Source organism: Arachis hypogaea, chromosome 6 (genome assembly GCF_003086295.3).
Source record: "Arachis hypogaea cultivar Tifrunner chromosome 6, arahy.Tifrunner.gnm2.J5K5, whole genome shotgun sequence".
NCBI classification, from domain to species: Eukaryota; Viridiplantae; Streptophyta; class Magnoliopsida; order Fabales; family Fabaceae; genus Arachis; species Arachis hypogaea.
Genome location: NC_092041.1, coordinates 4,463,603 through 4,585,707, shown reverse-complemented (window position 1 = coordinate 4,585,707; position 122,105 = coordinate 4,463,603). Strand labels below are relative to the sequence as shown.

The 122,105-nt window shown below is 31.3% G+C and overlaps 11 protein-coding genes, 1 long non-coding RNA gene and 1 pseudogene across 13 annotated transcripts; 8 read left to right on the top strand and 5 right to left on the bottom strand.

Moving 5' to 3' along the window:
• Positions 1 to 1,600: 1,600 nt before the first annotated feature.
• LOC112805191 (uncharacterized) lies at positions 1,601 to 11,132 on the bottom strand. Its single transcript, XM_025847597.3, has 36 exons — positions 10,811 to 11,132; positions 10,671 to 10,733; positions 10,031 to 10,120; positions 9,861 to 9,920; positions 9,597 to 9,662; positions 9,430 to 9,495; positions 9,230 to 9,305; positions 9,088 to 9,152; positions 8,849 to 8,941; positions 8,683 to 8,763; positions 8,511 to 8,595; positions 8,358 to 8,401; positions 7,588 to 7,650; positions 7,448 to 7,507; positions 7,305 to 7,358; positions 7,077 to 7,136; positions 6,892 to 7,006; positions 6,689 to 6,816; positions 5,566 to 5,823; positions 5,395 to 5,457; positions 5,165 to 5,254; positions 5,013 to 5,072; positions 4,745 to 4,810; positions 4,562 to 4,627; positions 4,385 to 4,460; positions 4,225 to 4,289; positions 4,019 to 4,111; positions 3,814 to 3,894; positions 3,644 to 3,728; positions 3,510 to 3,553; positions 3,349 to 3,411; positions 3,102 to 3,161; positions 2,958 to 3,011; positions 2,651 to 2,710; positions 2,253 to 2,367; positions 1,601 to 1,975 (listed from the first exon to the last, which is right to left on the bottom strand). Exons 1-36 carry the CDS (start codon positions 10,976 to 10,978, stop codon positions 1,845 to 1,847), a joined length of 2,967 nt encoding a protein of 988 aa, XP_025703382.1. The 5' UTR covers positions 10,979 to 11,132; the 3' UTR covers positions 1,601 to 1,844.
• A 10,780-nt stretch (positions 11,133 to 21,912) lies between these two features.
• Positions 21,913 to 34,581, top strand: LOC112805190 (uncharacterized). Its single transcript, XM_072198047.1, has 10 exons — positions 21,913 to 21,917; positions 22,065 to 22,198; positions 23,866 to 24,258; positions 24,352 to 24,639; positions 25,399 to 25,556; positions 25,649 to 25,728; positions 25,814 to 25,949; positions 26,045 to 26,194; positions 34,106 to 34,159; positions 34,270 to 34,581. Exons 1-10 carry the CDS (start codon positions 21,913 to 21,915, stop codon positions 34,579 to 34,581), a joined length of 1,710 nt encoding a protein of 569 aa, XP_072054148.1.
• A 7,971-nt stretch (positions 34,582 to 42,552) lies between these two features.
• Positions 42,553 to 47,812, top strand: LOC112695489 (autophagy-related protein 18h). The gene is made up of 9 exons (XM_025747838.3): positions 42,553 to 43,114; positions 43,474 to 43,929; positions 44,231 to 44,671; positions 44,963 to 45,208; positions 45,295 to 46,083; positions 46,175 to 46,335; positions 46,651 to 46,781; positions 46,863 to 47,285; positions 47,382 to 47,812. The coding sequence occupies exons 1-9, from the start codon at positions 42,998 to 43,000 to the stop codon at positions 47,384 to 47,386; spliced, it is 2,769 nt and encodes a 922-aa protein (XP_025603623.1). The 5' UTR covers positions 42,553 to 42,997; the 3' UTR covers positions 47,387 to 47,812.
• Positions 47,813 to 48,134: 322 nt separating this feature from the next.
• LOC112695490 (pentatricopeptide repeat-containing protein At5g08510-like) lies at positions 48,135 to 49,952 on the bottom strand. The gene has a single exon (XM_025747840.3). The coding sequence runs from the start codon at positions 49,784 to 49,786 to the stop codon at positions 48,251 to 48,253; it is 1,536 nt and encodes a 511-aa protein (XP_025603625.1). The 5' UTR covers positions 49,787 to 49,952; the 3' UTR covers positions 48,135 to 48,250.
• Positions 49,953 to 54,175: 4,223 nt separating this feature from the next.
• Positions 54,176 to 54,794, top strand: LOC112695488 (uncharacterized). Its single transcript, XR_003150405.3, has 2 exons — positions 54,176 to 54,422; positions 54,584 to 54,794. It is a non-coding gene; the product is annotated as an uncharacterized lncRNA (long non-coding RNA).
• Positions 54,795 to 70,132: 15,338 nt separating this feature from the next.
• LOC112698053 (histidine-containing phosphotransfer protein 1) lies at positions 70,133 to 71,560 on the top strand. The gene is made up of 6 exons (XM_025751472.3): positions 70,133 to 70,484; positions 70,576 to 70,712; positions 70,796 to 70,864; positions 70,950 to 71,021; positions 71,096 to 71,168; positions 71,252 to 71,560. The coding sequence occupies exons 1-6, from the start codon at positions 70,380 to 70,382 to the stop codon at positions 71,294 to 71,296; spliced, it is 501 nt and encodes a 166-aa protein (XP_025607257.1). The 5' UTR covers positions 70,133 to 70,379; the 3' UTR covers positions 71,297 to 71,560.
• A 4,179-nt stretch (positions 71,561 to 75,739) lies between these two features.
• Positions 75,740 to 77,747, top strand: LOC112805189 (uncharacterized). The gene has a single exon (XM_025847595.3). The coding sequence runs from the start codon at positions 75,968 to 75,970 to the stop codon at positions 77,681 to 77,683; it is 1,716 nt and encodes a 571-aa protein (XP_025703380.1). The 5' UTR covers positions 75,740 to 75,967; the 3' UTR covers positions 77,684 to 77,747.
• An 885-nt stretch (positions 77,748 to 78,632) lies between these two features.
• LOC112695487 (gibberellin receptor GID1C-like) lies at positions 78,633 to 80,948 on the bottom strand (annotated as a pseudogene).
• A 16,876-nt stretch (positions 80,949 to 97,824) lies between these two features.
• On the top strand, positions 97,825 to 98,858 carry LOC112695486 (histone H2AX). Its single transcript, XM_025747836.3, has 2 exons — positions 97,825 to 98,248; positions 98,452 to 98,858. The coding sequence occupies exons 1-2, from the start codon at positions 98,048 to 98,050 to the stop codon at positions 98,671 to 98,673; spliced, it is 423 nt and encodes a 140-aa protein (XP_025603621.1). The 5' UTR covers positions 97,825 to 98,047; the 3' UTR covers positions 98,674 to 98,858.
• A 1,049-nt stretch (positions 98,859 to 99,907) lies between these two features.
• On the top strand, positions 99,908 to 102,118 carry LOC112695485 (uncharacterized). Of its 2 annotated transcripts, none has more exons than XM_025747835.3 (7): positions 99,908 to 100,389; positions 100,467 to 100,685; positions 100,817 to 100,903; positions 100,993 to 101,139; positions 101,335 to 101,361; positions 101,479 to 101,574; positions 101,674 to 102,118. In XM_025747835.3, the coding sequence occupies exons 1-7, from the start codon at positions 100,186 to 100,188 to the stop codon at positions 101,872 to 101,874; spliced, it is 981 nt and encodes a 326-aa protein (XP_025603620.1). In that variant the 5' UTR covers positions 99,908 to 100,185; the 3' UTR covers positions 101,875 to 102,118. The 2 variants fall into 2 exon arrangements, with proteins under 2 accessions (XP_025603620.1, XP_025603619.1); XM_025747834.3 differs by having other exon boundaries at positions 100,036 to 100,389; positions 100,467 to 100,715.
• A 406-nt stretch (positions 102,119 to 102,524) lies between these two features.
• On the top strand, positions 102,525 to 105,491 carry LOC112695484 (probable protein S-acyltransferase 17). The gene is made up of 10 exons (XM_025747833.3): positions 102,525 to 102,838; positions 102,922 to 103,015; positions 103,094 to 103,188; positions 103,284 to 103,451; positions 103,545 to 103,617; positions 103,749 to 103,801; positions 104,054 to 104,145; positions 104,248 to 104,300; positions 104,406 to 104,531; positions 104,871 to 105,491. The coding sequence occupies exons 1-10, from the start codon at positions 102,690 to 102,692 to the stop codon at positions 105,144 to 105,146; spliced, it is 1,179 nt and encodes a 392-aa protein (XP_025603618.1). The 5' UTR covers positions 102,525 to 102,689; the 3' UTR covers positions 105,147 to 105,491.
• Positions 105,492 to 106,176: 685 nt separating this feature from the next.
• LOC112695483 (protein BONZAI 3) lies at positions 106,177 to 114,097 on the bottom strand. The gene is made up of 16 exons (XM_025747832.3): positions 113,788 to 114,097; positions 110,329 to 110,376; positions 110,071 to 110,216; positions 109,902 to 109,950; positions 109,481 to 109,537; positions 109,137 to 109,316; positions 108,911 to 109,045; positions 108,753 to 108,814; positions 108,471 to 108,570; positions 108,268 to 108,382; positions 108,103 to 108,179; positions 107,724 to 107,858; positions 107,326 to 107,493; positions 107,107 to 107,220; positions 106,873 to 106,969; positions 106,177 to 106,684 (listed from the first exon to the last, which is right to left on the bottom strand). Exons 1-16 carry the CDS (start codon positions 113,959 to 113,961, stop codon positions 106,572 to 106,574), a joined length of 1,770 nt encoding a protein of 589 aa, XP_025603617.1. The 5' UTR covers positions 113,962 to 114,097; the 3' UTR covers positions 106,177 to 106,571.
• A 3,761-nt stretch (positions 114,098 to 117,858) lies between these two features.
• LOC112695482 (bifunctional 3-dehydroquinate dehydratase/shikimate dehydrogenase, chloroplastic) lies at positions 117,859 to 121,858 on the bottom strand. The gene is made up of 11 exons (XM_025747829.2): positions 121,674 to 121,858; positions 121,353 to 121,576; positions 121,132 to 121,237; positions 120,441 to 120,659; positions 119,999 to 120,348; positions 119,850 to 119,913; positions 119,652 to 119,757; positions 119,415 to 119,558; positions 119,109 to 119,257; positions 118,281 to 118,443; positions 117,859 to 118,184 (listed from the first exon to the last, which is right to left on the bottom strand). Exons 1-11 carry the CDS (start codon positions 121,686 to 121,688, stop codon positions 118,141 to 118,143), a joined length of 1,584 nt encoding a protein of 527 aa, XP_025603614.1. The 5' UTR covers positions 121,689 to 121,858; the 3' UTR covers positions 117,859 to 118,140.
• Positions 121,859 to 122,105: the final 247 nt, after the last annotated feature.

Sequence of the window (122,105 nt, the reverse complement as noted above, 5' to 3'; positions counted from 1 at the left end):
GGGACGGGTAGGGGCAGGACAGGTACCCGTAGGGACGAATTAGGGTTCAACGTTTACTACCCACAGGTAAAAGTGGGATGGATTTTATGCGGATTGTTGTACGGCGGGACGGGGTCAGATAGAACAAAAATCCGTTCCTACCCGTCCCGTCGCCACCCCTATCTCTAATAAATTATTTATTTTTTAAATTAGTACTTAAATAATTGTTTTAGTTACGTAAATTAAATTGGCCTTTTCGGCAATTAGATAATGACATATCACGTTATATATCACCTGACATGATGATGTGATAGGTTAATACTACGTGTTACAAAATGATTGGTTGACATATCAAGTTAGTAACACTTAACACGCCTCGTATCACTTAACATGTAAAAGAATTATTTATAATTAAAATAGTCCTTAAAAGTCTATACGTAAATTATTTACTTTCCTAAAATTTTAAAAATTAATCAAATTAGTCTTTATATAATTTTTTTATTTTTTTCATAATATTAAATTTAAAATATTTTTTATACGATTAATTTCAATTTTATTTTTAAATCTTAATAAACAAAATTCTCTTTACATAAAATAATTAAATTATTATAAAGTTATTTTGATATTTGTATTTTAAATTTTTGTATTTTCAAATTGTAATTTTTTTATAATGAATTTTTTTTAAATGAGTTTATCAAATTATTATTGATTATATATTAAAAATTTAATATTTTGAATCTCACTAAATAATATAGTAATTATTTTAAAATTTAAATCTTTTAGAATTTTTAAAATTATAATTTATATTATTGTATAATTTATATGATAAAACTCAATAATTGAAAAATTGAATTATGAGATCACTTGTTCGAATTTTAATATTTTAATATAGTTTTTTAAAAATAGCTACTATAATTATTTAGTAAAACCTAAAAGACTAAAACATTCAAAATAACTTCTATATTTATTTAGTGAAATCTAAAATATTAAAACTTTTAGTATATAATTAATAATAGTTTGATAAAATTATTTATTTAAAACAATTTCACTAAAAAAGCTAAAATTTGAAAATGAAAAAAATATATATGAGAAAATAACTTTGTAACAATTTAATTATTTTTATTATTATTTTTTTTATTAAGGTGTAAAAAATAAGATTAAAATGAGTAGGATTAAGAAATATTAAAAATTTAATATTATAAAAAAATTATATAAAGACTAATTTAATCAATTTATAAAATTTTAAGGATAAAAATGACTTATATTTATACTTTCAGGAACTAATTTGATTATAAATAAATTTAAGACATGTCAAATGACACGTGGCATGTTGAGTGTCATTGACTTAATACGTCAACTAATCATCTTGTGACATGTGGTATTAACCTACCACGTCATCGTCTAACTAACAGAAGGATCAATTTGATTTATATTTTATTTTTTAGAGACTAATATGACTAAACAAATTATTTGATGATCAATTTAAGAAATAAATAATTTTTTAGAGATAAATTTGACTATTAACTCAATTTTTCAGTATCTTCTAAAATCTAAATAGAAGATAACATACGTTTTGCATGGAATTAAATCCTTTAATTTATCAAATAAACAAAAGGAAAAATTAAAATTGAAACTCATGAATATGCAATTTTGTCTTAAGTGATAATTCATGAAACGTAAACTAATTTGGCACACCACCTTGACAACAAGCCCTAGCATTTGATGCCGGATATAGTTCTAAGAAATTATAATAATTTTTAACCTAACGATAAATATTTGATCCAACAATCATATTAAGCTTTAAGCATTATTATGGAAACTTGGAAATAGTATTGGACCACAAGATCAAGCAAACACATTACAATTCATGTCTTTGTTGAAAATGGATTGAGAGATGCTTGAATTTCTTCTAGTGTACGGCCCTTGGTCTCTGGTACCAATTTTGCCACAAATACAACAGTGAAACCACAAATGCCACAGAATATGAAGAAAGTTCCTGCCCAAACATAATACATTAAGTAATTAACTTCACATATAAGAACTTCTTAACTTTTTTATTTTTCCCTTCAACTAATACTCTAAATTTGTCTCTAAAAGATTTTAGTAAAACAATTTAATTTACAACAAATTTTAATCACCAATAAACCCTATTTCGTTAGACAAATCGATCACTTCCTGTGTCAAATTTATCGTCTATACAGAGAGACTAATTTGGGAACTTTAAAAAATGTTTAATGGGATTGATCTATATAACTTTTTACCAAATTTTTTACCTGTTGAAGTCCAACTCATAAGGAAGTTAAAGGCATATGACACAATCCAAGAGCATAACCAACTAACCAAAGTCACTAGGCTTCCAGCAGACCCCTTTACATTTATAGGAAATATCTGAAACAAAAAATTCTCCAATTAATCAACCTTAAATCTTACTATTTTAATGATAAGAAATTATACTCCATGATTAGAGCATATATAAAATAATAATGGCGAAATATAAATACTAGATATGATTTTTCGAGTTAAATTAAGACGAATGTCTAGGGTTAAGATTTAGTTGAATCCAACTACATCAAAATTAAGTTTCGTTAAAACCTAACCCTAAACATCACAATCTAACAATTTTCTCATAGTTTTTTTCTTTTGGCAGTAGTAGATTCTGATAAGAAACTACCTCAGACATTATAACCCATGGAATTCCTCCCATGCCAAGAGAGAAAGATCCTGTATATACCTGTTCATCATAAAATTAGAATGTAAATCATTGAACTACCTTTATGTATGGCCTCACATGTATATTGGTTTGAGTGAAACAAACTTTCTAACATTAGAGGCACTGTGAAAAGTTCTAGCAAGATTATGTGATTGACAGTTTCATACTTGAAAGAAGATGTAATACTATATACTTATTTAAGTAAAAATTAAATCAAATCAAATAAGAGTGTTTTACAACATAAGTATTTTCACTACTAAATCATTACCAGTACACCAGCAAGAGCAAGAATAGGACTGAGATCTTTCCATTTATGTAGGTCCTGCATATGACAACCGTAATTAACTGATTAATCTCAGCAAAACTGAAGTGAAAACAGAACTTAATGAAGCATAATTGCAAATCCAAGAACCAGCAAAAGGAATGATAGGGCCACAAGTAAGCATCCGAAGCATGTTCCCGAAGCAGAGGCCTGTATGCAAGAACTTAATAAGCTTTTGGATTCAAAATTTTTACAAAAATATTCTGTTTCTGTCTTTATTTTCAGTGTTTTCTGTTTTCAAGATATTGCTTTAAAAAAAAGTAAAAACAATAAAAATTCAGGCTTCAGACAACATTGAAATGAAAATAGAAACTAAATAGGACCTAAACCTTCTTACCAGCAAAAGTGGTCGTCTTCCGGATTTATCCATCAAAAGTACTCCCAAAATTGTCATTGGAATCTGCAAACACAAAAATATCCAAATAGTGTGCACTGTGAAGAGACTAAGACATGAAGAGAAGACTAATGAAAAAGAATTGTATGAAGATGATTAAGGACCTGAACAGCAACCATTGCTATTGTTCCAATACTTGCTGAAAACCCTGTCATAGATAAGAGTTTTTGCTTTCTTGAGAATTGTATTACTATAACTCTTAATATTTTCATATTCATCTTCTCCTACAGCGACGTACCAGCAGAAATGAATATAGAACCTGCATAAAAAACAATGCCATTAACCCCTCCAAACTGTTGCAGTATCATTAGGCCAACACCTACCTACATCAAGCAACAAGATACAGTAAGAGTGTGCAAAAGTTAAGATAGAACCAAGTAAATCTAACTTCGAAAAATGAAAGCTCACAGTAAGTGACTTCAAATACTGCAATTGAAATAATCCAATAATGCTAGCTTCTGAATGCTGCTGAAGTGCTTCTGTATAATCCTACCAAAACAGTGCATGTTAGTGTGTTAGACTTTGTGGTATCTTTTTCCTTTTTTCTTTTGCTTTCTAGATAGATTGTAACACACGAGTTTAGCACTCGAAGGAACAAGCGCTTGTTATATACTCTAATTTCAGTGGCCTCTTGAGAAACATTGGCATTCTCTCCCCTAAGGCGCTGTAAAGAATTTTCGCTCCCCGCCAAGTGACCAACCTTTGCCTGCAGAAGATTGTAAGTATCGGTGACATTTCGCAACTCCAATCGTTTTAATAAAAAGTGAAGAATGATTAGTTGCTTGTTTGAATGATAGTAAGCAACTAGGAACAACTAACCAGCCACCTAGGAGACTCAGGAATAAAGGGTAGACTCAGAACCTGTGCACTACAAGGAATGATTCCTGAGACAAAGATGAAAAAGATGTGAGTAGCTTCATCAACCCAGTTGTTTGATTTCATGTTTTATTAAAACAACACCAGAAAGAAGGTCATTTACCTATCAGAGCCAAAATCCTCCAATTCAAGAATGCTCCAATAAGATAAGTTAATGATACCCCACAACAAATCATAAGCTGTCAACATAATAATAAGGATTTGGAATAAGGCAATGCATGAAATATGTAAAACATGATGCAAGTAAAATGACATTTGAGAGAATATTTTATCACTTTACCTGATGAACCGTGGTGAATCCTCCTCGGAGATTCTTCGGTGTTACTTCTGCTACATAAACTGGAACCTGGTATGTTATATAAAAGGGAAAAAAAATTATTTGTGTTTCTTTTGACTTGATCAGCTGAATGCAATTTGAAGTTTGAACTGAAATTATAAGAAAGTTTATGAATCTTAACATTACCACATAAGATAGAAGGCCCATCCCACACCCTACCAACAATCTTCCAATGTAAAGCCACCAAGCAACCTTCAATCAAGCAGCAAGTGTTAAATACCAAGAATCTTAACGCCGGCACAGATTCTTCCATTCTTTTGCATTTAAGGACATTGTGCTTGGAATATTGCAAAAAAGATAACTAAGATTATGCAACCTTCCTCAACTCAAATTTCTAGTAAAAGGCATAGCTAGACTAATCCGAGAAATGAAGTCGAAGAAATGACAAACCTACATTTGAGAATGCTATTGCAAGCCATCCCAAGATGCAGAATACCTCTGCAAATCCCATTGCCTGATTTGCAAAATGCAAATAACCAAAGAACATCAAAATAAGAAAGTTGAGTAACCAACTAAGCACATAAAATTGGAGAAAAAGAAACTTACAACTCGACGTCCTACACAATCTGCTATTCTACCACTGACAAAAGCACCAATTATTGCTCCAATTGTCAATATTGAACCAAAAAATGAATACTGCATACAAGGAATTAGTCATGTAGATAAGCTTAAGTGTTTTCTGTCACAATTCAAGCATCTCATTATAGTTAACAATTGAACTTCATTTCAATGTAATGATGAAAAGAAGGTTGTGATTCAAATTTAAAGGTTCAAACATCAGCAACTTCGAGAGTGAGTTCATCCATGATTCCAGATTGAGCAGGTGATGAATATCCAACCTGCAAAACCAGTCAGTGACAGTGATTAATAATTAGTACTATGATACTGAATTCTGATGATGATTCCAAACTCAAACCAAAGTGTGTAAATGGGAATTTATTAAATACAGCAGATCCGAAAACGTAAGAACCAAAGACAGCAACAAGGGTGGTGAGTATGAGAGTAGCTGGCATGGAACAACTTTCACTCTGCATCATCTGTTTATCACAGGTAATAACACCATGAACTTGTGATTCAGTGTTGGAAAGCAAAGGAATCCATGATTGGCTTGGTTCCAAGCTCTTACTGTCCTCCATGATTGGCCAACCTCTCCTGCACAAAGAAGCTACACAGAATTTTAAGGTTATGACAGAAAAGATAATGAATCAATCAGTGATGGAGTGATAGTGACTTGTGAATGAGTCTTGACTTGAGTTGAGTTAAGATATTTATACAATATATCTATCTAGTAATAATAAGAATCATGGGGTGTATTGACTAGTTCTTCATACCCAGATTTATACATAATTCCTTTATTATTTATTTATTTACTCTTGTTGGATATATTTAACTTCTTTTCAGAAAAACTCTGAAAGTGAAACACAAACGCCTCTTCCTGTACTTTCTTTGTTGCTGCATGGTCTGAGGAATTGACAATGGAGTTACCATTAATGACGGTCCAATATGTAGAAGAATGTTTCAACTTAATCATTATAGTTTGTTCGAATATTCTGTAACAGATTTCAGGATTTTGTTAAACACACGACCTCATACTAAAAAATTTGGAAGACTTAACTACTGAACTGTGAGTTTATTTCGAATGTAGTAATATCTAGTTAAAGAATTGTACATAAATAACTATATACGTATGTATTGATAACTACCTAGTGTCATTTAAAAACCAAAAAAAAAAAAATGTATTCCTCGAAGCAATATTTCCATGACAGTGTGACATTGAATTTCTAAAATCAAATATTTATAGACCAGAAATATTACATGCACTACTTTTGTGCACATCTCTCTAATATTCTTTTCATATTTTGTATTAAAAGTGATTGATAAAAAGTGAAAAAAAAAATTTAAAAATTGATTTTTTATACCATAAAAAGAAGGTATACAAAAGTATACACAAAAGGTGATACACACATCATTTCTCTTTATATATATAAGGTATGAGTCTTGTTGGTTGCTTCCTTCATGCAAACTTGTGTATATGCCTTTCAAACAGGGAGAACAAGAAAACCAAATTCATTTCTTTGTAGAATATGAATTCAAAGAAGCTTGAATTTGTTCAAGTGTGCGGCCCTTTGTCTCTGGTACTAATCTTGCAACGAATACAACTGTCAACCCGCATACGCCGGAGAATATGAAGAATGTTCCTGCCCCAACCATAACAAATTAACAACCAACTTCACTCATATATTTTAATACCTCACCAAGAAAAGGATTCATACCTGCTGAACTCCAACTCATGAGGAAGTTAAAAGCATATGAGACAATCCAAGAACACAACCAGTTAACAAAGGTCACAAAGCTTCCAGCAGAGCCTTTCACATTAATGGGAAATATCTGCACAAATAATTTATTGTTATATATGCTTAAGATTCTCAATTCTCATCTCATAGTAAGAGGAAGTTACCTCAGACATTATAACCCATGGAATCGCCCCCATCCCTATGGAGTATGATCCTACATATATCTGCTCATTATCAAGATTCAAATGTAAATTACCTTTAAAAGATAACAGTTTTATATTCTTCTTCCAAATTAAGTCTTATTCATGACTTTGAATCCATTTGAATAAGATACTGAAAGATTGCATTTAAATTTATGAGATTTTCACTCTATAGTCGAAGATTCATATTACCAGTACACCAACAAGTGCCAAAACTGGACTGAGTTCTTTCCATTTATGTAAGTCCTGCATATAGGTAGTAGAACTAGTCAAAGAAAAGAAAATGAATTCATGCGAAAGAAACTTACTAGAGCAGATTCTGTAATTAAAAGAACCTGCAGGAAGAATGATAGAGCAGCAAGAAAACATCCTAAGCAGGTTCCCACTGCAGAGACCTGCATAATAATCCAACTTTTGGATTTAGAATCTACTGAATGCGGCACAATTAAGTACAAATAATGTTCAATCTTTGTACCAGTAGTAAAGGTCTTCTACCAGATTTATCCATCAAAAATACTCCCAAAGTTGTCATTGGGATCTAAAGCACCAAAATGATAGGAATCGTGTCAAGAGACGTGGGAATGAAGGGTACATTCAACAATGGTGGCATATATCTCATCTTATCATATATGGCACTAAGTAGACAGAAATAATAAATTGGATAAAGTACTATTTTGGTCCTCAACATTTGAGTCAAATCCTAATTTAGTCCCTAACGTTTCAAACGTCCTATTTTTTTCCCAAAAAGTTTCAAAATGGGTTCAATGTTGTCCCACCATTAAATTTGACACGAGTAGTTAACAGAGTGAGTGGCGTGGATGTTAACAAACATTATTCTTAAGTCATATCTTCTTCTATGCGTTAGAAAAATATAACTAAAACCTTCTTGTAACACTTCTTCTAGATCTCCTTGTAAAAAAAATCCAAAACCTAGCAATCAATCATCAACCCTCATAATTAAAGGAAAAACTTTTACATTAGTGATCGTTGGTGGGTTGACTTTACTTACGTACTAAAATTAAATGTTATTGCCTCTTCAATATGCTAATTATTCATGTTAAATTTAACGGTGGGACAACATTGAATCCACTTGAAATTTTTTTGAACCGAAATAGGATGTTTGAAACTTTTTAGAACTAAAATAAGACGTTTAAAACGTTAGGGACTAAACTAGGATTTTGCCCAAATGTTGAGGACCAAAGTAATACTTTACGCTACTTAAATTGTGAAACAGGAAGTATAAACCTTAACAACGACCATTGCTACTGTACCAATACTTTCCGAAAAACCTGTCATACATGAGAATATTTCTTGGCATAAATAATTTTTTAAGTATATCATTTGATACTCAATTTTAAATGTCATTAGATAAAAGCATAAAGAAAGAGTAGCACATACCAGCAGAGATAAATATAGAATTTGCATAAAAAATAATGCCATTAATCCCTCCAAACTGCTGCAGTATCATCAATCCAACTCCTACCTAGGCAAGTAACTAAATATTATGAAGTTTGCAAACAGTTAAAATAAGCTGTAGATGACACAAATTGGTTTAGTTAAGAGAGCTCACAGTAAGTGACTTCAAATACTGCAACTGAAATAAGCCAACTAGGCTAGCTTCTGTTTGCTGCTGAAGTGTTTCTATATACTCCTGCGAGAAGTTAATTTACAAAGTGATGTCCCGGTTATTGTAACCAAACATACTCAAATTTTATGGACAAAAACTTATTATATACTCTAATTTCAGTGGCCTCTTGATAAACATCGGCATTCTTCCCTCTAAGGTGCTGCAAAGCAGAATCACTCTCCTTCACGCGATCAACCTTTGACTACACAAGATTGTGAAGCAACAGTTATGATACTTTTTAGTCCAACTATGAGAAAATATTGATGAGAAACTTCAGTTGCATTGGCATGTTATGTTCCAACCAAGACAGCTCGATCAAGAAACTGACAGCATCTAGCACCCACTTACCAACCACCTAGGAGAATCAGGGATAAAGGGACGGCTCAGAAGCTGTACAAGACACGGAATAGTTCCTGAGATAGAAACAACATCGATGTGAGTACTATGCATAAAGTTTGTTTATTGACATTAACACCAGCACCAACATTACCTATTAGAGAAACAACCCGCCAATTCAAGTTTGCTCCCATTAGGTAAGTTAATGACATTCCAATACATATCATCAACTGTCAAAATGATACCAAATAGGGATTAAAATAAGCTTACACACAAAACATGCAAAACATAAGCGGCACACTCGATAAGAATAGAACAGCATTTAATAGAATATCAAGTGCAGCTCTGATCTACCTGATGAACTGTAGTGAATCCCCCTCGAAGATTTTTGGGTGTTATCTCTGCTACGTAAACCGGTACCTATTATGGAAAGGGAACTATCCATTTGTATGTGTTGGATGACACTGAATACAGTTTGAACTGCAATGATGGCAAAATTATTTACATGTCACAATAACTACCACATAAGATAGAAGACCAATCCCAAATCCCACAAACAATCTTCCAACGTAAAGCCACCAAGCATCCTTCAAAGAAGCACCATATATTAGATATCAACAACTGAACTAATGGAAATGCTGTGAATGAAGACATTCAACTCAAAGAATCTTCATTGCAACCCTTTCATTAATTATATCTCTAACTTCATTGGTTTTAAAGAAAAGCGGCAATTCAACAAACACTTAGAGCTCAATATATGGGAATGAAATCAATCAATTTTATACCTTCGCGAATGATATGGCAACCCATCCAAATATGCAGAAAACCTCGGCAAATCCCATGGCCTTCATAGAAAAAATAACATAGCATTCAAAGTGAAGTTCATTAGTGAAAAATTACAAGTGAAAGCTACACCTTTGATATATAAAGAAAACATAAAATTGGAGGAACTTACAAGTCGACGACCCACATAATCTGCTACTGTACCACTGAGAATGGCACCAATCATGGCTCCAATTGTCAATATTGAACCAAAAATGGAATACTGCATGAAAGAATCCAATGATTAAATACAAAAAGATAAATATGAATGTTATCTAGATCATTTTCTATTAACAGTAGATGTAGGCTCAGTTGTAATTAGTTAGTCATTTTAGCATATGACAATTAGAATAAAAATTAATTTAGCTTGTTAATTATTTAATGTGTAGCTGTAATTAATTGTAGTATGGGTACATAAAGTGTAACCATCTAACAAAACAATTTTTTAGTTTTTTTTTTTCATTCTGTAAAATTTCAAGAAATGAGAAGAGTTCATTTTCTCCCCCTCTCTCTCTCTACCTTCACTCTTCCTCTCTCTTCTAGTTCATCAAATCATCAACATCACGGCTTGAATAGCTTAGTGCATGAAATTTTCTTCAATGAATATGAATATAAATATAAGTTTAATTTTGATGCATGTAAAACATCTTATATATCGCCCAATCAATGTAATATTACGTAATTGGATGGAAGTGTAAAACTACTCTATACTCATAGTGCATCAAAATTATATTCATTCAAGACATGTAAATTAAGAGAGTTGAAAGAAAAACCTGGGCGAGAGCAAGATTGAGGTCATGCATGATTCCAGATTGTGAAGGGGATGAATAACCCACCTGCAAGAACAGAACTCATCAGTGTGAATCTGTGACGATGGATTCGACAACAAAGAAAAGAAAAGAAAGGAAGTTACAGCAGAGCCAAACACATAAGAACCAAGAACAGCAACAAGAGTGGTAAGCATGAGAACGGTGGGTATCGAAGATGAAGATGAAGATGATGGTCCCTTATTATTAGCCTTATGAACAAGAAGAGGGATCGATGATTGCCATGTTTCAGAAGTAGTGTTGTTACGCTCCATGGTTCTGTGTCTCTGTAATAAGATCTAAACACGCAGAGAGAGAGAGAAAGAGAGAATTTTACAGTTAATGAATCTAGAAAACTTTGAAGTAGACAAAAATGGTTGTCATCTTCACCAAAACTGGTGCTGCTAATTTTTTTTTTTTTTTAGTTTTTCCGTCATAAACATTTAAACAATAAATTATGTTATTATTTACACCTCATATACTATTTTATTTTATTTTATTTTTCATCATTAATTAATATATTAGACGTATTAATTATTAGGACAATTCACCTAAATAAATTATTTCACTTTCAAAATTATGTAAATGCATTGTTTTCAAAACGAAGACGCAAATACATTATTTTATATATCTATGGAAACCGCTACTGGCAATAGCGTTTTACGGTTTACACAAACACAGAATCCGCTGCTGCCAGTCGCGGATTACGTTGAGCTGTGGTAGCATGGAAACCGCTATTATCTGCTGCGGTTTTTGTATGATTATGATTGGTCATAAACCGCTACTATCAGTAGCGATTTATGTGCATTGGTTTACATATGTAAACAGCTAGAGGCAGCAGGTTTACGTTGAGTATGAAAACAAATAGTAAAACTAATCTTTATCTAAACAATAATTACAAAACAAATAATTAATGGTATATACTATTTAAATAATATCATAAATAAAAAAATTTAATTTGTCATTCTCTTTTATTTATATCAACCATACAAAGGAGATTCGAAGAGTTTGGAACATGAATTGTATTTTTTGCTGCTGATTTGCATTTGAGGTTCTAGCTTAACGAATTTTTTTTACTTGTGCAACTTTATTGTTTTATGCCAAAAAATAAAAACTATTTGTATTTTATAGTTGATTGCTTGGATAAATAATAGTGATAACATCATAATTTTGATGAATAAAATAAAAAATATAAATATGCATGTAATAATTTTTTATTTGTATTTCTTATTAAAATAAGACTAAATAGCAAATCAAAGAGTGAGTATTGACAGAGTACTAAACTCATGAATGATAAAATAATTTATTTTTAGTAAAAAATAGTGAATTTTTTTCACTAAAAATAGCAAATCAAATAAAAAAATTCACTATTTTTTATTAAAAAAATTGTTTTATCATTCATGAAGTTTAGAAGGGATGAAGATAAAAAAAAATTAGTCTTAGTTTATATATTTTAGTTCTCTGTGAATACTCCATCTTTGATTTGCTATTTAGTCTCATTTTAATAATAAATACAAATAAAAAAATATTACATGCATATTTATATTTTTTATTTTATTCATCAAAATTATGATGTTATCACTATTATTTATCCAATCAATCAACTATAAAATATAAATAGTTTTTATTTTTGGCATAAAACAACAAAGTTGCACAAATAAAAAAAATTCATTTAGCTAAAATCTCAAATATAAATCAGCAGCAAAAAACACAACCCATGTTTCAAACTCTCCTAGACTCTCTTGTATGGTTGATATAAATAAAAGAGAATAAAGTGATTTTTAAAGAGAAAAATATATGATTTAGTGAACTTTTGGCTAAAAATAAATTATTTTATTATTTATAAATTTTAAAAGATATGAGAATAAAAAAAATAGTCTTGATTTATATAATTTAATACTTTGAGTATTGTATTTTTTTAATACTATCTTCCCCATCCATTTGTGAATAAAACTCTACCTCTCTACATTTGGCCCCTCCATGGTTTATATAGGAAGCTCATTGACACATACTAAACGTAAACCGCTATAGGCACCAGCGGTTTACGCACGCACACCAACCTACATAAACCGCTGCTGGCAGCAGCGGTTTATGACCAACCCATAATACATGTAAACCGTGATTGGTACTAGTGGTTTCTGTTTTCTTATAAACCGGTACTGCCAGTAGCAGTTTATATAGATATGTGAATCAATGTATTTACATATCCGTTTTTGAAACAATGTATCTGCGTAATATTCAGAGTGGAACAATTTAAATAAGTAAATTGCCCTAATTATTAACTATAATAGGTATATATCAAAATCAATCATCTAAATACTTATTAAAATATAAAATATATATTAAATATGAATTAAATTATATATATTTATACAAAAATATATAATAACTTATTTTAATAATTAATTTTAATATATAAATAATATTTTTATTAATTAAAGACACATCACGTCTTATTACAACTAATTTTTTTAAATAAATAATTTTAAATATTATTTATCAAAAAAATTTAATTTTAATGCAAATAATTTTATATGTGTATTTAGATACAAAGTTTTTTTTTTATAATTATGTTGAGTATAACATATATATTAAAATTTAGTCATTATATAAATAGAGATATACTATAGAAGGCCATTATAATTTATTATTTTAGGTTATTATCTAATTATTAATTTATTTTTTTAATCTAATAATCTAATAATATATATTTTTATCTCATACTTTTAAATGTTGATAGCTAATTAATGGATAATGGTCAAAAATAATAAAAATTTAATGATCCTTTAGTATTTCTCATATAAATATATTATAAAGGATAAAATGGTATTTTGATTTTTAACGCTTTGACTAAATTCTAATTTGATTTGTAACGTTTTAAATATCTTATTTATGTCCCAAAAAATTTTTAAAATGTTTTTACCATGTTAAATTTGACACTTATTAATTAATAGAATGAGTGATATGAACCTTAATAATGTTATTAGTTAAGTCATATCTTCTTCCATATGTTAGAAAAACATAACTAAAATCTTTTTGTAACATTTTTCTCCTCAATTTCTTTTTTTTTATATAAAACTCCAAATCTTAACATCAATAATCAACACTTCAAAATAAAAAAAATAATCGTTCGTGAATCGATTTTATTTATAAAATCGAATGTTATTAACTCTTTAATATATAATTGTTTGTGTCAAATTTAATAATCTGAACTCGCTTAAAAAATTTTGAAATTGAAATAAGATATTTAAAAATTTTTAAGATTGAAATAAAACATTTGAAATGTTAAGAACTAAATTAGGATTTAGGCCAAACATCAGATACTAAAATATATGATACTTTACCCGTATTATAAATTTTAAAACAACACTTGTATTACAAAGATATAACATTGATGTTGCATGACTAAATTATTTTGATAACTAAGTTGAATCAAATTAGTTTAATAACTTATTGGTATAATAAAAATTACACACAAAAAAGACACATAAGAAAAACAAAAAAAAAGCTTAGTTAAGCTTAGATATAAAACTAATTACTTGTTTATTTAGTATTTTTTAAGATATAATGACTAACTTTTTATACACCCACAACATTTTTGCTTCTCTTATAGTTAATGATCAAAACTAAAATTTGTGTATCTTATAAAAAAGAATAATACTTCGAATGAGTTTTTAAAAAAACTTAGTTGATATTATAATTTTAAATAAATTTTAATCACTAAATTAGTCTTCTAAATAATTATTTTATTAGACAAATTTCATCATATTAAATTATTCGTTTATATAAAGAGACTAAGATAAAAAGTTAAATATTTTTAAGAATTATATATCTTTTATTAAATAATTTCAGAGATTAAATTATCTAATTTTTTACTAATATTTTATTTGAGAATTGATATGTCTAATAAAATAAAATGTTTAAGACGAATTTGGTAATGTTAATTTGACGAAGATTAAATTGTTCGACTAAAAATTGTTTGGAGACTGATTTTCGGATACGATTTAGCTATTACTATAAGAAAAACGATGAGTACCGTCGAATTTATCATTGTATTTGTCAAATAAATCCGACGTTAATCAATCTACTGTCAGATTTTCCATCGGAAACAATCGGACGGTATAACCCTCGCCAATAAATGTTTATTGTCGTATATTTTACGATTACCGTCGAATTTGATGGATAACCAGTTCGGAAAACTAATTGGTTATTGACAAATTTTTTCAACAGTAATGTTGGCGCCAAAAAATATTGTTCTGCACCATAGTATCGTCAGATGATTCCAACGGTAATTTTGACGGTGATGTCAATTTTTTAAAAATTCAAAATTAATGGTCAATTTTAATTTTAAATTTACATTTTTTTCACGCAACTAATGGTTAATTCATAAAAAATAAAATCTTTTTATTTAAAATAAATAATACAATGATCAAACAAGTTAAAAGTCAAGTACATCAAATAAATACAATGAAATAATAAATAAATAAAAACTAATATCTACAGATTCAGAAAGTCGTCGTTTTCGTCAGTCCAGTGGCCCTGAGTCGACGGCGCAAAAGGTGGTGATGTTCATGGGCCACCTGTAGCAGGACCGTTGCCACTAGCAACGGTGCAGCCACCAGCAGGTTCGATGTCAGCGGTGCGCATTTGTGTCTGTTACACCTCCATCTAAGCCTCCATATGCTGCATCTGCTCCAACAACTCCCTAAACTCCAACCTGAGCTCATCGGTAGACATCACACGGGTGAGGATCTCCTGATACTTTTTCCAATAATCATTAAGCTCCAGAGCCTGCTGGTAAAGGTTGTGCTGGAGCTCCTATACCTACAGTCTCAAATCCACGTCTTCGTCGGGCTGGATGGCTCGACTGGTGGCAGAATCTGACGACGGCCTCAACGTCGAGGTGCAGAGACTGCTAGCGAAAAATGACCCCATCCCGTATACGCAGTTCTTGTACAGGACTGAGACGGTCTTGTGCCAAACCGCATTGAGATCGACGATTGAGACCGCAAAGCCATCGACGGCGTCCTTCACTTTGTTGAGACTGTTGAGTCGCGGTCTCTAGTCTTTGTGTGTAGGACTTTTGGGTAATTAACACAAGTTATTGTGATTAGTGAGACATATATACAGTTAATTTTTAATAATTTTATAGCAGAACATAATCAGATGCATGTTTACTCACATAATGGTCATGAGACAGCTAATTAGTAAATCTCGCTTTGTTCTCCTTCAGCGTATGGTTATACTTGGACGTCCCCACTAGCGTGGACTTGCGGTCCAACGACTTCAACTACACAAGTTGCATCAAAATATAAAATTATTAGAATGCATAGTAATGGTATGCAAGAAGAATATAACGAAGTTATTAACAAAATTAAAGGAACTGCATACCAGCCTGGATTTGGTCTTCATGAAGGTCACTGAGCCACCGGTATACTTGGACAGCCTGACCGATACCTTGTTAGCTCTGTTGGTGAGACGCCAAAGCCTGAACCCAGCATTGGTCTCTCAATGAACTAACATGGCCTTCTTTATCTCTAGTCGGAACTAGTCCGTCCGCTGGTTCTGCCCATGACGAATATCATCCAGCATCTGCTAGAGATGCCGACCCATTCAATGGTCGAATATCTTTCGAATAGCCAGATCGTGCTCAGCATCGCAAATGAAGTGCAGCTGCAACAAATAAATGTTAAAATTAGTTAAGTAAGATAAAGGATATAAACTAACTAAAAAGATTTGAAAAAGAAACAATGAAAGTAATTACCGCACATTTCTCAAACCAGCGCTGCCTGGTCTCAATGAAGATCTTCGTGTAGTTAGGCCAGGACTAGTCGTACATCAGCATGATGACATTGATCATCTCCTGAATCCATCCAAATCAACTTTAATCCACTAAACAGGAATCCATTTTCAGAAACTTTCAGTAATAGCAGAAATCATAATCAGTAAAACTATAAATCATTACTTAGCATTCCAAATCAACCTAAATCCACTAAACAGGAATCAATTTTCAAGAACTTTCAGCAATAACAGAAATCATAATCAGTAAAACTAGAAATCATTAATTAGCATTCCAAATCAACCTAAATCCATTGAACATGAATCAATTTTCAGGTACTTTCAGCAATAACAGGAATCATAAACAATAAAACTAGAACTCATTAACTAACATTCTAAATCAACCTAAATCTATTAAACAGGAGTCAATTTTCAGGAACTTTCAACAATAATAGGAACCATAATCATTAAAACTGGAAATCATTAACCAGCATTCCAAATCAACCTAAATCCACTAAATAGGAATCAATTTTTAAAAATTTTCGGCAATAACAGAAACCATAATCATTAAAACTAGCTAGAAATCATTAACCAGCATTCCAAATCAACTTAAATCCACTAAACAGGAATCAATTTTCAGGAACTTTTAGCAATAACAGGAACTATAATCATTAAAGCTAGAAAATAATAACCATCATTCTAACCTAAATCAACTAAATTAGAAACAATTCAAGCACTTTCAACGATAATCATAAACAGAAAATATGTGAGCATTGAATATGATACTTACCCTATGCTGTCATAAGGCCAAATACGCAATCGTACGATGGGAGGTGGTGGAGGGGCATTAGCTGTTGCCTTACTTTTATAGTTGGACTCTGGGGCCGCGGCGACATCTGTCGCTAGAGGTCGAGTCATCGTGGATGCGGGCTGCTGAACGGTAGGAGGCAGCGTCCTCGCCAAAAGCGGAGGCACGTAATTGGGGTTAGGGACCATAATGAACAGCTGGTCTGCTAAACCCGCAACCTGTGGCGTGATAGGGCTGATCAAAGTAGAAGGAAAGGATCCAGAAGTTCCGGGAGTACCGAACAAAACCCTTCTTCTACGCTGACCACGGCTACGACCACGACCAGCAGCCTGATCCACAACACCTCTTTCTGTCGTTATATCTGCATATATCAAATTATCAAATAATTTCAGCAACAATTTCTCAACAAAACAGTTATCAACGCAGCAATTAATACAATTAGACCATTTTAAACACTTCAAGCATTCAAAATCTAATGTGACGAATCAAACATAACTTAATCAACCTAAATACACTAAGCTTAAAAAACTAAACTGAACTAACTTTGAAGCTGATTCAAAAATAAAATTCTAATTGTACTCAAAACTAAACTAAACTAAATTAAAATTAAAAAATTATCTAATAATCTCAGCAATAATTTCTCAACAAAACAGTCATCAACACAGCAATTAACACAATTAAACAATTTCAAACTCTTCAACCATTCAAAATCTAATGTATTAAATCAAATATGACTTAATCAACCTAAATACACCAACATTAGAAACCTAAACTGAACTAACTTTGAAACAAATTTAAAAATTAAAATTCTAATTCTACTCAAACCTAAACTAAATTAAACTAAAATAAAAAAATTATCTAACAATTTCAACAAAACAGTCATCAACGCAACAATTAATACAATTAGACAATTCCAAACACTTCAACTATTCCAAACCTAATGTATTGAATGTAACTTAACTTAATCAACCTAAATCCGCTAAAAGTAGAAAACTAAACTAAACTAACTTTGAAACTGCTGATTCATAATTAATGTTAAAATTCTACTCAAACATAAACTATATTAAACCATAATTAAAGGAATTGAAAAAGAGTTGTTCAAGAACCTGTAATGAAGAACAAGGCAAAAAATAAGCGAACACGCTGAAGTTAATGTTGCAGTGGTGGTCGCTGAAGTTACTATGGTGGTGGATGGTGGTGATGGTAGATTGTGGTGGCGGTGAAGAAGAGAAAGAGAGAGAGAGAGGAAAGGGAAGAAGGAGAAGAAATAGGGGGTATCCATAAAGGGATGACGGCAACAGGGAGGGGGTGGTGACGATGGTTCTCTCGGCGGCAACAGGAGGGGGCAAAGAACTGAGGTGGTGGCGGTGATGATAGAGAGGGTGGAGATGAAGAGAGAGACTGTGAAATTTGAAATGGGGGAAACGACATTCGCGCTTTCATTCAGGGCATTATTACCGTCGGATTCATCCAACAGTAACATCTTCCGTATGCCCAAAACGCAGCGTTTCACTAAACATTGTTATCGTCAGATCGTCCCGCTAGTAAATCCGACAGTAGTAGTGCGCTAAAATTTCTTTTTTTTTCCACCAAATATTACTGTGGAGGTTATCGTCGGGAATGTTGTTCCGGCGGTAATATTTTAGGGTGATGAATTTATTGCCAAATTCAATGATCAATCCGACGAAAAACTTGCCACTAACTTTTGTTGCTAAATCCGATGACACTTGGCATTTTTTCTTGTAATATTTCTTGTGTCTTAATGACACATTTTAAGATGATAATAACAAAAAGGGTAAAGTATATTTTTTATCCTTGAAATTTGTTAAAAAATTTTAAAATATATTTAAATTTTATTTTATTTCAATTTTCTCCAAAAAAAATTCAATTTGTGTCAAATATATCCTTAATAGTTGATTTTTAAAAAAAAAATAGAACTAATTTAGTAACAATTTTACAAAAATAAACCTTCAACATAAGCAAACTAGATATAGTTGTCATGTATTATTACTAAATTCATCCTAAATTTTTTGAAAATTTAACTATTAAAAATATATTTGATACAAATAAAAATTTTTTAGGATAAAATTAGAACAAAATAAAAATTAAATATTTTTAAAATTTTTAACAAATTTAAAGAGAATTTATATTTTATTTTTATTAAAAAATTTTAAATTTTGAATACATTCAATGTATTAGAAATAAAAAAATTATTTTTTAATAATTTTTAATAAAATATTTTTTTGCATGGCATTTTTATTGTGTCTTTATAACACGTGCTAGCAACATTCTTTAGAATAATACTCTCTAAAAAGATACTAAACATTTATTTAAGTTAGAAAATTGTTAAGTTTCATTAAATATTATCTTTATTCCATCTATTAAGTAAAAAAATCGTATGCATTAAAGAGAGAGCAAACATAGAATGAATAAATTAAAGAGAGCACAATATACATATATAGATTCTCCAAATGAGATTTGAACATATATTCGTGCAACTTCAAAAACATCCTTTTAAAAAAGAAAAAATCAAATAAAATTAAAAGCGGATAGAGAAAAAAATTAATTTTCTAACTCTTCCTCCATTTGACTTAATATTTATGTTTATGACTAGAAAATAAAATCCTGAAACTTAACATATATTATAATTTAACCAAACTATACTATACAGTTGGAGAAAAGTATAATTTTTTTTCTTCATGTTTGACTGGCCTACATTTTATATTATAGTGAAATAGTTGTCCTCATAAAAAATTTCATATAAAATTTATAATCTAAAAATATTAAATAATAAATAATTAAATATATCAAATTATCTAATATTTTTATTATTAACTTCAAATAAAAACAATTCTACACAAGTTTTCAACTTATTTTTAACATTTTGTTTCCTTCCAAATTATCTACAAATTTGCTATATATCCCTCTCAATCTTTTAGAGGATATCAACATTCAAGCTTATAATCGTAATAATTTAGAGAGAAATGTTACATGCATTGTTTTGTATATATTTTTTTATTTTTATATTAAAAGTGATTATAAAAAATAAAGATTAAAAAAATTTGTCTTTTATACCATAAAATAAAAAAAATGATATTTGTATTATATTTTTTAAAATATTAGATATACATTAAAATCAGTCATCAATATATAAATTATATATTAAAATATAAAATACATATTAAAAATAAATTAAATTACACATATATTTATATACAAATACATAGAAATTAATTTTAATATGTAAATATTATTTTTTATTTTATATATATATATATATTAATATATTATTTAAAAATATAGAAATATATGCCATCGAGCTATATAGTTCAAATAACATAATCTCTCCATCCTCATCTAAAAGTCTCAGGTTCGAATCTTACTCTTAAAAGTGTATACAGAAACTAATACAAATAAATTAAATGTCATTTCTTATTTTCAAAAAGTTAAAGTTAATTATATTAACTTAAAACAAATAAAACTTTAAAAATAACAGTCTAGACTCTATAAAAGAGCATACACAGAAACGAGAGAGGCGTGTGTGAAGTGTCTGAGACCAGAACTACTTTACATTCTTCATCACCTTCAAATCTTTTGTTATCGATCATCTTCACCTCATCAATTCAATGGCCAGCAGATTTTGGTATACATGCATGCATTTTCTCGTATATTATATACTTCTATTCTTGTTATTATTTTTTAATTTTCTTTTTCATGGGTCTTCCATACTTCTACATTTAGTTTGTTTTTCGTTTTGGCAGTGTTGTTCATCATATCTCTCAATTTCTGATCCAACACATTTAATTTGGTGGTTTGAGTTTAATTAATTAATTAATTAACCATGCACATACACGTGCAAATATGTTCGGATGTTTTTCTGGTTTTCTGTTCAATTCAATATATAAAATATTATTAAAATTTAAAACCCATCAACCAACAAAATAAAAAGACAAAGACCCAGTAGTCAAATTCATGTAAAATTGATGATTATATGTTATTAAATAATTTAACTAATTTAATTAAATTTTTATCTAATGATACTCAGTTATAAATTTGATATAAAGTTGACTGCACTATCATATTTGAATTTCTATCAAATAGAAATTGGGTTATGTTACATGTTCAGTCATCGAAGTTAGTCACCCTTATAAAATACATGTTGGAATATAAACACATTAAAAATAAAATAAACTACACATGTATTTATATATAAATACATTAATCGTTGATTTTAGTGTATAAATAATATTTTTCATATAAATTACAAATAATTTTTTCAAAAAAGTGTATATATATTGTACATGATATTTTTATTATTTTTTTCTCTATTGTACAAAAAATAATTTTCATTCTTCATTAAAAAAAATACTTTTTATCGTTGCATGATCCAAATTAAAAATTGTTTGATATGAATGCCTTTTTACTAATATTACAAATAATATATTTATAACATATAAAACGTAACCGTCATTTTAAAATAAATAAATCCCTGTCCAAAAAAGTCTATATATTTCATTTATTATTATCATGCATAATAATATTTATTCTTAAAACAGTCTATTTTGAAACCAAAAAATAAAATAAAAAATGTAGCGGTGCTTCCTTATTTTAACTCTGTCCTTAATGCTGTTCATAATTCATTAATGCAGATAAATTAATTTAATATTATATTAATGCTTTCTCATTTTCTTTTTGTATTTGACTGCGCACAGAAACAGCAATTCCTAATTAAGTTTTTGAGAATAATTAATTTAATTTTGCGTGTTAATTGATAGGTTTGGAAAGAAGAAAAGTAGTAGCAGCCATGGTGGCGGTTCAGAAAGGAAGTTCTCATTGGACGATGCTTCTCTCGCCGCAAAACCCAGAAGGCGAACCAGCTTCTTGTTTTCTTCTCCTTCTCCACTTCAAGGTAATTATTAGGTTATTAATTATTAATTATGAATTTAATTTTAATGTAATGTAATAATAAAATAAATGTATCTGATCAATTTAAGGTTATATTAACAAAATTAATATTTTTACATTAACTACTTAAATAGTTATTTAAAATATTGTATTCTATTGTATCAAAATTAAACTTATTGATTTTAAAAGTAATTATTCAAATTAACATATTTTTACCTAAAATAATAGTTAATATATTAGGATATATACAATTATATTAAATTATTTAGATTTTTTAACTATTATTTCTATATAAAAATATTTTTATTACTAGAACAAAACTTAACATAAATTGACTACTATTAGTATAAAAGTGATTATTTGTAAAAGTATTTTTTTTACAATTAATGATTATGTCAAAAAAGTTCAAATGTATTTTAATGATCATTAATTATCATAAAATATTATAGTATTATTAAGTATTAACGGTCAATGGTTGCCAAAAAAAAAATATTCGAATATATATAACTTTAATGGTCATACTTGCTTAAAAAAAAAAACTTTATTGACAATATTTTTATTGATATTTGGCTATTATTTATTGTAAAAATAAGTGTCAACATAAGTATTGTCAATAAAAACATTTTAGTAAAGTTTAATTATTCAATTATTTTTTATAATTTTATCAAATTTTTAATTAAATTTGTAATGAATCTTTATATTAAATAAAAACTTAGTTAGGTCCTTTTCTAACTATTTTTTGTTTAAAAATATAATTTTTTAAATATTTATTTTAGTTTTTAGTGTAGGATGGATTATGAAATATTTTAAAGACCTAATTATTTTTGTTTTAAATAATTATAATTTTTTTTATCTAATATTGAATTCAATTAAAAGATTTTAAAATATTTAATTAAAAAATTAGTGAAATTATATAAAATAATAGAATAATAAATTTTTTAATAATTAAGCAACCTTCAAAAAGAGTTTAAATACTCTTTTAATAATATTAAATACTTGTTTGACAACTAGTGACTGTAAAAAATATTTTATTAAAAAAATATTTTTAGTGATAATCGTTTTTTTTTTTTTGAAAAATAATCACGTGAGAAGGAAGTCACAGAAATTATTAATTTAACCATGCTAATATGTTATGTAGGTATTAAAATTAGTTATTAACATAAAATATATATTAAAAATAAATTAAATAATATATATTTATATATAAATATGTAATGATTAATAATTTTAATAGTTAAGTTTAACATATCAATTTTGTTAATTAATTTTTAAATTTGAATTCTCTAAAATTGTTTAATCATTTTAGAAAAAAAAAGTTAATTTATATTATTAATCATTTTTAAATTAAAATAATAAGACTTATAAATAATAAAAATTATAATTTTAAAAATAATTAAAATATAACTTTACTATTATACTAACATTATTATTTTTTTCTTAATTTTTACATATGATGTGTATCTTTTAAGAAAAGTTTAGGGACCAATAACTTTATTAAATTCTGATAAATATGTAACTAATGAAGGAAAAATTAGTAATTCTATACTATTGGACAAAATCTCACACTATTAAAAATATCATTGATAGATATTTAATAACTACAAATCACAAAAATTGTTGGCGTCCTAACACTCCTCCACCTTTTATCATGATGAGTGTAATGTTTTTCAGGGTCGAGGCACATTGAGAGGGATAATAGACATTCCTTAACCCCAACAAGATCTGAATATTCCGTATCAAGAACACCACCACCCTTTCCCTTTCGACCCCATGATGATGATCATGATGAAGATTCATTGCCGCCACCAGCCACTTGTTTAAGCTTCAAATGGAAAAATATCTTTAAGCCATGGAAGAAGAATAATAATAATATAAGAGCATCATCACCATCAACTACTAGGCCCTCTCCTCCTTCTCCTTCTCCTCCTCCTCCTCCTCCACCTCCTCCTCCTCCGCCTCCTCCTCCGACGCCGCCAAGCCGAGGCCATGGCAACTTTAATTTTCCTCCTCTCATCGCTTTCAGATCCTTCCAAATTCGTCATGCAACCAACAATTTTAGCAGAGGTACGTAGGTCAGATAATAATTTTTAAACAACATGATTGTAATAAAATAATTTCTTACATGCTTGTTTTTTTTTTTTTATGAATTGTATGTAGAGAATTTAATTGGAAGAGGTGGGTATGCTGATGTTTTCAAGGGTCGTCTGAATGGGGAAATGGTAGCTATAAAAAAATTGAACAAAGGGATTCATGCTGCAAATAAGAACATGCCTTCCTCGTCCTCGTCGTCGCCGTCATCATCGTCAAGCTTTCTGAAAGAGCTAAACATCATTGCCTACATCGACCATCCTAATACTGCAAAGCTTATTGGATACAGTTCAGAAAAGGAATTCTGCCTCGTCTTCCAACTTTCTCCACTTGGAAGCTTAGCTTCTATTCTCCATGGTCACTACGTATTATATTATATATGCCTTAATTTCTATCATAGTTACTATTTTCTTAATAATAATTAATATGTTTTTTATTTTATTTTTAGGTAAAGTGAATTTAATTTCATTCAATTTTATAATTAACGTTTTCAATTTATTTTCAAAGAGAAAGTATAGGAAGCTAATGAAATATTTGTACAATGTGTACAATGAAGGTTTACAGAGTATTAAAAATATAACCATTAGTATTACCTTTTTTTCATCGGCGTGAGCTTTTGGAATGAGTGATATCATGACATGGTATTAGAGTGGTATCATGACATGATATTAGAGCTCTAGATCTGAAAGATCAAGAGTTCAATCTTTGGTGAACCCCAAAATAGCTTAAGTTTTTGGGATGAGTAGTTTTATAATATTAGATGTTTATTCTCCCTAGTACCGGATGGTTATTCTGGATATTATAGGTGATGTTATAGCTGATTGCGTAACAAGACTCATTTTAAAACTATTTTTAAATGATTTTAATTTTGTTATGAACATTTTAAATTAATTTAACATTTAGTGATAATTTTAATGCAAATTAAAATGTTAGGGACAAAATTAAATACAATTAAATATTAAAAATATTTTTTAAAAAAATTATAAATATTAAAAACAAAAAATATATTTTATTTTTTATTTTATTGTTTAAATATATAATTGACCGTATTTTTGTAATAAGCATATGCCGTATCAATATTCCGGACACTTTTTAATTACTAAAGTTTATTTTCAGGTCCAAATAGACACATATTAACTTGGAATAGAAGGTATAATATTGCGCTGGGAATAGCAAGAGGGCTGTTGTACTTGCATGATCATTGTCACAGGCGAATCATTCATAGAGATATTAAATCTGATAATATTCTGCTCACTAAAAATTTTGAGCCACAGGTAATAATTAACTATATTAATAAGATTTATTCTTATATGAACACTTTTCTTTTTTCTGATTTAATTACCATAATAATAATTAATTTATGCAGATTTGTGATTTTGGACTTGCAAAGTGGTTGCCACCAGATGCTGATCAGCAACATGTCACAAGATTTGAAGGCACATTAGGGTATATATATATATATATAGTACTAATTAGTATTATTCATAATTTTAATAACATTATTTAGGTTGTTATATATAAAATTTGGTAGGTATTCTGCTCCGGAATATTTGACACATGGCATAGTAGATGAGAAAACAGATGTTTATGCATTTGGGATTCTCTTGCTGGAGATTTTAACCGGGCGTAAGGCCTTGGATTATTTGCAACAAAGCATTTTGATATGGGTATGTATCCATGTATGTGTATAGATTATTTTAATTTATTGTGTGTGGGTGGTAATTAACTATAATAATTAATAATGTGTTATGTGTTATTACAGGCAAAGCCATTAATTAATGGTCATAATGTTAAGGAGCTTGTTGATCCATCACTTGGTGAAGATTATGACATAGAGCAGGTGGAACGTCTTCTTTTGACTGCTTCTCTCTGTGTTGAGCATTCTCCATTCTTGCGTCCTCGCATGGTTCAGGCAAGCATTTATTATTTTTCTTTTCTTTCAAAAGTTAAGAGTAAAACTCAAATCTACAACTTATAAATCTACAACTTATAAATGAATATGAAAAATTATGTTATTTAAGTTATAATTGATTGACTATATTTATTCTTACTAATGCACATGTATTTTAACAAAATAGTTGCCTAAGATAATAATTTAGATATTAATATATATGATAGAAATTTAAAAATTAATAATTTTAATTTATATTGGTCCATATTTTTAGTTTAGTAGTCCATCATTATTTTTAGTTTAGCAATCCAACACTATATTTTGTCAATATTTTTAAATATTGTTGGCTAATTATTGGTCAAAATAATAAATTGTGTTAACTAATAATACAATTATTTAATAATTTTTAGCTAATACTAATTACCTAAATAAAAATGCATATATCTCATTTTTTTAATTTTATGATACCTCTCTTTTTGTATTAGCAATATAATTATTTATTTATTTTTTATCAATTTAAACTTTAAATTGTGGGGCAAAAATATTCGTGAGATAGTATATAATTGTTACTTGAAACTCATCATACTTCGAGGGGAGAAACAAACTAAATTAAACGAAAACAAACATTCAAGTTTTTTTTTTTTTTTACCAAAAATAGGAGACTCGAACCCGCAACCTCTTTATTGAGTATGGGGAGACTATGCCTTTGAGTTATTACTCATCGGCAACAAACATTCAAGTTAGAAGTTGATAAATTGTGCAATAACATACAATGCATGCAATTTTATTCAGAGGGAATAAGAATGATTATTATTATTATTGTTATTATATATACTTATTTTGAGTGTTGGCTGCAGACTATGGAATTGCTGAAACCTGAAGAAGATATAATCTTCGAATTTGAAAACGATGGAACTCCAAGGCGCGTTACTTGAACTGCATAGAATCCTAATAATATAAACAAACAATAATGCAAATTGGGATGGATTCTTGAGAACTTATTGGGCACATCATCATATTCAGAAAGCTTAGCTTTCTATGTGTCCCCATTAATTATGTATGTTATCCCGTTTTTCTTATTTTTTCTTAGTAATTTCATATAGAGCAGAGCTTTATTCCGGTTATAAACTCTAGTTATTATATATGATATATGATATATAAAAATGAACTCTGTGGAAATTTAATTTTGATTACTTATAACATGCTTGATATTGGTCGGATGCAAGTCTATTTAGGTGATGGGAGTTTAACTTAATAATAATCAATAGATTTAAATATTTAATCGTGACTTAGGGTTTTTGATAAGTAGTAGATTTTCTATTAAAAACACGATACGTGTATACAAAAAATAATGATTAAATTAATTATTATATATTAATGTATAAATATATATTAATTGGTTTTTAATATAAATTTCTAGTTTTAGGTAAATCTGAATTGAAGAATAGAATCATGTTTGTATTTAGAAGAAAAAAAATAGTTAAATAAAAGAAAAATAAACAAAAAAAAGTAAAATTTTCAAAAAAAAAAAAAAACTAGATGTATGTTTAATGTTTTAAAGCTAAGCCAAACACATTCATCATTGTTAAAAGGCGGCCACTCACATACACACACCATAAACCTCTTTTTTTACAAATCATGAAGTGGATAGGCTAATTGACCGATATGTGTATATTGTCTATCAATTAATTAATACCGCAGCTAAATTATTTTAGAAGAATCGGTTAATAAAAAATATGTGATTTTAAGTAAAATAGAATTTTTTTAGTTTGACAAAAAAATAACCAAAATTTAATGAACCGATTATTTTTCGTGAGCTTCTTCCAAACAATAAATTTAAATTGAAAAAATAAATAAAAAAATAAAGAAGCCCACAAAAATTAATTAGTTTATTAAATTTTGATTATTTTTTGGTCAAACAAAAAAATTTTTTGATTCACTTAAAACCACATATTTTTTATTAACCGATTCTCCTAAAATAATTTAGTCATTGTATTAATTAATTAATGGACAATGAATATATGTGGGCCAACCTATGATGTACGAACACTTCACTGAGTTGTCGTGTCTGCGTGTTAGATATATTTCGGACACGACACTCACTAACACTCATTTGATACGTGTGTCTGCCGTGTTCAACCGTGTCTTATTAAAAAATAAAATATTCTTTTTCGGATGCACCTAGACACACCTAAATACCATCACGTATCAGCGTGTCCAGTCTTATTCTTAACATATATTCTTGAAATAAATTTAGGTATAGTATATATTATTATTTATTAAAACAAAAAATATTTTAAATACTTAATATAATTAAAATAAGATATTAAAAAAATTAAAAAAATTAATTTATATTTTAATATCAATAAAATATTAAAATATTACTACGATTTATCCAAAAAATACTTTATATTTTATATGTATGCGTATTCTCGTGTCTTATAATATTTTAAAATTTGCGTATCAGTATATCTTATGTCGTGTTGTGTTCTATATCTGTCGTATATCATACAAACTAACTAACCTATCTACTTCATTATCCGTAAAAAAAAAGACGTTTATGACCCATGTATGTGAGTGGCCGGCTTGTTAAAAACAAATTTTCCTTTTCCCAGGGCCCAGGTCAACTCATCCGATCTAAATATAGAATTTTTTATTTTTAATATGATGAAAGAAATGGTGTATATCTGAGTTATGGGGTGTATGGTGATTCACTGGCGTATGATGACTATCCAAGAGAAATCGGACCGTCCGATTTGAGGTACTGAAAATCCTGGGTCCGATTTGTGTACTGGCAGAAAATCTTGGGTCCGATTTCAGAAAACCCTGGGTCCGATTTATGTACTGACAAAAAACCCTGGATCCGATTTCAGAAAATCCTGGGTCTGATTTGTGTACTAGCAGAAAACTCTGGGTCCGATTTCAGAAAGTCCTGGGTCCGATTTGTGCCCCCTCTCTCTTTGCAATGAAATCAGACCTCTAATTTGTGTATTTTCCACAATTTTAAAAAACACCAAAAATTACAATATTAAAATATATCATCACTCCTACTACTATAACAAAATAAAATTAGCCCTAAATATACCATAGTACTACTCATTATAGAATTACTAAAATAATTTTAAGTCTAGATTTTGCACATGTTTCAATATTCGCTAACCCCTCCCTTTTCTGTTTCTATCTATTATAAGCCTATCAATTCTGGGAAGTCTATTATTTTTTTTGTAAAGGAGATCTATCTAATTTTTGCAACAAGCATTAAGTTGATTTAATTCCTAATAATATTCAGTCCTATAAAAAAAAGGAAATTTAAGATGATTGTATGCTATAAAACACAAACGCTTCGTTGAATTATCGTATTCGCATATTGGATGTATTTTAGATACAATATTTATTGATATTCGTCTGACACGCATGTTCGGTGTGTTCAACCGTGTCTCAATAAAAAATAAAAAATTCTTCTTCAGACACGTTTGAATACACCTAAATACCATAACGTGTCAGTATGTCCAATCTTATTCTTAACATATATTCTTGAAATAAATTTAGATATAATATATGCTATTATTTATTAAAATAAAAAATATTTTAACTACTTGATGTAATTAAAATAAGATATTAAAAATAGTTAAAAAATTAATTTATATTTTAATATCAATAAAATATCAAAATATCATTATGATTTATCTAAAAAATATTTTATATTTTATATGTGTGCGTGTCCCGTGTCTTATAAGATTTTAAAATTCGCGTGTCAGCCTGTTCCATATCGTATCGTATAAGTATTCGTGCATCACAAATTGTATAAATTTCATTAGATAATTTTATATGTTTTACAAAATTTGATAACTTGATATAATATATATTAGAAATGTTTAAAGCTAATTCGACACAAAATTCTACTCGGATCCAAAATATATTTTATTAGACTGGATTTGGATAGCCTAAAATAAGAGTTAAATTTTAAAATGGTTCCTGAGATTAGTGTTGTGCACTAAAATCGTTCCTAAAATTTTAATTGTACTAATTACGTCTGAGATTGACAAAAATGCACCACGTTAGTCTCTGGCTAATTTTTCGTTAACGACATGATGACATGGCATGATGACGTGGGCTGTTTGTGACACTTGTCACTGCATGATTTGGTCATGTGCAATGATATGTGTGTTGACCAGTGATAGGTGACATGCTGACGTAAATGGTTGTGCCACGTGTCACATTACTATTTGGCCACGTGTTTATTTGTGCCATGTGTCGCAACAGTATTCGTCCACGTGTCATCCATTATGTCATTATTGTAGATGCACCAAATTAGTCCCTCACTTTGTATTAAGTGACTTCTTTTAGTCCCTGAAATTGAATGTCGTGCATCAAACTAGTCCCTTCACTAGTTTTGTAATTTTTTTCTCATTTTTTTAAAAATTTAAAATTTTCAATATCTTGGATGCACTAATTTCAATTTTATTTTTTTACATATCGTTTAAATACAAGTGTTTTTATCAAAATTTTTAAGATTTTAGTTTTAATTATATAATTTTTTCTATAATAATTTAACATTGATAATTTTGTAATCCATAAGTATGTTATTATAAAAAAGAATTATATGATTGATTAGACATATTTTTTTATTAAAAAAATATGTTTTTAATAAGAAATCAAGAATTAAAATATATTTTTTTCGATTCTTATGATACACGTTTTCATTGTGTGTAATGGGCTAGACTGAAGGCACTTCAAGCACCCTCACTATCATCTTCGACCTCTTCAGTCTAGATGAAAGAGGTCGGAGATGGTAGTGAGGTGCTTGAAATATCTTCACGTCAACTCTAATACAGCGGTTAGGGGTACTCGCAATAAAAAAATATTTTATAGAAACACTTGTATTTAAATAACATGTGAAAAATAGAATTGAAATTAATAGATTTAAAGATATTAAGAATTTTGAATTTATTGAAAAAAAGGAGAAAAAACTGGTGAAGGGACTAATTTGGTGCACAACATTGAATTTCAAGGATTAAAATGAGTCACTTAACGCAAAGTGATGGACTAATTTGGTGCATCTACAATGATCACATAATGGATGACACGTGAACAAATACTGTTGCGACACGTGGCACAAACAGACACGTGACCAAATAGTACTGTGACACGTGGTACAACCATCAACGTCAGCATGTCACGTGTCACTGGTTAATACATCATCATACCATTACACGTGGCCAAATTATGGAGGGACACGGGTCATTAACTACCCACATCATCATGCCATGTCATCACGCCGTTAATGAAAAATTGGTCGGAGATTAGCATGGTGTATTTTTTTAATTTCAGAGACGTAATTGGTGCAATTGAAATTTCAGAGACGATTTTAGTGCACGACGTCAATCTCAAAGACCATTTTGGAGTTTAACTCCTAAAATAACCTAAAGTTATGTACTGTTTTAATTTTTTTTTTAAACTTGATACAATAAAGTAAAACTTATTATAAGTTAGACAAATAAAAAATAAAATCTCAACAAAAGACATACACAAAAAAACAAAAATATATTCACAGTTTACTCTATAATATAAATATTTTATACTAAAATTAGCAATAAATTTGTTTATATTAGGGGTGAGCACGGGTCGGTTTGGTTCGGGTTCAAGGTAAAATTAGAACCGAACCGATAAAAAAGTAATTGGTTTGGTTTGGTTTGGATTTGCGTTTTTTTGTGCTTCTACCCGAACCAAACCAAACCGATTAAGAGCGGATTGGTTCGGTTCGGGTAGCGGGTACCCGATGACTTTGAAATTCATTAAAAAAAAAACTAAATTGGCAAATTTTTATCTTAAAAATTCAAGAAATACAATAAACATGTAACATCAACAGAAATAATGCAAACATATTAAATACCAAATACATTAAAAATTAAACTCATCAAAATCCAAACATATTAATAGTAAATAATCTTGTCTAATGAAAATATAAAAGTGCAATAGAAATATTAGAAGTTAAATACAAAAGTCTAGTGAATAATCTTTGAAAGAAGTTAAAACCAAAACACATTAAAATCTAAACATTAGTGAGATAGGATTAGGGTTATGAGTTAGAAAACACATAAAAAGTCATATATATATATATATATATATATATATATATATATATTATTTAATTAATTATGATCGGGTATACGGGTTGGTTCGGGTTCTGCGCCCCCAAAACCGATACCCGAACCAATCATCAGCAAATATCATTAGTTTGGTTCGGGTTGGACCCGATTACCCGTCGGTTCCAGAACCAATTTGATTGGTTTGGTTCGGATTCGGGTGGGTAATCGGGTACCCGCTACCCGTGCTCACCCCTAGTTTATATCGGACTCCACTAGATATAAGTTTAATCCGCATTCTGCTAAAATGTAAAAAAGAATCTAAAATTGGGCCGCACAAACTTCACCTAATAGTAGCATATACAAACATGTAAAAAGAAATCTAAAATTGGTCCGTACGAACTCCTGCCCAATAGTATTAGATCCAATCCGTGACCTTATTCACATGGATTCTAAGTTAGATGCTTTTTTATTATTTAGATTACTACTCATCAACTGATAATCTACCTGAATATAAATGATAACTTTTCACTCTGAAAAAAAAAAAATATTTATGGTTTTAAAAAGTTATCTCCAAAAAATAGCTAGGTCTTCATTGTCATTCTATAAATTCTCCCAACACTTAAGTATTTTTCTAATGTAATATGATTTAAAATTTATTTAAATCTCTTATTGACTTAGACATCGAAATTTTTTGTAGATATTTCACACTGTTGTCTAAACGAGGACGTCGAAATTTCCCTCCTTCCCAACAAATAAGTCAAAATTTTCATCCAAAAATATTTGAATCTCACGTTTAAACCTAAATTCATCCAATTTTCAATAATACATTGAAACATAAATATTATACTTTTATATTTCAATTAATAATTTAGATAATATATTTTTTGTTAAATAATTTATTTTAATATAAATATAATATAATATTTATTAAATTGAATCTTTAAAGATAAAATTTTATTAATTTATTATATACAATTTATAAAGTTCTATAAACTAATTATATATTAAAATGTATCCAATTTAAAACGATTTAGTTTGACTTAATTTTCTACCGAATTTCAATTTTTAAAATTAAACCAATAAAATATTAAAATAAAGTCAAAATTGTTGTAAAATAAATAAATAAATAAATATAAATATAAAATAAAAAATATAAATAGAGAATTCTAGTATTAATGTTTACTAATATTATTATTTTATTATAATAAAAATGATTCATATATTAATATTAGAGTAAAGGATAAATCCGTCCCTGACCTTTATTACCGCGGACATTTTCGTCCTCGAGGGTTGGGAAATACGGTAACGTCCCTGACCTCCCAGAAAACTGGACATTTTTACCCCTCCGTTAGAGTGTCTCCGTTTAGCCCTGACGGAAAACGGTGACGTGGCTCTGTGGTGCTGAGGTGGCCGTAACGGGCTGCCACATCGGCTGGGCTTTCCAAAAGAGCACAAATATGTCCCCATAGCCCAAAACGCTGCCGTTTCTCCTCCATCCCCAATCTATGAAATTCTTGAACCCTAATCCTTCGAATGCAGTCTGAGAGTGAATCGGGTGAAGGAAGAAAGGGAGCATTGCGACCATGACATCCGAAGGAGTGTCGTCAAGCTCGAAAAGTGGTAAGTTTGCATTGTATATTTGGTTTGGATTATAGACTACTATACAAATGCTGGCTTAGAGATGAGGTTGTCAAGGACTTATCTGTCTGATTGCCATATAGTTTAGGGGTTAATGAGTATTAGTAAGGTATTCCTCAAGGATCAGGATGTCTCAGTGTAGACAAGTTAGAGGACAAATCTGTCTTATTATCATGCTGATACCCCATGTTCATTAACTGTCCAGGACTCTTTAAGCAGCCAACCAACCTACACACAACCCCAGCAACAAGCAACTACTGTAACTGTTTAATTTGTGCTCCTTGTGATGAATTTGATATACCTAGTTGTTTGAATCCTAGTTCATGTGCTTTAATTTTTTTCCATTGGTTGGTCTCCTCATGCGTGCAGGTTAAGAGTGCAGCAGGACCAACTCATGCAAATGCTGCACCAGTTACAACCAGGGTTACTAGATCCACGCTTGTAATAGCACCTCTGGTCCCAACAGTCACTCCATTTAGGCCACCAGCCCTAAGTACAACCCTCCATGTAATGCTCCAGGCAAGGTTCGAGAGATTGTTAGCAACACTTCTCGCCCGAAACCATCAAATTCAGACCAAAGCAGAAGATCTTCAGGCCACCGGCACCACTGGTTCAACAACAGTCTGGCACAATGCAGGAAGCAGCAGCTCAGGAAGTCTCCCAAAGAACAACTCCAAGTGACCTAGCATCTAGGGAATCAACATGAGTGAAGGCTGACAATATTATGATTTTGTTTTGTTTACATATGACCCATTGTAACTGATAACCACACATTCTAGATACAATTTCTTTTTTTGATTTAGGTCTTTATTTTGAGTTAAAATAGCACTTGTCAAGTAAGGAGATGTTAATGGTAGCATTTCTTTGGGTCTTTATTTTGAGTTAAAACAGCACTTGTCACATAAGCAGATGTTAATGGTAGCATTCCTTTTATTTTGATGTCAGTTTAGATGATGAATGTATACTTTTACACTCTAAATATCAGTTGTTGAAATTTTTATTTCCTTTGATTTTACCAACTTTTGTTACATACAAACATAATCACAAACATGACCCAAATTGATACCAGATGCACAACTGATTATTACATTTCATTTCCAACATTTTCACCAATCTTACATTATTCCTTATAACTAAATAAAGCAAAAATCAGGACAACAAACATCACACATATGCTCCACCCAATTGGATTTTTTTAACCTCTAACGCTTCTATCCTCTTCTCCGACAACAGTATCCTGTTTTCCATGTCTTTCATCCTGAGATGCTCTTCACCATGCAGAATTTGCTCCTGCCCCAGGTACCTTGTAACACCAACACCAAGACCGGCTACGTGCTCATCCAGCCACAAAAAAAAAACTTGCAGCATGGTTGTCTTACCTGTACAAAATCAATCCTCAAGGCTCAGAAATGGTTGGAATTCAGGATAAACCCTAATAGAAATGGAGTTACACAGATGTCCTTTGCTTACCTTATAAAAGGGACATCCCAGAAACAATCTGTTCGGATTGCTGCTCGTCCTCGACATGAATAGGATTGCATTTTCTCCACAGAAGCACCCTGGTGACACACCCTCTTTTCCATCATTGCCGTTCGGGACTGGGCCTCTTCTCGAGCTTGACGACACTCCTTCGGATGCCATGGTCGCAATGCTCCCTTTCTTCCTTCACCCGCTTCACTCTCAGACCGCATTCGAAGGATTAGGGTTCAAGGATTTCATAGATTGGGGATGAAGGAGAAACGGCAGCGTTTTGGGCTATGGGGACATATTTGTCCTCTTTTGAAAAGCCCAGCCAATGTGGCAGCCCGTTACGGCCACCTCAGCGCCACGGAGCCACGTCACCGTTTTTCGTCAGGGCTAAACGGAGACACTCTAACGGAGGGGTAAAAATGTCTAGTTTTCTGGAGGGTCAGGGACGTTACCGTATTTCCCAAACCTCGAGGACGAAAATGTCCGCAGTAAAAAAGGTCAAGGACGGATTTGTACTTTACTCTTCATATTATATATGTTGCGGCATATACATCTAAAGAGAGAAAGAGAAATGAATGTTTTATATTCATATTGTGTATATATTGTCTTAGATCATACGCCTATTTATACATGTATAGAGTCTTCATTGTCAATCTTAAATGTAATCTCTCTTGGTAACATGAGCATCCAACCATGAAAAAATTGAGCCATTCGTAGATATTCATATCATAACACTCCTCCTTACATGTCTATTGAAAATTATGCCTCATTAAAACTTTACTAAAGAAAAACATCATGGGAAAAAATTTTAGTAAAGAAAAAAGAGTACAATATTCTTTATGATAAGAACTGCCTTATTAAAAATATTGTCAAGAAAAATCTAATAAGGACAAAAATCTGACCAAAGAAAAAAGAGTACAGTTTTTCTCTCTTGTCAACATTATTTAATATCTCGAAATTGACGCATTCCAATTTAATTTGATGTACCAATCTTTTAAAAAAGAATGTTAGAAGTGACTTTATAAATAAATCAGTCAGATTATCGCTTGAGCGGATCTGTTAGACATCAATTATGCCTTGATTTTGAAGGTCATGAGCGAAGAAGAATTTGAGAGAAATATATTTTGTTCTATCACTTTTGATGTATCCACCCTTAAGTTGAGCAATGCATAATGTATTATCTTCAAACCAAATAGTTGGAGATATTTTCCTATTAATCAGTTCACATGACGATAGAATATATTGGATTAAACTCCTAAGCGAGAAACACTCGCGACTTGTTTTATGTATCGCTAGTATTTTAACATGATTAGAGGATGTTACTGCAATCGACTATTTTCTAGACCTTCATGATATAGTTGTATCACCATATGTGAATAGGTATCCTGTTTGAGATATTTCTTTATGTGGATCAGATAAGTATCCTGCATTTGCATAACAAACTAATTGTGACTTGGATTCATATGGATAAAATAAACCCATATCAATGATTTTATGAAGATATCGTAAAATTTGTTTGATTCCATTTGAATGTCTTTTGGTTGGAGAGGAATTATACATTGCCAGTAAATTTTCAGCAAATGATATGCCAAGTCGTGTATTATTAGCAAGGTACATTAGCGCTCCAATGGCACTAAAATATGGTATTTCAGGACCAAGGATATCTTCAATTTTCTTATTTAGGATGGAATTGATCCTTTTTCACATCCAAGACTTTACGATCATTAAGGAACTTAATGGATGTGACTTATCCATATAAAATCTCTTCAAGATCTTTTGTGTATGTTGTTTGATGAATAAAGATATCATTTTTTGTATACTCGATCTGCAAGCCGAGATAAAATTTAGTATTTTCAAGATCCTTCATCCCAAACTCTTCTTTTAAAATTTTTATAATTGTTGGATTCTCTTCAGGGATTCTAGTGATATTTAAATCATCAACGTACATAACAATTATAATGAATCTAGATGCGGATTTCTTTATGAAAACATATGGGAAGATATCGTCATTCTTAACTCCGTTTTTTACCAGATACTCAGTAAGACGATTATACCATATTCGTTCAGATTGCTTTAGATCATATAAAGATCTTCACAATTTTATTGAGTATAACCCCTGCGAATATTCATGTGGTTTAGATATCTTTAGTTTTTTAAGGACTTTCATATAGATATCACGATCTAATGATCAGTGTAAATAAGCTGTTACCACATCCATTAGATACATATGTAGTTTATGGTATGCAGATAAACTAACCAAATAACGCAATGTTATTGCATCTACTACAGGAAAATATGTTTCTTCATAATCTATACTGGACTTTTGTGAAAAATCTTGCGCCACAAGTCGAGCTTTGTAGCGTACAACTTTATTTTTCTCATTTCATTTTCTCACAAATATTCATCTGTATCCAACAGGTTTTACATCTTCTACTGCACAGATTACAGGTCGAAAGACTTTACATTTTTCAAGTGATTCTAACACAACATTTATAGCTTCTTCCCATTTTGGCCAATCATTCTTTTGTCAACATTCTTCAATTGTTCTTGGCTCAAAATCCTTATTTTCATGCATGATGTGTAACATCACATTATATACGAATATTTCATTGACAATTATTTTATTTTGGTTTCATTTTTTCTCCTATAAAGACATAATTTATCGAAATCTCATCATTTTCACAATTTTCAGGTATTTGAACGTCTTCTGAAGCCAAAAGTATATCATAATTTTAGACAACTGTAGTTATTTTTACTATGTCTTTATATTTTTCAACAAGAATAGTATTTACCATTTTTCTTTTTCGAGAATTTTTGTCCTTGGAATAGATAGGCCTACCACGCTTCTGACGTGAATTTGTTTTGGTGGCCATTTGTTCGACTGAGACATAATTTGAATTGGAGCATTTTCAGCTGGTATATAGAATTTAGTAATCCTTTTTGTATCAGAAAATGTATCAACCAATTCATTTGCTATTTTTTTTGTAAATGTATATTTTTTTGAACTTCCATTGCACATTGCCCTGATCGAGGATCTAAATACATCAAATATAATGCATTCCAATTAAGTTTTTTTTTTTCAAAAAGCTTATTCTCTCCTTCTAATGTTAGAAATTTTAATTTATCAAAATAACAATCTGCAAATCGAACTTTAAACATATATCCTGTTTGTATTTTGAGATACCTCACTATAAAGGGAGAATCATATCCCATATAAATTCTCAATTTTCTTTGGGGTCCATTTTGATGCGAGAAAGTGCAACAGTTGGAACATATTTCACACACTCAAATATCATCAAATAAAAAATATTTGCCTGTTGATCAAAAATATTTTGCAGCATGTAAAATTACATATCCCAAACAGAGGTTGAAAGATTTCTTCTCGCGTAAGTAGGGGTCTAGCAATTAATTGGAAGCATTTAATAGTGATTCTGTTAATCCATTTTGTGTGTGAACATGAGTTATTGGATGTTCAATGCGTATTCCGTTAGCCATACAATAAGCATCAAAGACTTGGAAAGTGAATTCACCAGCATTATCAAGACAAATTATTTTGATTGGATTTTCTAAAAAATTTACTTTTAATCAAATAATTTGAGCAAATAATCTCGCAAACGCTAGGTTGCGAGAAGACAATAAGCACACATGTGACCATCTCGAAAATTCGTCTAGTAGGACCATAAAATATTTAAAAGATCTATATGGTGGATGAATAAGTCTACATATATCGCATTGAATCCTTTTAAGAAATTCAGGAGACTAAAATTCAATCCTTACTAGTGATGGTCTTAAAATTAGTTTTTTCTAAGAACATGCAACACAACAAAATTGATTAGATTTAAGAATTTTCAAGTTCTTTAATAAATGTGTATGAGAGTTTTTGATAATTTTTCGCATCATTGTTGTTCCAAAATATCCTAATCGATCATGCCAAATTATAAATTCATTTAGGTTAGTAAACTTTTGGTTTACAATGGCATGTGATTCAATTGCACTAATTTTAGTATAATATAAGTCAGATGAAAGTGAGGGTAACTTTTCTAATATAACATTTTTATTTGAATAATGAGTTGTGATATATAAGTACTCATGATTTTCCTCATTCATTGTTTCAATATGATATCCATTTCGACGAATATTTTTAAAATTCAACAAGTTCTTTAGAGACTTAGTAGACAATAGTGCATTATTTATTATGAATTTTGTTCTTCTAGAAAACAAAATTATAGTTCTTCTAGAGCCTTCTATTATATTGTCTGAGTCAATAATAGTATTAACATATTGTTCTTTTGGTATAAGATGAATAAAATATATATTACTTTTGAGAATGGTATCTAAACATACACCATCCGCAACGCAAACATCTTCATTATATATCTTTGCTATTTTTTTCAAAGACAAATAATAATAATAATAAAATGAGTAGCAGTACATATGCAGTAAAATTGTATTCCTAATTGAAAATATTTTTTTAAGAAGCATTGTACATAAAAATAGTGTCATATATTAAAATTATATTAAAATTTTATTATTATTACTAGTATTATTATATTAAAACTTGACACATTTAATGATTTTAAAATTCATAAGCATAAACATAAATATTTTATTAACCATTATTCATGTACATCATACTTAAAATTTAAATACATAAGAAATAAAACTTAACAAAAAAAATTTATATTATTTATTTATATAAATACCTAATGAACCTAAATATTAAACTTTTTTCTCATTGATCAAATGAACAATATTTCTTTCAAGATTCTCAAAGAAATCAGATACTACATAATGAGTGGTGTAATTTTTATCAACGTCCTTTAAAACAAAATTTGTCTCGTTTCTTTTGTTATCATTTTTCAAAGATGCTTGATAAAACTTAACTAAGTACCTTAGGGTACAATAGGTACGTGACCAATGGTCATTTTCACCACAACGGAAATATTTATTTTCTGTTGATTTATTTTTTTCACTATTTCTTTATTTATTCCACTTCTGGTGGGATCATTTCTTGTGAATAGGGCTGGAAGTGAGTCAAGTCAACTCATGAACCAGTTCGAGCTCGATTCGTTAATAACTCGATAAGTTGAGCTCGTAAGCTGATAAGCCAAGCTTGAGCTCATAAATTAAATGAGTCGAGTTTGAACTTGGATAAGTTTAGCCCATTTGTTCGTGAGCTGGCTCGATTATATATATACTTTTAGTTTATACTTTTAATAATATATATACATATAAAATAATATATAACTATATATATATATATATATATTAATGTTCTATTTAAAATTTTATAATCGGTTTTTATATAATTTTGATATAGGACATAAATAAAAAATACATCATTAATAGATACACAATATATAAAATTAATATTTTTTAATATATATATATAAGTTATAATTTATTGATATAAAATTATGGATTATTTTTCTGTTATTTAAGAGCTTTTGGTGAGCCAAACTTGAGCTTAAGAAATAGACTTGATTGTTAATGAGGTGAGCCGTGTGCTAAGCTCAATTTTCATGAGTCGAGCTTGAGTTTGGTTTATCTCGACACAGCTCGTTCACTTCCAGCCCTACTTGTGAACATAATTTTTCATGTTACTAAAATTTTGCCATTTACCTCTTTTGGGGTTATGATTTGCGACATTTGTTTCAGAAATGGGGTGGCGCCAGCTGAGCGCGCTTCATAATTTCTTAAAAGCAATTCATTATTATGTTCAGCAATAAGAATGTAAGAAATTAGCTTAAAATATTTTTTAAATTCTTTTTCTTGATATTGCTGCTGCAGGAACACATTTGAGGGATGGAAGGTCGAGAAAATTTTCTCTAACATGTCATTATCAGTTATCTTTTTCCCACATAATTTTATTCGTGACTTAATTTTCAGAACATTGTTGAATTGTATTTTCTTATGGATTTAAAATCCTGTAGACGCAAGTGTGTCTACTCATATCGAGTTTGAGAAAGTATCACTATCTTTTGATTATTATACCTTTCTTCAAGGTTCTTCCACAAATCTGCAGGATCTTTTAATGTGAGATATTTATTTTTTAATCCTTCGTCAAGATGACGACGAAGGAAGATCATGACTTTGACTTTATCCTTTTGAGATGCATTATTTTTAACCTTAATAGTATCTCCAATATCCATTGAATCAAAATTAATTTAGGCATCTAATATCGATAATAAATAGTTATTTTTAGATATATCAAAATTATTAAATTTAAAATGAGAGGATTTTGACATAATAAAAATTTATTACTTAAATCTTCTTAAATTTTGATCAGAGTTTCGTGCTAATAATATGGCGTAAAATAAATAAATAAAGAAGAAAAAATAAATATAAAATAAAAAAATATAAATAGAAAACTCTAATATTAATGTTCACCAATATTATTATTTCATTGTAATAAAGATGATTTATATATTAATATTATATATATTGCAGAGAGATGAATGTTTTATATTTGTATTGTGTATATATTGCTTCAAATTATGCTTCTATTTATACATACACATAATCTTCATTTACCTTCATTAAATATAATCTTTCTTGGTAACATGAGCATCCTACCATAAAAAAGTTGAGTCGCTTATGGATAACCATATCACAATATAAATATAATTAAATTCGATCCATATACATTCACATCTCAACTATTATATTCATGTAAATTAATCTAAATTTATGATGTATAGACACTGACATGAATACGAGATATGACACGATATAAAACATATCGATACACAAATTTTAAAATTTTGTAAGATACGAAAACACACATATATATAAAATATAATGTGTTTTTTAAAAAATAATAATGATATTTTAATATTTTATTTATATTAAAACATAAATTAAATTTTTAATTATTTTTAATATTTTATTTAATTATATAAAATATTTAAAATATTATTTTTATTTTAATAAATAATAATATATACTATTTTTAAATTTATTTTAAAAATATATGTTAAAAATAATATTTGATATATTAATAGTATTTAAATGTGTTTAAATATATTTAAAAAAATTATTTTATTTTTTATTAAGACACTGTCTAAATAAAATAAACACTACATATCAAACAAATATCGTATCTAAAATATGTCCGATACCAGGCACATTAACAAAATATGCGTGCTTTATATATTTAAACTTAACAGAGAAATAGAAGTTAAGTTTGATGCGGCATCTGGTATGAGATTATTCTGATTCTGAATCACAAGGCATGTGGTTTCGTGATTGAAGAAAGTTGCTTGGGTATCCAAATCTTACTGATAAATCCATTCAACTCCCCTTACTTATCCAAATTACCACACTACTCCCACGTGTTCCCACGGATATATTCAACGCTTCGCTTAGCCCTCCTGAAATGTCAAAATTACCCCTCCTTCAAATTTATTTGGAGCCGGACTCCCCCGACATTTCCCAAATTGCCAAGGGAAGACGAAGAAGGATTTGAGGCAAAACCGTCTTGCGTTGTGTTGGGTTGGTCAAATCAAAATCAAAATCAAAATCAAAATCGGAATCTTTAATGGTATCATCATTTTTAACTTAGTGCCGTTTTCGGTGACTCGCCGGTGGCCGGTTCAAAATTCCCATTTCTTGAGCTTTCAGTATTATGAAGAGCAACAACAACACCACCAATGGATTCATCCCTTCTTCTTTCAAGTTCATAGCTTCTCGCATTAAGACCGCTTCTTCCGGTTCCCGTTCTTCCCATTCCAACAAGGATCAGGTCCGTGTTACTCAAATCAATTACCTGTTTTCTTTTTTAGTTCTTGATTTCTTTCAGTTTCTTGCTACTGTTTTTTGTTTGAATTTCTACTGGCGTGGGTTAATTGAGTTAGTAGTAAGATACGATGCATTGTGTTTTCCAAATTTGATCATTCATTCAATTTAATGACATGGATTTGTGTATTATGATTAGGATTAGGTGTAATTACGAGAATTAAAGAGAGTTTGTAAAAGTCTTATTGATTGGTATTTCGAGTTTTGTGATTGCTTTTCAGCTGGCAATGGCATGGTGCAGTTGTGATTTATGAACGGAAGGCTAAGATTTTAGATATCATGATTCAACTCTGTTTTGTTTTGTAGGTGCTTTGGGCTTGCTTTGACAAGCTAGAATTTGGTCCCTCTTCTTTTAGGAATGTTCTGTTACTTGGTTATTCAAATGGCTTTCAAGTTCTTGATGTGGAAGATGCTACTAATGTCAGGGAGATTGTCTCGAAGCACGATGATCCGGTTTCGTTTTTACAAATGCAGCCCGTCCCTAAGAAACCTGAGGGTTCTGAAGGATTTAGATCATCACATCCTTTGCTCTTAGTTGTTGCTTGTGATAAGTCAAAGATTCCGGGTCCAGTGCAAAATAGTAGAGATGGATTTGTCAGGGATCATGCTGAACCTCAAGCTGAGAATGTTTTTGGTTCAGCTACAGCTGTTAGATTTTACTCGCTTAAGTCTCATACCTATGTTCATGCTCTCAGATTTCGTTCCACTGTCTACATGGTTAGATGTAGTCCTAAAGTTGTGGCTGTGGGTCTTGCTATGCAAGTAAGGTTTTTGATTCAATTTTTTAATTTGATTTACTTTTAACACTATGCATGAATACCTGAATTTGTTAGGTAAATGGAACTTATGATAATTTTAGTTACATCCTGGATAGGTTTTGCTATTTCCTTTCACATGTGTAGAGAGGTTGCTGGTACTGATGATTTGTGTCTCATGTCACCTAATAGATGATTTAATGTTGTCTAGATGTGAATGTAGTGTAAATGTGTAATACACTGTTATTGATGTTTCTACTGTCACAATTAAAATAACATTTCCCCCCTTATTGTATTGCTGCTTGCAGATATACTGTTTTGACGCACTTACGCTTGAGAGTAAGTTCAGTGTCCTGACTCATCCTGTACCTGAGTTGGGTGGCCAAGGAGTGGTTGGGGTTAATATTGGGTACGGTCCCATGGCTTTAGGGCCCCGATGGTTGGCTTATGCTTCTAACAGTCCTTTGCTGTCAAATAAAAGTCGACTAAGTCCTCAAAGTGTGACTCCTCCTGCTGTCAGCCCATCAACATCTCCCAGCAATGGAAACCCGGTAGCCCGATATGCCCTGGAATCCAGCAAGCACTTGGCTGCCGGGCTCATCAACCTCAGTGACAAGGGGTACAGAACATTGTCTAAATACTATCAGGATCTTATGCCTGATGGATCCAATTCTCCGGTTTCATCAAATTCAATCTGGAAAGCTAGTCGGTTTACCCCACCTACCCCTGAAACAGATACCACCGGTGTGGTAAGTCATCTAATTTAGTGAAAGCATAACATGTAATCTGATTTTCTTATGCAGCATGATGCTGACTAGATATTTTCCTGTTAAAGTATATTGGCATCTGTATTACGATTTACATGAGATCATCTATTCGCGCAGCTTATCCATAGAAGAAAGATTGTTTAAGGTAGTTATAGTTCTTAGTATTATTGATGTATCATCCCTTTACTACCCCTTCTTTTTAATGTTGTGGCAGCTGAAGCAATCATTCTATTCTAGCTTCTCGTTGATATTATTATCACAAATCTATTGCAGGTTGTTGTGAAAGATTTTGTTTCTAGAGCTGTTGTGGCTCAATTTAAGGCCCATACTAGTCCAATATCAGCTTTGTGTTTTGACCCAAGTGGGACACTTTTGGTCACAGCATCAATTCATGGAAACAATATCAATATATTTCGGATTATGCCATCCTCTTCACGGAATGGATCAGGTCATCAAAGCACTGATGTGAGCTATTCTCATGTCCACCTATACAAGCTCCACCGTGGCTTGACATCAGCCGTATGCTCCTATTCTCACAATTTCTTTAAGGCCTTGGTTTTAGTATGTACTCATGAAGGTTTTACTTTATGGTGTATATTATGCAGGTCATACAAGATATTTGTTTTAGCCATATGAGTCAGTGGGTTGCCATTATTTCTTCCAAGGGCACTTGCCATATTTTTGCTCTTGCCCCTTTCGGTGGTGAGACAGTTCTTCAGATACATAGTCATGACACAGAGGGGCCTATTCTCTTTCCAGCGTTGTCACTGCCATGGTGGTTCACTCCACATTTCACTGTAAACCAGCAACAATCTTGCCCAGCACCTCCACCTCCTGTTGTCCTCTCTGTGGTTAGCAGAATAAAAAATAATGCTGGATGGCTCAATATAGTTAGTAATGCTACATCTTCTGCAGCAGGAAAAGTCTGCATTCCTTCTGGTGCTGTTTCTGCAGTCTTTCATAGTTCCATATCCTGTGATACGGGCAACACGACGTCTAATATTCATGCTCTGGAGTATTTATTGGTATATGCCCCGTCTGGTCATTTAATTCAATATAAACTACTTCCATCACTCGGGCCAGAGCCTAGTGGAACTGTTCCAAGAATGGATTCTGTTCCTTCGGCACATACAGAAGAAGAGAATTTAAGAGTTAAAGTTGAACCAGTTCAGTGGTGGGATGTCTGTAGAAGAAATGATTGGCCAGAAAAAGAGGTGCATATAGTAGGGAATAATCTTGGTCTTGAAGCTGCAGAAATTATCTTGGGAACTTCAGATCGTGAAGATAATAATGTTGGAAACAATAATTGCATTAAATTCAATGACCAATGTCACTTTTCAAATGCAGAGGTACAAATAAATTCTGGGAGGATACCAATATGGCAGAAGTCTGAGGTATTTAAGTGGTTTCTATTCTGATACTGTTGCTTGTTATGTCTCCCAACACATATTCTTTCAACTAAGCTCATGCTCCCTCAATGTTTAGGTATCTTTCTTTGTGATGAGCCCTTTGGTGACCAAGGAGCTGATTTTACGTGAATCTAGTACCAGTGGAGAGATTGAAATTGAGAATATTCCTATTGACGAGGTTGAAATAAGGCGGAAGAATTTGTTGCCTGTCTTTGACCATTTCCATCGGGTTGACAGGTAATTGTTACTTACCTTCGCTTTCTTTGATCAGTTAGAGAAGTCATTTGTGTAATTAGCCTCCCAGATCATTTCCATTCTAGATATGAGATGTACCTATTTCATCGCATTGCCATTTTAGTATTTACATGGTAGATTTGTAGAGAGGAGTCAATTTTTTCTTGCAATAATTGTTTTTAGTGTCTAGTTTGCTCCTTGCATACCTATTGAGTATGTAAATGAACTAAAGTGTGACTTTGTGAGGAGGGTATTTACTTCTTGTCTTTGGAGAGATCAATTTAGAGGGTTACTTGATTGCCTTTTTCCTTTTGGCAGAGGTATTGTCATGGGAAGAAGTTCTAGCTCGTCGTCTGATTCTCATGGAGCTGAAGAGAAGTTTTCTGGAGATGCTGTACTCTCCCATTCAAAGTTGAAGATACCTGGCTCAGCTTTGAAGGCAGATGCTGGTATGATAAGCAATTCAATATGGCATCTTCTATTAGAGTGCTCCCAAGTTATTTAACTTAGTTTTTATACTGTCCTCTCAGGCTTGTCAGGATATTTTTCTTCATCAATTGACTCATCTGGAAGTGATATTAATGTAAAGAATAGAGAGGAATACGTGTCGGAATCACCTCTTCCAAGCCTGAAGACTGTTAACATGGATGACATTGCAGCAGGTGGCTCACAAGTGAATTCATCAAAAGGTGGCAAAGCTAATGAGAGTTTAAATTCAAGTTTTAATGGTTGTAACTTGAATATGAACGTTACACATGATGGGCTAGTCCATGACTCGCCTGACTTTGGGCAAATTTTTCAAGAGGATTATTCAAAAGCATCAATTGGCTGTCCTGAATCAGCAGAGGTTGTTTCTGATGAGGAATGTAGCAGTCCCTGTGTGAGGGAGAAATCAGAGGAAGATGGTGATGATGATGGCATGCTTGGTGGTGTATTTGAGTTCTCTGAGGAAGGTATGAATATGAAACAGTTTAATTTAAAAAGGATTGAATTTGAACGGAATTTATATCAAAAATAAATTTTGTTGCACCATCTTTTCTGTTTTGCAGGTTAATGGCTGCTTTTTTTTGGTGCTTGCCTTTCTCTTGAAGTTATTGTGAATTGGTGGTGTAAAGGATTTCTTTTAAATTGACAAATGTGGGTGATTTCCTTGCAACAAGCTAATTGCTACTGACCATTGATTGAAGGGATTTTAAATTTTCTAATGTTCTCACACAATGTTCCTTCCAAGGTGAATGATTTTCTTGTGATTTCGATGTAAATGTTGTATATTATTTGTCAGGGTACTGGCCAGATTCTTCATATGTTTCTAAATGTATTCTTTCCACTCACGCACCATGAAAAAATAAGGAGAAGGGGGGGGGGGGGTTCAAACTAAGAAAATGCAGTAGTTTCCTACTGTGTACCAAGATGAGAGAAAAAAATATGAAAAAAAAAAGAAGAAAGAAAGAAAGAAATGGTTAGTTACTCTGTTCTCTTCTCCTCTGTTTCTATTCAAGCAAATTTATTCCTCATTTCTCGTTATGTGGATTAAAGGGAAAAAAAAAAAACCAAAAGATTGTATCAAGTTTGTCCCTTATGCCTGCGTGTTTGCGTACAATGTAACCAAAATAATGTCTTACCACTCTGATTAATAGTTTAATACAGTCTTATTCATTCCATGACAGTATATATGGAATATAAATAGTATATTGACGTTTAATATAAGAATAGTTTCTGACTTCAGTTAAGTTACCCACTAGATGAGATTTTAATAATCGATATGTTATCATATGGTGAGACATTGTATTAAGACAAATGAAAAAACACTAAGAAACGAATTCCATTAAAGATTAATGTCATGCCTCCCTAATAATTGCTTCAAAACTCGTTTACAGAAAGAGCAAGGATCCTTAGACTGGAGCTTCTGCTATTAAGATTAGTTAAAATCAAGATCTAAATCGCTTTCAAATGAACTTATATTCAGCTTTATCAGTTCATAAATTCCATCTAGCAAAGCAAAAATTTCATTGCTTAGTGGATGTGACCTATCTTCCACAATGAACTTATGCAATTGGTCTCCCTCTTCAATGAAACTATGTCCAGCAACTTTTGTTATTTTGCTGCCCTTCATCACCTTCCTAAGCTTTGAAACTCCATCCCAATGACCAGCCGAAGCATAAATATTGGAAAGAATGACATAGTTTCCAGGATTCCAAGGCTCAAGTGCAAACAGTGATTCGGCTGCAATCTCGGCCAGCTCAACATTACCATGGAAGCTGCAAGCTCCCAAGAGAGCTCCCCATATTACTGAATCTGGTTTCATGGGCATGCTTTGTATGACACTGTAAGCTTCTTGTAACTGGCCGGCCCGGCCTAGGAGATCGACAATGCAGCCATAGTGTTGTAGTTTGGGAACAATGTGGAAGTCCGTTGTCATTGACTTGAAGATATATCTCCCTTTAGCAACCATGCCATCATGAGTGCATGCCAAGAGGAGCCCCACAAATGTAACATCGTCCGGTGAAGTCCCATCTCTCAGCATTTGATCATAAAGCTCAAGTGCCTTGCTACATTGTCCATGAACAGCCAAACCCATGATCATTGAATTCCAAGAGCACAAGTTTCTCAAGCTTCCAATCTCATCAAACACCCTCCAAGCAACATCAATCTTGCCACATTTCGCATACATCTCCAACACAGCATTACTCACATATAAATTCTTGAAATACCCGTTTTCTCTTGCATAAGCTTCAATCCTCTGACCAATTTCCAATGCCCCAAGATTAGCACAAGCCGGCAAAATGCTTGCCAATGTTACTTCATTCGGCTTTGTGACTTTCTCCCTTTCCATCGTCAGAAACAAATCCAAAGCCTTCTCATACAGCTTGTTCTGCGAGTAACCGGATATCATGGTGGTCCACGACACCACACTCCTACAAGGCATCAACAGGAACAACTCCAATGCTTTCTCCATATCCCCAAACCTCGCATATCCCGCAATCATGGCATTCCAAGAAGGTACCCCTCTCACAGCCATTTCATCAAACACATGGCGTGCCATCTTCAAAGAACCCAGTTTAGCATACATATCAAGCAAAGCTGTGGCAGCAAATACATCAGGTTCAAAGCCTGATTTGATGAAATGGGTATGGAGCATTTGGGCAAGGAAAGGGGAAGAAAGTGAGGTGCATGCAGAGAAGAGGAAATTGAAAGTGTGCTCATTTGGTTGGAAGCCATGGAGAAGCATTTGGGAATAAAGGGAGAAGCAGCGGCGCGTGTTGCTTCCATTGATGGAGTAGGCTTGGATGAGCCTATTGTAGAGAAAGACGGTGGCTTTGGGATTGGGTGAGTGGCAGAGAAAGGAATGTGCATAGCTAAGGTTTGGGATTTGAAGAAGCTTCTCAATGATAACTTTGGTGTTGTCTATGCCATTTCTCAGGGTGTATCCATGGATTTGCTTCACTTGGTTCATCACTGATCACACTTTGGTTGGGCTCCGAACACACATTGCAATCTTCTTCAATTTGTTACGTACCATCTACTATGTTTCATAGTTAACTGACTTAACCGACAGTGACATGTCAAATAATGTCGAGTTAGAGTACAGGTTGGCATTTTATTTATTTCTCTCAATTGGTCCATCAGATGTGAAATTAGAGAATTATTTTTTTTTTGTAGTCAATTTGTTTTTAAAAATACAAATTAAAAAATAATTTTATAATAAAAAGTTAAGTAATATTAATTAATTATAATTTAATTTTTTCATACTTATTCGAAGTCAAATACTTATATTTTTGTATTAAATTAAGTATTATTTTATTTAAAAAAATGATATCCTTACAAAAACTTGTTAAAAGAAATATATTTCTTTCGATCAAGACATTAATTTTGTCATCTTTTATTATAGACTATTTTAAAATCGATATTTTTGCAACAATCAACACATGTTTTGTTTTGTTAATAAAAGATAATCTAAACATGTAATTATTTGAGTATCCATGAAAAAATAAAAGATAATAAACAATCTGTTATCGTTTATTATAATCATGAATATCTAAAATACTAATAAATCTACTTATAAAAAAATAAATTTGATGTTGTATTCATAAAAAATTGAATTCCAATAAAAAAAAGTTGCCCAAGTATTAAAAAACAATCCGAAATTATGACTATCCACCTCATCATTAGGGTAACTACCTCATCCCACCAAATTTTTAATCCTATTGTGAAATAAATAATTAAGGAATATATAATAAATATAAAATAAAAAAATATAAATAAAAAAGAAATGTATTAAGAATGATGCATTCTAATTAAGTTTTTTTTCAAGAAGTTTATTCTCTCTTCTTAATGTTGAAAATTTTAATTCATCAAAATGACAATCTACAAATCGAGATTTAAATGCATTTCTAGTTTGTATCTCAAGATACCTTATTATAGAGGAAGAATCATATCCAACATATAACTTCAATTTTCTTTGGGGTCCCATTTTGGTGCGAGAAGGTGGTGCAATGGGAACATATATCGCACACCCGAATATTTTCTTAAATGGGAAACATTTGTCTGCTGGCAAAAAGCTAATTGCATAGGAGAGAACTGATGGTAACTCGTTGGCTTCAAACTAATAAGTGCTGCGGCTTGTAAAATAGCATACCCCCAAACCGAGGTTGGGAGATTTGTTCTCATTAGTAAGGGACTAGCAATTAATTGGAGGCGTTTAATAAGTGATTCTGTTAACCCATTTTGTGTGTGAACATGAGCTACTAGATGTTCAACACTTATTCCATTAGCCACACAATAAGCATCAAAGGCTTGAGAAGTAAATTCACCAGCATTATCAAGACGAATTGCCTTGATTGGATTTTCTGGAACCTGTACTTTTAATCGAATAATTTGAGCTAGTAATCTCGCAAACGCCAGGTTGCGAGAAGACAATAAGCACACATGTGACCATCTCGAAGATGCGTCTATTAAGATCATAAAATATCTAAAAGATCCACATGGTGGATGAATAGGTCCACATATATCGCCTTGAATCTTTTTTAGGAATTCAGGAGACTCAAATCCAACCTTTACTGGTGATGACCTTAAAATTAACTTTCCCTGAGAACATGCAGCACAACAAAATTCACTAGATTTAAAAATCTTCTGGTTCTTTAGTGAATGTCCATGGGAGTTTTCAATAATTCTCCGCATCATGGTTGTTTCCGGATGACCCAATCAATCATGACAAGTTATGAATTCATTTGGGCTAGTAAACTTCTGGTTTACAGTGGCATGTGATTCAATTGCACTAATCTTAGTATAATATAACCCAGATGAGAGTGAGGGTAATTTTTCTAATATAACCTTTTTATTTAAAGTATGAGTTGTGATACATAAATACTCATGATTTTCCTCATTCATTGTCTCAATATGATATTCATTTTGGCGAATATCTTTAAAACTCAACAAGTTTCTTAAAGACTTGGTAGACAATAGTACGTTATTTATTATAAATTTTGTTCCTCCGGAAAATAAAATTATAGCTCTTACAGATCCTTCTATTACAATGCCCGAGCCAATAATAGTATTAACATATTTTTTTGGCACTAGATGGGTAAAATATATATCACTTTTGAGAATGGTGTGCGAACTTGCACTATCATCCTTGTCATTTTCTTCAAAGACAAATAATAATAATAAGGTGAGCAATTTTATTGCATTTTGGCCAGCATGTAACCAGCAGAGAAAGGTGAGCCATTGGATGAAATTTCATACCAATCTCACACTATCAAATCATCATTGATGGTTAGTTGATGGCTACCAATCACAAATGTTGCTAGCACCCTAGCATTGCTCTAATAATAAAATAAGTAGTAGTACATGCACAGTTAAATTGAATTCTTTGATTGGAATTATTTTTCTAAGAAATACTGTACATAATGTCATATACTAAAATTTTATTATTATCACTATTATTATTATATTTTTAAAACTTGACACATTTAATGATTTCTAAAATTCTTAAACATAAAATTAATATTTTATTATTTATATACATCATATTTGAAATTTAAATACATAGAAAATAAAACTTAACAATAAGTTTCTTACATTATTTATTTACATGAATATTTAACAATTCCACATATTAAACTATTCCATCATTGATCAAATAACCAATATTTCTTTCAGGATCCTCAAAGAAATCTGACACATCGTAATGAGTGGTGGAATTTTCAACATCATTTGAAATAATTTGTTTTCTTTCCTTTGTCATCATTTTTCAAAGATGCTTGATAAAAATCGATTAAGTGCCTTGGGGTACGACAGGTACGCGACTAATAGCCCTTTCCACCACAATGGTAACATTTATCCTTTGTTGATTTATTTTACCCATTGTTTCTTTCTTTATCCCACTTCTGGTGAGATCCTCTCTTGTGAACATAATTCCTTTTCCTTTCATAATTTTTCTTGTTACTAAAACCTTGCTATCTACCTCTTTTGGGGTAATGATTTGCTGCATTAACTTCAGAAAATGGAGTGGCGCCAGCTGGGCGCACTTTGTGATTTTTTAAAAGCAATTCATTATTGCGTTCACCAACAAGAAGGCAAGAAATTAACTCAGAATATTTTTTAAATCCTTTTTCTCGATACTGCTGCTGCAGGAGCACAGTCAAGGCATAGAAGGTTGATAAAGTTTTCTCTAACATATCATATCAGTTATCTTTTCCCCCACCTAATTTCATTCGTGAGGTGATTCGAAATATTGCTGAATTATATTCATTTATAGATTTAAAATCCTATAGACGCAAGTGCGTCTATTCATATCGGACTTGAGGAAGTATCACCATCTTTTGATGATTATACCTTTTTTCAAGATCTTTCCACAGATCTGCAGGATCTTTTAATATGAGATATTCATTTTTCAATCCTTTTTCAAGATGACGACGAAGAAAAATCATGGCTTTGGATTTATCCTTCTGGGATACATTATTTTCAACCTTAATGGTATCTCCAAGATTCATTGAATCAAGATAGATTTTGGCATCTAGTATCCATGATAAATAGTTGTTTCCAGATATATCAAGAGCATTAAATTCAAGATGAGAGAGTTTTAACATAATGAAAATTTATTACCTAAGTCTTCCTAAATTTTATCAGAGTCTCGATAACTTATTGTAAAAAAATAATTAAGGAAGATATAATAAATATAAAATAAGAAAGTGTAAATAGAAAACTCTAGTATTACTATCCACCATAATTACTATCTCAATATAATAGAAATGATTCTTTATATATATATATATATATATATATATATATATATATATATATATGTAATAAAGTATATAAGAGAGAGAAGAATGCGTGGCACTATAAAAGATAGGGAGAATATATATATATATATATAATAAAGTATATAAGAGAGAGAAGAATGCGTGGCAGTATAAAAGATAGGGAGAATTGTTATTGATTGTGTGTGTTCCTTTTAGGGGTGTTCAAAACTGATCCAATCCAAACAAAATCGACCAACCAAACCAAAAAAATCGATAACCGAATAAACTGAAAACCGAAAAAACCAAAAAAAATAATTTTTTGCAGTTTTTTTGCAGTTCGGTTCGATTTTCGGTTTTGTTAGAAAAAACCCTAACCGAACCGAACCGAACCGGTGTTATTAAAAAGACCCTAATATAAAAGTAGCCTTCCTCCCCAATTCATCCTAATCTAGCCGCAACCACCCCTCCCCTATCAGGAACCCTAACTCCTCGAGCTCTCTCTCAGTCTCTCTAGCGCAGTGTCTCAGCGCCGGACCTCCTCCTTCTTCTCCGCCATCGACGTCGCTGAACAACACCATCGCGGCGGTGCGGTCCTTTCCTCTCCCTCGTAGGCTCGTAGCGCTCCTCTCTGTCCCTCATCCTCGACGGCTCCACACACCACCTCTCCAGTAGTCGTCTCCTCCACGAACTAACAGCCGTCGTCGTCCTCAACGAACCGCAGCAGAACGCACCAGACGCAGTCGAAGCCGCTGCAGTTCGTCGTCCTCTCTCGTTTGTCGTTGAAGCCGTGTCGGTGTCCAGTCTGTTCTTCTCCGTCATTGAAGTAGTGTTGTCCTTCCATCTCAGGTTTTTTTTGTTCTGATTCTATTTATTTTTTAAATTCTGGTTTAGTCTTCTTATGGATTCAGATTTTATTTTTTAATTCTGAACTTTTTGTTCTATTTTGATTTGGGGTAATTCTGGTTTAGGGTTGGTTCTGAATTTTTGTTTATTCAATGTTAATGCAGGAAAGGGGAAGGTGAAAGACAAAGAATTTGTGGAATTAGTGCACCAAATAAAAATTGTTGAATTAATTTGGTTGTGTTTCTGATTCTGTTTGGTTGTATATCTTGATTCAGTTTGGAATTGGTGCACCATTTTTGAAAAACTTTTGGAATTAGTTTGGTTGTGTATCTTGATTTTCTTGATTCAGTTCAGGTTGATTTATTTTGTTAGGTATTGTTGCTGGTTAAATTATTGATTTATTTTGGTAATTTGATTCATTGTTGCTGATTTTGTTCTGTTTGTTGAAGTGTTTGATGACTTGGTTATTCATTGATGGATTGCTGGCTTGCTGCTGGTTGTTGTTAACTTGTTAATCAATAAATCAATAATTTCAGTTTTATTGTTCTATATATTTGTTGTTTGATTGTTGATTGTTGTTCATTGCTGATTGTTGTTCATTATTTTGTTGTTATTTTTTGAAATTGCTAGTAGTTACTTTGCTGTTCATTGTTCATGGTTGATTGTTATTCATTGTTCATTGTTGATTGCTGGTTGTTGTTTATTGTTCATTACTGATTTTTTAATTATTTGTTCATTACTAATTGTTTGAAATTGTTAGTAATTAGGTTGATGAAGGTAGCTATTTTGCTCAAATTGTAGCTAATTAGGTTAATCCTTTTTTTTGAAATAATTGTTCAAATTAATCATAAAATCAAGTGCACTTTAAATAAAGGTTGTAGTGGTCTATGTGTGTGGATCTTTTCTGATTGGAGTATTGGACATGTCAGTAGTAAAATTTTAACATTGTTTGATAAGGTAGTCCCTAGAATGGGTCCTAAGAGATGATGGTGAAGATTCACTTGTGACCTGATCAAGTGCTTTTTTTAATTATTATTGTTTTTATTATGTAATTGTCTTTTGATTTCAGGTAGGTTTGCTTGAAGAAGTTTCATTGTTTTGTTGGAGAGGACACCAAGACGTGGCTATTTGTTGCTGGAAATTTGTTTTTATTTTTTATTGTGTTTGACTATTGAACCTTTAAACTTCTTTACTTGTCGTATTTTAATTTCTTTTTTTGTTGAATTTCATTGAATCGAGACTTTTGTTAGTTATGGTGTACTTGTATTCTATAATTTCAATGTTATGACTTTGCATAATAGTATGTGGTTGTTTTTTGATTTGATTGAAAAAACCGAACAAATCGAACCAAACCAAACCGATTTTAGTTGGTTTGGTTTGGTTCGGATGACCTTGACAAAAAAATCGAATCAAACCGAACTGCAGTTTAATTAAACGACCGGATCGGGTGGCTTTTCCTTCAAAAACCGAACCAAACCGCACTGCGAACACCTCTAGTTCCTTTTGTATCAGTTCATGCCTATTTATAGGCGTAAAAGAGTAGTGACTATTAATTTCATTCTGTGTTGAGAAAGTGAATTCTCATATGTGGAAAGAGTGAACCACTTAGTAAATAGGTATCCACATCATCATACTTATCTTAACAAATTCCTAATTCTTGGTTGTTGTTTCCATAATCCTAACAATAATCTTAAGTTCTCTTCCACTTTCTCCATGCACACTTTTACTCACCCCCTCTTCTATTCTGTCTCACTCTTCTTCTTCTCTCATCTCCACCACTCCTCCTGCCATCTCTCTCTTTTGGTGTCGTTATTTTCCTATTGTCTTTGTCAATTTTCTTGCCTCTCCACTTTTTTTGGCACTTCCATCGTCATCAAACAAGAAGAAGAAAATAAATTATTATTTCCAAATATCAAAGCGTTCAAATTCAAAAGAAGTGCAAAGAGGACGGAATATACGAAAAAGATATCAAGTGTGGAGGAGGTGTAAGAAGAAGTGAAGGAGCTAATGAGCTGCCGAAAAAATGGTGTAGGGTAAGGCTGGCGCGTGGCTGTGCGAGGACCTTCTGTAGCACAAGTCAACAGCTGTGAAGATACTGAATGGATAGAGGAAATGGATGAGGAGGTGGTGACTGTTGGTGGAATGGGCTGGTGATAAAGAGTTGAAAATTGAAAATTTATGATTGAAATTTAAAATAGATTAAGTGGGATAATTTAAAAATTTTGGTTATTTTCATAGTGTTTGTATAGTTCTGTTTCAGAACCCAAATTTCATACGTAAAACGTCAATTTTATTTTTTTTATGGCTAAATTTATCAACATTATGAATATTTATGGATAAAAATGATAATTTACTCTAATTATTTATCATTGTCATTTATTAGTATAAAGTAACAAAACTAATCATACAAGATTATGATTTTGACAAAAACTGGTCGTAAAAAGTTTAAAACTAACTTGTAATCATGAAAAGAAAGTATAGAAAAATAACTTCTAACCAGCTAACTTTAGACAACCCCAACTAATAATTAATATTTTTTTATTAAAAAAAGAAATATGAATAATCAGCATTAATTAACAATTTGAATTATAAGGATTAAAAAAATAGACCAATTAATCCTATATCAATCCTATCCACCATCGTGGCCCCTCATGTTTTGCAATGCGTCCAACCACTGCAGCGCCTCCCTCGCAATTCACAACATTGTCCACCACCGCAGAGCCCTTCTCATCGCGATTTGAATTGCCGCTGACCAGTACATTGATGAGCTCATATCTTGTCAGAAATAATGATCAAATTGGTTTGAGAAAAATGTTTCACTGTGATAACAATTTATTTTTCATTGTTGTTTGTGTTACGCATTGTCATTGAAGCAAGTGTAAAGTTTTATTTTTCTCCATAAATTATGAGGAGTTTTAGTTTTTTGAGAACTAGATATAACGTATGAAAAACGGAATATATAAAGGATAGTTTTACAGTTGAAAGATTTTACATTTTCCCAAATTTCATGGTTAGCTTTCATATTCTATTTATGAAGAAAATAGAATGATTGAGTCAAAAAAAATAATAATGCAAAAATATAGTTGTTCAATTCATTTTTGCCTTCTTTTTTGGAAGATGGCCTGGTCTCGTTGTGACCTTACATGCGCAGCCTTTCACGACTTTCTCCTTGTTCATACTGGTGTCGACGCACCCCTATTTGGAAAAACCATTTAGTCAAAAGGGGAAATGGATCCTCTCAATTGTTAAAAAAAATTGAAAGTGTAAAGTATGATCTCTAACCCTTCATTGCTCTCTCTTATATTTATTCTTGGTCCCATTTATAAAATTAATAGTGAGAGATCACACTTTACTCCCTCAATCATTAAAAAAATTGAAAAATCCATTTCCGTCAAAAGGCACATCTATTAAGGACACATTTAATCAAATTTTAAATAGAATGCTCATCCTTACAGACACATCCAATCAAGTTTTAACAAAAGACACGTCTATTATAGACATATCCGAACAAGTTTTAATAGAAGACACATCCATTAAAGACACATCAAAAAAAGTTTGAAACAAAGGACACATTCATTAAAGACACATCCTAGCAATTTTTTATAAAAAACTCATCCATTATAGAAACATCCAAGCAAGTTTAACAGAAGACACATCTAAAGAAGTATTTAGTAAAAAAACACATCTATGAAAGATACCTCTAATTGACTTTAAATTAAAAAAAAAAAAACTCACCACGAAGAATAGGAAATCAATATCCAGAGCAACATCAAACAATTTTACATAATTCAAACCATTGAACCTATAAATCACTAAATTATAAATTAATATCTATTCAACAAAAAAATAATCTAAGTTTTAACTATCTTTTTTCAAAAACTCGCAAACCACTGAGGAAACATCAAACTAAATCCAAGGTACAACAAGAAGTCATAAAGTCTTTCAATAGCAACATCCATTAATCAAACAAAAATTATGGAACATTGATAATAAATATACCTAACTTGAACGAAATCAATTAAGTTCAGTTACTAAAAACTATACATATAATCTGAACCATGGAACAGAGCAGAAAAATCATCTTTAACCTAAAACCTTATAATTAGAAAATTTGATTTCAACTAACATCCATTTGAACCTATACTTATACTAAAATCAATTTGAACCCCCTAATTCAACTAAATCCAAGGTACAACAATAAGAAAACATAAAATCTTTCAATAGCAACATCCATTAATCAAACAAAAACTCATGGAACATTGATAATAAACATATCTAACTTGAATGAAATCAATTAAATTCAGTTACGGACAACTATACCTGTAATATGAATCATAGAACAGAACAGAAAAATCAATTATAACCTAAAACCCTAAAAACCTTCTAATTAGAAAATCTGATTTCATCAACTAATATTCACATAAACCTATACTTATACTAAAATTGAGCAACACATATAAATAAGTACTAACCAACGAGTTCAATCAGGAGCAGCTTTATGATGGTACAGGTAGAAGTTCGATGCGGTGTGCGTGGAGGCAAAGCACGGGGAGGTGCCATCTAGGTGGTCGTCTAGCGGAGAAGGCGATGCAAATTCAATGGAGTGGCGAGGTTGGCCTGCGTGGGCAGCAGTAGTGGCAGCGCTGAGCTGCTCTTCCGAAGACCTACGAAATGTTTGTAAAATTACTAGTACATAAACTTGCGAAAAAACTGATATATTTACAATAAAATAAATTGATTTAGTCATTCTACAAATATTTTATGATGAGTAAAAATCTTTAATAGTAAAATTATAAAAAAAATAAATTTATTTATAATGAAAGTAATGTGATTAAGTGTAATTTACTTAAATGTGATTAAAAAATAATTGAATGACTATGTACTGTAAAAAATTGATATTATTAAAAGATAAAATTAAAATTTATTTCTATGTATCGTTTTTGTCCCCAATGTTTTCGTCCTATTTAAGTCTCTAACGTTTCAAAATCGTCTCAATTTTGTCCCGCCGTCAACTCTGTTAACAGATCCCTAACGGCAGGATAACATTGAGTCAATTTTGAAACGTTAGGGACTTAAATAAAACGATTTAAATGTTAAGGATAATTTTAGGACTTACCCCAAACGTTGGGGACAAAAATGATATCTTACTCTATATATATTTTTTTAAAAGGTTAAAATTATGGCCTAATGGTTGCTCTTTCAATTTGTTGATGGAGAAGCTATATTTGAAAAATACATACAACAATAAAAGTTCTAGGTTTAGTCAACTTTTTTTATTTGACAAATGACAAAGAATAATCAACATTACACAACCAATGTCCAAGAATGCATATTATAAATAAAATGATTAAAAATTAAAATGAAGTTAAATAAAGGGTAAAGTACTAAATTGGTCCCCTAGGTTTGGGCGTAATTCTGTTTTGTTCCTTAAGGTTTAAAGTGTTCTATTTGAATCCAAAACGTTTTTATTTAGCATCAATTTAGTCCCACAGTGAGGTCAAAATTAAATAATTAACAAAATGTCCTACATAACAACAGTACAAGAACAAAATCGATAATCTGGAGAACAAGTACAAGCTCCAGAGGCATAAAATCAACCATTGATACATCAATACATTTATTTATTATTTTTTTATAATATAAATAAAATATTTTCTATAAAACTAAAGAAAATGATAAATAAATGTATTGATGCATCAATGGTTGATTTTGTGCCTCTGGAGCTTGTACTTGTTCTCTAGATTATCGATTTTGTTCTTGAACTGTTGTTATGTAGGACATTTTGTTAATTATTTAATTTTGACCTCACTGTGGGACTAAATTGATGCTAAATGAAAACGTTTTGGATTCAAATAGAACACTTTAAACCTTAAGGAACAAAACAGAATTACGCCCAAACCTAGGGGACCAATTTAGTACTTTACCCTTAAATAAATGATTTAGAAGTTTTGTTTGGATTAAGAAAGAACAACATGCTGGAAAAAATGGAAAAACACCTAGTAGTAAAGGAAGTCAAGTCATTGTATCACAATTAAATCAAAGAATTCTAATTCTTAACCAGCTTCTCCATCAGCACTTTCTATATCACTTTCTAAATCAAAGAATCTTAATCTAGTTAATGTCAATGCACCAAAGAATAACACTTTCTAACAATGTTATTTTGGTTGCATTGAAAATAATAATAAAATATATAAAATGTACTAACACAATAACATTTAAAGTTATGCAGTGAAAAAAATAATAGAGCTCACAATAAATGATCTTACTAATATAAAGTTTGATATTTTGTATGAAATATGTAAAGGAAGTAGACATGTGTGTAATAGTTGTTGGAATTAATTTATGTATTAGAAGTTTATAAATAGTTATTATTATAATTTTGATTTTTGATATTTTGTTAGAATGCTATCATGTGATTAAAATTTACTTTTTGATGACAATGTGATGAAAGTTCATATAGGATGGGTTGATTTAAAATTATATATTAATTATTCTATTGGTCCTTATAGTTTTGCAAAATTTTTAATTAGGTTCTTATATTTTTTTCTTTTTAATTGGGTTTCTGCACCAAATTTTTTTTTCAATTAGGCCCTTCTTGGCGGTAATTGGCTTAATTTTATAGGGATTCAACTAAAAAAATGGTGCAGGAACCTAAATAAAAGATTAGGGACCCAATTAAAAAAAAATTTGGTGCAAAGACTCAATTAAAAGAAAAAAAGCACAAGGACCTAATTAAAAATTTCGTAAAACTATAGAGATCAACAGAGTAATTAAACATAATTTTTTCTATCGTTGTTTAAATTAGATTTTTAAACTATGATTTAAAATTATATATTAATTTTATAAAATTTTATTAAGAAGATTCTTAAAAAAGTGTAGCCATAAATTTTTTGAGTTAACTTATAGCCACTCTTAAAAAATGTGGTCATATTGTACAACAGTCTTCAACGGCCACATCAACGCTTCAAAAACGTGATCATATCTTAGACTATTGGCACACTTTCCAATTGTTACCAAAACCAAACCAATTAACACGAGTAAAAAAGTTCCACCGGAAGACACGTTTAGTAAAGGTGACTATAGGGTTATACATACCATGTGGCCATAGCTCAATAAAAACGTGACAACAGATCAACGGCCACGGTCAAATACGTAATCCTTGCAAAAGCGTAGCCAGTATCTATAGCTACGCTTTTTCTCCTTTTGACTCGCTTTTTAAGCGCGACAAAAATTCAGTTTTTTTTGTAGTGTATGTTATTGGTAATGGTGGTTCATTTATTGTTAGTTCATCTCGGTTTACAATATAAAGAGAATCAAAATTTATAATTTATGTTGTTTTATATTGTATTGGGTTATTTTACGTCAATAGGCATTAAAATTGCCTATTGGCTCAGAACTTACTGGACCTATGATCCACAAATTAGGTCAATTGCATGGTTAGACTAAGATAAGTTTATAATATTTACATATGCTAATTTATGAGACGGGAATATTTGAGCAATGATGAAGTTGTCCAAGTTGTTTCTCAGCATCTAAAGAAAAAAGTATGTATTTTCTTTGTCAGGGAGCTACAATAAAATTAATAAGAACTGTTCTACTGCATTAAAATTAAGAGTGACATATACATATTAATTCTACTTTAATGAGTAGAAGACTAGAAAGTCAGCTAACAATTTTTGTAAAAACATTTCACAAGTCATCTAGTTTTTGTCGAGTAAACTATTTCATATGAGATCAAACACATCTTAAAACAGCAGTAGTATTATTTAGTGATATCTACTTTAATATTTTTTTTTCTTCTATACAATCTTGCCGCTAAATGTAATAAGTAATAACAATATATTATAAATTAGGAGATTTTATTATTGAGTTAACCATTTTTTCTAGAGAGAGCACACAGCGTTAGTAAACTCTCTAAACCCTGCATAGTTTGTGAAGACTCTTCTACATTCACATTAAGAAATTCTTTTTATTCATAATTTTGAGCTCTGTGTATGAACTATATGACTATAGTAGAAAAGTAATGAATTGAATATGAAGCACAAGAAAATAATCATGCACATAATGAAATAAATAACAATTTAAACTATATAACTACTTTCTTGGAATTATAATAATCACATAGTGCATGATTTTATAATTTTGAATGATTATTGTTTATCTATCATCTATTTATTTATCTATCTATCTATCATAAATAGAAAGCTAGTTGAAGTTAATACAAAAAAATTTTAAATTTTGGAACTCCAGTAAAAAAAATATAATAAAATAAACATTTTTTATTAATTAAATATATATTCTTTTTCCAGTTTTTAATACTCCTAAATTTAAGGGTACATTTAACATATTTATAGTTATAAACTTCATGTAAAAGTTGTGCGTGCTATCACCAACTACAAAATGCTATTTTGTGCTATTTTGGTATATTAAGCATGAACTCTAATATTAAAAAATTAAAATGACAAATATATAAGTTGTTTTTCAAAAATATTTTTAAATACTTAGTCAAAATTTTTATAACAAAATATATAATCAAATTTATTTAAACATGCACAAGATAAAATTTGAATTATCTAATATTTGTGTAAATATATTAGTAACTACATGTAATGAATAGATTTTTTTGGATCATTATACTACTCACACACCCATTTTTTGAGGTTTTTTTTATCAATGGATTGGACAGCTCCAATCCTAGACATTATCCACTCACGCACACTACACTTACACACACAATTCAGGTTCTATCATACCCAGCTACAACTAAGAATCCAACTTGGGATGTGGCTATGTGAGGCCAATAAAAAGGCCATTAGTACAAAACCTTGCCACACTTTTTAAGATTTTTAAAACCTCATCCAGAGTCTTATCTGAGATTTGAACTTAGTGCAACTTGGTTAAGAGACAATGTCATTGTTTTTTTTGTGGTTTTCTACGGTATCTTTCGGCCTGACAGGCTAATGACTAATTTGTCGCGGTACTGAGTTTCATTTAAGAGTTTATCGTTGGCTAATGGGTTGCTGCATGCACAATATAGAATTCGAATTTCTGACCTTACTTAAGCGGACTAGTGAGCTAACCACTATACCAACCTAACTTGATTAATGTCATTGTTATTTGGTCTAAGCAGCTGCTAATGAATAGGCTTTGAAACTTCCATGATGATTTCGACTGGTCTTTTCCGTGAGCCCATTAATGTTATTTTAGAATATTTTAGTCCATCGAAAAGAAAAAAAAATCTCGGTAAAAACCAACAAGAAGGCCCACTCTTTCAGATAATTGAATCAAATATTTTCAAATTAGTTAATCAAAGTTGAGTTGGTCTTATTAGTCCGTTTAAATAAATATTAAAAGTTTAAATTTTTTTTATATATATAGTAATTTATTGATTAGTGTCAAACTAAAAAAAATGTTTTTAAATTAGTTTTCAAATTAAAATCCTTGTTGAATTCCTATTGTAGATGTGCGAATTATTGTTATTTTTACACCTCTTCGAGATATGAAATAAATATTCTATTCCAAGAAAAAAGCCACATGCAAATTGACATCCTTCTTTAGGTCCAAGTTTGAAAATTCTCCATTAAAGCAAAGACTTGTGATTTGATGTTTGAAGTTGTAGCTATCTATTGCTTTGTTGTTTGCAGTTCTCGTCAGTGTCAATAAATTAATAATTGTAGCCTTTAGAGAGAGATGGAAGTGGGCATAATAATATCCAGATATCAAAGCCAGTTTTTGGTATCTGAAGTGACTTATGGCACTTTATCGCACTTTTTAATTTGAATATGGAAATAATAGTGGTATTGAATTCGTATATGGAGAATAAAGGTGTTTTACGGTCATATGGTGTTAATGGAATAATTCGGAGGGTCTGAGTTGCGTTGGATATTCCATTTCATGAAAAAATTGACAACAACAAATAATTTGAAAAGTTCGTTTTCTAGTTTCTGAAATTTATATTTACTCAACCACAAGTCGAACCATACGATTTCTTAAGTAAAATTTTAAAATCAAACAACTCGCATGGTCCGATTTATGTACTGAATTTTTTTCAATTTTTTAACACAAATCGGATCCCCCGAGTTGTGTACTCTGAATTTTTTTTCACTTTTTAAACACAAATCGGATCCTTCGATTTGTGTACTCCCACAATTTTAAAAAACATCAAAAATTACCATGTTAAAATATATTACTCATCTTACTTCTGTATTAAAATTTTTTAGCCGACTTATGGTGGCATGAATTGTGAACACAAATTGAAAATATAAGTTTTTTCAAAAATATTTTGATACACATTTAAAATATTTTATATAGTCGGTTAATTATATTAATTTTTTTTATAATTATTTATGTGATCAACTTAAAAAATAATTATTTTTATTGACACCTTATCTAAAATATATGTGTATATATAATTGTTTTATATACTTGCAATGCAATAAAATTAAATGTTTTTTTTAGTAATCTAATCTTAAAAAACTGAGTAAATCTTATAATCATCCATTATTTTTAAATTATTTAAAAAATATAAAATTAAAGTTAATACCTATTTTTTTCCTATTCAATAATATAAAAGTTTTAATTTCAATTTGTTCTTTTTTTTTCTCAAACAATATCCTCCAACTTGATAGGTCAAAGACTAATCGACCGTTGCTATATACACAAGACGGGATTCGAACCTCCCGACACTTATTTAAGCGGACTAGTGAACTAACCACCAAACCAACCCATTTCAAATTTCAATTTGTTCTTTACTGATGTGGTCTTGCTGTTACTATGAAAAATCGCATTAATGGAAATCTACTCCCAAATAATGGATCTAAAGTGGATGTCCCCACTATAATGGCTTGTTATCATTCATCAAGATTAAGAACTTCACATCAAAGTCCAACACAAACCGTGGTCCCATTGCCATTATTCAATTTTCTACACCAAGTATGATATTTATAAGAGTAAATGGTAAGAAACGTTTTCGAAGGGAGTAGATCCTCTCCAATAAAAAAAATAGATGGTGTCAATTGTGATCTATTTTTTATTTTTTTTATATTTAATTTTGGTCTCACTTATAAAATTAACGATGAGAGATCACATTGTATTTCTTCAAGTGTTGAAAAAATTGAAGATAATCCATTTCCGGTTTTTGAATTATTTTGTCGTTTCTTAACAATTTTTTAAAATATTTAAAAACTAATGCATTAAAAAAACTCAAACGTGAAGAAGGGTTGTTTCCAAAAAAAAATTTATTAGGTAAAATATATAAAAATCTAGCTAAAATAAAAATTTATATGTCTTATTTTTATAAAATTCAGAAACTTCAATATAATAAAATTTTGTTAGAAACGAAAACGTTTAACCGTCAAAATTTGGGTATATACTGTATTTTTTATGTAAAGGACTCAAATATTAAAATAACAATTATGGTTTATAACAAAGCTCATGGATAATTTTGGAGTATTTAGAAAAGCAGTTCTCTTTCTCCAATTATTGACGTTATTGTTGTGTAACACTACTAGAATTGTTGTATGCATTAGCATAGAATAGCACAAATAAAACTTGGGACCCAAACAAAGGATCTTCCATTATTTGTAGAGATCTCTAATGTTGTTGTTTCCTTGTTGATGGTGTTCAAGGAGACAGCTCGTGCTTGCCAATGCACGCCCCCATTACTCCAAACTCCATAGATTGTTAACTTCACTGTTCCTAGATTGTCCATACCCTTATCCTTCTGACACGTGTTCAATCTGCATTTATTTGAGGGAATAAAACGTAATTTCTCATTTTTAAATATTTTTTTGTCTCACTTATAAAATAAATAATAAAAAATTATACTTTATTTTTTAAAGTAAAATCTAAAATTTAAAAAATTCAAATTCTAATTTTTTGACGTATATTATTTGGTGTCAAATTTTTGTGGAACTTATTTAAAATTTATTAAATTTTATATTTTAAGTTAAATATTAATTATTTAATTTTTTTAATAAACAAAAAAATTTTAGATACCATGACAAAAACTATCCCATAATAATTTCACTCACAACAAAGTCGTGAAGAAACTAAAAGCTAGTATATTATTAATACAGGCCAGCTGTGTCTCTCTCTTAATGTGGTACCAGGTCTACTAATATAGTAACAATAATAACATGAAGAGTGTGTGTATGTTTATATATTATATATGTTTTGCAATAATTACAAATCTAACCTAATCATCATTTATGTATCATACCAAATTAATGGTACTAGACAAATTAGTTCATTTTTCAAACCACTACGTACATACTTTATACTACAAAATTTCAGGTAGTTTAATTTGGCAAAGATAAGAATTAAGATCAACCAAACGTACCTTTTGAAACCCAATTTAACATCGTTGCTATTATTGGTTACCAAGTATCAATCAATCCTCATACATTATTATTCCCAAGGCCATAATTCAATGATTGTTAGGCTATGCTAATTGCTAGCTGATTTGCTGCTAATGGATAGAAGAGCGTAAGAATTAAGGTGTATTTTATAGTGTTTATAATTTGGTGTTTAATTTTTATCTAATTTATTTTTTATGATAAAGTTTAAATATTTAATAATTATTTATTTTTATATTTTTAAAATTAAACATTAATTTTTAAATTTTTTGGTAAGTTAGACAAACATTTTTAGATATTATAATAAGGAAAAGTATGGAGAGTCAATGAAATATTTATACAATGCGTACAATAGAGATTTAGGGAGTATTAGAGATATAACCATTAGTGTTACCTTTTTTTATTAGTGTAAGTCTATGGGATGAGTGGTATCATGACATGATATTAGAATTTTAGATCCAAAAAATCAAAAGTTTTTATGAGTGATGTTCATTTTATAACTCATAGCCCATTATATTAGATCATTAAACGTTCAGCTTATTTGTTTATTTATTAGTCAATAATAAATCTTTCTATAAAAGTCAAATTCACAACTAACTAATTAATAGTTTATTGGACGAAAAATACTGTAAAAAATTCTAAAAGAAACAAAGATAGAAGAGTATATGCATGTTACTATTATTGTACATCATATATAAATAACATACTAATGGTTTTGTGTCACTTTAATATTATATAGTGAAGTTATTTTTTATGTTAATGGATATCAGAAACATTCTATTTTGAGGAGAGATACACTATATTAAGATTTATTTTGATATAAATAAAAAAATTCAAAAAAAATATTTTAACTTTAATTTTTAAAATTTTTTTTGCATTGCAGGCAAATTTGTCGTAGATAATTCTAAAAATTCTGTTATTATGTTCCTTTTCAATTTAGTATATTTTTGTATTATTTTATGCTTTTAACATTTTTAGTTAGTTAGATTAAATTTTGTTGTTAGTTTTTAATTTTAGTTAGTTTGATAATTATTTAGTTTGATAATTAGATGATATAATTAGTTTAAAATACTAAATTATTAGTTTAGATAATGTGAAACAATCATGTGATTATGGTAGAAGATTATAATAGATGTTAGTTAATGAAAAAATTTATTTTAATTATTGTTTCATTTGAACTAAACATGGTTTAGAGTAAAATTATAGTTTATAGTATAAGTATTTAGAGTTTTTAAATTCATTTTCAATGTTCATCAATAATAAGTTAGTTAATTTTAATTTTTTTTATTTACATTACTATTTCAGTGGAATTGGTTATAGTTTAGAATTAAATTATATTTTAATTTATAGTTTAGGTAGTTAGAATAAGTTTGAAATATTCAATAAAAAGCGAGTTAATTTAAAATTATTTTATTTTAATTTATTTTTATTATATTGTAGTTTTATAGGACAAAACATGTTAGGATACGAAAATATCTTTTATATATAGTAAATATTTTCACTCTTTTCATGTGTTGTTGACTAATGGTATGCAATATCAAATTTTTTAATGTTGTTAGACTTTCGACTTCAGATAGCATATATATAAATATGGTTCAGTAGAATTAAACATGATAAATCTCTTTTTATCATATACTATTTTACAATCATAATGAATGGATAATAATAAAATTCCAGACATTATATAAAGTGAACAAAAGATCAAGATGAAGGAAAAAAATGAATTATTAATACTGATTTTGGTTTCCAATAAATTTCGCTGAAATTTTATTTGGAGGAAGCTGCTTAAAGTTTGCCGAAAAAATCCTAATTAATTTATAACAAAAAAAAAATCCTACTATATTAATTTGAGGGTTGTAAATTCAAAACTTTGTACCTTTGCGTTCACTAATTAATTTATATCTATGTCAATATTAATTAACTTATTCACAATCTAATTATTTACAGTCACTCTTTATAAATGGACTTTACATAAATGAACTGAAGATAATAGAATTATTTAATTTATGTAAACTTTGTTATTGTAATATTTCCAGTGTTAAACTAACTCGTCAAAACTCCAAACACTTAACTAACAAGTTGGTGTGTGTTTGGATTACAGTTTGCAAACAGGAATTTGAATAAAATTGATTTTGCAAACTTGATTTTGATGAAAAGTAAGTTTGTGTTAAGTGATTTATGTTTGGCAATATTTATATCAAAATGGATTATAGTAAAATAAATGTTGTTTGGATTACATTATTCAAAATCACTTTTAGATACAAAATTACTAAAATAGACATCAACTTAAATAATTTTTGTATATTATTTTAATTTAGATATTTAAATAGATCTTATTAATTAATTCTATAATAAAATTAATATTTATACACTAAAATAAAAATAATATATAAAAATTGGCAAAATATACTTTTAATTAAAACTAACAAAATATAAATTTTAGAAAGTACTAAAAATAATAAAAAATTAAATATTTATTTTGGTAGTAATTAAAATAAATCAAAAAAATTTTTATGATATTTTTTATATAGTATATTTTTAGTACTCTTAGTACTCTTTTTTAGTATGTTATAATTTTTTATTATTATTATTTAGAATTCATTTTTTGTTTAATTTTTTTTAATAGGGTCAATATATTATATTAAAAAAATAAAAATAATACAAAAAAATTATAATTATAAAAGTGTATAATATCAAATAAATAATTAATAAAAAAATAGTAAATAATAAAAAGATAGTTCATATAAATAAAAATAATATAAATAATACAATAGCATGCATAAAGGATAAAATTGGTAAAAGATAAATAAAGATTGAGTATTGATGGCTAAAAGCCCGTTGGTGAAACGCAGAAGCTTAAAATTGTTGCTTCTTGAAAACGTGGTTTTGAATGCAAAATCACTTCTGCGTTCATGATCCAAAAATTTGCCAAACCAAAAATTACAGCTTTCAAGATATCTAAACGTACTTTTTCTCTTTGAACGTGGTTGCCAAACACACCCTTGCTAGTTGATCTAGTTGGTTGCATTGTTGTTGAGAAACTAGAATAAATTAAAGTGTTTAAAAGTTAAAAGGTGGAAGTAAATGATTGGCTGAGTGAGGAAGAAGAGTGAGTGGCATTAAATATACAAAGAGGTTTCTTTTTATCCTTTTTTTTTATTAATTATTTTAATATAAAAATAAAAACATAAAAACAATACAAATATCATTTTCTTGGACATATATTATAATATCAATTATGTTAGATGTACCATTAATTAATTACTAAAATTAAGCATCGATGTAAAATATATATTAAAAATAAATTAAATTTTATATATTTAAATATAAATACATAGTAACTAATTTTTAAAAATTAAAATAGATAAATAGAAAATAATTAATAAACAATGGCAAGTCCGAGAAGAAGCAGGGATGTGAGGAGTTCTTGATTCAGAGATGGACTAAGATTTGACATTTACTGAATCCTTATCCTTGCATCATCACTTGTCAGTTTCACAAAAGAAATAAAGAAAGAAAGAGAAAGAAATAATTAATAGCACATTATATAAATTGGCAGAAGGAATAGGAAATTCATGGATATGTGAAGAGACATATTGAGAGAATGAGAGAGAAAGAGAAAGAAAGAAAAGAAGAGATATCAAAAATGGATGTTGTGACTCAGATGCAGAGACAGCTGATCCAATACACTTCCTCCTTATTTCAAGAGGTAAGTAACTTACTTAACTAATCTAATTAATCAACTATGCTATAATAGATTGAGTGATTTTTGTGTTTATTTATTATGTTTGTGAATTAAGGGATTCTTAGATGATCAGTTTAACCAGCTTCAGCAACTTCAAGATGAGAGCAACCCTGAATTTGTTGTTGAAGTTGTCACTCTCTTCTTTGAGGATGCTGAGAGGCTTCTTAATGAACTCTCTAAATCACTGCAAGTGTAAGTTAACTTCCATTTTGATTATCCCTTGCACTTAAAATCATCATTCATTTCATTATGGTTATGCTGATGATCAATCCCAGAGAGCAAGAAAGCATTGATTTTAGAAAGGTGGATGCTCAGGTTCACCAACTCAAGGGTAGCAGTTCCAGGTAGTAATTAATATTAATATATATAATTAATTCACTCTTTGTTATAAATATAAAGCTAAGGATAATTGATTATTGGGAAATACAGCATTGGAGCACAGAGAGTCCAGAGAGTCTGCATTGCTTTTAGAAACTTTTGTGAGCAGCAGAATGTTGAAGGGTAAGGTTATTATGGTTTTAATTAATTAATATAATATGGTTAATGTTTTGATTATGGTATTCATAATTCATCAGGTGCCTTAAAAGCTTGCAAGAGATAAAACAGGAGTATTCACTGGTCAAAACAAAACTTGAAACTCTCTTCAAGGTACAAGAGATTATTGCTACCTCTTAAATAATAATCAATGTTAAATGTTTGTTGTATCACCTTAATTATATTTATTATTGCAGATGGAGAAGCAGCTATTTGCAGCAAGGGGTTCAATATCTAGGTAGAAGGAAGAAGAAAAAGCATTCATCAATTTATGTGTTGTTGTAATTTGATTTTGTCCATTATAGATTATAGCTTAATTAAGGCAGACCAGAGTTTGCATCTGCATCATCTTTGAATAACAGATCACAACTTGAGCTTTTCAATTCTGCAACATTAATCTTTTTATTATTTCCTTAAATAGTTGATTTAGTTTGTGCTTTTATTTTCAATCTTTTTTGTTTCTCGAATTTTGTGAAAAAATAAAATAAAATTTTCATGTTTTTACAGATTTTTCTTTTTCTTTTACATAATCATAAAAATAAAAAAATTATTAAAAATAAAAAAGAGAATATAAACCAGAAGCAGTCTAATTTTAGACGGGGAATCAGCTTTTTTAATTTAGTATAACATGTGCAAAACATGTTAACTTGTTAATATCCCTGCTAACTCATTGAAAATCCCTAAGACAGATCAATGATCTGTTCTTGATTAATTAATTAGCTAGAATAATGATAATATGGTCCAATTGTTCATATATATATTTAGTAAGTAGAAATCAGTATCTGAGTTGATTTCGAGGTCAACTTGTTACATATCTTGATGTGCAGTGCAGATAAGATCTCCTGTAACACATATAGTTTATTTCTTACTTAACTCGATCTTCTTCAAATTTCAAATACCACAGCCAAATGCAAGTTAAAATATGGTCACAAAAGTTGGCTTATTAACCTGGTAATCTCTGTATAAGCATTAGAAGTGGTAAAGGGATCAAAATTTGTTAGATCGGCCCCGTAACTCGTAAAAAAAAAAGTGGGTTTGACTGAAAATTTAAAATCATCAAATTTAAAAAGTTTATCTAATCCGCACTGCTTAATTCGTGCGTTTTGGTGGGACAGGACGGAGCGGATTTTTTCGGCGGGCCAAATGTTTTTTTGTCAGTCATTTTTTTTACAAATTTTTATGATTTTATTAATCTACAGAAAGATAAAGATGATAATTAAAAATATTTTAAATTATATTTTGGATTATATTTTATATTTAATTGATTATAAATTTAAAGATGTTTAATTATATGTTTTGGATAATATTTATTTTGCTTTAGACAATGTCAGTTTTATTATTTTGTTTCAAAAGACTCAGTGATTATGTTTATTATATATTATAATTATAAAGACTTTAATATTTATGAATTTAAAAATTATAATATTTTTATATCTTTAAAAATTATAATATTTTTATATTGAAATAATTATAAAATTATATATATTATTTAATAATTTAAAAAAAATTAACAAATTTGATCCGCAAATCTACCATTAAGCAAAACGAAAAAAAAAATTAAGACCATCTCACTAAAAAAATAAGACAGACCAATTCACTAAATAATAACCTTTTGACGAAATTCGGTTTGCCCTTCCTAATAAACATGTTTTTTTATTATGGTACCATATTTTAATTAGATACCCGAAGGATATAATTAGAATATTGCTCACAGAAACAATCATTATTATCAGTTCCACCATATTTTTATTATTTGTTTCAGATCACACACTAAGAGGAGATTGTGCTCCGTGCATGCATCTAGGGGTTATGAAATTCAAACCGGCCGATACAAATCAAATTGTTTATTCAGTTCAATTCAAACTTAAAACCTATTAGAATTATATTAATTTAGATTTAATTATATTTTATTTTTAACAAATTATATAAATTAATTAGAATTTAGAATTTTTTTTACTAAGTTTATTTGATTCAATCCAAACAGCTATTAATTATTATTAAATTAATATTTTATTTATAATATATTTAATTTATTATATATTTTTTATTTTATTTATATATTATAATAAGTCAATCGTGTTATCTATATAAAAAAATTATTTATTCATATAAAATATATATTTATATATAGATACATAATTATTAATTTAATGACTCATTTTTTGTAGTCACACAAAAAAATTACTTTTTTTTACATATTATTCTTTATTATTTAATAAACACTTTGTGAATATAATTTATTTTTATTTTTAAAATAAAACCTTTAAATAAATTGATCTAATTTAAATTGTAACAAATTGATTCACAATAAAGCTATGCGGTTAAATAATTTTGCGCACTTATTCTTCAACAACATCGTCATTGTCTTCTCTTATTTGATTTTCTTCTTTTTTTCTTTTCATCCTCCTTAATAATTATCATTATTGTTGCCGTTTTCTTAATCTTCTTCTCTTATATATCTTCATAAAAACAAAGTACATAAATTTTGATTCACATCACAAAAATTTTGATGTATAACACAAAAATTTTAGTGCATAACATAAAATTTTAAAGAATTACATGCTTTAAAAAAAGTTTTGGTGCCCAATAAAATACACACAACACCAAAAATTTAGTACACATTAGAAAAATTTTGGTACACAGTACAAAAAAATTTAAAAAATTATATGTCTAAAATATTAACATTCATTCAACAAAATATATACAACATAAAAAATTTTAAAAAATCATAATTGACTTATCCAACTAACAAAATATATTTATAATAAAAAATTATGTATTTCTGCATAAAAATTTATGTGCTATGAATAAAATTTTTTATGCTATATGTGTTATGCGTAAAAATTTATATGCTTTTTAATAAAAATTTGTGTTAAAAAGTAAAAAAAAAAACTAATATACGTACGTATTTTTTATTAAATTTATATTAATTTAATTGAAGTTAATTACAAAAACGCTTGTTAAAGTAGCATAAATTGCGCAACAAACACTCATGCATGAATATCTTTAATGTCCACAGCCATCATTTTTGTAAGGTTACTTAATCAGTTAATCTAATAATAGATTGCAACTTACGTATCGTATCTTGGAGTAAAATCACATCCCTCATTCCCTCACTCCCGTTATATTATTCCACCCTACTTATAGAGTTTGTTCTAGTATCTCATAATTAGAGTTCAATTTATTTTTCACACTCTTCTACCCCTAAATTATAAACCCATTCACTCTTAAGAGTATATAGTATAGTTATACCATCATATCATAGACATAGAGTATGTGTAAGGTTTTTTTTCGGTCACTTACTAACGTTACATTCTCATAAAGATTGCTTTCACTTGTCAGCTAAATTTGTTAAGGGTGGTCCATGCCATTAGTAACATGTACAGTACTACGTCTACATAGTACTTTTAGATGCTAAATCTCGTGATTTTCACTATAGTAAATTCAAGTGATTTAATATCATATCAATATATATCCATACTTGTATTTTCAAAATCATATATACGGCCATAAATGAAACTACAAGTCTAAGACAAAAAATATTATGTATATAGTTTATACTTTATTCAAGAAAGTTTTTAAATATATCCGAATTTTTATCACTGAAATCAATGATTAAAATTATTAAAATACCTATATATTTGGTATACTTAATTTTTTTTTATACTTTGTTTATCCTTGAATTAGATTAAATGAGATGTAGACCTCCTTTAAATTAAATCTATAATCATATATTCTCTCTTTTTATTTATTTACTTTTTTTATTTTTGGGTTCATTGACAAATTATAATATATGTAGACAATGTTTCTTTCTAAATATATTAATTTTTTAATAAATCTAAAAAGTAAAAGTGATACTTATTTTAGAAAGGATGGAGCAATAGTTAATTGAGTATGAATTCATACTTAACTCTACACTCTAGACATACACCAAAACACAACTCTTTTTACTATTATAGAGATTAATTAAGTACTTTTTTTCATATTTAATTAATTGTCGACTTATATAATTCGGTTTTTTCACAAATAAGTTTCTACTTAATTAATCAATGTAACATTAATTTTTTAATTTAATTAACACATGTCTTAAGAATATATGTTAATAAAATTATCAATGTTTTTATTAAAAAAATTATAAAGTTTTTAGTGCATTTTATTGTACATGCATTAAAATAAAAATTCTAAAATTTTTACTAATACTCTTGATATGTATCTTAAAAATACACATTAGTTAAGGCATAAATATTTAAGTTTTAGAACAGCACAAAATAAGACATTAAAAAATATAACACAAAAAATAAAGATACAAAAAATAATATTTTTGTATTTTATATGATAGTGAATTAAATATAAAATAGAACAAATAATAAAAAATTTAATTGACCTTTATTTTTTTCTTCGCACAAAAATTAGAATAAAAATTATAATTATAAAAATTTGATAGTAATAATAAAAAATAAAAAGACAATTGTGTCTTCGTTCAGTATTTTCATATCTTTCCTATCAAAAAAATATAAAATACACTAATTCGATATTTTAAGACAGAATATCTCTATCTATATTTCACGTACAAAACAAAATATTATGTCGTTGTGTTTTTATGTTAATAACTTCATATCTCAATGTCCTAAAGTTATAATTGTATAAACAACCCTAAGAAGCCCAAATGGCCCAACATGAAAAAGTAAGACAGGACCCAAAATTTGAATTTGAATTCCAAAGGGCAAAGAAAACAACAAAGGGACTCTCTCTCTCTCTCTCTAATCTCGTTATATTACACAACGGCGCATAAACAGAGACACTCCATCTCCATCAATCAACATAAACCCTAGAAACTAGAAACAAAGAAAGAAAGAACGAAACCAAAACCTTCTCTAATCTCGTTATCTTCTTCTGCACCACATTCCTCAAATATGGCCAAAAAGAAACTGTCCCACCAATCCAAACACGAACAACAAGTTCCTCAACAACCACTCTCTATGGATGATTCCACCGAGAAGCTTCAGAGCCTTAAGGACCTCAACTCCATGCTTCTTAAAGAGACTGCACATCGCAGACAACAGGTTCAGTCTCTTCTTGAATCCAAGGAAGCTCTTCAATCTGCGCTTAACCGTTCCTCAATGCAGCAGAACGCCTTGCATTCTCAACTCACCATGGCCTCTGATGACACCGTCCTTTCCGAGATCCAAAACCTCGTTGCTTTTGTTCTCATGGAGCAGCAGATTCGGGAATCCGGTCACCGCTTCGCTGCGTTGGTCGCCGAGAGGAACGAGATTGACAAGCTCAATGCCTGCCGTGAGGCTGAGATGGATCAGATCAAGGCTGATTTCGACGGTGTTGTCGCCGATGCGAATGCTTTGAAGGAGAAGCTTCTTGAGAGCGAGAACAATGAGAGTAAGCTTAGGGAGGAGGTGAAGAAGCTGAAGCTGGAACAGGAGAAGATGGTTGTTGAAGGGAACAAGAAAGAAAGAGAGTTTGGGAAGGTGGTGAAGGAGAGGGACTTGGCTCTGAGGAAGAATGCCGAGTCAGAGAGAGTGATTAGTGAGTTGAGGGGTGAGATGGATGCTGTTTTGAAGCTGAAGAATGCGAAGGAGTCGAGAATCAGTGAAATGGAAGTGGAGATGAAGCAACTCAAGGAATCATTATGCGGTTTTCACGAGGAAGAGGCAGTGATGAGAGCTAAGATTCTTGAATTGGAAGGGAGTCTGGGATTGGCTGAGGAGAAGGAAGAGGCAATGGAAATGGAGATTGAAGCATTGGCGAAGCAGAAGGAGGAGATAGAGGTGAATGTTGAGATGTTGAAAGAGGGAAGAGATAGCCTTCAAAAGGCTCTGGATAAGGTTCAGAGAGAATTGGAGGATAGGGGGAATGAGATTGATATGCTTGTTAGGGAGAAGAATGAGATTGAGATGTTGAAAGTTGAGCGCGAGAGTGAAATTGTCGAGTTACAAAGAGAAGTGGACGGATTGAAAGATGTTGTGCTTAGGTTGAAAGCATCATGCAGCGATTTTCAAGAGAGAAACAAGCACTTGCTATCTGAGGTGAATCATTACAAGGATTCCATTGAAGAGGTAATGCTTGAGAGGGATGAGGAGAAAAACAAAGTGAAGAGCTTGGCATTGCAAGTTGAGGAAATGGCGAGCGAGTTAAGCCAGATGATAAGTGAGAAAGAGAAGCTAGTTGAGAAGAACAAGACAATTGAAAGCCGCGTGGGTGTATTGATTAACGAAATGGATACATTGCAGCAGAGCATTGTGGAGGCAAGGCGAGTCTCTGAAGATTTGAGAGCCAAGGTTGAGTTTTCCAACAACAAATCAAACCAGGCACTTGCATTGTTGAAGAGTACTGCTGCACTTGTGTGTCAGTACAATGAGAGTGTAGCGGAAGTGCTATCTATTGAGCAGAAGGCTGACGTAGAAGAAGTGCAACCTTATGTTGAACAACTGAATGCAATCAAGAAGGCATTTAGGAGCAAGAACAAGATGGTGGCTGATTTGAAGCAGCAACTTGAGTTGATGCATTGCTCTGTGGTTTCAGCAAATAAAATGAAAAGCTTGTGGACAGTTGTATCCTCTGCAACTACAATTTTGGCTGCAGCATTAGCTGCCTATGTTGCCAAAGGGCACTGACTGGGTTTAGGGTAGTAACAAGTAGTTGGGCACTCTTGAATCATATATAATCCATTATTAGAAAGTCATCGTTGCCCTTTTTATTAGGTAAAAAACCTGAGCAAGTATGTCAACTAATTAGTACCATGAAATTAGCATTATGCTGTTGTAATTTCTAATTGCTTACCTTCCTTCAGTACACTTTTCAATCTTTCTTTGAATAAAAAAAACTGTCCCAAAAGCAGCAAGAAAACAGAACACAGTGTTAATGAGGAAAATAATGAATGAATATCCATGGCTCCGACAGTTCCATCAAAGCTGTCATCGCGATTTCTTGGGAAAATATTTTAGAATTTAGGTGAATGAATCTAACTGATTAATTAATCTCAGTTGCATGGTTCGTTATCATAATTCAACTAAGATTTCAACTACAATATGTCCAATATGGGATTATTATACATAAATGGCCCCAGATGACGCATGACTCAAGAATCGATCAAGAAGAGTCCTCCACCACTGAAGGCTTTCCAGTTTCCACTGGTGCGGGTGCTGTGCCCAGTGATTGATGTGGGGGCACTTGTAGATAAAAGAAAGACCAGAGGGATGTCCCTGCATTAGCAACACATGAATGCGTTTTTGCTTTTCCAAGCTAGACAATTCCAGTATCTTCGGTAGTTCTGCCATCCAAACTTTCTAATATTCAATCATGGCCAAGACAAGAAGTTGCAATAAGTACACACAAATGTTCATCCTTCCATAACCTTTATTATTCTTATATAATGAACAACGATTCACACACTGACCAACTATACGATGTATAAACAGAAACCAACATACTACCAATACAAGTTTCAACATTAGACAGAATATATATATATATATATATATATATATATATATATATATATATATATATATATATATATATATATATATATATTCCATTTACATTGGCAGAGTTTGTCCATCGTTGAACTAGAAAGACAACCCCATTAATTAATATACTAACAGTTTAACAGTCTTGACAAGCTTACATGAATATAGCACAGGTATAATCATACACCACCATAATGCCATTCGACACTTTCACTATCAGTTTTTCCAAAATTAGCTATATATATTATATAAAGAAACTATAAACTATGTAAACCGCACCCCCACTGATTACCTATCACAAGGTCACGTCCACATTGCTGTCTTCCTTCTTCTTGGCTGAAAAGACTAGGTAATCTTAAACTTAACGGTTCAACAGACAGTCATGGCTCCCTTTGTCCTAATATCTTACCTATCCACATCAGTGGTATTGGTGATGATGTGCACTGGAAAACTTCTGCAGCTATATGCAGGTTACACATATCGTGACACAATCTCAAACCAGAGAAGTGCCAAATAACAGGGAGCAGGGTCCTATAGTATAAAATAGAAGCACAACTCGGTTAAAAAAAGTCTAGTACCATAACAATTGCCTATATAATCTTCTAACCTGTCCTTGCAATCAGATGAAAGTTAAGCCTATGAACGGTCAGAGCTCACAAAACTTTTTATCTCATCCATGACTGTAGAGAAGTGCTCATTGTTTGGTAACAAGTAAAAGCCAATTGTTGCCTGCTCTAGGTATAGTAATTTCACATTTTGGCCAGCCTTCTCAAGCCCTTTTGCATAAGCCAATTGCCAATCCTGAACAAGGTCTAAACCAGCTACCACTATAAGGCTCTTCGGGAAGGGAATCCCTTCGAGGCTTCTTCCTTTGGGGCCAAATGGGTTACATGCCTCATGGTCTTTATTTTCCCCTTCTGGAAGAAAAGCTCTCCAATACCAGTCTCTATCTTGAATTCTAACAATATTTCCCATCCAACCGCTTTTCAGACTCAGTTCTTTCCTCCCCACCAAACAATGGGTTGAGAAGTATGTTCCCCATTACTTCAACTCCAGATTCTACTGCTTTCCGTGCAACATGATGTACAATGTTCCCACCAGAGCTGTCACCGGCCAAGTATATATGAACTTTCTTGTCCTTCCTACTTTGGAGCCATGATCTAGAACTGACCCATTGGAGAGCCGTCCAACCATCATCGTACGCACAAGGATACCTGTTTTCGGGTGCTCGTCTATAATTTACTGATACCACAACAGCATTACAAATTCCTACCAACCGGCGGCAAAGGGTATCGTATATAGCGCTATCAGCCGAAGAATGTGCAAAGCTTCCACCATGAAAAAATATGATTACAGGAATAACCTCAGAGGTTACAGGCTTCTCAATGTCCACAAGAGTCCTTGCATGGTTTTCTCCCTCATCAGGCCGATAAATTCGACTAAGAAGACTAGTTTCACGCTCAACAACAACATCAAACGAGAACACGCCATCGACAGGGCTGGCATTGGCAGGTACTTTCCGATCAAGGAACTCAGCTAAATCCCGGTTGAAAGTTCCATCAGGGCGACGAAGAAGATTGTAAGCCAGCTTAAAATTGGAGATAAGAACCCACATATTTAGCGGAACCACCATCTACATCAAATAGGAAAAAAGATAGCACGATAAGATAATAACCATAAAAGGAACCCCAAACAAATTATAAATGCAAATAAAGGAAAGGTTTTGGCAAGCATAAGCTGAACCCAAAGACACTATAGATTGAGCATCTTAAGTGCTACACAAAAGTGGGAACTACCAAAATCAGCAGACATAAGTGACAAAATCTAACCTCAAAAGGGCCAAAAAGTAAAAAACATTCAAGGGTAAAAACCTCAGCGTCTAAAAAACGGGTTCATCTTGGACACAAATCAGAAACATAAGCCACACAAATAAAGGCGGGTTCTTTTTTTATTTATTTATTCCTGAGATGTGAAAAAAGAGAACCAAAACAACAATCTGAAGCTGTTAACAAAAATCATAACACTAATCAGAATCCAGGAAAGTACATACCTAAATCAGGCGTATTATCATAGCAGAATTCATTAATATTACAAAAAAATAGAAAAGTGACCAGGTTAGTAGTAAGCAAGAGCAAGAAAACAAGCTCGGATTCTCAAAACCACGAGAAACACGCAACAATCTGAGATAAAAGCTTAACAAAAAGTGGGAAGAAGGAGCAAAGAAACCTTGGATTCGTTGAGGTTAAGTTGGTTACTTTCAGCCATCGGAATCGGAAACGAGAGAGATCGAAGATAGAGAGACGGATCAGAAGTCAGAAACTGAGAAGAGAAGCAAGCTCTCACAACTTCACATGATAAATGTGGAGAGTTCAGAATCACTGCCACAAGGAAAAAAAAGGGGAAGAAAAGAAGCAGAGGAGAGAGAGTGTGAGGGGTGAAGGATAAGAAGAAGGTGGAGGGATGCGCACTGTAGAAAATGGTAGGAGACAAATGCTAAAGTGCGAGGTGAGAAAGAGGAACGCGACAAAGCCAAGGGGGGGGGGGTGGGGCCCAGGACCATGAATGAATTTGGACCCAATAAAGTGGATTGTTTTTGTTATGACGTCATCATCATCAGGATAAGGGAATTCCGCCAAGGCGAAACGGAGGGGGACAAATATGCTTCCGTTTATACGGATTGCCACGTGTCATCACAGGAGCCCCTCTTCAAATTCCATTTTATTTTCCTCCCTCTTATTGGGACATGACACCCTTCCTATCTTCTTCAACAGCTCACCACCACAATTTTGTACTTTACCTTCTTCATAACACTGTTTTGCCGCACTTCATAAAGCATAATGCTCAATACACTGATAACAAATTTCCAGATGGATTGTTTTAGTATAAAAAGAAACACGTATATAATATAATTATAAATAAATACTTAGTTACCTACTTACCTCTGATATCACCATTGAAGATTTTACTAATTACTTAAATATTTATTCAAATGATAGTATTTGATCCACGGATAGTATTTAAAAAAAAAAACATAGTTATTGTGCTCCTATTAAAAAACATTATTAGTAAGTTTTAATTTGATGTTTATAATAAGAATAAATTATTAATTTTGTCCTCAAATTACTAAGACGTTGACAAAAATAATCTTCATTTTATTAACGACAAAAATATATTTAAAATATTAAAAAATATTACAAAAATATTCATCCATAAATAAAAATCTATTCCGTTAATAGAGTTGGTTAAACTGTAAAAGGGATTTCGTTACATCTTTTTTCTAGCTTCTCCTTCATTTTTTTTCACTTTCTCCCCCCTCAAACCTCTTGAAAAGAAAAGAGCTTACGCTTCACCCTTTTCACTCTCATTTTGAATCTATGACTACTGCTTTCCAATCTTCTTTATCTTGTGCTCTCACACCCCACTCCCTACTCCTTTTTTCTTCTCCAATACACAAAAGCTCATCAACCCACATCACTTTCTTTTTGTCTTCAACGATAGAACTTCGTTGTTGCCACTGCTGCTTGCTCGCTGCCTTTCTGTTGTCGTTAATAGCGGATTTCGTAGTTCCTTACTCTCTTCACTCTCACAACAGATCTCTCGATCTTTCCTCTCATATTCGCCATCACCGTCACTGCTTGCTCGTCGTCCCTCCATCACTGTCAAAAACCTGTCTTGCAACGCCTTATTCTCCTCTCTCGCAGTAAGCTAGCAACGGACAGTCTCTCTCTCTCCAGGGCGGTGACTCGGTGAGAAGCTCTCTCTCCAACTCCTCTCTTTGTCATTCTTTCTCTTTGAACTCTATTTTTATTAGATTATTTAAAAAATTCACAATGAGAAAATTATGGAATTGCTTATTATGGATGATTATTACTTATTATGGCTGATTATTGTTTGTGGCTGAAATGAAGAGGGTGAGGCGTAAGGTCTATTTTGGGAGGTTTGGAGGAGGGAAGGAGTTACTGAGATGTTATTTATTGTTGTTATAGTTGCTTTGGGGAGTGAGAGAGGACAGGAGGAGAGGGCAACATCACTGCAAGCGCCATCGTTGAAGAGAGAGAAAAGCATAACAATAAGGAGAGAGAAAGAGAGAGATGGCAAGAGATAAGAATCGAAGAAGGAGAAGTGAATGAGCAAGATGACACTGGCAAAGAATAAGACCACTGTCGTACTTGAGGAAGAGAAACTGTGAAAGAAGAGGCAAGATCGTATTTGAAAAGAGAAATAGACAAATAGTGACGAAGAAGTTGCAAGAGCTTTAGCTAATAAGATGATGATGTTGTCGTTGTTGCAATTTTGGAGTGACTGAGATATATTGTTGTTGCAGCTTGCAATGGCTTTTGGGAGATTTGGGAAAGGTAAGGAGTGACTGAGATGCTGTTTATTGTTGTTGTAGTTACTTTGGAGAAGAAGAGAGTGAGAGAGAATGAAAGAAAAGCAGAAGAAATCGTGTAATAGAAGCCGTTTGACAGCTCAACCAACTTTATTAACAGAATAAATTTTTATTTACGGTCGGATATTTTTGTAGCATTTTTTAATATTCTAGAATTAGATCTAAAAATTACGACTGAAAAATAAATATTTCAATTGGAGACGCTTCGATTAAAAAAAATGTCATTCAAATCACATTTCTAAAGATTCGCACATATTATAGATTGGATCAGGAAAATTTTTTTAGATTTATCTACCAAACATTATTATAAGGGATAATAATTTACTCTTAAAGTAAGTCATTTAACTCTAATTCTCATACGTCTTAGGCTGAGACTGATTTGAATATTAAATAAGCCTAAGTCCATAAAATCGAAATACCAATTTAGCCTAAAGAATATAAATTTCAATTCAAATTGATAAGATCAAAAGTAACATTAAAACTTATAACGTCAAAACGACTCATCAGTATGCAATAAATAAAAATAAAGATAAATAAAAGCCTACATATAGTTAAAAGAGAACCGAGCAAATATAAATAACTCATAGTATGATAAAGAGAATGACATATTGTTTTTTTAAAGTTTGCAAATATTAATCCCAGTCAGTTGTCAAACAAAACCCAAAATCCTGAATTTTTAATCTTGTAAATTTTACCAAACTCACAAACACTACTGAAGTGTTAGTCCCTCATCAAAAAAAGTAAGGAAGAGTGAGGAGTTTATAAGATGAGAGACCCATTAACTTGACACCTTAAGGTTTTGAGTTGGATGTGGTGTTTTCTCATCTTATGTTCTCTCGCTTGATTCCTCCCCGAAATTTCCTCGGTAGTCGAGAGCTCTCCACAGTTGCCCAACAAGTGGTATCAGAGCCGATGGCGGCAAAGGTGGTCCGGGCGGCGTGTCACGCGTTGTTTTGCAGCAGTGTAATGGATGAATACTCGTGGCGGAGGAGCTAGAAAGAGGGGAGTTGATGCTATGTGGATACTCACACTTGAGAGGGAGATTGTTAATGTTGCAGGTGTGACGAGTGGATGTGGTGTCTTTTCTTCTTATGTTCTCTCGCTTGATTCCTCCCCAAAATCTTTCCGGTGGTCGAGAGCTCTACACGGTTGCCCAACAAGTGGTATCAGAGCTGATGGTTAATCGATCTGGTGGTTTTAAGGAGTATTCAATGTGAAGTATCGATAGTCTTCCTGGCAAAGGTGGTCCTCGTGGCGGAGGAGTGCATAAAGTTAGTCCCACATCAAAGAAAGCAAGGAAGAGTGAGTAGTTTATAAGATGAGAGACCCATTAATTTGACACTTTAAGGTTTTGAGTTGGATATGTGGTGTCTTTTTATCTTATGTTCTCCCGCTTGATTTCTCCCAAAATCTCCTCAGTAGTCGAGAGCAATAGTGTTTACTTTAAATTATTAAAATTGGTTAAAAGATAACATTTAATTTAAAAGTATATACAAACAACAACAACAATAAAGCCTTATCCCACTAAGTGGGATCGGCTACATGAATCAAACGACGTCATTGTGCTCTGTCATGTATCATGTCTACAGAGAGACCGTTTACATGTAGATCTCGTTTGACCACCTCATGGATGGTCTTCTTAGGTCTTCCTCTGCCTTTCGCCCTTTGTCCATCTTCCATCTCATCCACCCTTCTGACTCGATGTTCTATCGGTCTTCTTCTCACATGTCCAAACCACCCGAGATGCGATTCAACCATCTTTTCCACAATGGGTGCTACTCCAACTCTTTTCCTTATATCTTCATTCCTTATTTTATCCAATCGCGTATGACCACTCATCCATCTCAACATCTTTATCTCTGCCACACTCAGCTTATGTTTGTGCTCTCTTTTAGCCGCCCAACACTCCGTACTATACAGCATAGCCGGTCTTATAGCGGTGCGATAGAATTTACCTTTAAGTTTTAAAGGCACTTTTTTGTCGCATATAAAACCAGATGCACTCCGCCATTTTGACCAACCTGCTTGGATCCTATGATTTACATCTTGTTCAATCTCTCCATTATCCTGTATGATGCACTCAAGATACTTAAAACTTTTAACTTTTCCTATGATGTTTTCTCCAATCTTCACCTTTGTATTGGGGTTTTTCCTTCTCAGACTGAACTTACATTCCATATATTCTGTCTTACTACGGCTTATGCGCAGACCATACACTTCTAAAGCTTCTCTCCATAACTCCAACTTCTTATTTAGGTCTTCCCTTGACTCTCCCATAAGGACGATATCATCGGCAAAAAGCATGCACCATGGCACAGGCTCTTGGATGTGCTCTGTGAGTACTTCCAAGACTAATGTGAAAAGGTATGAACTTAAGGATGATCCCTGGTGTAATCCTATACTAATAGAGAATTCCTCCGTCACACCACCTTGAGTCTTCACACTAGTTGTGGCCCCATTATACATGTCTTTAATTGCCCGAATATATGCGATCCTTACTCTCCTCTTTTCTAAAACCTTCCATAAGACCTCACTTGGTACCCTATTATATGCTTTTTCCAAATCAATAAACACCATATGTAGATCCCTTTTATTACTACGATACCTCTCCATCATCCTTCTTAATATGTATATTGCTTCAGTGGTAGATCTTCCTGGCATATATCCAAATTGGTTCTCTCTTACTTGTGTCTCTTTTCTCAACCTCCGTTCTATCACCCTTTCCCATAACTTCATAGTATGACTCATAAGCTTAATCCATCTATAGTTTTCGCAACTTTGTATATCCCCCTTATTCTTGTAGATAGGTACCAATGTGCTCTTTTTCCACTCATCAGGCATCTTCTTTGACCTTAAAATCTCATTAAAAAGCTTGGTTAACCAGTTGATGCCTTTTTCTCCAATACCCTTCCAAACCTCAATCGGGATATTATCAGGTCCTACTGCCCTGCCATTTTTCATCTGCTTTAGAGCCTCTTTTACCTCGAAGTCTCGAATCCATCGATAGTAGTCAAAGTTTTGATCTTCTTCCCTTGTGCATAATTGACCAAGGCTCGGAAGAGTCTTCTGCCCCTCATTAAATAACTCGTAGAAGTAGCTCTTTCACCTTTCATTAATCTTCTCCTCTTGAGCCAACACCTCTCCATCCTTATCCTTTATGCACTTAACCTGATCCAAATCTCTCGTTCTTCTTTTTCGGATCTTTGTGATTTTATATATACCTTTTTCTTCTTTTTTTGTGCCCAAAGACTAGTAGAGACCCTCATATGCTCTTATTTTTGCCTCACTTATAGTCACTTTTGTCTCTTTCTTAACCGCCTTATATTTTTCCCAGTTATCTGCATTGCAGCATAAAGACCACTCTTTAAAGCATTCCCTTTTTATCTTTATCTTTTCTTGTATACTCGCATTCCACCACCAGGACTCCTTGTCTCTTGGTCCTATTCCTTTAGATTCACCAAAACTCTCTTTTGCTGTTCTTCTAATAACTTATGCTATCTCCCTCCACATCTCTTCTGCGCTTTCATTCCCATCCCACTTTGCCTCTTCTCCTACCCGTCTTAGGAAGCTTCTTTGTTCCTCACCTTTCATTCGCCACCACCTCGTCCTTGGGTTCTTCGTATGATGTCTTTTCCTCAATTTTTGCTCAACGCGAAAATCCATGACGAGCACCCTATGTTGTGTTGTCAAACTCTCTCGGGATAATTTTACAATTAATACAAAATTTTCGGTCGACTCACCTCAACAAGAAAAAGTCGATTTGAGAGCTTGTCATGCCACTCTTATAGGTTATAAGATGTTCGTCTCTCTTTTTAAAACATGTATTTGCGATGAGAAGATCAAAGGTTGAGGAAAAGTCCAAAATAGTTTTACCCTCGGCATTGATCACCCCGAAACCATGGCCTCCGTGAATACTCCCATATCCAGTCACTTCTCTCCCAACATGGCCATTTAAATCTCCTCCTAAGAAAATCTTATCTCCCAAAGGTATGCCTTGAACCAAACTCTCTAGATCCTCCCAAAACCTTATTTTGTGTTGTTCGTCCAAACCCACTTGCGGTGCATAGGCGCTAATCACATGAAAAGCACCTCCCTCCACCACAAGTTTGATAGAGATGATCTGATATCCCACCCTCTTGACATCCACTACGTCATTCTTCCACTGCTTATCCATAATTATTCCAACCCCATTCCTATTTTTCACCTTTCCTGTATACCAAAGTTTGAAACCAGAAGTATCCAACTCCCTAGCCTTTGCACCAATCCATTTCATTTTCTTGTAGGCACATAATGTTAATCTTCCTCCTTGTCATGATGTCCACCACCTCCATGGACTTTCATGTTAGAGTGCCTATGTTCCATGTCCCAAATCTCAACCTTCTGTCGCTTCGACCTTTACCTTTTACTTTGTGAACTAGCTTATTTACCCTCGTCCGTTCACGAAAATGCGAGAACCCTTACTCATTTAACATTACATTCGGGCACCGATGCAGCGACTCTTGCTTTGACACCGTACTCGAGCCATACGGCGCGTTGCTTCCGGGCAACGACCTAGCTTTAGCGCAATAATATCTTTGATTCATGTCATGGGGGTTCGGCTATATTTTTATGTTGGTTGCCGAATACCTAACACAACCCTCCTCCTTTATCCAGGTTTGAGACCGGCTATGTATCGCAAGTGTAACATAGGCGGAGTTAATTTAAAAAGTATATAAATAAATAATTTTAAAAATTTAATATTTAAAAATAAATTAAGTAAATTAGATACTATAGAATTTACGAAAGTATAAAAATGAGTTCGTACATTATTATTCTAATAATTAACTGCAAAATATGAGCTATATTTTGTAGGAGAGGGAAGTATAGGATAGGATTATGGAAGTTAAATATAAAATTATCTTTATTAATATTGTACATGTTTCTGGAATCAGGACTCAAAGTGTTATTTAACTATAATATATTTGAGAATTTGAGTACACATAATCATCAAGAGAAAGACCAAACTAGAAGCATTAGGGATTGAATAAGATTTTAAGAAAAATAACAGTTATAAAAATTGAATCGGTTATCAAATTAATTGATGGAATTAAAAGTTTAAAATTTTAGCCAATAATCAATTGAAATTCAACCAAATATAATAGATTAATATAGTTTCTTTTTTAAAAGATAATTTTTTATTTTATTATTTCAAACTGGTTAAATACTAAAAGATCAATATAAGTCAATTGATTTACTAATTTTTTTTATCAAATTTTTTGGTTTTAGACTAATTTACCGACAATCAATTTTACCTTAAACTAGATTTTATTTGATAGTCAATTTTTGAACTTTTTTTTTATGACTAAGCAAAAGAAACACAGAAAAAAACTAAGAGAAAAGAGACGTATTTTTTGTTAAAAACTCAATTAAATTTTGCTGAGACAACAACTATTTCCTATAAGAAATATTGCAATGCACGGCATTTTTCGTCATGTAATTCGTCGCTGCATTCGCAGTCTGTTGGATTAGAACCAAATTCATAGTCCAAGACTTGTTACACAGTTCTTGGACTTTAATGGTGAGATCAAAATGAATACCTGAAGAGCTCTGAACAATAATATGATATGCATCAATGCAATTCGTCTCACAAAAGACCTATTTAAACCCACAATTCCAAGCCAAACAGAGACCACACACAATATGACAAAAAAACTCACTTCTAACAACATTGACCTCAGAAAAAATACCTGAACAACCCTTAATCCAATTACCCAAGTGATCCTTAAGAATGCATCGAAAATCAGTTACATATCAAGAAACCAAAACACTAGCATCACAATTCAACTTAATCATCGAACTAGGAGGAGCATTCCAAGAAAAGGAAGAAGAATTCGGATTTGCGTTTCTCACAAAAATAGATATGGCACTAAAATCCTTGGCTGCATTTTTAACTAGAAGAATTACCTTGAAAGTACTCCAAACATCATCATCCTTAAAAATATCATTGTTGCGATCACCCCAAATCCACTAAATTGTCGTAGAGAACAAGCACTCGTTAGCATGAAGGTTACGCTTGAGCCAACTATGAAAATCCCTACCAATTCCATCTATGTTTCATCTAATCCCCAAGGTATGCCAAACAACTTGGGCTTTAATACAATATCTGAAGCAATGCAAGACGTCTTCTTCCACCAGGTTGCATTGAAGGCAGATTGTAGATACAGGTAAGCCTCAGCGGTAACAGAATCGACTGGTTGGCACCGCATTTGGAATCAGGAGCAACTTAATCTTTTTTGGAACATGCATCTGTCAAAGCCAGAGTAAATTAATAGCATGATCCCAAAAAATCTTATGACTAGGCAACCAATCATATCCGCACCTAGCCAAATAAACCTTGGAGTTAGAACTACTCCACAACCAACCAGGATCACGATCACCATACAAACCTGGTCGAATAGAAGCCAACCTGATTTTAAAGTCATTATCAATGGGAGTGAACAATACTCTCCAATTCCAATGATAGTGGGACTAAACATCCTCCACCCTCAAAACTGTGTCTGTGATATGAACAAAAGAAACAAAAGCAGCAAGACAACCATCCGGGTGCCACTTTCCAAACTAAAAGGATTGAGAAATGCTACCGGTGTTCCAAGAAAACCCCTCTTGCATCTTGACCTTAGTTTTCATGATGTCACGCCAAATACCCGAGGCATCAATAAAATTCCAACTCTCCATAAAAACATCTGACCCATATTTAGACTTCAAGACCCGAACCCAGAGGTTATTAGGACTGTCAACATATTGCCACAGAAACTTGCCTATTAAAGATAGATTTACACACTTCGTATCTAACACCTAGCGACCAAACTTGCGAGGAGTAATAACTGTCTTCCACTTGACCAAGTTAAAGCACTGCTCATTAACTTGCCCCTTCCACAAGAAAGACCTCATGATAGCATTAGCTTTTGCGCAAACAGAAAAAGAAAAAAGAGACTTGTATATAATAAATAGGTAAAGTAGAAGTAACATATTTAATCAAACACAGTCTACCAGCTCTGTTAAGAAGCCTACCTTTCCAGTTTGTCAATTTGGACTTAATACAGGACAAAGTTTTTGCAAAAAAAGGATCTAGAAGAATGTGGGTGTCCAATGTTAACACCCAAATATTTTCCCAGATCGTTCGTTAACCGAATCTAAGAAACTCTCATCAGCACCTTCCTTCGACTATTGGATACATTTTAGAGCAAAGAGCTTTTGACTTCTCAAGATTAACCATCATACCTGAAGCTTTGCAAAAAAATCCATAGTTCTCATGACATTCCAAACTTGAGACCTGGTCGGCTGGTCGCCTTACAAAACAGGCGCAAATCATCAGCGAACATAAGGTGTGACAACCGCGGCCCACCTCGAGAGACAAACATAGCCTCCCAATTTCCAGAACTTACTTGGGCTTCAATGAAGGTAGCTAGCTTTCCATGCAAATGACGAAGAGATAGGGCGACATAGGGTTCCCTTGTCTAAGCCCCCTCCTAGGCTGGAAAACTTCTAATTTCACATCATTCCACAAGATGGAAAAGCTAGATGCTTGAATGCAATTCATAATCAGATTAATAGTGCACTTGGAGAAACCAAAAACACCCAAAGACTCTACAAGAAAAGTCCAATCCACTCTGTCATATGCCTTTTCCAAATCAATTTTGAAAGTAATGGCTCTTTTTTTCAACTTAGTGCTTGTTTGGGCGCCATTATTTTGATAAAAAAAGATATTTTTCAATGAAAAATGATCTTTTTTATTTTTTAGCATTTTTGGCAAATTTCTAGTAGTAAAAGTAAAAGCACTAGAAAAATAAATTTTTTTTTTGAGAAGCTGTAATCTACATCTTTTTTTAAAAGATCTTTTTTAAAAAAAATATGTTTTTCATTTAATAAATAAATAAATACTTTTATATCGTTATACCCAAACGTAATTGATAGATAAAAAGATCTTTTTGTATGAGATACCCAAACATAAAATTACTTTTACTTTTCAATAAGATATTTAAAAAAAAAGATAACTTGAAAAAATATTTTTTCTTAGAAGCTCACCCAAACAAGCCCTTCGTCTTTTTAAAAAAATGTAGCATTTCCTGAGCAACAATAATGTTATCCGAAGCACCCCTATCATGAATAAAGCCCCATTGAGTAAGGCTTACTATCTCATCAAGAAAGGATCGCAACCTGTTAACCAAGACCTTTGTGATGATCTTATAGATGACATTGCAGAGTCTAATAGGCCAAAAATCCTTGAAAGTACCAGGGGTTTCACACTTGGGAATAAAAACTATAAGAGTTTCAACTAAGGACAGACTCAAGGGGCCACCAAGAAAGGCTCGTTGCACATGTTTCCAAACATCCCGACCAACTACCTCCCAATACTCTTTGATGAAAACGTTTGAAAACTATCAGGACCAGGAGCTTTCAAGGGACCCATGCTATCAACTGCTTGCTTAACTTCCAAGAAGGAATCGGCTGAGTAAGAGAAACACAAGCATCCGGACTAAGCTTAGGAGACGGGAGCACTCCCAAACATGAAAGATCAACTTACTCAGTAGAACAAAAAAACTTTTGTAGAATTTCAGAGCCTCAGATTTCAGAGCATCCTGATCCATAGCCCAAGAGCCATCACTAATAAGAAGACCATGGACTTTGTTGGATTTCCTCTGAATGATAGTCTGTAAGTGAAACAATTTAGTGTTACGATTCCCATATTGCACTCACTGCTCCCTAGACTTTTGGAACCAAAATAATTCTTCCAGAGCCAAAATAGTATTTAGCTCCGCCCTTAAATCTTCCTCCTTCTCCCTCAATTCAGCATCATCACTAAATTCCAGCCATTTTTGAACAACCTCTAATTGAAATTCAATATTTCTTTTGTTGGCAAAGATGTTTGCAAAGACTTTAAAATTGAACTCTAACGAAGCACTCTAAATCGAGTATATACTCGTCTGAATACACCCTGCAGCAAAAACCCTGTCCCATATTTTCTTGATGAATGGTTTATACTCCGGATGAAATGCCAGGCCACTTGAAATCTGAAAGGGCTGGCACCCCTCTTCACCGGGGCTCCGAGGCACCAAATTAAGAGAGGGCAATGATTCGAGTGCAAATATGAGTCAAAAATAGTTTTTGATCAAACACAAAAACTCGTTTGCCTTTTGCACTTCCACTATCGTTCTTTTTTTTCTTCTTCTCTTCTTCAAGGGCAAAAGACTAGGGTTCAGTTTTTTGCAATTGTTTGTGTTGCGACGACACTAGTGACGTTAAACTTGTGGGTTAGATTATCTTCTCCTCATCTGAAAGCGGAAAAGGAAATTGAGAAACATGCCCCCTCTTGAGATGCTCAACAACTGTTCTTGAAGGGTTGGAAGTAGAGAAGACAGAGTTACACAGATAGTTTCACCAATTTGAAAGTACCAAAATCGGAATTTCGAACAAGAATGGATTCGAGATGAGTCCAGTACTAGGCACCCTTCCCCTTTATGGCTTTGGTACGAACTGTGATGAGTGCATCAAAGCATTTGTTTAAAGCTTTGGCAGCGATGTTTGTGGAGTTAGTGGAGTTTGTGGAAGCCATTGTTGGTGTTGGTATGAAAAGGGTGTCTAAATAAAATGGGGTTTTTGAGGTGAAGGGTCACAACAGGGTGGTTGGGGGTGGTGACATCACCATTGGGGTGGTGGCAGTGAGTCTCGTTTATAAAGTGCGGTAGAGAGTAGTCACATCAGCACTTCATCAGTAGAGTTAGCACCGAAAATAATTTTAGAGACTATTATAGTATTTAGAGTTGAATGTAAAGGATCACTATAAAATAATTAAAACATCAAGAACCAAATTGAAAAATTACGTAAATATCAAAGACTATTATAGAAATTTACTCAATAAACTTATCTTATCTTATTGATTATATATATATATATATATATATATATATATATATATATATATATATATATATATATATATATATATATATATTCTATTACGTTTATAATCTATCAATTAATTCTTCTTTGTTTTAAGAAAAAAATTATTTCACCTCAGAGATTTTATATATATATATATATAACGATTTTGTTATGCTCTTTATAATAGATATTATTTTAAAATTGATATTTTCTTAATAATCGCTGCATAATTTTCTTATTTTGTTAATTTAAAAAACTTAAATATATAATTAATTAATGAGAATCATTTTATTTTATGAATATGGTGTATAAATAATATACTTGATAATATAATATAAGATAAAATGTATTTTTGATCTTTTAAATTTTTAAAAAATTTTAAAATATTCCTAATATTTAGGAGAAACACTCTTTTAAAATGGTTGGGGTTTAATATTACGAGACTGTCCTATTTTAATTTTCGTTTCAAAATTATTCTTATATAAATTGATTTAACTTAAAATAATTTATCAAGAAAACCTAGTAAATTGGTTTAAATTTAATTGATTAATTAAGTAAAAAAACAACTTTGTATAATAAATCAGTTTTTCTTAAACCAATTTATTAGAAAATTTGAAAAATATGATAAATTGAGGTATGTAAAATCGATTTACTAGGGACTTCATATTAGGGTGAAGATTTATAGTAGAGTTGGAGAAGAGAGCTGATTTTTTTAGCAAAAAAAGGTGAGTATAAAGGTAAGGGCTAAAAGAAGGACAATGTCAAGGGGTGAACATTGGTGTTTGGTGGCAATAAAAGTAAAGCAAATATAAAGGGGGAGAATCACGACGATGATGAGAGAAGTTGAGAGAGAATGATGTATTGAGAAAGACGATGATGAACAAAAATGTGATGATGATGATGATGATGATGATGATGATGATGATGATGATGATGATGATGATGATGATGATGATGATGATGATGATGATGATGATGATGATGATGATGATGATGATGATGATGATGATGATGATGATAGGAGTAATATAAGAAAAAACTTTGATTTTAAAAAAATTAATAAAAATATTAGATTTAAATTTATTTTAAATGGTAAAGGTAAAATTGAAACAGATTAAATGTTAAATAAATTTTTAATTTTTTTTAAAATTTTAAAGACAAAATATAATTTACCTTATAATTAAAAAATACATACAATTTTTTAGATAAACTACCAGTTCGATTTATAAGTTTAATTTGCTATTCATGTCAAATATAAAAGGCTAATACTAAAAATGGGAACGGGTCTCATGGGACGGGGATATGCCCCGGCCTCGCGTTCAAAAAGTTTCCTTGTCGCCGTCCCGTATCCACGACTGATAACGGGTACTCGATATTCGTTGGATATCTGATCTCCATGAATTTTTTTCAAATTAAAAAAAAAACATAATTCGCATCATAATACAAATACATTCCATAATATCCCTTTGTCTTCCTAGGCTAATCTAGCAAAAACTTTTAATACTAGATTAATTGCTACACTTAATATCAATCAATTTCAAACACAAAAAATTAACAATGGAATAAATTCTAAACTTTCAAATAAAAATTCAACAACAATAGTACAAACAATTGAATAAACAGAGATACAAGCTCAGAAAGTTAACCATGTCAAACAATTGAACAAACCCTAAGCTCGCAAATGTTGAAAAGAAACTCAAGAAACTAATCAGAGAAAGAGACTTAGTATAGAAGGTGACGACAAACGAGAGGTGACAACGACAGAAAGAAAGAATGATGCGGTGACGACAACGAAGATGTAGGAAGCGGCAATGATGAGCGGCAAAAAGGCTGCTGGAGATAGCGATGACGCTGCTAGGGGTGGTGACTATTCTTTTGGAGGCGGTGACGACGAGAAAGTTCGATTAGGAGGCCGCGAGGATGATTAACGAGTGTGAAGTAGAAGACAGCGACGCTGTTGAACGAGTGGGGCGACGATGAGGCAGCAACATCAATGTTCTGAAAATTGATTCGAACTAGTCAGGTGAATTGGTGGAATTGGAAACAAATACAAAGAACGACTCAGCCTAATGCAAAGATTGGGCACCGAGAAAATCGTAAAATTCGCCGAAAATTGATCGGTTGGATCGAACTAGAAATCGATTTATTTTTGAAATATTGCTTAAATTACTTTGTTTTGGGTTCGTGAATGGGAAAAACCAAATCAAAATTCACAATCTTCATTATGTGCTACAAATTTTCATCAATATCTTCACATCAGAATTAAAGTGCAAATTCTAGAGTCCATAAGTGGGTCTATTTCCATCTTCTTCACTTCTTCCTTGCGCAGTTGCACCCAACCGCCGATGTTATTACCGACGTAGATCATTCAATCATCGTCCTCGCCACTCTTTCGCTAGCTTGTACTGCCGTCATCATATCCTTCTATTCTTTTTTTGTCACCTGTACTAGGAAAGTCTAATCCAAGAAGCTAACAAAGCAAGAAACATTCCACTAAAAAGAACAAGAAATATCCGTTGTGCTCGAGGGAAGAAGAAACACATCACTTGGAAATATGTGATGCACACTATTGCAGTGATGTGGCTATTAGGCTATATTTGGTTAGTATATAGCAAGAGATAAAGACACTGAAACATAAATTAAAAGATATATGCACAAAATACATATATACATGTTTATTTTATGTTTGAAAATAAATACACAAGACACAGAAAATACTAAAAGATCTATAATACCTTATTATATACCTTTATCACCACCCAAACTTTTCATTTACCACCCTATTTTTCTCCTCTGTTATCATTTATATCCAAAAATAAATGATCAAAATAACAGAAAATTTTAATAAGTTTAACAACAAATTCAACCATTAATAACAACAAAACAGTCTACTTAATTAATAATTAATTCAACAACTCTTATTAAAAAAAAATGAAACAAGTCTGGAAGAAGAGTGTGCGAAAAGTAAGAGAAAAAGAGAGGCGGCAGTGACAAACTTGTAGAGAATCGGAGAGAAAGGCGGCAGTAACGGACTTGAAGAGGAAGATGGAGATAGACAGTAGTGGCGAGCTTGAAGAAGGAGAGGAAGAACGACGGATTTGGAGACCACAAAAAAATAGATCTAGAAATATTATAGTTTATTTTATGATAATTTATTACAATAATTTTAATTTTTAACTTATTTATAACATGTTGTATTTTTTTTAATGATATTGATATTGATTTTCATCAAAGTGGTGATGGTTACAGTTTATATCATGTTCTAATATACAACTAAACCCAAAAATAAGTAAAGCCCAATCAACATATAAGAGTTTCACCGACATCTATCCAATTTTATGAAAGTCGGGCTCGACGACGGCATTACCACCCTACCTACTTGAATCAGTAACTAACTCTTACAATTTTTTCCATTCATCTAGAATGGAGATCTCAACAATCTTCCTAACAAAAGGGAACGGTTATCCACCGTCAAAAGTGGAGCTACTCTAAAAGGTAGTTATTGACTCTACAGCTTCGTCTTTAAAATACCCTAACACCTTCAAGTATACTTCAAACCTAATCTACTAAAAATTTGCCTAAAACCGACGACGAAGGGATTTGGAAGAAAAATTCGAAAAGCTAGAGACTGATCTTCAAGTTAGAGAACCCATGTTGATTAGGAAGAAACCCTTTGAGGTGAAGATCCATTCATAGAAGATATTATACGGGTTAGGATTCCTAAAACTTCAAAAGTCAAGACATGGACCTCTATAATTGAACAACCGACTCGATACACCATCTAAGTAACTTTAATGTACTTGGCTGACGCTTTGGACGCAACTCGTTGCAAAGGTTTCCCAATGACGTTAACCAAAGCGGCAATAAAGTGGTTTGATAGTCTACCACCCAGGTCTATAACTTGTTTCGACGACCTTGTTAGGAGTTTCTTCGGACGACGGTATATCATCACTAGAACTATCTCAAAAAGAATTTAGACTTCACATTCAGCTCCAAAACCATCCGTTTTAAGTAATCATTGGAATAGTGACAAACTTTGCAAATTTTGATAATTGATGACAAATTTTGATGTTGACATTTTATGTTTGTTTTTTTGTTTTGTTTTTTGACTTTGTATTTGAATGAAATTATAATATTGTAGTTGATGACTTGATGTAATCATTTTAATTTGAATAATATTTTAAAATTTATATTAGATTATAGTTATATTTTAGTATATTTATTTATTATTTAATTATAAAATATTATTTTAGTTGAACCATAGTTAAAATAGTTAAATCAATATGTCAATAGTTAGAACAGTTTGATAATTGATTCGTTTTTTCATAAGCTTAAGCAACAATGAGTGAGGGAGCGGTGCCCGACGACGAGGTTTTGAGTTAAGAGTGTTCTGCATATATGTGTGTGAGAGTGAGAGAACGTTAAAAGAATGTGAGGGAAGAGAGGGATGCAGCGCGTCTTATATATATATATATATATATATGAGATAATTTAGTTATTTTACATAAACGTATAAATATTATACGGGTACTTATGGGACAAAGATTGTTTCTCTTATTCTCATTCTCGTCCCATTTATTTAACTAGTACTCGTTTTTCATCTCGGTGTAAAAAGAGATCCCATATGTATGTTTTCAATAGATAAATTTTTGCCCATACCTTTTCCGCCGAAAATAAATTACCATTCCTAGTTCATTACATGTAGAGTGGAATTGTAGGTTTTGGTACAGGAAACAAGGCAATACAACTTTTTTTTGGTCATGACACATGACTTTTGAACTCAATTACAGATTAATCTTGCTATATCTATACTTTTAGTAAATACTATTTTGATACCAATAATTTTTAACCATAAATTTGCATTTTTTTATTTTATTAATTAAAAAATAATTTAAATGTATATAGTTAATTAATAGTAATAATCATATTTTTATATGAATATTAGGGCGCGGGTTATTCGAAAGTGCCGAAAAACGAAAAAGCAGTTTCCCGCGAATCTCAGTGTTGATGCCACGCTGGCGATCCGTGCCTCACCATCCCGACTAATCAGCGCTTAGGTTACGCCCCTATATAATAAGCTTGTTCCACCTACACATTCTCAATGTGCTTCTCCACTCTCTAACATACTCTGCAATCGTCTTCGCACCGATTCACAAATTCTAGGGTTAGGGTTCCCAAATTTCGCCGTCGATCACAGAATGAGTTCCACCGCTGGATCAACCAAGGGCGGAAGGGGCAAGCCAAAGGCCTCCAAATCCGTTTCAAGGTCTCAAAAGGCTGGTCTTCAGTTCCCCGTAGGAAGGATTGCCAGGTTCCTTAAGGCTGGAAAGTACGCCGAGCGTGTCGGCGCCGGCGCTCCGGTATACCTCTCTGCGGTGCTTGAGTACCTAGCCGCTGAGGTTCGTTTTATTTCTTCGATTTTCTTCAATTTCTCCGTCTTGATTTATTAGTGGATTCGCTGTATCGATAATCACTTGGAACGGTTCTTGTTTCCATGATCGATATTATCAATCTATATTCTTGTACTTATCTTATTTGCTTTGTGTATCTGGTGGTTAATTTTGTGAAATTGAAAATGATAAGAGTGTTTTGTGTGTTTTAGGTTTTGGAACTTGCTGGCAATGCCGCAAGGGACAACAAGAAGAACCGTATTGTTCCGAGGCACATTCAACTTGCAGTGAGGAACGATGAGGAGCTTAGCAAGCTTCTTGGATCTGTGACCATTGCCAATGGTGGTGTTTTGCCAAATATCCATCAGACTCTTCTTCCAAAGAAGGCTGGAAAAGGGAAGGACGAGATTGGGTCTGCTTCTCAGGAGTTCTAGGGTTTTTTGTAGGCTATGAATTAGGCTATAGGTTTTTAATTTTTCTGCGGTTGTAAAATACATGTTTTATTTCCTTATATCGGTTGGTACCAATGGATATAATGCTTATCAATCCACTGAACATGATGGAATATTATGTTACTCTTTGAATGGAGATGAATGCAAAATCCTTTTTTGTTACTCAATCTTGCGCAAATGTTTGAAGTTCGAATTGAACTTAATTCTTCAGTGTACTTTGTAGAAAGCACGTGTTAGTGATCATATCTTTTGATGCTTAAGGATTCGTTTTCTGCTGTTTAGTGCTCTGCTTCTGTGAAGTATTTTTCCCCGTTACTTTGTTTAATGCTTGTGGCGAGAAACCCAAATTATTGGCTAATTGACTATGTTCTTTTGGTTCTCCTTTGATTAACAGCGCAGCTGTTATTCCATTTTCTTCTGTCAATTTTTACATGTTGTGTAGATGGTTGTTGGATATCGTATAGAATATCGGTTTTAAAAATCTTATTTTGTTTGAGTTATATACATTGAGCTGCAATTTTGTTAGCGAGGTAGAATATTGTTAAGGGTTCAAAGATATACCAATATGAAGTTCCCCGATCATGCAATGTTTGACTGTTGAGATATTGATTTACTTGTCCGGTAATAATATGCTAGTGCTTGGAGTCTTGGACTAATGTTGGTTTATTTTGTTGGTAGCCAGTTTACATGCCTTTTTTGTTTGATCGTGCCTTACTGCGTTTGAAAGGTTTTGTAAGGCGTAAGCATTCAATCCAATAACTCATCTGGTAGCAAACATTGACTTACATATGCATACGTGTCTACATTTCAGTGTAACTGCGTCATGCTTGTAGACGCTGGGTGGTTATCTGTTCCTGCTTGTTATAAACGACGTCGTTGAATTTTTCTTGCGGTCTGACTTTCAGAGTACAGTAATATCCATATTCTATATAAAGGAAAATTTGTATTTTTGATCTCCAAATATCTTTTATTATATATATATTTTTTTAAAAAATTATTTTATTAATTTTGAGAGTTAAACTCAATAATTTTTTTTATTTTAGTGTAACATTTACTATTTTAACTAATATCAAATTTGTTATTATTATTTTATAAATTAATAAATACGATAATACCTATTAATACATTAATATTATAATATGTGTAATATATTTGTTAATTTATTATTTTATTTATCAAAATATGTATAATAGTAAGTTAGTAACAAACATAAACTGTAATTTTCATGACCTGATTGACCTATTTTTTGAAGCAACTACTAACAATTCTTTCTAGTTAGATTTTCCAAAAAAAAAAAGAAAAGAAAAGAAAAGAAATATATATGAAGGAGTTGAAGCTTCAGATAAAATAAATTTAAAATTGATTTAGAAAATGGTGGTGTTATTTATGTGGTGAAGAAGGCATGGAATAGAAAAGCAAGCATGGGTGGTACTGGAGACATGGAAAACAATAAAACGGTTGTAGAGTTGTAGTTGCTTTTGATCCGTGACAATAATGGGTAGTTTGCCTGTGATGCAGTGTGTGGGTGTGGGTTTAAAAGTTAGGTTGAGAATCCGATGTTGTTCGAGCACTAAGCTGGAAGCGCTTGAACAGATTGATAAGGAGCTATCAAAGGGTAATGACAGAGCTGCCCTTGCTCTTATCAAGGATTTGCAGGGTAAGCCCGCTGGCCTTCGCTGTTTCGGCGCTGCCACCCAGGTTTGTTTCTTACTCGTAACAACTTGCATGTTTCTTTTCTTTTTAGGTTCCTTGTTTTTCATTGATGTTCAGTGCAGGTTCCTCAAAGGCTTTACTCTTTGGATGAATTGAAGCTCAATGGAATCGACACTTTGTCTCTTCTTTCTCCGGAAGATACCACTCTTGGTTCCATACAAAGAAACCTGCAGATTGCTGCTATTGCTGCTGGCCTCGCTGTGTACAATGCCTTTGGGATTTCGCCTCAACAGATTTTCTATATATCCTTGGCCTTGCTTTTTCTCTGGACATTTGACTCCGTAATCTACTCATTTTCACTCATACTTAGGGTTTGATCGATTTCTCATGTTTTGTTTCATCACTTCAACTTCATTTATTGTTATGGCAGAATGATTTGATCAACCGTGCTTGTTGGATTTATTGATTCCAGGTATCTTTTGGTGGAGGCATAGGTAGCTTGGTTCTTGATACAATTGGTCACGGCGTCAGTCCGAAATACCACAATAGGGTTATTCAAGTCAGATAGATGCCATCTTCTCTTTGCAAGTACTCTAGTACTTAACTGTAAAATCATCGAAGTGACCGTGGCAACATTTATTTATGCAGCATGAAGCTGGCCATTTTCTAGTTGCTTATCTAGTAGGAATACTTCCTAAAGGATATACTCTTTCTAGTTTGGATGCTTTCCAGAAGGAGGGATCCCTCAATGTTCAAGCTGGCACTGCTTTTGTTGATTTTGAGTTTATTGAAGAGGTAGCTAAGCTTGCTTGCTTTCTTTTAGTCCTTACGTTTTTTAGTTCCATAAGGTTTCCTATTTGTGACTTTGAGTTGGACTCCAAGTCCAAATCAATTATGTAACTGATGTATTAGTTGCATTATTCTACATTGAAGATTTTGCTTGCATTTATTTGACATCTGCTGATTGTTAGCATCTTCCTTGTCGTGCAGGTTAATGCCGGGAAATTATCAGCTAGGGTAGGTTATCATACTGATATAGTGATATACAGTAGTTTTCGCTTTTTTGCGTATTCTAAGTTTCTTTATGTTGATGCTTTATGGACTCTAAAGTCTGATTATGTGATTTGCCATTAGACATTGAACAGATTTTCATGTATAGCCCTGGCCGGTGTGTCGACCGAGTATCTCATATATGGATTTGCTGAAGGAGGTCTTGATGACATAAGAAAGGTTTATGCAGTTCTTCTTAACATGTTTTTCTTGGTCATTGCAAGTTGAAGGCTCACAGGGCATACACAGTTCTAACTGAATTTTCTTAACTGTGAATAGTTGGATTTGTTGCTCAAGGGCCTGGGTTTCACACAGAAGAAGGCAGATTCTCAAGTTAGATGGTCTGTGCTAAACACAATCTTACTCTTGCGGCGGCATGAAGCAGCTCGAGCTCGGCTTGCTGAGGCCATGAGCAAGGGATACTCTGTTGGATCTTGCATTGACATTATAGAAAATTCTATTGATGTTTCAGACCTCTAGTTGAAACTGTTCTCCACGATACATTTATTTGAACTTCCAAGAACTTCATTTGGTGTTTCCCTGCTCCATTCTTGTAGGAGCGACATGTGAATATGTTTTGTTACAATGGGGAACAGCAATGGAAGGATTGTTTAGAGAGAAAGGGACTGTTTATAATTCAGCATTTGATTTGGATGCACTTGAAGAAGTTAATGCTCTCATTGTAATTATTCATTTGCGAATAAAACATTGAAAATTCTGAGCATATGGAAAAAAGTCTGAACATTGAAAATTCCTCCAAAGACAATTGACATTTTAATGACGAAATAATGAACGATAACTTTCTTGGCGAAATAGTCAAAAAGTATGCGAAAAATGAATATTTTATATCCAACTGATTAATTCTATTTGACAAATTCATTCAATCTTTAATTAACTATAAATGCCATAAATGAATTGTGATATGTATATCTTGTTTTTTTTTTTTTTGTGACATATGTATATCTTGTTTAAAACAAGAAGTCAGGTCATTTGGATTAAATTGATTTATTTGATTTTTTAAAAAAAAATTAATAACTTAAAAATTTGTTTTGTGTTGTATATATACTTATTCTTTAAAATAATTATTTACGTGGTTAATATAAAAAATAATAATGTGAGATTGCATAATTAGATATGCTTATAAAACTACTTTATTCTCTGAGCGCATCAAAGTTAAATTCATATAGAAATGTGTAGAAATGGGTAAAAACTAAAAAGTGGTGTAGAAGTTACTTGAATTGAAATCTAGCAAGAAAAAAGAAAGAAGAATTGAGGGAGATGGTGGTGGAAGAGTGATGGGTGTTGAGTGGGTTTTGGTGTGCCACGGCCTGGTGACTGCTCTGGTTGTTGTCTCCTTCCTCTGCGGCCGCTGGCCAATCTTCGAAGGCACTTTCATCCAACGCATTCACTACTTCCTCACTTTCGGCTTCTACGATTACTTCCTGTCCGTACTCCCAGCCTCTCTCTAACTTTCATTTCATTCTCATTTCAATTTCAATTTCAATTTCAATTTCGATGTCTCTGCAGGCGTTTCGTCGGTGCCGTTTTCGGCGCCAAGGGTGCGGATGCAGTTCTCTCCGTCGAAAATTTCTGCTGCGATCGCCCCAATCCTCTTCTTCAGGTTCCGATTTCTATTTGGATTAGTTTTCTCAATTCCATTTCGATCCATCTGCTAATTAATTCGGTTGATTAATGCCAGATCATATATCTCGCCATAATCGGTTCAACATATTATTTCGTTGTAAAATCGTGTTTTGCATATATTCCTGGATACTACTTAGGTGATTTTCACAGGTATTAGTTACATTCTCTGAAGGTCCACAAAATATTTTGCTCTTTATTACTATTTTTAGAGGAAGAGTTTTGTTAGACATCATATTTTATTTTAGGTACACAAGCTTCTTGGCAGTTGCTGTTGGAATTCTGCTCTTTCTTTTGACCAGCTTTTCTGATCCAGGGACAGTGAAGGCTCAGAATGTTTCTCACTATCTTTCTGCTTATCCTTATGATAACATTATTTATGAAGAGAAGGAGTGTTCCACTTGCAAAATTCTCAAGTGAGTTTGTTAGCCGGAAACTATCAAATTTTCTTGAGATTTTGGTCTTGGCTAAACCCAAAGTAAAATGGCTTTGAATATTGTAATTTGCAGACCTGCTAGGTCAAAACACTGCAGCATTTGTGATCGATGTGTTGCACGCTTCGATCATCATTGTGGATGGATGGTTAGCATATTAAAAAAAAATATTTGTTTGTGTTGATCCTTGTAACAAATCATAACCCCCCCCCCCCTTTCCCTTTTTTTTTTCTTTTCTTTTCTTTTTCTGTGTTGCACTGAAGGTTATTATGCTTGCAGAACAATTGCATAGGGGAGAAAAATACTCGGTACTTCATGGCTTTTCTTTTATGGTGAGTTTTCTGTGAGGTGCATGAGTGTGTTTTAGTTGTGGAAATGTAGTCTTACGTGAGAATATATATATTAACTTGCACTTGCCAGTATGCTATTTTGGTGGTATAAAGTCTCTTACTTGCTAATTTCCACTCTTTAATGGTAATACAGATATAGTGGCTAATATAAGCTTTACCATACGTATGCATTAAATTCTATATATTCTTTAATTTTTATTCCATTTGTGTACTTGATTCTTTCATGTCTTGTAGGCATTTCCTTTTGTGCATGTATGGCACAGTTGCCATTGGGTTGGTTCTTGCTGGAAGACTAAAAGAATTAAAAGTTGTCTATATTCTAACTGGTAATATAGATTTCCTAGTACTATCTATGTATTTTAAAGTCGAGTTGTTTCTTATGCCAAATTTGAGACTTATGTGGTTATGCCCTTATTTTGACTTTCCAGTTTATTATGGAGTAGAAAATTCTTTTTTGGATTTAGCTCCTCATGTTGTACAGGTGAGGGTTTACTTTATCTTTCTGTATAACTGTTGATTGTTATGTATGTCTATTTTCATTCCTTCTTTTCCATTTAGTAGTTAATGGTAGTTTATTATTATACAGTGGTTATTGGGATCGTACAACACTCAGATACTGCTTGTGGTTTTCCTTGCAATTGTTGCAATGCTGTTGGCTGGTTTCTTTGGTTACCATGCAAAGCTTTGCCTTAGCAACACTACCACTAATGAGGTACTACATATGACCTTGAAATAATCTTATAAGTAAATTTGTACTAAATTACAAGGTGCCAGGAAACATGAAAGGAAACATTTTATTTCATCACCTGAAAACAGAAGTTGCTGTAATGTAGAGATTGATTGCTATTCCATTGAATAGTTTAGCTAAAGATGTATAAATATCATATAATTGTTATGTCAAAAGAAGCTAGAATGAGTATCTGATTAAGTTGTCCTGAATGCGGATAATGTATATTAACTGTGATATATGATATGTAATTGATACATTTACATAGATTCACAATTCCAGTACCATTGGTATGTGAAACTAAAGGTTTCTTTGTGGTCACAGACCTACAAGTGGCAAGACTACATGGACTGGCAAAGGAAGCTCAAAGAAGCACAGGCTAGTGCTGAAGCCCTAAAACAAAGCATCAATGGAATGACCAGTGAAAAGCGACCTGTGGTAAGCAAATGGAGATCTTTCTTCCGAAGATCACCTCTTGAAGATGTGGTAGTTGTTAAGAATAATATTTACGATAAAGGATTCATTAACAATATCTGGGAGGTTATTTCGCCTCTCTCAACGAGGCGAACACTGACCCAAACCAAATTGAAGTCCAGCTGAGTACACTCGTAACATACGTCTTTTCTTAGTTATTGAAGACCTTGATAGTTAGGTTGCACATAAATTGAGTTGGTAGCCTGTTTATACGGCTGTTTAGCCTAATAAATCGTCGTGAAAAGTGAAAACCATAATGCTATGTTATTCCTGTTTAGGAGTCAGTGAAGGACTAGTTAGTTAGCCGTTGGCTTTGTAACGTGAGTGCGTGCATTTCTTTTGGAAGGTTTCTGTTGTAATATTAGTTTTTTTTCTTATTTAATTTTATCACCCAACAAAGGATAAAATGTATAAGTTGGTAGTGCTTTTGAATGGAGTGAAATAGATATATGAGCAAGTGTTGGCATACAATTATAAGGGGGTTTGAAGTTTGAAACATTTTCTTTATTGATCGTCTTTCTGGTTTCTCTTATTTTTTACTCCGATTTTGCAGAGTTTATTTACTATTTATTCCCTTTGTGGCTTTGGTAATAAAAATGATGTCTTGCTGAAAATATTTTGCAATTTTTATGCTCTCAAATGTGTCCAATGTGTGGCTAATTTTTTTAGTTATGGAAACTCAGAAGGTATTATGCTCAATTATGGAAAAGTGGTGTGTTTCTTACGGATATGGAGATAAATTTTTTTAAAATTAAAATTTACAAATTAGAGGCTCACGCCTTAGCATTGTGTGTTGAAATTTTTTTTAGTGATAAACAAATCGGTGCGTCAGTTTTGTGGAAAAAAAAATTATAAACCACAATTTTGAGGTGTTTTTAAAAAAAAAATGAAAAACCACAAAAAATACACCAAATATCTACATTGTTGAAAAACACTGTTTGAACCACGACACTAAAAATAAAAAGCACCAATGTATCCTGTGTAGTTATGTTTTTGAGAAACTAATTCTATGCAAAATTAATTTTAATTTTTAAGTATTTTATTTTGATAGTTCCGATTATAGCAAAAGTAATAAATCTGTCTTTTCTCTTGGAATCTATTTGAATCGACAATTAATTTTGATATCTAGAATCAGGAAATGGATAATGCCACTAAGTTTGATAATACTATTTCTTTTTTCTTCAAATTTATGTATACATATAATACAGAAAAGTTATGTATGGAGTGATATTATCATTTTTCATATACTCAAACAATATAACTTCTATAACATCCTCAAGCTAAAAACAAATTTTTCTTTTCACTCTTTTCCATTTTCAACAGGTTATTCTCCATTACTAACCGTGGTAAATTTGGAATAACAGATCTCAGAGTGTTAAAAAAAGAAATAGATCTATATTCCATGGTAAATTTGGAATAATAGACCTCAAAGGGGAAAACCATAAATCCTTTACAACGAATAAAAAATTATAACCAAAATATTCAAGTTGTATTTACAGTTTGAATGAGAGGTACAATAGCTACTTCGTTGGGGGTGTCTATATTCATCAACTAGTGAGGAACTTGTTGGGAAGTAAGTGGCTTAATGTCTCTACTTCGCATGAAACTCAGAAATTGACCAGGCAGTTCTTCCAAAAGAGCTTGCACCACTGAGATACTTCCCCCTGTCAAAATAGCAGCTTCCTAAGGTTTAGCCGTAAAATGGAATGAAAACAAAACAGCAATGTTTTTTGTGTTCACATTTCATACTAGATTGAACTACTTCAGTGTACAAAAAGTTAACTAGAAATGTTGCATATAATACTGCAAACATAATTTTTTAAAAACAACTTCACAGAACAATTGTACTTACTTTGTACTTCTCTCATAGGGACAAACTGAACGATATCTCGTGTAGCGATACGACCACTAGAACCCTCTAACCGACGGCCATCATCAGCATCCAACACCTGCAAAACCCAACAAGCACATGTTATGTTATTCTCTCTACCTATATGAAACTGTTAAGAGCATTCCAATGCTATTATGAATAGTTAATTTAGTGAGTTTGGGAAAATTTCTTGGACAGGATTAGAAGGTAGATCACCTCCATGTTGGTGAAATCAGCACCTCCAACTCCAATTATAAGAACTGATAGGGGAAGATCAGATGCTTTCACAAGAGCATTTATTGTTTCTTGAAGATCCGTAACAACTCCATCCTATAAAATCAAGCACATTACTTGATTAGTCCTTCATCATAACCCCAAAAGGGAAGTTCTTTGAACAAGAAAACCACTTATACCCAATTGCTAAAATCTTCTCACCGTTATGATAAGTAATACGTAATACTTGGTTCCATTATGTGATGCAAGGGACTTGGCAGCCATTTCTGCAGCAGTGTTGATAACTGGACCAAATAAAGTGGGTCCTGAGAGTGTGACATTGTGCAGAGCAGTTGCATATGCTTCCATTATGCCTTCAACTCCTACAACCTACAACAATGGAAACCTACCTCTTAAATTGTTTTTCTCTTCAAGGTTGGATACTAGAAGCAGTGTTTCGTAAAATATAAATTACAAGTTGGTATTATTTGTACTCACTTCGCCCTGCACACCAAGTCGGGTTTCTTCACCCTTAGGCTTGGTGTAAACGGACGAGTGAATACAACAAAAATAGTTTTTCTTTTTGAGAATGATCTTCAAAAATTGAAAATTTTTCTCACCTCGGAGTCTCTCGGACTACCATTCAGATTAAAACAGTGGGAAACGGCACCAGCTGTGCTTCCTCCAAAGCCCCAAGCAGGAAACTTCCTATCAGAGTCATAGAACTGAATAACCTCCCCAACCTCCATTATAGCCTGCAAAAGATTAATATTACTATGCTGATTAGTGATTAGGCAAGACTTTTATATATACAGCATAAGTCACCTTATTATATTAGTTAGTCCAATCATATATCATTGTATTTTCAAGAATTTTGTTTTGAAGCACTATCATTATCAATATTGCAAAATAGCAGACCATATTCTATTGTGCTCCAAAAATTTCTGGATCAGAACAGCAGTTCAGAGTCATTCATTGAGAACAAAGTATCAAGCTTACCCTTTGATATGAATTTAACTGACCCGAGACATCAATATAATGCAAAGAATCTGAATATCGAGGATTTCCATTTGAAGCTGGACAAATTTTGAATCAGTTAGCATGATATAAGATGAATATGTAATTTCAGTAATCATCTTCACCAAGATAACAATATTTACTTACCAGTGAAATCCACAGCAACCATGAAGTTCAGTTCAAATCCACTGGATACATAATCAATAAAGCTGAATTGCTCCCTTTCACAATATTGATCCACAAAAAGTTGACCCTTCAGCATCTGCATAGAAGAAATTCCAAGAACTATGAGATTCAGCACAGAAGTGGACCATAAAATGTAATTCTATTATTGCATGGTCAATAAGTACCTTCTCTTCTTTTCTGTGGTGTGTGGATGGTATGAACAAATTTGTGCCTGTTCTCTCTTTGTTAAGCCTTTCTAGGTCTGCTATTGATGATCTCAGTTTACTGAAGGCAATAAAAATTGATATCAATATATATATATATATATATATATATATATATATATATATATATATATATTTATATATATATATATACATTTAAAATCTATGAATGAAAAAATGAAGGCTTATAAGAGTTTTGAATAATGAACAAAATAAAGCAATAGACAATAATTGCATAACTACCCAATAAGCACATGGTCACCACTGCTATTGAAATCAAAACACTCAATGAGTAATGGATTTTCCTGAAAAGTAACAATTTCGAAACTAGATAAATATCTTGATAATGTGAGTAATCAAAATGAACTAGTAATCCATATTTTTTAAGATGATAAACCTACTTTACTTCCAAACTGACGGGAACTAAGGGTGACTGGTTTCCATGTTGGATTCAAATTGTTGTTAATAACTTCAGTCTTGCAAATTGGAACAGAACCTCCACTCTCAACTACTCTTGATATTCTTAAGAAGGGATCCTACAAGGAAAACAAAAAACAAATATGAGAAGTTTTACAAATGCAAACAAATAATAAGTAGAGAAGTTGTAGATGGGGATTGAATATGTACAGATTTTGAGAAAATGTCCTTGTTATCCAAATGTGAACATCTTAAGATCATCTCAATAGCAATCTTTGAAGCAACAGTCTCCTCAGCACGAATAGTGAGTGCCCCTAAGTTTCTTGAACCACCATTCCTGGTTTTGTTTTGGAGGTTTAAGGTTATGCTCCGGCTATGTTTAGTCACTATCTGAAACCACAAAGAAGAGGCACCAGTGTCAATAAAAAGCAGCATCCAAGTCACTTGAAAGTAGAGTTTTTCACAGAAAAGAAATAGAAGTAAAATAGTACAAATGTTAGACCAAATTAGCGTGCTGGTCATCAATGGAGGGCAATGAGTAGAATGAAACTGACCTCAGATAAAGTGCAACTGGCTTGCCCAAGAAAATCTTGGTCTTTCAGATTTAGTGTCTACAAGAGAATACAAAACTTAGTTTTAAAATATAAATTTTACCATCAAATAATAAATTTGGTTGGAATGTACACATTACACAGTACTGCTTTCTTATTTACTATTTTAAGAGTTTATGATTAAGTGATTATGGGGAACCATTACATACTTATGTTTTCAACTAACAAATTATTACCCTTTTGTTAATTTTTTTCCCTCTTCAGTAATTTTAGCAGGTTACAATTTCGCTTTGTCTAACCCAATTGAAAATTATCTGTAAAATCCTGGTCTAAGCTAAGGAACCATATGGGGGAGAATTCATGGTTCAATTAAGCATAAAATGTTAAAAAGGTATATAGTTCTTATTGTCTAGTTTTTACAAACCTTAGTGGTAATACCATGATATTTTGAATCAACATCGTACACATGAAATCTGGAAGAGGGGCCAAATGACAAGTAGTTCCAAGTTAAGTTACTCAAACAAGAAAGAATGTGAACACAATGTATCTCATAATAGGAATAGGAAACTAAATTATCAAAGGGGATAGCTTACTCAAGTGGTTGCACAATCTCAAACTGAAAAGCAACAGTAATTTTCTCTATCCACTCTGGATTCAAGTTATTCATGATGACCTCAGTGCGACCCAGTTCTTGCAATTTTCCATGTTTCTTTTCATATACAACAACCATGGGATCACTCTGAAATAAATTTTGAAGAAAAAGGAATTGAAGTAAAACTATACTAATAATGAATTAACAACTTGCAAGTACCAAGGAGTATATGCATCTTTATATCTTGAAAATAATATACCTTTGATGTAATATCCAGATCAAGTAAATTTGATGCTGAAAAAGATAACTGCAAAAAGTGATTAGAAGAGCATAGATATTAGTTCGGCTTGTAGCTGTTTCAAGTTTCAACCATAAAGAGCAGTTTATATGGAAAAAATAATGCAGTGCACACAAATAAAAAAGAAATGACAAATAAATTGAAAGACACATAAAATACTAAACATGCTTAATCAAAATGGTGAAAATAACACCAGAATATTGCAAAAATTTTGACAAGCCAATAAAAAAATGTGGCAATTTTTTCATCAGCTTGTCCAAAATTCCGATGAAATTGCTCACAAGCAGAATTGAACTCCTGGAATATGCTATGCTACTCTTCTATATGAATGAATACTAGTAGTTAATCATCAGCTTCAAGAATAGAGGGTAATATTGTCAGGGAAATCTGAAGATAAAAGCTCATTGATGATCTTCAAGTTGTTAAACATTCACTTTTAATATTTTCTAATAACTATCCATATTTAACATTGATTTTTATTTTCCACTTTCATATTCTTGACTTTGTTTTAAACAAAAGGAAAATGAATGTTTGAAAATATAACCATTGAGGCATTGACCATTGTAATCTATAAGGAAGATAATCAATCTACCATTCTCAAAGTTTGATGTAACCTTAGTACCTTACTCAACGGATAATTTTATAAAAAGAAGTTTTTGTGTGAAGAAAATAAAGAAAAATGTATAAATTTATTTTAAAAAGGTAATAAAAATAAAATAATACGTTCTTTTAAATTTAAATAAGTATCTATCTAACTATCTATGAGAGTGAATCTTTTATCTCTTCATCATTTTTACTTTTTTCCCATAGCATGCACCTTACTCAACATCTGCATTACGAATTGTCATTGTTGGTCAATCAAATTAGAGAAAATATATTGACTCCAAAGACCCGTTAGTGTCAAAAGTCTACCACAAAAACAAGAAATCAATCTTGTTTTATATCTTCACTCCGAAAACACTGAATGACTCGAGAGAAATGAAAAAGGAAACTAAAGGCCCAAAAAAAAAAATTACTAAGCTATTTGCATGCTTTATTTTATCCATATAATTTAGGGCCCTATAATTTATCTTTTTTATGTGAGTTGAAATATAAGTTAAGAAAAATAAAATTAAATTTAAGGATTGAATGCACGTATTGATGTCTTTTTTTAGTTAATATTTTGATAATTTTATCTCTTTTTAACATAGTAAAGGTGTACAAGTAGCAGAAAAAACGTAAATAATTTTTTTATTGATTGGAATTTTTTTAATGAATGTTTTAGTTCTCTCAAATTAATTTTTATAACGAAAATATTCGAGTAACATCTCTTCTTTTTTTTGTACTGACTCTTACTTTTTAAGTTTTTAATTCAAATAAATATATCTTTATATAAAGATAATAATGGAGAATTGTTACATAATTTAATATATTTAATTAAATTATTTAATATATAATATTTTTTACATGTTAGATATCATCATAACACAATCACAATTTTCATATGAATATGAATAATCACTTTTTTAATTATATAACATAACCTATTTATATCTCACTACTATTAAATTATGACTGAACTCCACTCATGGGAACATAGATGTATGTCAGCTTAGTTTACTATAAAATTTTCTCAAAAATTAAGAAATTAATAAAGTAATAAAATAATAAAATAAAAAATTAACCATCATTAAATTTATAATTTTTATTATAAATAAAATTTATTATTTTAATTTAAAACCAATTAGATATTTATTTTTTTATTTTACCACTCTCTTCATTCTAGAAGAGTTTAATCTTACAATACTAAACTAATTATTATTCAAACTAAAAATATTCCATTAATAATGAAATAGCAATAGAATTAAATTTGCATCAAGCCGTTAAAAAGCATGAACGAATCAAACAAAAATTTATAGCGAGGTAAGTAAATGCGGGATTTTTTTTATTTAAATAAAAAATTTATATTTTTCAATTTAATAATAATAATAAAATTATTTTTTATATTATATTTCAATTTCACATCGAGAAACAATACAAATTTACTTGATCTCTTTATATTATTTTATTATGACTATCTCTTAAAATCTAAGCTTGAATTCAAAAGCTATTGGCAGAAATCATTTTATTAATGACTTTAAAATTTCTGTAATGTAAACTATATGGGATCAAGAGGGAATTTGCGAGGATATGGAGCATAGAGCTTTTTGTGGAAACTGACACTACCTTTTGCAGGGGGTGAGAATGAGATTGCCACTCGTTTTTTGAGAATATCATTTTTAATAAATTTTAAAAAATTGTTAATTGATTTGTTTTAAATTTATAAAATTGTAAAAATATATACATTTTTTGGAATTTTAACTAAAATATAAAATTTAGATTATTATTATTATTATTATTATTATTTATTGATAATTATGTTTTAAAACAAACTATATTTGTAGGTAAGAAATGTTAAACAAAACTTTCTATTATTCAAATGTGTGATAACAAAATGCAATTCTTTCTATTACTCAAATCGAAAAGCATGAGACTTTTAATAAAAAATCAAGTAAATGTAGGTGGATTTTTATTTGGAACTAAAATAAAAAAAGTAGTTTCTCAAATGAGTCTTTAAAAAAATGAATAAAATAGTTTAATTTTAAATACTAAATTAATATCCAAAAATAGTAATTCATCTTGTTATTGATAAAATGATATCCAAAAAATTTTAAAATTTAATAAAAACACTCAAACATAGACTTTACATTGAACAAAAAATGTTGATTAAATTAAGTAATAATGGCAGAGAATTTCAATGATGTTTTCGGCAAGGAGGAGAGCTTGCAGCTGCGACAATGTCATTTTTGCATTTCGTCCATTTCTCCCATTCAGAATCTGAACAACAACCTCAATAGAGAGGCCAGGAATTGAGAATTGGAGTTAGAGCGAGAGGGATAGAGTTGGTTATTGTCGCAACTGCAAACTCTCTTTCTCGCCCCAGAAAGACCATTAAATTTCTTTTTTTTATCATCATTGAAACTCTTCCGAATGTTAAATCAGTGTTTTTTCTTCGATGTGACTTCATATTTTTGTTAAATTTTAAAATCTTTTAAAGATTATTCTATCAATAATAAAAGTCAAATATCATTTTACGAGTGCTAGAATTTTTTGGATATCAATTTAGTATTTATCTCTTTACTTTTATATCGTTAAACAAATCTGTTCCAAATTCAATTATTTGTCTATATAAAAAGACTGATTTAAAAATTTAATTTTTTTTAAATAACTATAACTATTGATTTATCTATTTTCTACTAAAATTTGACGCGATTGATATTTTTAACAAAATAAAAAATTACAAATTAATTAGGATTAAATTATTGTACTAAAAATTCTTTGAAATTTAGAATATTACTTAAAAAAAGATAGAGCTTATGGAGTTATGGTAGAAGGCTATACCTCAACCTGAGTGAACATTGGCTGAAACCCTTTGGTTTTAAAGAAGAAATCGACGGCGTCGTTGTGGGCTCCATTATTGTTATCACCTTGATTTTGATTTTGATTCTGATGTGAACGAAACCCTACTCCCACTGCTTGCTTTCCCCCTTCCAAATCAGAAAAGCACCCTCCCATCACACTCGATCAATGTAACAGTAACCCTGACAGTGACGCGTTTTAATCGAATTTATTTCCAAGATTGCGATAACTCTGAAACCACAATGCTGCTCTTTGAGTCGTTCTAATTTGCTTCTTCCTTTTCTTTTATAACTGAAACAAAACGCGTTGTATTTTCCCCTTCCCCCTTCTTCCTTTATATTTTTGTATTTTTTTGAAGGCTTCAAAAATTTGGAAACTTACAGCAAATCAAATTTGAATGACTCTCAAGTAAGGGTCGTGTGTATCCTTATGACTATTATTTTTTTTTTTGTTACATTAGCATGATAAGATTTGAATATAGAATTTATAAATTATTATAAAAGCATATTGTAAGCATATGTCATGACTCCCACGTCAAGGCTTTATCACGTAGGATATATTTATTCAATGATAAATGCTATGCTATCTAAAAAGTGACATTTATTTATTAAAAAAATTTTAAAAATTAATATTTAATTTAAAAAAATATAAAAATAAATAATTTTTAAAAATAAAAAATAAGTTAAACAAAATTTAGACAACTCATAAATATTATAAAATTGTCTTATTCAATACATCAAATTAAATATAAATTAATAATCAAATTCGCTTTTAAATGATCACTAATTGATTTATTTTTAAATTGGTTTATAAAAAATTAAAGTAATAATATTAGTCCCTAAAATAACATGTAAATTAAATTATTTCTTTTGATCTCTTAATTTAATGATGACATATTATATTAAGCATCTTGACACTTATCATTATATTTAACATGATTTAATTAATAGAAAGAACAATTTAATTTGCAACTAATATGACTAACTTCAACTTTTAGAAATCAATTTAAAAAATAAATAATCTTAAAGAATCAAATTTAATTATTAATCCAATAAAATTTATATCAAAAAGTTTTATATTTTCTATAAAATATTTTCATTTGTATAATCCTTGAGCAGAAGTTAATCTGCCATTATGATGCATGATTTATTTGACCGGGTAAATAAATTAATATTTTAATTTTTTTTTAATTTTTATTTTAATAAATAATAATATATATTTTTAAATTTATTTTAAAAATACGTAATAAAAATAAGATTAGATACATATAATAATATTTAGATGTATTAAAATTAAAATATGTTTGAAAAAATAATTTTTTATTAAAATATAATTAAACATAAAACACATGTGTGTCAAACAAATAAATATATTTTATATTATTATTATTATTTGAATTAAACAAATAGTTATCAATAATTTGTATTTAGTTATAATAATTATTGTTAGATACATTAGTCAAATAGATTAAACTATACTATATTATTTTAATTATACAAAAGATGAAAATATATATTTTATAAATAAAAAATATCATGTAAATATAAGGAGAAGAATATAAGGAGAAGCCAGCAGGATAGTCAACGGAAATAGATTTTCTGTGTAATTGCAAGGCAAAGGCAGGCGAGCGCTGCTATGCTTCGTTGTTTACCAGCAAAGATGTGGAAAATAGTTGGCGACTAATATAGTAGAAAATAGGGGGTGAATCCGGTTCGATCCGAAAATTTGGTTCGGTTCTGAATATTTTAGGGACTAATTTGGTGTGATTTTATCAAGTTTAGGATCGAATAAGAGTTTAAAAAATAGACTCGGTCTTTATTTCGGGTCGAGTTTGGGTCATGACTCGGGTTACCCGAAAATCGATCCGGTGACCCGTCATTATACACAATTAATATTTTATGTTAGTAGTGATGGATGATGACTATTTTTATGTGGAATTTAAGTATTGTAAACTTTAATATTTTGTGTTATTAGTTATTATAAGACTATAAGTTAATATTTTATGTTTAAAATGCATAAGATTTTAGACTAATTAATGCATAATATCATGTTATTTGTATTGATTTAAATATTTGGTGTTATTAAACAATATTAGTATTAATTATCGTTATATTTTAATTTTAGAGAAGAATTGGTTCTTGTTATATTTTTCTAATTGAATTTTACCATGTCAAATAATAGTTGGAGTGTTAAAAATTTGGATATTTTCACATGATAGCTTATAAAAAGGTATCAAGGTAGTGTAATGTTGACGGTCTGATTTTCACCCGATTTTTACCCGATATAATCGTGGCCCGAAAGTATATATGTGTCATCGGATTTATGATCGGGTTTGGGTCTCATAAATAGACCCGATATATACCGGATCGGGTCTCCATCACATCAAACCCGGTTTCACCCGACTATGCACACCTTTAATAGAAAAAAATAAAAAATTAATTTTTAATTATTTAATATTAGTCAATTTTTAAGTTAGATTTATAATTTAAAATTTAAAGTTTTTCTATTATTAATAATCTTATTATGTATCATTATCCATTAAAACACATTAATTAAATCTTTAAAATAATTAACTAATATTAATCGAATAAAATTGATTCTTTAACGTTATTTTTTTCTTTTTGTGGCGTAGACTTATGAATGTTTATCATGAAACTCCTAGGCTGACCCCCTTCCTTGGGTCTCCTTGGAAATTTGCTTTAATTTGTTCACAGGATACCACGCTATACAAACTTACAAAGTGTCATTGTTTATCCTGGAGACCTGGACTAAGAAAAAGAGCACGCAGGTTCTGAAAACCCAATGACTTATTAAATCGGTAAAGTTACAAATTAAAATATTTAATTAAAATTTAATAAAATAATATATTTATGTATATAATATATATATATTTTTTAAAATATTTTTTATATTTTATTATTTTAAACTAGATAATTACTAAAAATTTAAACTAATTCAATTAATTGATTATTTTTATCTAATTTTTTTAATTATTTAACCGATTTGTTTTTAATTAATTTTTTAGTTAAACCGAACTAGTTTAGTAACAAATTTTCGATTAACTTGGTTAAATTAATCGATTCGATACGAGTCAATAATAATAAGAATAAAATAGTGTACATAAAGAAAAATTAAGAATTTAGATTCTTTAAAATGAAAAAATTAATAAAGTAATAAGGGGAAGAGTTAATTACGGTTGAATTTGTAATTTTTACGTATACCTCAATATCTTGATATTGTATATTAGAATAAACATAATAAAACTACACAGTTAAGTAATTTTATCAATCAAGCCTCAACCAAATTAAATGTGCATATATTTTTTTAACGTAGTTATTATCTAGTTATCATTATCTTTTTCTTTGTCATTGCCTTCTTTACTTATTTAATTTCTTCTCCTCATTCTTTTTTTTCTGTATTCTCTTTCGTTATTATCATTATTGTCGTTCTCTTTTTTATCTTCTTTTTTTCTTATATATATTCAAAAAATTAGAGCACATAAATTTTGATGCACAACACAAAAATTTTGGTATATAGCACAAATTTTTAAAGACTACATGAATATGCACAACACAAAAATTTTAGTATATCACACCAAAAATTTGGTGTACAATACAAAAAATTTAATGCACAACACAGATTTTTAAAAGATTACATGTACAAAACATTGATACCCAACCCAAGAAAATACATACACCACAAATTTTTGAAGAATCAGGACCACAATGAACTCATCCAATCAATAAAATATATTCACAGCAAAAGTTTATATGCTATTTGTACAAATTTTTGTGCTATGTATAAAATTTTTTATGCTATATCGATTAATTTTACTATATGTAAAAATTCATGTTATACAGAGAAAAAGCAATGATGCATGTGTGGGTATTTTTTTTATATTAGACTTGTACCAATTTGGTCGGACTTGACTACAAAAATATTTGTATGTGTAATATAACCCTTTCAAAAGTATTAAGTGTACGCTAAAATTAGCCACCAAAAATAGTATATTTGTATATAAATATATATAATTTAACTAATTTTTAATGTGTATTTTGTATTTTAATATGTATTATTGACCGATAATTAATTTTGATAGCAATTTTAGTGTACATCTAATATAGTAGTGGTGGAAGTTTAGTATCCACTATCCATAATTGTACTACACAGCAATGTTGCAAACTAAAAGGAGCTTAAATAAGTTGAGTATGGTAAAAGAAGTTCTTAAAACACTGTAACATAGCACCCATAACCATTATTCATTCATTTTCGGGCCAACAAAGCTAAGCCTTGATTCACTGCTACAAAATCCAAATAGTGCCCACAAATTCTAAATCATGCATGTTTCTCCATAAGTTGTCTAAACAACTCTTCCGGTGCTGAAATTGAGAAAAGAAAAGAAAAATCATGTCAGCTATGTTCTTCAAATTATTTGTTCATCAATGGGAATTTAAATTCATGTTAATTATAATTACCAGGTAAGCCAGTGAAGTTTTTGTACTGTTCAAAGCCTTGGCGGATCAACATCTCTGTCCCATACACAATGGCAGCTCCGGCTTCTTTTGCCTCACGCAAGAGCCTGGTGTCTTTTGGTGTGTAGATTGCATCAAACACCAAACAATAATGCTTCAAAGCATGCTGCATATATGTTTAATCATTGAGTTCCTCATCAAGCTTGTAGAGGTTGTGATTAAGGTGATTAAGTGTAAATTGAATATTATGTACAGTAAAAAATTGATATTATTAAAGGATAAAACTAAAATTTATTTCTATGTATCGTTTTTGTTCCCAACATTTTCGTTTTATTTTAGTCCATAACGTTTTAAAATCGTTTCAATTTTGTCCCGCCGTCAATTCTGTTAACGGATTCCTAACGACAGGACAACATTGAGTCAATTTTAAAACGTTAAGAACTTAAATAGGACGATTAAAATGTTAAAACAACTTTGAGACTTACCCCAAACTTGGGGACAAAAACAATACTTTATTCTTTTTATTTATTATTAAAAAGAATAAGATATTGGGAATTAAAAAAAACAAACCCAAGATTGGGTGTTGCGCCAGTACGTATGAAAGATTATACAATAGTGATATATTTGGCAAATTAAAAACAAACTATTCGGGTTGATAGATAATATTAGTTGATCAGTTTTTGAAAGATTATTGTGAAGTGAAAAGTTTCGTTAATGGCTAACTACTAAGTATAGTAATGTCGAGTATATCTGGTTATTGTGATAATTTTTAATTCATGAGTTGTATTTGATGATGAATAATAGTTAATACAAATGGGTGAAGGAAGAAACCTTAGGTATTGGAGTTTGATCCATGTTAGGCTTCATTCCCACAGAAGTTGTATTTGCAAGTACCATCCCTTCTTCTGGATGGAAATTTTCCACTTCACACAATGGCAGAGATTTTCCTCCAACTTTGTTAGCCAATTCTTTAGCGCGTTCTGTAATAAATAGACAACAGAAATTGTTTAAAAGTCTCTATACTACTCCCTCAATTTCGAAATAGCTTTTAATTTGAACATAACTTTTCTAAGATGGATGGAATAGTTTTAAGGAAGCATTTATCTGAATACCACTGCAGGATCCATATTGTCATACCAAATGTGCGGTTAGCTACCACAACTCTTGCCCCTTTTTGTGAAGCACCATATGCAAGTGATTTCCCGGCACCACCTGCTCCCAGAACAACAAACAGCTTCCCAGACAAGGGCGATCCGGGTGCCGGTTTTGCACCCTCCAAGGCTGTCATCAAAGAAACAAGAATCTAATAAACCATACTTTGAGAAATATTATTAACCTGAGTTTGCATTAGTTGGGGAATCTCCAATCAAGAACCTAGTAATCCATCCTCAATAGCGGTAATAGCGCCGATGTAATCAGTATTAAAAGCTATTAACTTCCCATCAGGCCTTCTAACAATGTTATTGATAGCTCCTATTTTCTGTAAGAATTGAAAGAACCATTTGTATGATCATGTAAAGTCTAGTAAGAACTATGCTGCACTTGCTTGTTTTAGAGAACATTGATTAGTACCTTAGCAATATGATCAACCTCATCCATGCATTTAAGTGCAGCCTCTTTATGAGGAATTGTGCAACTGCATTGTATAAGTAACCAATTCAACATATCAACTACATGTATAGACATTGAAAAACTTGAACCGAATCGAAGAGAAAGAGAACCTGCATCCAGAGGCAAAGTCAGGGGATGAGTAAGTATTGAAAAACTTTTCAACATCATCCACCAAGAAGTGCATATAAACTGCATTCAGCCCAACTGATTTGAAGGCTGCATTGAACAAAAGAGGACTCTTGCTGTGTCCAACCGGCTTTCCTATAATTCCATACACTTTAGTATCTGGTTTTATAAGCCTGAAATTGTACAATTCTAGCAAATCCTTTACTGTGGTTTGTCCCGGAGCCGAGGCAGTATCTGCATCTAGTGCACCATAGGTGAGATAACCACCATACTTCGGGCTAAGTAATCGCGAAAGCAATCCCCTTTCGCCTAGTGCGATTCCTATGGTTGGGATCTGGCATTTTTTTTTCATGGTATATATAATATGGTCAATCAAATTAGTTCCTACTTGCTGCTACACATGGATTGCAATTATGCATGACTTACTTGGGAATGGACAGTGATTTGGAAAATTCGGGCACAATCAGTAATGTCTGATGCAGTGGTCACTATCTTTGCAATGTCGGCTCCGGTGGATTGTATTCTTGCTATGAGATTGGCAATTGCCTCAGAGGATGGAGTGTCATGGAAGTTGTGTGAAGAAACTATGACTTTGAAATTATCAGGCTTCTTTCCATGTATGGAACTGTTGAACTCATGAGCAACCTGTATACAAAGGTTGGAATCATTAACGGGTAATGCTAGAGAGACAAAAAAAACAGCTAGAACTTGCCTTATTTAACATTTATTAATTGCCGCACAATTAATGAATGCTAAATAAGGTAAGTTACGGCTGTTTTTGGCTGATTTTTTTTGTTATCAAACATTTCCGTTACAAAAAGGTGTGACCCTTTCTTGGATCTGCATTAACTCCGGATGCTTGTGTACTAAAGCGCCCTTTATTGTCTAAAATTAAAAATCTCATGCATGTCTTATTATTTACTAAATGTTTAATTATTCTGTTAGTCCCTATAGTTTTACTAAATTTATAATTAAGTCTCTATACTTTTTTTTCTTTCAATTAGGTCATTTCTAGTGTAAAAGTCCAATTGAAAAAAAAAAAATTATAGAGACCTATTTAAAAATTTGATGAAACTATAGATACCAAGAGAACTTTATTAAATAAAAAAGTAGGTACCTGAAGTTCAACATCAATGTAATCAGCCCCTAATTCCATTGCTAAGCTAAGAGCATCCTGTCTTCTGTTTTCATCTCCTTCGTATCGACCGCCTTCCCATGTCGGTCTGAAAAATTAGCACCATAACTAAAATCATTTAAACCACAAAAATTGAAATTCTTATTCAAAGAACATGTAAGGAATCAAATCTTGGATTGTGCAAATTGAGTTTGAGTGTGTACCTATAGGTGACAATAGTGGGCAAAGGACACTGCTTGATGAGGGTTTGGAGATGGAATCTTGGGTTGAAGTTTGTCAAATAATCAAGGCGAATCTCAACAAGATCAGCACCAATTTCCTTGGCTCTTGCCATATCAACCAACATCTGATTAACGGTGGTTCCAAGAACAGGAGTGCAAACAAGTGTAGCACTACTACTACTCTTTTGTAAATTGGATGTGTCAACCTAACATATATCAATATGAAAATACTTTGAACAATGGCATCTAGCTACTAATTAAACATGCAAAAGAATGATATTATTGAACGAAAGATAATAGTACCGAGAGGCTTCCCATCTCAGCTTGATGAGCAGTTCTTGCAAGATGGAAGTACAAAGTTGGTGAGTTGAGTTATTTTGATATATTATTTCATCTGCTTAGTTAGCATGCAAAGAAGAGTAGTTGAACCCTCAACTGAAATGCCAGTTGCTTCTTTTGTTTGGAAAATTTATTGTACACAGAAAAGTTTAACTTACTATTTTTAGCATATATTTATTTGGGTGAAGAATGATTTTGGTGCTTAAGGTAGAGTCGAAAACTTTTTTCATCTCTAATTTTTTTTTTTACATCTAAAATTGTCTCTAAGTTTTAAAATTATTTTTTTATTTAAATATTAAAATTTAGATAAAGTATTAAATTGGTCCCTTACATTTGGGTGTAATCTTATTTTGGTCTTTAAGATTTAGAGTGTTCTATTTGAATTCAAAAAATTTT

Excerpts from the sequence above, each read along its gene's own strand:
- LOC112695482 (XM_025747829.2), bottom strand. Across the intron at positions 120,349-120,440 it reads AAATCACTGTCCATTCCCAA|ATCCCAACCATAGGAATCGC; the intron begins GTAAGTCATGCA and ends AAAAAATGCCAG. Across the intron at positions 118,444-119,108 it reads ATCAAACTCCAATACCTAAG|CATGCTTTGAAGCATTATTG; the intron begins GTTTCTTCCTTC and ends ACATATATGCAG.
- LOC112698053 (XM_025751472.3), top strand. The coding sequence starts at position 70,380 with ATGAGAGAGAAAGAGAAAGAAAGAAAAGAAGAGATATCAAAAATGGAT. Across the intron at positions 71,022-71,095 it reads GAGCAGCAGAATGTTGAAGG|GTGCCTTAAAAGCTTGCAAG; the intron begins GTAAGGTTATTA and ends ATAATTCATCAG. Across the intron at positions 71,169-71,251 it reads AACTTGAAACTCTCTTCAAG|ATGGAGAAGCAGCTATTTGC; the intron begins GTACAAGAGATT and ends TTATTATTGCAG.
- LOC112695483 (XM_025747832.3), bottom strand. The coding sequence starts at position 113,961 with ATGGGAGGGTGCTTTTCTGATTTGGAAGGGGGAAAGCAAGCAGTGGGA. Across the intron at positions 109,538-109,901 it reads ATCATGGTATTACCACTAAG|ACACTAAATCTGAAAGACCA; the intron begins GTTTGTAAAAAC and ends ATTCTCTTGTAG. Across the intron at positions 108,383-108,470 it reads ACCACAGAAAAGAAGAGAAG|ATGCTGAAGGGTCAACTTTT; the intron begins GTACTTATTGAC and ends TCTTCTATGCAG.
- LOC112805191 (XM_025847597.3), bottom strand. The coding sequence starts at position 10,978 with ATGGAGCGTAACAACACTACTTCTGAAACATGGCAATCATCGATCCCT. Across the intron at positions 7,508-7,587 it reads GTAGAAGACCTTTACTACTG|GTCTCTGCAGTGGGAACCTG; the intron begins GTACAAAGATTG and ends ATTATTATGCAG. Across the intron at positions 3,012-3,101 it reads CCCTATCATTCCTTTTGCTG|GACCTACATAAATGGAAAGA; the intron begins GTTCTTGGATTT and ends TGTCATATGCAG.
- LOC112805189 (XM_025847595.3), top strand. The coding sequence starts at position 75,968 with ATGGCCAAAAAGAAACTGTCCCACCAATCCAAACACGAACAACAAGTT.
- LOC112695489 (XM_025747838.3), top strand. The coding sequence starts at position 42,998 with ATGAAGAGCAACAACAACACCACCAATGGATTCATCCCTTCTTCTTTC. Across the intron at positions 43,930-44,230 it reads CTGTGGGTCTTGCTATGCAA|ATATACTGTTTTGACGCACT; the intron begins GTAAGGTTTTTG and ends TGCTGCTTGCAG. Across the intron at positions 46,336-46,650 it reads CATTTCCATCGGGTTGACAG|AGGTATTGTCATGGGAAGAA; the intron begins GTAATTGTTACT and ends TCCTTTTGGCAG.
- LOC112695484 (XM_025747833.3), top strand. The coding sequence starts at position 102,690 with ATGGGTGTTGAGTGGGTTTTGGTGTGCCACGGCCTGGTGACTGCTCTG. Across the intron at positions 103,452-103,544 it reads TCCACTTGCAAAATTCTCAA|ACCTGCTAGGTCAAAACACT; the intron begins GTGAGTTTGTTA and ends TGTAATTTGCAG. Across the intron at positions 104,532-104,870 it reads GCAACACTACCACTAATGAG|ACCTACAAGTGGCAAGACTA; the intron begins GTACTACATATG and ends TTGTGGTCACAG.
- LOC112695485 (XM_025747834.3), top strand. The coding sequence starts at position 100,186 with ATGGGTAGTTTGCCTGTGATGCAGTGTGTGGGTGTGGGTTTAAAAGTT. Across the intron at positions 101,140-101,334 it reads ATTTTGAGTTTATTGAAGAG|GTTAATGCCGGGAAATTATC; the intron begins GTAGCTAAGCTT and ends CTTGTCGTGCAG. Across the intron at positions 101,575-101,673 it reads GTCTTGATGACATAAGAAAG|TTGGATTTGTTGCTCAAGGG; the intron begins GTTTATGCAGTT and ends AACTGTGAATAG.
- LOC112695490 (XM_025747840.3), bottom strand. The coding sequence starts at position 49,786 with ATGAACCAAGTGAAGCAAATCCATGGATACACCCTGAGAAATGGCATA.
- LOC112805190 (XM_072198047.1), top strand. Across the intron at positions 22,199-23,865 it reads TTCTCCTTCTCCACTTCAAG|GGTCGAGGCACATTGAGAGG; the intron begins GTAATTATTAGG and ends AATGTTTTTCAG. Across the intron at positions 24,259-24,351 it reads AACCAACAATTTTAGCAGAG|AGAATTTAATTGGAAGAGGT; the intron begins GTACGTAGGTCA and ends AATTGTATGTAG.
- LOC112695486 (XM_025747836.3), top strand. The coding sequence starts at position 98,048 with ATGAGTTCCACCGCTGGATCAACCAAGGGCGGAAGGGGCAAGCCAAAG. Across the intron at positions 98,249-98,451 it reads TTGAGTACCTAGCCGCTGAG|GTTTTGGAACTTGCTGGCAA; the intron begins GTTCGTTTTATT and ends TGTGTGTTTTAG.